The sequence below is a fragment of the Triticum aestivum genome, chromosome 1A (genome assembly GCF_018294505.1).
Source record: "Triticum aestivum cultivar Chinese Spring chromosome 1A, IWGSC CS RefSeq v2.1, whole genome shotgun sequence".
NCBI classification, from domain to species: Eukaryota; Viridiplantae; Streptophyta; class Magnoliopsida; order Poales; family Poaceae; genus Triticum; species Triticum aestivum.
Window position 1 is genome coordinate 478,725,960 of NC_057794.1, and position 144,179 is coordinate 478,870,138.

General features: G+C 45.0%; 1 pseudogene; it reads right to left on the reverse strand.

Moving 5' to 3' along the window:
• Positions 1-36,072: 36,072 nt before the first annotated feature.
• LOC123189054 (U-box domain-containing protein 70-like) lies at positions 36,073-85,984 on the reverse strand (annotated as a pseudogene).
• Positions 85,985-144,179: the final 58,195 nt, after the last annotated feature.

Sequence of the window (144,179 nt, forward strand, 5' to 3'; positions counted from 1 at the left end):
TTCTGACATCATTTGTTGTTTTTCAGTCATTTACCTAATTGTTTTAGAGAGCTAAATGACCGTGAAATTGAAAATCACTACAAAATGAACTGTGAAAATGTTGAAATTGGCATGGTATCATCATTTCACCCGCATAGCATGTGCGAAAGAGTAGAGAGGGTCACGGCAAAAACTGGACGCACTTCGTGTACAAACTGGACAAACTCTTTCGGAGTATCAGGGTTTCGGACGAGAACTCATCTGTTACACGGGCACTTCAATGTTTTTTAAACTTATTTGAACTCCAGACTTCTTTTGTGTTCAGTATGCAGCATTCAAAGCGACGTCATCAATTTCCAACATGTTCTGACATCATTTGTTGTTTTTCGGTCATTTACCTAATTGTTTAGAGAGCTAAATGACCGTGAAATTGAAAATCACTACAAAATGAACTCTGAAAATGTTGAAACTTGGCATGGTATCATCATTTCACCCGCATAGCATGTGCGAAAGAGTAGAGAGGGTCACAAAAAAACTGGACGCACTTCGTGTACAAACTGGACAAACTCTTTCGGAGTATCAGGGTTTCGGACGAGAACTCATCTGTTACACGGGCACTTCAATGTTTTTTAAACTTATTTGAACTCCGGACTTCTTTTGTGTTCAGTATGCAGCATTCAAAGCGACGTCATCAATTTCCAACATGTTCTGACATCATTGGTTGTTTTTCAGTCATTTACCTAATTGTTTAGAGAGCTAAATGACCGTGAAATTGAAAATCACTACAAAATGAATTCTGAAAATGTTGAAACTTGCAATGGTATTATCATTTTACTCGCATAGCATGTGCGAAAGAGTAGAGAGGGTTACAAAAAAACTACTCAGAAATAAATAGAAGAAAATAAATAAAGCAGAAAAGAAAAAAACTATATAAAAATTACTCAAAAATAAATAGAAGAAAATAAATAATGAAGAAAAGAAAAAAACTATATAAAAAATTACTCAAAAATAATAGAAGAAAATAAATAATGCAGAAAAAAAACTATATAAAAAATTTGTTGGAGCGCTGCCCAATGGGCCTGCCAGACCTAGGGTGTGCAAATGTAGGCCCAGAAGGGCCAGCAGACTCACAAGGCAGCGCGCCCTAGTTAGGCCCAGAAGCCTGCTATATAGAGAAGTTCGAAGGAGCAGCCGCGGCTGGGTTTATAAACCAGTGCGGCTGCCCTTCGCTCGGCGAGGTGGGACTAAACATTGTGCACCGCCGGTGGCAGCGCACAACCTTTAGTACCGGTTGGTGGCTCCAACCGGTACTAATGATTGGGCCTTTAGTACCGGTTCGTGGCACGAACCGGTACTTAAGGGGCCGTTTCCGCCCCTTGGCGTGGCGAAAATTGGCCTTTAGTACCGGTTGGTGGCTCCAACCGGTACTAAAGACCCCTCCTATATATATGGCACTAACGAAAAATTCAGTTTCATCGACCACCACTTCTTCTCGATCCAACTTTTTCGCCGCGCTCGTCGCCCATCACGCGCCGCCCTCGCAGGCCCCGCCGCCCTCGCCGCCCCCGCCGCCCGTCGTCGCCGTCACCGCCGTCGCCCCCGCCACCCGCCGTTGCCGTCACCGCCGTCGCCCCCGCCAGCCGTCGTCGCCGTCACCGCCGTCGCCCCCGCCGCCCGTCGCCGCCGCCTCGCCCGCCGCCCGTCCCCGTCGCATCGCCCGCCGCCGCCCGTATGCCGCCGCCCCCCGCTCGTACACACACACACACACACAGACAGACACACACACACACATATACACACACACACAGACACACACACACACCTTGTTTTTACTTATTTTCTATTTTCTGTTGTTTAGATTAATGTTAGATAAATTACGTAGATAATAATGTTAGAATGTTAATGTTAGCTAGATGAATTATATGGAAAAGATGTTAAATATTAATGTCAATTTTAGATGAATTAGCTAGATATTAATTAGGTATATATATGAGATTTGAACTAGTTGAATTAATATAACTAGTTTATTTTTAGTATGAAAATTAATAGAACAAGTTTATTTTTAGTAAGAAAAAATTTAGGTATATGAGATTTGATGATCTAATCTAAATATTACTATATAGAACTACCTACTTTATTTTAGTAAGAAATTAATAGAACTAGTTTATTTTTAGTAAATGCTTAGTTGAATTAATAGAACTAGTTTATTTAGTTGAATTAATAGAACTAGTAAGTGTTTAATGTTTCACCTATATATGAACATATGTTAGATATTAATATCAAATGTTAGATGAATTAGATATAAATTATATATTAGATATATATTTATTTTAGTTATATGAGATTTCATTATCTAATTAACATTTTATTATATAGAACTAGCTACCTTATTTTTAGTAAGAAAATTAATAGAACTAGTTTAGTTAAATTAGTTGAATTAATTAGTTGAACTAGTTGAATTAACAGAATTAGTTGAATTAATAGAACTAATAAGTGTTTAATGTTTCACCTATGAACATAGGAATGTCGTCTGACGACGAACACGATTTCATTATGTGCGAATACTGCGAAGACCAGCGCGGCCTGTGCGGCAGAAATTTTCTAGTTGATGATAGACGCTTCAGCATCAAGCTGGATGAGAACTTAGAAGTGGATATAGTAAGTCACAACGACAAGTCTTTTTTCGTAATTAAGCATGACTTATGCTTCATTTGCTTCAACTTTTAATTTTAATTTTTCACTATTCTACTAGCGTGTCCCCTGCCATGCAAGAATTTTTGTCTTGGATAAGATAGGTTTCAGTCCTAACGAAACTATGGAGGTAAAAAGAGTTTACTTGAAGACCGAGCATGGTTATACCTTCAACGTCAAATTATACAATGCAGACACATACACCTATTTTGAATGCAAAACTTGACAAGCACTATGCAAGGCTTATGCATTTGAGCCTGCTATGGTTATCACCTTTGATATTCGTCCGGAAGATGATATTGAAGGTAATAGAGACATCTGGGTCGATGTGCAGACGCCTCTAGTTCTACCATTATGTGAGTTTTTCAACCATATTTATGTCTTCGATATGAGATTATTTGAACCAGTTGAATAATTAATAGATCTCAATTTATATTGACAGCTTACTTCCAATCAAGCAAACATGTCCGGCGCTTGGTAGACAGGACCGTCCACTGTCCCGGGGCTGAACTAAACTGCGAGGAGACAAGTCATTATGTTTCGTGGCTTGAGGATCTTGATGCTGTCAAGACAAATTTCTTTCCTACACTTAGAAATGTTAGTACTCAAAACGTGTGACCAATAGTGTTCGTACTGAACTACGATCACATATATTTAGGAAAGATGGTAAGATTTCTACTATTTCTCCTCAGTGCATCTTTTGCATACATTATTTTTTTAAGCTAAACTTCATTGCTAAGTATGTTACTATACGATGTTCTTCAACAGGGACTCCCGATGAATGTTGTGCATGATTGGATCGATACTAAAGGTACCATGAATATTGTTAGCTTACGGCCAAGATATCCTACAATGCACTTTAGTGCATTCAGGATTTCTAATAGCGAGGAATGCTTAATAGTAAAAGACTGGAGCAAAATTGTGAACGATCACAAAGAAGTACTAGGGGGCAGCAATCAGAAGCGCAACCCACGATTAGGAGACATGTTCATCTGCATGCTCCAATATGATGAATCAGCAAAGCCATACATGTTCTATGCTATTTTACCTGAGAGAGAGCAGCATGAGTGATTAATTAGCTAGTTCATGCTCTTAGTACTTGTCCTCTCATGTCCGTATTCTTCGTCCTGAACTTAATCTCAAAGAGTGGTTTGCTTTTGTGGTGTTATGAACGCTTATAATATTATTACCATGTTGAACTTGATGATATCTTTGCTATGAAAACTGTTGTTGGTGATGATATATATGATGCAAGAGTTTTTATATTAATATGATGATGATGATGAGTTATTATATCATTTATGAAAGAAACTGCATATTAGTTTCAACTGGATGGATGCTAGCTAAGTGATCAAGTATATGCCATATCCATATTACCTCGATCACTTAATTAGGTGATCAAGTATATATAATATATATGGATATGACATATACTTGATGACTTAGCTAGGATCCACGCATCTAGTGAAACTAATCTACGGTACATTCACCTAATGATTTAACAACTCATTGTAATGTAAAACAATCACTAAATTAAATTGAAAACACAAAATTAAAGTAAAAATAAAAATAAAACCAAAACACACCCAAACATTTAGTACCAGTTGGTGTTACCAACCGGTACTAATGTCCCACGCGCCCATGGAGCTGGCTCGTGCCACGTGGTTGCCCTTTAGCACCGGTTCGTGCTGAACCGGTACTAAGGGGGGGCTTTAGTGCCCACAATTTAGTGCCGGTTACCGAACCGGCACTAAAGGGCTTTACAAACTGGTGCTATTGCCCGGTTCTGCACTAGTGAATCCTCAAGTTACGGACCCAGTCCGTGTAGTTGCTACCATCATCTTTCAACTTAGCTTTCTCTAGCAACGCATTAAAATTCAATGGAACAACAGCACGGGCCATCTATCTACAACAGCATAGACATGTAAAATACTATCAGGTACTAAGTTCATGATAAATTAAAGTTCAATTAATCACATTAATTAAGAACTCCCACTTAGATAGACATCCCTCTAATCATCTAAGTGATCACGTGATCCATATCAACTAAACCATGTCCGATCATCATGTGAGATGGAGTAGTTTTCAATGGTGAACATCACTATGTTGATCATATCTACTATATGATTCACGCCCGACCTTCCGGTCTCAGTGTTCTAAGGCTATATCTGCATATGCTAGGCTCGTCAAGTTTAACCCGAGTATTCTGCATGTGCAAAACTGGCTTGCACCCGTTGTATGTGAACGTAGAGCTTATCACACCCGATCATCACGCGGTGTCTCGGCACGACGGACTGTATAAATGGTGCATACTCAGGGAGAACACTTATACCTTGAAATTTAGTGAGAGATCATCTTATTTTGCGTAGTTCGACGGTAGCATTATAAGATGATCTCTCACTAAATTTCAAGGTATAAGTGTTCTCCCTGAGTATGCACCGTTGTGACAGTTCGTCGTGCCGAGACACCATGCATGTGATGATCGGGTGTGATAAGCTCTACGTTCACATAGAACGGGTGCAAACCAGTTTTGCACACGCAGAATACTCGGGTTAAACTTGACAAGCCTAGCATACGCAGATATGGCCTCGGAACACTGGAGACCGAAAGGTCGAGCGTGAATCATATAGTAGATATGATCAACATAGTGATGTTCACCATTGAAAACTACTCCATCTCACGTGATGATCGGACATGGTTTAGTTTATTTGGATCACATGATCATTTAGATGACTAGAGGGATGTCTATCTAAGTGGGAGTTCTTAAGTAATATGATTAATTGAACTTTAATTTATCATGAACTTAGTCCTGATAGTATTTCCATAACTATGTTGTAGATCAATAGCTCGCAATGTAGCTCCCCGTTTATTTTTGATATGTTCCTAGAGAAAAACTATGTTGAAAGATGATAGTAGCAATGATGCGGACTAGGTCCGTGATTTGAGGATTATCCTCATTGCTGCACAGAATAATTATGTCCTTGATGCACCGCTAGGTGACAGACCTATTGCAGGAGCAGATGCAGACATTATGAACGTTTGACAACCTCGGTATGATGACTACTTGATAGTTTAGTGCACCATGCTTTACGGCTTATAACCGGGCCTTCAAAAATGTTTTGAACGCCACGGAGCATATAAGATGTTCCAAGAGTTGAAATTGGTATCTCATACTCATGCCCGTGTCAAGAGGTATGAGACCTCTGACAGTACTTTGCCTACAAGATGGAGGAGAATAGCTCAACGAGTGAGCATGTGCTCAGAATGTCTGAGTACTACAATCACTTGAATCATGTGGGAGTTAATCCTCCCGATAAGATAGTGATTGACAAAGTTCTCTAGTCACTATCACCAAGTTACTAGAACTTCGAGATGAACTATAATATGCAAGGGATAACAGAAACAATTCCCAAAGCTCTTCGCGATGCTGAAATCGGCGAAGGTAGAAATCAAGAAAAAGCATCAAGTGTTGATGGTTGACAAGACCACTAGTTTCAAGTAAAAGGGCAAGGGGAAGAAAGGGAACTTCAAGAAGAATGGCAAGCAAGTTGTCATTCCCATGAAGAAGCTCAAAGCTAGACCCAAGCCTGAAACTGAGTGCTTCTACCGCAAAGGTGACTGGAACTGCCCTAGATACTTGGCAGATAAGAAGGATGGCAAAGTGAACAAAGGTATATTTGATATACATGTTATTGATGTGTACTTTGCTAGTGTTTATAGCAAACCCCTCGGTATTTGATACTAGTTCAGTTGCTAAGAGTAGTAACTCAAAACGGGAGTTGCAAAATAAACAAAGACTAGTTGAGGACGAGGTGACTATGTGTGTTGGAAATGATTCCAAGGTTGATAAGATCACCATCGCACACTCCCTTTACCTTCGGGATTAGTATTGAACCTAAAATAAATGTTATTTGGTGTTTGCGTTGAGCATAATATGATTGGATCATGTTTATTGCAATACAGATATTCATTTAAGTCAAAGAATAATTGTTATTATGTTTACATGAATAAAACCTTCTATGGTCATACACCCAAGGTGAATGGTTTATTGAATCTCGATCGTAGTGATACACATATTCATAATATTGAAGCCAAAAGATGCAAAGTTAATAATGATAGTGCAACCTATTTGTGGCACTGCCATTTAGGTCATATTGGTGTAAAGCGCATGAAGAAACTCCATGCTGATGGACTTTTGGAATCACTTGATTATGAATCACTTGATGCTTGCGAACAATGCATCATGGGCAAGATGACTAAGACTCCGTTCCGATTAGTGTTGAGGCTTGCGGCGGGTATCATTATTTTCTGACCTTCATAGATGATTTGCGCAGATATGGGTATATCTACTTAATGAAACATAAGTCTGAAACATTTGAAGAGTTCAAAGAATTTCAGAGTGAAGTGGAAAATCATCGTAACAAGAAAATAAAGTTTCTACTATCTGATCGCGGAGGCGAATATTTGAGTTAAGAGTTTGGTCTTCATTTGAAACAATGTGGAATAGTTTCGCAACTCACGCCACCTGAAACACCGCAGCATAATGGTGTGTCCGAATGTTGTAATCGTACGTTATTGGATATGGTGCGATCTATGATGTCTCTTATCGATTTACCACTATCGTTTTGGGGTTATGCATCAGAGACAGATGCATTCACGTTAAATAGGGCACCATCTAAATCCGTTGAGATGACACCGTATGAACTATGGTTTGGCAAGAAACCAAAGTTGTCATTTCTTAAAGTTTGAGGTTACGATGCTTATGTGAAAAAGTTTCAAACTGATAAGCTCGAACCCAAATCGGAGTAGTGTGTCTTCATAGGATACCCAAAAGAAACTGTTGGGTACACCTTCTATCACATATCCGAAGGCAAGATATTTTGTTACTAAGAATGAATCCTTTCTAGAGAAGGAGTTTCTCTCGAAAGAAGTGAGTGAGAGGAAAGTAGAACTTGATGAGGTAATTGTACCTTCTCCCGAATTGGAAAGTAGTTCATCAGAAATCAGTTCCAGTGATTCCTACACCAATTTTTGAGGAAGCTAATGATGATGATCATGAAACTTCACATCAAATTACTACCGAACCTCGTAGGTCAACCAGAGTATGGTCCGCACCAGAGTGGTATGGTAATCCTGTTCTGGAATCATGTTACTAGTCCATGACGAACCTACGAACTATGAGGAAGTGATGATGATCCCATATTCCGCAAAATGGCTTGAGGCCATGAAATCTGAGATGGGATCCATGTATGAGAACAAAGTATGGACTTTGATTGACTTGCCTGATGATCGGTGAGTCATTGAGAATAAATGGATCTTCAAGAGGAAGACGGACGCTGATAGTAGTGTTACTATCTACAAAGCTCGAATTGTCGCAAAATGTTTTCGACAAGATCAAGGTGTTTACTACGATGAGATTTTCTCACTCGTATCGATGCTTAAAAGTCTTTCCGAATCATGTTAGCAGTTGCCGCATTTTATGAAATCTGGCAAATGGATGTCAAAACTGCATTCCTTTATGGATTTCTTAAAGAAGAGTTGTATATGATGCAACCAGAAGGTTTTGTCAATCCTAAAGGTGCTAACAAAGTGAGCAAGCTCCAGCGATCCATCTATGGACTGGTGCAAGCATCTCGGAGTTGGAACATATGCTTTGATAAAGTGATCAAAGCATATGGTTTTATACATACTTGCGGTGAAGTCTGTATTTACAAGAAAGTGAGTGGGAGCGCTACAACATTTCTGATAAGTATATGTGAATGACATATTGTTGATGAGAAATAATGTAGAATTTTCTGGAAAGCATAAAGGAATGTTTGAAAGGAGTTTTTCAAAGAAAGACCTCGGTGAAGCTATTTACATATTAAGCATCAAGATCTATAGAGATAGATCAAGACGCTTGATATATTTTCAATGAGTACATACCTTGACAAGATTTTGAAGTAGTTCAAAACGGAACAGTCAAAGAAGGAGTTCTTGCCTGTGTTGCAAGGTGTGAAGTTGAGTAAAGACTCAAAACCCGACCACGGCAGAAAAAAGAAAGAGAATGAAAAGTCATTCCCTGTGCCTCAGTCATAGGTTCTACAAAGTATGCTATGTTGTGTACCAGACCTATTGTGTACCTCACCATAAGTTTGGCAAGAGGGTACAATAGTGATCCAGGAGTGGATCACTGGACAGCGGTCAAAAATATCCTTAGTGTAATAAGGGAATGTTTCTCGGATATGGAGGTGACAAAGAGTTCGTCGTAAAGAGTTACATCGATGCAAGCTTTGACACCGATCTGGATGACTCTAAGTCTCGATCTAGATACATATTAAAAGTGGGAGCAATTAGCTAGAGTAGCTCCGTGCAAAGCATTGTAGACATAGAAAATTTGCAAAATACATACGGCTCTGAATGTGGCAGACCCGTTGACTAAATTTTCTCACAAGCAAAACATGATCACTTTTTGGGTGTTAATCACATAGCGAAGTGAACTAGATTATCGACTCTAGTAAACCCTTTGGGTGTTAGTCACATGGGGATGTGAACTAATCACGTAAAGATATGAACTATTAGTGTTAAATCACATGACGATGTGAACTAGATTATTGACTCTAGTGCAAGTGGGAGACTGAAGGAAATATGCCCTAGAGGCAATAATAAAGTTGTTATTTATATTTCCTTATATCATGATAAATGTTTATTATTCATGCTAGAATTGTATTAACTGGAAACTTAGTACATGTGTGAATACATAGACAAACAGAGTGTCACTAGTATGCCTCTACTTGACTAGCTCATAAATCAAAGATGGTTAAGTTTCCTAGCCATGGACAAAGAGTTGTCATTTGATAAGCGGGATCACATCATTAGAGAATGATGTGATTGACTTGACCCATTCCGTTAGCTTAGCACTTGATCGTTTTAGTTTACTGCTATTGCTTTCTTCATGACTTATACATGTTCCTATGACTATGAGATTATGCAACTCCTGATTACCGGAGGAACACTTTGTGTGCTACCAAACGTCACAATGTAACTGGGTGATTATAAAGGTGCTCTACAGGTGTCTCCAATGGTGCTTGTTGAGTTGGCATAGATCGAGATTAGGATTTTTCACTCCGATTGTCGGATAGGTATCTCTAGGCCCTCTCGGTAATGCACATCACTATAAGCCTTGCAAGCAATGAAACAAATGAGTTAGTTGCGGGATGATGCATTACAGAATGATTAAGGAGACTTGCCGGTAACGAGATTGAGCTAGGTATTGAGATACCGACGATCAAATCTCGGGCAACTAACATACCGATGACAAAGGGAACAACGTATGTTGTTATGCGGTTTGACCGATAAAGATCTTCGTAGAATATGTAGGAGCCAATATGAGCATACATCCTCCGCTATTGGTTATTGACCGGAGACGTGTCTCGGTCATGTCTACATAGTTCTCGAACCCATAGGGTCCGCACGCTTAACGTTCGGTGACGATCGGTATTATGAGTTTATGTGATTTGATGTACCGAAGGTAGTTCGAAGTCCCGGATGTGATCACGGACATTACAAGGAGTCTCGAAATGGTTGAGACATAAAGATTGATATATTGGACGACTATATTCAGATACCGGAAGTGTTCCGGGTGATTTCGGAGAAAACCGGAGTGCCGGAGGGTTATCGGAACCCCCCCAGGAGAAGTAATGGGCCACATGGGCCTTAGTGGAGAGAGAGAGGGCCGACCAGGGCAGGCCGTGCGCCCCTCCCTCTCTGGTATGAATTGGACTAGGGAAGGGGGGGCGGCGCCCCCCTTTCCTTCTCCCTCTCCTCCTTCCTTTCCCCCTCCCAGTAGGAGTAGGAAAGGGGAGTCCTACTCCTACTAGGAGGAGGACTCCTCCTCCTGGCGCGCCCTGCAAGGTCCGATCGGCCTCCCCCTTTCTCCTTTATATACGGGGGCAGGCAGGTACCCTAGGACACACAAGTTGATTGTTCCAAGCCGTGTGCGGTGCCCCCCTCCACCATAATCCACCTCGATCATATCGTAGCTGTGCTTAGACGAAGCCCCGCGTCGGTGGCAACATCATCACCGTCATCACACCGTCATGCTGACGGAACTCTCCTGTGAAGCTCTGCTGGATCGGAGTTCGTGGGACGTCATCGAGCTGAATGTGTGCTGAACTCGGAGGTGCCGTATGCTCGGTACTTGGATCGGTCGGATCGTGAAGACGTACGACTACATCAACCGTGTTCTCATAACGCTTCCGCTTACGGTCTACGAGGGTACGTGGACGATACTCTTTCCTCTCATTGCTACGCATCACCATGATCTTGCATGTGCGTAGGATTTTTTTTGAAATTACTACGTTCCCCAACACATATACTGTAGGTTTATGAGACAAGCTCGGGCCAAACCATAAAAAAAGCTAAATCTACCGCTTTCTTTAGTGGTAATGTGAAGGCAAAGGATATTGAGGATGTGATGTGCACTCTGGGGATTGAGAAGGAGGCACTGAATGAAAGATACCTGGGCATGCCAATTCATGTGGGAAATCAAGAACCAAGACTTTCAGGCACATAATTGAGAGGATTCTGCAAAGAATTAGTGGATGGCAGGAGAAGCTGCTCTCTTGGATGGGAAAAGAACTCTTGATTAAGGCGGTGGTGCAGGCGATACCTACTTTTACTATGTCATGCTTTGACTTGACGAAGACCATATGCGAGGAAATCAACACCTTGGTGTGTAAATACTGGTGGAGCCAACAGGTTAAATCCAATAAGATTCATTGGCTGAGTTGGGAGAAGATGGTAAAGCCAAAGAGTGAGGGGGAACCTGGGTTTCCGTGACATCCACAGCTTCAACATGGCTATGCCCGCGAGACAAGGATGGAGAATGCTGCAACGGCCAGAGTCTCTATGCGCGCGGGTCTTGGGGGCTAAATATTTCCCCGATGGAAATTTGCTGAGTGTGGATGAAATGAGAAATATGTCCTACACCTGGAGGAGTATTTTGCAAGGAATCAAAATTCTGAAGAAGGGGCTCATCTGGCGAGTTGGCGATGGACAGTTTATCAATATGTGGAAGGATCCGCGGATACCTAGGGGAACAACTAGGCGGCCGGCTACACCAAGGGGCACAAATATTATGTCAAAGGTCGGAGAGCTTATCAATCCGGCTATTGGTTCATGGGATGAAGATCTGGTTAGGGCCACTTTCAATGCAGAAGATACCTCCTGGATATTGGCAATCCCCACAAATTGTGAGCTGGAAGATCTGCCGGCCTGGCACTTTGGAAGGAGGGGCAAATTCTTTGTCAAATCTGCATATTGGGTGCACATGCATGATAAAAACATGGAAGGGCTGAGAGGTGTTGCTTCGGGGGCTGAGGGAGCGAACAAAGTGTCCCCTTGGAAGAAGATCTGGCAGATGACGGTCCCAGGTAAGATAAAACATTTTATGTGGAGGTTGGCTCACAACTCGATGGCTGTTTGCGTGAACCTTCAAAGAAGAGGACTGGATATCTCCATGCGGTGCCCTGTTTGTCAAGCCAATGGGGAGGATGGGGGTCATCTGCTCTTAAAATGCAAACAAGTTAAGGAGATATGGAGGCTGTGCGGGCTGGAGGAGGAAAGACTGCTGCTTATGGAACAGAGCACAACTTTAACAATGATGGATAAATTGACAAATCTTGCTGGGGAGAAGCAAGCCCTTATTGCCACTCTCATGTGGAATTGGTGGCGTGAGCGCAATAATCGCAGAGGAGGAGGAAAAGGAAGACGAAACGAAAAGCTTGCTTGGATTATAGAGCATCAGACGAGCGAGTTTCGAGACATCCAGCTGGAACCAATGAATTCTGGGACGACTCCAAAGCAGCGACACCGCCGGCTGAGTGGATTAAAATTAACATCGATGGCTCTTTCAAACCAAACGACTGCAATGGAGGCTAGGGGGCTGTGTTCAAGGATCATGTGGGTGAGGCGATGCGTGTGCTGCTGGCTTCCTGCCAAACCTGCTGAACCCGCTACATTCCGAGATGCTAGCTACTGAGGTTGCTCTTCACTTGGCGTCAGACATGGGAATGGGCAGAGTCTACTTGGAAACTGATGCCCTGCTGCTGAAGGAAGCAGTGGATGATACTAGTGTTTATCTCTCTTGCCTAGGTGTTGTAGCTGACCGTTTGAAAGCTTTCATCTTGTGTAATTTTATTGAGTGCAAGATTGTGTACTGCTCTAGAACCTGTAATCAAGTAGCACACACCCTTGCGATGAAGGGCTCGCTGATGGCCGGGTGACAAACAGTGTAACTAATGGGTCTGACCCATGTGTATCCGCTTTAGTGGCGAGCGATTTGGCTTCACTTACTGTTTAATGCAATTGCATTGAATCTCAAAAAAGAGAGGCCAAGACCTCTTTTCTAAAAACTGAGAAACGCAGCAAAACATCTCTCATGCGGTCAGTAAATACAAACTTCGATTGCCAAACACGGCACTATCTAAGTAGTACTTTAAAAACTGATATTTTCAGATACGACAGCCTTTGTTGTCATCGGCATAAAAAGCTGTAGTATTGGAATGCTTAGGTTTTATCAAAAACTTCGCTTCCAAACAGAGCCTAATTGATCGCGGGCACACCACATATGCCGTCCATACATGCCTGGACCTAGTCCTGACCATGGGTAGTCCGGCCCGAACGACCCGGCCCAAAAAGCCCGACCAGGCCGGGCCGAGCCCGCCGTTTTCTTGATTTACAGAAGGGGCCCGGCTCGAGGCCTGAGGCCCGGTGGGCTTTTACACGTGTAGGCCAGGCTTGAGCCCGATTTTCTAGGCCTAACATCCGGGCCCAGCCAGGCCCAGGCTTAGGTTTTTTGCGTCGGGCTTGGCTAGGCCCAGCTCGGCCCGAGGGATGGCCAGGTATACCTGGACCTCCATTCTCTCTCCAAAACATATCCATCTTTTTATTATGGACTCTTGTAACTGGCGAACGGAGGGTGGTGCACATTTTAGATGTCCTTTTTAGTTTTGAGGGGGTGTCAGTTTCTTTAGAGTGGCACTTTCTTCAGAAAAGTTATTTTTCGTTTAAAAACTGCCGTCATTTGATTTTTCCTCACTGCTAAAATTGCCATCAAATGACGTTCATTTGCCACCCCTCTTCCAGCGAACGTCAGCTGGGTAACATTACCATTTATTATCCTTTGTTAACTTAAAACATTTATATCTTTTAAACCAATATTTCAACTCCCGGCGCAAAGACCTTTGAAACAAGACCAATCTTCCCACAAAAAGGAGGAACAAGACCAATCTTGATTATATTTTGCCTAGTTTGATTTTTGTTTCGGTCTGTATTTTGAAATGAGCGAAATAAGTTTTTTGAAATGTGTGGAATCTAATTTTTTAAACACACTAATTTCATTCAAATAAAAAAACAATTTCATTTGTTTTAAAAGCTTACATTGCTCATTTAAAATAGGGATTTCATCATTTCAAAACACTAGTTTCATTATTTTCAAAAACTGATTAATTTGATTCAAAAAATAAATTTCACTCATTCCAAAAATTGATTTCTATCAAATAAAACAACCAATTTCACTTGTTTAAAGAAACATATTTCACTCGTTCCAAAAAAGTGATTGAAACAAAAAAGTCAAACTAGTCAAAATATATCTAAGATTGGTACTGTTCTAAAGGCCTTTGCGCCAGGGGTTCGAATATATATATATAAAAACATAATGTTGGTTTAAAAGATATAAATGATTTAAATAGGCAAAAGTGGAATAAAAGGATGGATTTGTTTGGGAGAGAGAGGAGAGAGAATGAGGTTGTGCGCCTGTGCATGACATGGCTCATATATAGATGTGATAGAAGTGCGCACAGCTGGTTAGACATATCCTTATGCTCTCCAACAGATCTGGTATCCATAAAAAAACTACTATTTAATTAGAGAGAGTACACTAAAAAAATGCCCTCCAACAATTCTCATAAACACAATATCACGTAAATTTCACCGAACTTCCCACACATGTACTAAGAGATGGCTCATGACCTAACATTTAGGCGGGCAACAACTGTCTGAAGTTTCATGCCACACTAGAAAACTCCGCCTAATATCTAAACACCCCATAAAACCACTTTTGCATGAAGGTGTTTACATGAGTAAAGATGAGAATGGGTCATCCCTCTCTAGACCTGACACTCGTTTGGCCCCGCTGCTTCGTCAACGGACATGGAGCTAACCTAATGGTTTGTGGTGGCTGGCCTCATGTCTCATTGGGCAACACGGTCTGACCCATTTTAATATTAATTTTGCACAAAATATGGAGTAGTTACACAACAACATATTTTCAAATAATATCATTTAGCGGTAAGAATTTGATATGAACATGGTTACATCAAGTGTGTCAACTAAAGGTGTCCGCGATGAACCTAAATCAATTCAAGATGTGGGCACTAATTTAATAACTCAGATTGGTTGTGTTAATTATTCTATGGCCAAGAATATAAAGATGTTCACATGCAAAGGAAATACAAGGGGTGTGCAACGTGAGCTGCATTGTGGCAAAGATGGACGTATGCGAATACTATGTGGACCTGGTTTGGCCAGCTTAACCAGTTGTGGATCAAGACTTAATTGTCCAAGAGCTATAGATTTGAACAGGGCATGCATGAAGAGCTATCCATGTAAATCACAGGGACTTGTGCGTGGAGGAAGGCCTGGCGAGAAATCAGGATTACACGCCAATCATGAACCAGTACCCAAAAAAGTTGTTCCTACTTTTCGTACGCCACCAGGAGAATTAAGATTAGGATCTTTTCTAATCTCCATAAATTAGGACCCTCATCAGTTATAATAGGTAGTTCGGTTTTTTTAAGTTTGAAAAGATATCCAAGTTGTTGCCTTTTATCTTCTTGGTGCGTGCGTTGTATTAGTTGGCAACAAATCAACTTGGAAAACGGACGTGTCTTTCAAGGACTCTTGTCCGTGAGTCTAGCTAGTTTGGTAGATATGGCATGCGTTTACTTTGGCATATAAAAGCCAGGCTTCGGCCATGTATAGAAGGGGAGTTTTATTTGGAGTATGAGATATACAGAAAAACGTCTGAGTTATGGGCGGCCATATGTGTATTACCTATGATTTTCCCATCGTGGAAATTTACTAGCGACGGAGGGTTGATCATCACATCGACGCCTACGTGCTGATCCAAGGGGGTCATTATTTTCGTTTGTGTATTTTCGTACATAGGTGAAAATTATCCTGAAGGTTGCGAGGAGAAAACAAGGGGACGAACTATTGATCGAGTATCACCGTGAAAGATCGGGTCATCTACACGCGCGAATTAGCGTCTCGCTAGTCCGTGCCTCATCAAGTGGTATTCAGAGCAAAGGTTAGTCACGGCGATTCAGTTTGTAATATCATCTGCGGAGTCAAGCATCAAGATGTTGAGCAGGAACATATTGATGGAGGAGGAAGGCATTGGCGAGGTCACTCTTTTTCACACTCGTTGCGTCGTGAGCGAACGACGTGTCAATCTGACAATCGATGAGAGTACCACAGTCAATATGGTGAGCATCGAGGTGGTGGAAAAATTGGGGCTGAAGATGGCGCCTCTTGAAAGACCGTACACGCTGAAGTGGTTCAAAGGTGAAATCAAAATTACGCATCAGATTTTGCTAATTTTTGATCTGGGAAAATATTGTTGTGCGGAATTTTTTCATGTTTGCCCTGTGTCCATGGTGTCGTGCCTTCTGCTACTTGGGACCCATGGTGCAAGCGGGTTGGGGCTGTTCGGGATGTCAAGAAAAATAGTTATTCTTTATCACGGAAGGGCAAACAAATTTGTTTTATTCCCATGCCAATGGATGTGTTCGCTGCTGATTGGAAAGATCGTCTGCGAAAAAGAAGAGAAGAGGTAGAAGAAATAAAAGAGAAGTTGATGCATCGATGAAGGGTCTTAATCTCTTAGTGAAGAAGGTGCAGGAGAATTGTGATCCTAATTGGCAGCGATGGAGTGTTTCTAAAACACAGTGTAAGATCAACAATCGTGCTTGCAAGTTGATAATTGATGGCGGTAGCTTTACAAATGTCATTAGCAAAGATCTTGTGCAAGAATTGGGTTTGTCTATGTGGCGGCACCCTCAACCACACCACGTGGAGTGGCTATATAATTCTGAAAAATTAAAGATTACACATAAGGTACGTGTACACTTTGTTGTTGGAGATTATGTTGACAAGGTGGACTGTGATGTCATGCCAATGGATGCTTGTCAGTTGTTATTGGGAAGACCATGGCAGTTCGATCATGATGCATTGCATGCCGGAAGATCCAACACCTACACGTTCATCCATGATAGAAAGAAGCATGTGTTGAAACCGATGGCGGACGGTGCAATCACCATAGAAAAGCAAGTTCCAAAAAAAAGGTTGTGCTAAAATTGGACTCCAAACCGAGGACGGTTTTGCTTCAAGGGAGGGAGGATGATATGAACATGGTTACATCAAGTGTGTCAACTAAAGGTGTCCGCGATGAACCTAAATCAATTCAAGATGTGGGCACTAATTTAATAACTCAGATTGGTTGTGTTAATTATTCTATGGCCAAGAATATAAAGATGTTCACATGCAAAGGAAATACAAGGGGTGTGCAACGTGAGCTGCATTGTGACAAAGATGGACGTATGCGAATACTATGTGGACCTGGTTTGGCCAGCTTAACCAGTTGTGGATCAAGACTTAATTGTCCAAGAGCTATAGATTTGAACAGGGCATGCATGAAGAGCTATCCATGTAAATCACAGGGACTTGTGCGTGGAGGAAGGCCTGGCGAGAAATCAGGATTACAAGCCAATCATGAACCAGTACCCAAAAAAATTGTTCCTACTTTTCGTACGCCACCAGGAGAATTAAGATTAGGATCTTTCCTAATCTCCATTAAATTAGGACCTCATCAGTTATAATAGGTAGTTTGGTTTTTTTAAGTTTGAAAAGATATTCAAGTTGTTGCCTTTTATCTTCTTGGTGCGTGCGTTGTATTAGTTGGCAAGAAATCAGCTTGAAAAACGGACGTGTCTTTCAAGGACTCTTGTCCGTGAGTCTAGCTAGTTTGGTAGATACGGCATGCGTTTACTTCCGCATATAAAAGTCAGGCTTCGGCCATGTATAGAAGGGGAGTTTTATTTGGAGTATGAGATATACAGAAAAACGTCCGAGTTACGGGCGGCCATATCTTGTGTATTACCTATGATTTTTCCATCGTGGAAATTTATTAGCGACGGAGGGTTGATCATCACATCGACACCTACGTGCTGATCCAAGGGCGTCATTATTTTCGTTTGTGTATTTTCGTACACAGGTGAAAATTATCCTGAAGGTTGCGAGGAGAAAACAAGGGGACGAACTATTGATCGAGTATTACCGTGAAAGATCGGGCCATCTACACGTGCGAATTAGCATCTCGCTAGTCCGTGCTTCATCAGAATTTTTAGCATGTTAGGATGCGACCTCGTTTCTTTTTCTAGAATGAACAAAAGTTAATTTGAAGTAATACTTGAAAAAACTGGATGAGCACAAGGCTAACAATGCTCGCACATCTATATGCTTCCACGGGCTACAATGGAGAACACGAGCACCACCTTCATTCTGCGCACATCTAGCTTGTTGTTGGCCTAGCAGAGGAAGAAAGTACCCCTTGGGGCAATGGTGGAGAGGGCTCGCGGCGGTAACCATTGGGGTTTGATGTAGCTCGGAAGGCTAAGAGATGACGCGGGAAGACGTGAATCAATAAGAAGGAGCACGAGGACGAACAACGTTGTGGCGAAAAAGGGTCCATTGGTGGCCGACAACGGTGAAGGACAGAGGCAACACAGGTAGTTGAGGCATATCATCCTTTCCCTTCATCCCTTCATACAATTCGAGGGGCGGTTAGACTAATTGTCGTGGGCCAACAAGGCAATGCAAAGCTCATGAGCACGACGATGGTGGTTCCTTGGGCGACGCGGTGCGACATGGCTGACCGAAAAGATTTATGGGATGCAATGATGGCGATGAGCTTAGGGTTATGGGCCTGAAGTAGCACCCTCCACTAGTACTACTTTGGGCGCGCCACTGGTACTTAGGTTACCAATCACGAGCGTAGTTTTGTGCTCGCCACTGCTATGGTTTACGGGAATAAAAAAGATCAATGGGCCAGGCCAAGCTCGCACCCACGGGGTTGTCACCGTCCATGTGCGCAAGGGACGTCCATGTCATAGTTGCTTTATCCTCATTGACGTTCTATCAAACACCGCTGACGATCCCAATATCGTTGTAGCCATCCATTGCTGATGAGCCCTACCGTCGTTGTCAGTGTCCACGGCCAGATCCAACATCCACTGACGGTGGCCACACCCTTGTGCCCAATCTGCTGTGAGGAGGATCCCAAAGTGCTCGAGATCCATGTCATGCTCAAGGAGGATCCACTCCCCTCCACCTCCATTGCTCCCAGTTTGCTGATGCCACACATCACCGTCGGTAACATTTCTTCCCTGCCAAAGAGGGGAGGGAGACGATGACTGGTTAGCTATAAGGGAGAGGTGGGGGACGCATGTGTCGCTGAAGAAGTGGACCAATGTTTGAACAGCATTTCGTCCCTCCCGCGTTGCCTCCCCGAGCGAGGCGACTAGGGGCTCCTCTCCCCTTCCCCAGCGCCCCTTCCCCTAACCCTCCACCCGTCGCCGCCGGCCTGTGCCATTGGGCCCTGCCCGCGTGGTGTCGGCGGCGGCGGCCTCTTCATTCCCCGCGTGCGGTGCCCTGGCTCGGGTGGTGGCGGCCCGTGGCGGTACTCCTCGGTCCGCAGAGGTTCCGGCGGCGGAGGCTGCCCCGGGCGGTGTTGCTCCAGGTGGCCAGGGGGCGGAGGCGCGACCACTTGGCGGCGGGCTGGTGCGGCGGCTGGTGGCGTCGCCCTCCCGGCCCAGATCTGGTCCCTTTTGGGCCCCATCTGGGTCTGGGCGGGCCTGGCTCAACCTCGCCTGCAGCGGCTCTGGCAGGCGGAGGAGCGGCTTGTGGAGGGGGTTGCGGAGACAGCGGCACGCCTACTGCAGCGAGGTGATGGTGTTAGGGAACGTAGCATGCAATTTCAAAAAAAATCCTACGCTCACGCAAGATCTATCTAGGAGATGCATAGCAACGAGAGGGGGAGAGTGTGTCTGCGTACCCTCGTAGACTGAAAGCAGAAGCGTTAGCTTAATGCGGTTGATGTAGTCAAACATCTTTTCGATCCAACCGATCAAACATCGAACGTACGACACCTCCGAGTTCTGCACATGTTCGGCTCGATGACGTCCCTCGAACTCTTGATCTAGCAAAGTGTCAAGGGAGAGTTCTGGCAGCACAACGACATGGTGACAGTGATGGTGAAGTGATCCGCGCAGGGCTTCGCCTAAGCACTACGTGAATATGACCGGAGGCGTAAACTATGGAGGGGGGCACCGCACACGGCTTGGAACAACTGATGTGTGTTAGAGGTGCCCCCACCCCCGTATATAAAGGAGGGAGAGGGGAGGAGGCCGGCCATAGGCGCGCCCCAAGTAGAGGAGTCCTACTTGGGCTCCTAGTAGGATTCGGTCCCCCCTTTCCTTTTACTGGAAGGGGAAATGGGGAAGGAGAGAGAGATGAGGAGAAGAAAAGGGGGGCGCCACCCCCTCCCCTAGTCCAATTTGGACTCCTCCCTTGGGGGGGGCACCCCTTGTGGGCTGGCTTGCCTCCCTCCTATGGCCCATATCTTCCCCCGAGGGGTTCCGGTAACCCCCCCGGTAATCCGATATGTACCCGATACATTCTGAAACACTTTCGGTGTCTGAATACTATCGTCCAATATATCAATCTTTACCCCTCGACCATTTCGAGACTCCTCGTCATATTCATGATCTCATCCGGGACTCCGGACAATATTCGGTCACCAAATCACATAACTCATATAATATAAATCGTCATCGAACGTTAAGCGTGCGGACCCTATGGGTTTGAGAACTATGTAGACATGACCAAGACACCTCTCTGGTCAATAACCAATAGCGGAACCTGGATGCCTGATACGTCTCCATCGTATCTATAATTTTTTATTGTTCCATGCCAATATTATACAAGTTTCATATACTTTTGGCAACTTTTTATATTATTTTTAGGACTAACATATTGATCCAGTGCCCAGTGCCAGTTCCCGTTTGTTGCATGTTTTTTGTTTCGCAGAAAATCCATATCAAATGGAGTCCAAATGGGACAAAAACTGACAGAGATTTTTTTTAAATATATGTGATTTTTGGGAAGAAGAATCAACGCGAGACGATGTCCGAGGGGGCCACGAGGTAGGGGGCGCGCCCGGGGCCCTCGTGGCCACCCCGTAAGGCAGATGGCGCCATTCTTTCGCCGAAAGAAAGCCAATATCCGGATAAAAATCATGTCCAAAATTCAGCCCAATCGGAGTTACGGATCTCCGGGAATTTAAGAAACGGTGAAAGGGCAGAATTAGCCAGCGCAGAAACAAAGAGAGACATAGAGACAGATCCAACCTCGGAGGGGCTCTCGCCCCTCCCATGCCATGGAGACCAAGGACCAGAGGGGAAACCCTTCTCCCATCTAGGGAGAAGGTCAAGGAAGAAGAAGAAGAATAAGAAGGGGGGCTCTCTCCCCCTCTCTTCCGGTGGCGCCGGAACGCCACCGGGGCCATCATCATCACCGCAATCTACACCAACAACTTCACCGCCATCATCACCAACTCCCCCCTCTATGAAGTGGTGTAACCCCTCTTTTACCCGCTGTAATCTCTACTTAAACATGGTGCTCAACTCTATATATTATTTCCCAATGATGTATGGCTATCCTATGATGTTTGAGTAGATCTGTTTTGTCCTATGGGTTAATTGATGATCGTGATTGGTTTGAGTTGCATGTTTTATTATTGGTGCTATCCTATGGTGCTCTCCGTGTCGCGCAAGCATGAGGGATCCCCGCTGTAGGGTTTGCAATATGTTCATGATTTGCTTATGGTGGGTGGCGCGAGTGACAGAAGCACAGACCCGAGTAAGTAGGTTGTTTGCGTATGGGAGTAAAGAGGACTTGATGCCTTATAATGCTATGGTTGGGTTTTACCTTAATGATCTTTAGTAGTTGCGGATTCTTGCTAGAGTTCCAATCATAAGTGCATATGATCCAAGAAGATAAAGTGTGTTATCTTATGCCTCTCCCTCAAATAAAATTGCAATTGTGATTACCGGTCTAGTTATCGACTGCCTACCTTCTAATGAGAGTAACTCTTCAACTCATACATTGTTTAATTTCCCTTCGTGCTTACCAAAGGATGATTGCTATGATGATTGTTATGATCCCGTTGATTCTTTTGAAATATCCCTTTTTGATGATGCTTGCTATGCTTGTGGCCAAGATGCCAATATGAATTATGCTTATGGAGATGAACTTGCTATAGTTCCTTATGTTAAACATGAAATTGTTGCCATTGCACCCATGCATCAGAGTCCTATTATCTTTTTGAATTCTCCTGACTACACTATATCGGAGAAGTTTGCCCTTATTAAGGATTATATTGATGGGTTGCATTTTACTACTACACATGATGATTTAGCTAGATATAATATGCATGTGCTTGATGATCCTACTTGCAATTATTATGAGAGAGGAACTACATCTCCGCCTCTCCATGTTTCCAATATGATAAAATTGCAAGAAACTGTTTATACTACGCATTGGCCTTTACTATGTGTCGTGGAAATATCACGTCAGATGTCCTAGAGAGAGGACTTAGTCGTGGATCCATCGCGTTGAGGTTAGCTGATACGTCCATTTTGCATTATGCTTTTATATCGATATTTATTGCATTATGAGCTGTTATTACACATTATGTCACAATACTTATGCCTATTCTCTCTTATTTTACATGGTTTACATAAAGAGGGAGAATACCGGTAGCTGGAATTCTGGGCTGGAAAAGGAGCAAATATTAGAGACCTATTCTGCACAGCTCGTCAGCTCCAAAAGTCATGAAACTTCACGGAAGTTATTTAGAGAATATATAAAAAATACTGAGCGCAAGAAGTACCAGAGGGGGGCCACCCACCAGCCACGAGGGTGGGGTGCGTGCCCTACCCCATGGGTGCGCCCCCTACCTCGTGGGCCCCCTGGTGGCCCTCCGATGCCCATCTTCTGCTATATGGAGTCTTTCGTCGAGGAAAAAATCATAAGCAAGCTTTCGGGACGAGACTCCGCCGCCACGAGGCGGAACCTTGGCGAAACCAATCTAGGGCTCCGGCGGAGCTGTTCTGCCGGGGAAACTTCCCTCCAGGAGGGGGAAATCATCACCATCGTCATCACCAACGATCCTCTCATTGGGAGGGGGTCAATCTCCATCAACATCTTCACCAACACCATCTCATCTCAAACCCTAGTTCATCTCTTGTATCCAATCTTTGTATCCAAACCTCAGATTGGTACCTGTGGGTTGCTAGTAGTGTTGATTACTCCTTGTAGTTGATGCTAGTTGGTTTACTTGGTGGAAGATTATATGTTCAGATCCATTATGCATATTAATACCCCTCTAATTATGAACATGAATGTGCTTTGTGAGTAGTTATGTTTGTTCCTGATGACATGGGAGAAGTGTTGCTATTAGTAGTCATGTGAATTTGGTATTCGTTCAATATTTTGATGAGATGTATGTTGTCATCCCTCTAGTGGTGTCATGTGAACGTCGACTACATGACACTTCACCATTGTTTGGGCCTAGAGGGAGGCATTGGGAAGTAATAAGTAGATGATGGGTTGCTAGAGTGACAGAACCTTAAACCCTAGTTTATGCGTTGCTTCGTAAGGGGCTGATTTGGATCCATATGTTTCATGCTATGGTTAGGTTTACCTTAATACTTCTGTTGTAGTTGCGGATGCTTGCAATGGGGGTCAATCATAAGTGGGATGCTTGTCCAAGTAAGGACAACACCCAAGCACCAGTCCACCCACATATCAAATTATCAAAGTACCTAACGCGAATCATATGATTGTGATGAAAACTAGCTTGACAATAATTCCCATGTGTCCTCGGGAGCGCTTTACTTCATATAAGAGTTTGTCAAGGCTTGTCCTTTGCTACAAAAAGGATTGGGCCATCCTGCTGCACCTTATTTACTTTTATTACTTGCTACTCGTTACAAATTACCTTATCACAAAACTATTTGTTACCGATAATTTCAGTGCTTGCAGAGAATACCTTACTGAAAACTGCTTATCATTTCCTTCTGCTCCTCATTGAGTTTGACACTCTTACTTATCAAAAAGGCTACGATAGATCCCCTATACTTGTGGGTCATCATTAGCTTAAAGGGGTTAATCAGGACAAAGGACATGAGGAGTTTATACTGGTTTGGCCCCTTACGGTGAAGGTGAAAGCCTAATCTAGTTGTATGTGGAATTGCTAGGGTTTCGATGAGAGAGGAGCGAATACGCTTGACCGGCTCTCAAATCTGTTGTTTCTTGTCCTAAGCCGCCGCTGGGTCGTCCCCTTATATACACGGGTTGACGCCCAGCGGCGTACAGAGTCCCGGCCGGCTCATACAACGTGTCAGGCTCGGTGACGTATCTTACATGCCTTACTTTACAAGTTTTACATACATGGCGGTTTATGCTTATGGGCCTTAAGCCGCCTTCGGGTCTGGGCCCGCTACCAAGCCTATCTATAAACCGTCGTGCGACCTTTAGGCTTTATAACGATAAATCTTCATGGGGATGACCCGGCCCCACCTGGGCGGGTCTACCTAATAGTTATATCCCCAACATTAGGCCCTAGATTGATTTGAACTTGTTCATGTCAATCTTCAAGACTTAGAAAAATCCTTCCTCCTTTTGTCTATAAAGACCTCATAACCCGCCATGACGTTATCTCCCAATATTTCCAAAAATTGCAATGCCGTCATCTTCAACAGATCTTTACCTTAATGTCTTTCCGAAAATCAAGGCGCCCATCTAGCTGGATAACCTTCATTTGCCCTCCACGTTTTTCGCACCTGCCTGTTCGCCTGTCTCCTTATAAATAGATACGACTGGTCTTCCTCATTCTCCCCCTTTCTAGCATCTTCTTCCTCTCGCAATCCTTCTGCGCTCGAGCTCTGCCGCCATCGCAGAGCACCTCATCTTCCTCAACCCCGGCCGCTGCATCAGCCTGAGTTGATGCAGAGAACGGCGGCGACCCTCCGTGGTAGATCTGCATCCGTAAGTTTCGGCCTTTCCATACCTTGGATCCGCATTAGGGTTCGTGAGCTCCTCTGTGTTCTTCATATTTTGTCGTAGTTCATCATAGTTCATCCTCCATGCTGTGCTGTGAACTTCTTGATCTGAAAATGGCGCAAAACCAATGCGGTAGTCGTTTTACTTCCACTTTCAATACCAGTAGATCCCCTTTTCTTGGAAGAAAACTTTTGTGCAAGCTCATGAACTCATCTGTACTGACTTTTAGGTCTAGATTTATTTTTCTTTTCTGAACATCCGTTGATCCAAAGTAATATCCGCAGTTTGTGAAACTTGTTTACCTCAGTACTTAACCAATTTTTTGTTGCTAGAAATTTTTGAATCTCCTTAATCATGGCGGCTTACCATGCCAGCTTATTTTTCCTTCATATACCATTAGCCCTTATTTAAGCCGCCAGTACACATCTATATTGCACTCATTAACCTATAATTCCACCAATTAACTTGAACCGGCAAATTATTTTCTTTCTAGCTTGTCTTTTCGCCATGCCGCCAAAGACAATGACAGTTTGCAACTGGGTCCCTTCCAGGACACTCTGAAGGACTTTGTCACCGTTGGGTTTTTACCAGAGAAGAGCATCATATCCTGGCACGCCCCTGACCCGGCTGAAGAAAAGCCTCAGCCAAAAGATGGTGAAATCATCGTCTTTACCGATCATATGAACCGGGGGTTTTCACCGCCCGGCTCAAAATTCTTCAGAGAGGTCCTGCATTTTTCCAAGCTTCATCCGCAAGACATTGGACCAAATTCCATATCAAACATCTGTAATTTTTCAAGTTCTCTGCGATGTTTATCTTCAAGAAGAACCTACTGTTGAACTCTTCAGAGAGTATTTCTATTTGAACCGCCAGAATGAATACACCAATGGCCCCATCTTGGAACTTGGCGGGATTTCAATCTAGCGCAGACGGGATGCTGTCTTTCCTTTAGTAGTCTTACCCAGCCATCCCAAATACTGGAACTAAACCTAGTTCTACTGCAAAGATACGTCGCCGGCTGATGAGAAGCCAATGCCGGGTTATCGTGCTGAGCGTCTTGACGCTAAATATTCACTCCCTGATAAACTTTCTGCCGCTGAACGCAAGAAACTTCACCCCACAATCAAAAGGGTTCAAGCCTTGCTGGGAAACGGCTTAACTGGAGTTGACTTGATCCGTTGTTGGATCGCATGGCAGATCATCCCTTTGAGCCGCCTTTCTGATTTGATGTATAACTACACCGGAGGAGCAGACGATCCATTACGCTACAGCTCCGTATGTCTGACTGAAGAAGCTATTGTTGAAATGTCAACCACCCTTGTCAACAGTAAATATGAATACTGCAGCAAAGTAGGATTGAATCATTTCTGCAAACTTAACCCGACACCAGAGGTACATCCCCTTGACTCCTTTTTCTTCAACAGTTAAGTATTTGCATGAGTTTCAACCTGTTATTTTCCTACAGGCTAAATCTGACTTTTGGAAGGCCAAATATGATCATGAGGATGCCAAAAAAGCTAGAGCCACCGCAATAGCCATAAAGAAAACAGCCAGAAAATCTAAGAAGAAACCAACTGCTTCTGACATGTTCAAGTTGGATGACGTCTCTGAGTCAGAGGTAGCCCTTGACTCTCTTGGCCTACTTTTAACAACCTTATTGACACTGATTATTACCAGGATGACACGGGGGCCAGCCAGGCAGTAGAAGAAGAGGTAACTATTATTTCCTCTGACTCAGAAGCTTTGCCAAGGCAGAAACCTCGGCGGGTAACCCGGAAAGTAAGGTTTTCACACCCCTTGGCTTATTTAGATCCTCATTTTGTTTTGAAAAACAGCAACATGAGAGCCGTCGTTAGTCCCAGACCAGTGGAGATAATGAGTTGCCCTCCGGCTTACCGAAAACTCCTCGGAAACGGCAGAATGGGGTTCTTTTACCTCTTAACTCTATTGAACAATTCTCTTTTATAAATCACTTAACCATAATTCCATTTTTATTTACAGGAGATTGCTCGTTCCTCCTCTGGTGATTCCTCCCAAACTCAGCTGTCGGCTTTCAAGACCGCCCCGAGTAAAGATAATTATCCTTTCTTCCGCATCTTTATGCTTGTATCGTTATATTGACTTTTAAAATTCTCCTTAGTGGCCAATCAAAGCCCAAGAAAGCAAAGGTGTCAAAGCCAACTGAGGATCCCAAGACTGTTGAATCTGAGCAGCCACCTCTTATACCAGAACAGTCTGAAGCACCAGAGGATGCTGCCATCAACATTCATCTGGTTTTTCTTGAACTGTCTGCTAATGACACCTCTCATGATTTCTCAACTATTGAACCGGCAAGCTCAGTTAAGCCGCCAGAGACCCATGGCGATGATGTTTTGATTACTGGTTCCAGATTTGTTGAACCGGGGAACCCAACTGTGCTGGCCAGACACCCTGCCAAGCAGGAAGTTATGGAGAAACAGAAAGTGCGGTTTGACATTTCTCACTATGCGCATCTGAGTATTAGTGACGTGCTATCTAGCTATCTTAGTCATGTGCATTCCAGCCGTGGCTCTGAAATTGAGATGGTCAAACAGCTGCAACTAAAATATGAGGTATGCTCTCTGGCTTTCGTAAGCTTATATGCTCTGCCAGCCCCAAAGTCTTGTGATTATAATAAACTTGAATGATCTGTAGACTTGATATATAACTTGATGTTCTGACCTAGATTTCCCTGAGTCCGGTTAAAAATGTTTAACCGGATTTAACTGATAGCATAATTTAGCACCTGTAGTCCCCAAGGGCTGGCTTAATGAATGAGCCGATACTTAACTTCATACCTTTTCATGAGCCAGTCGAAACTGCTAATATTTTTATCCGGCTCAAGAAGGAAAAACTTCCGAATACCATGCATTAGCCCCCAAGTGCCAAGCATTGTTACCTGTAAAACACTTGGGACTTTAATCATTATGACCTTTATTGGAGTATACTTTGACACATCTGTGCTTGTTTGCAGACCGCCATGGCTGACTTGGACTCTCAACTGAATGATGCGAAGACCCGGCTAGCAGCTCAAGAAATTGAGACCCAGAAAGCTGAATCCAAAGTCTAGTTCAGCGTTTCTGAAACAGAAAAACTGAAGGCAAAGTTTGTAACAGAAAAGGAGGCTTGGGTTCAAGAAAAAACTGTTCTGACTCAACGGGCAGAGAAAGCTGAAGCAGCTTTGGAAAAGGTTACCGCTGAGCTCACTGGTTTAAAGAACCATGTGTCTCAGATGGTTTCTGCCATCTTTGGTAAGTCTTCTTATGACTTTATTTGAAAAGGAATCCTTGTCGATATACCATAAGCCGGCATTTAACCCATTGTGTAAACTGCATAGGTTCCCGGAGCCGTAATCTGAGCCAAGATACTCTGGTGAAACTGAAGGTGGTTTACACACTCGTGGAACAATTATACATTGGAGTTCAGCAAACCCTTGCCACTATTTCCCCAGTAAACCAGGAGCCAAGCTTATTGAGCGATATTTTAAAGAAGTTGTCTGTCTTCCCCGCTAGGTTTCAAGAGATTAAGCGGTCTTGCGCGAGAGCCGGAGCCTTAACTGCTCTAAGCCGCTCCAAAGCTTGGGTACCAGAGCTAGACCCGCGAACGTAGCCAAAGGGTACCCCAGTTTTAAGGAAGATGGGACTCCTTTTGACCAAGAAGATTTTGCTACCTGTGTGAAGGAAATTCGTCCCCATGCTACCATCCTTGGCGAAGAAACCAATGTTACTAAGTACCAGCCGGGTTTTGACTCCGGTAATAAAAAGATGGCAACTCCCAGTTATAAAATGATGGATTTAATTCTGCCAATTCAGGAGCACACCTTCGCCCCTGAGATCAACCCGTCCGGTTTAATTGATAATGAGGCTGAATTCGTTGCCCTTCAAGGATTTGACTGGACAAAACCCAATTTCCGAGTTGTGGATGAACCGGCAAGGGATGATGCAGAAGCATCGAATCAGCCAAGCCAAGATGCATGACCCGGCTTCGGTGTATATTAACAACTTATCTTTCCCTGGGCTCGATATGCCTTGTAATAGGCTAATACTTAAACTCCTTGTTCTATTGTGCCATCGTGTATATTTGTGCTTCTCACTTATCCGCTGACATGAATGTATGCGATTCAGCCCTTGTGGGTACTTTCGAATTTGCTCCTGCATATAATATAAAAAATGTGTCCCGGCGGTTTACCGCTGGATGGGTCATAATGCCCAAGGACAAACTTTATCATGAATTTTAACCCAAGCTGGTTAGAATATATATACCTGAAAAATATTTCATACCTGTGATATTTGATCGCATGGTTGATCATCAAACTAGTGTAGTAAGGGCCATAACCCAAGACTTTGGATACTGGTAGTTATCATACTTCGCCGGTTTATGAACGAATACCGGGCCGTGTTAATAAACACCGGATATTGACTTTGAGTCCTTACTGGCGGCTTGTAGTCGAAAAAATTAGGCTGAGTCAATAAACACCGGATTTTTAACTCATACTGGCGACTTATAGTCAAAACTAGACCGGGTCAATAAACACTGGATATTATCATATACAGTTTAGAAGGCTTTATAAACCTTAATGGCTCTCAGCCAGGTATTATCAAAAGAGAAAATTTTCAAAAAGATATTCAAATCAAAAAACAACAGAAAAAATCCAAGGCTTTCATAGGCTGCCAAGCCAAAATATCTTCTTCAATGAAACTAGCATTAGCCACTGGAAGGTACACGCTTTCCGTGAGCCGCCACTCACAATACCCAATACACATTTTAACCCGGACAAGTTCAGTTCTTATTGAAAGATAGACTTGTCAGGAGTACGCAGGGTCAGAGTCGCTATCAGACATCATAGGCCGATTTATCCAAGTTCCAAGGAAGGCGACTTTATAGCCTTAGCTTCTCCTTGCTATTCGTAAAACCGTGCTCTCTCATAATATCCATCGTTTTAACCTTAACAAATTCAAATATGACTGTTAAGAGTTTCATGGGTCAATCAGGATTACCTGATGGAGAAGCAGCTGGCATACAAGCAGGATAACCCGGGTTTTTATGTGAATACACCTGGCTTCCAAGCCTAGCTTTTATAGCCTATCACAAGGTTATGAACGCATTGTTCTTTAGAACAAAAGAGCCCCCTGGTGATATTGTGAGCTGTGCTCAAGGGGTACCCATGTTTGAGCCGTGCTTTTGCCATAGACCCTCTTTGGCCCCAAATTGTTTTTCTTCATGTATGTATACGGCTTATAAGTCGGATCAGAGGGTTATTAGAACTGTGTTGTATAAAGCAAAAGCCCCCAAGTCATGGAGGACTTATTAATCAGAGATGAAAAAATGACAGAGGCCCTGCTTTAGCAGGGATATCAGCTTTATTATATTGATCATAGTATATACATTGTCAAAATATGTACATTGGAAGAGCCGGTTGCTCATGTATAGTAAGACCTAAGTTGAGCGATATTCCAGGACCGGCGGGTCTCCTCCTCCGATGTGCGTGAGTCCTTGTGGTCTCGAACATCGATAAGATAGTATGACCCGTTGTTCAGATTCTTGCTGACCACAAAGGGTCCTTCCCAAGGTGGGGATAATTTATGCATATTTGTCTGGTCTTGGATAAGCCGGAGCACCAGATCACCTTCTTGAAAAGCTCTGGTTTTAACCCGATGGCTGTGATAACGGCGTAATTCTTGATGATAAATCGCCGAATGAGCTGTTGCTATATCACGCTCCTCATCCAATAGATCCAGCGCATCTTGACATGCTTTTTCATTGTCAGCTTCAACATAAGCCGCCACACGAGGCGAGTCATGATGGATGTCACTAAGAAGAACTGCCTCTGCTCCATAAACCATGAAAAAAGGTGTGTAGCCTATAGATCTGTTTGGGGTGGTGTTGATGCTCCATAACATGGAAGGTAACTCCTCTACCCAACAACCCGACGTCCTCTGCAAGGGAACCATAAGGCGGGGCTTGACACCCTTCAAGATCTCCTGATTTGCTCTCTCAGCTTGACCATTAGATTAAGGGTGATCCACTGATGATACATCGAGCCGGATATGCTCTCGCTGCCAAAATTCCTCCATAGCACCTTTCGAAAGATTAGTGCCATTATCTGTTATAATGCTGCATGGAAAGCCAAAACTGAAGATCATCTTCTTCATGAACTGAACCGCTGTTGCTGCGTCACACTTACTGACCGGCTCTGCCTCTACCTATTTAGTGAACTTGTCAACCGCCACCAATAGGTGGGTCTTCTTATCCTTGGATCTTTTGAAGGTCCAACCATATCAAGCCCCCAGACTGCAAACGGCCAAGTAATTGGAATCATCCTCAATTCTTGAGCCGGCACATGAGCTCGTCTTGCAAATTTCTGACATCCATCACACCTACTGACAAGGTCCTCCGCATCGGCATGAGCTATTAACCAATAGAACCCATGACGGAAAGCTTTAGCCACAAGGGATTTTGAACCGGCATGATGACCACAATCCCCTTTATGGATCTCTCGTAAGATCTCACAACCCTCTTCTGGAGAAACACAACGTTGAAACGCCCCTGTAACACTGCGGTGATGCAATTCTCCATTAACAATTGTCATTGACTTAGACCGCCGAGCTATCTTCCTAGCTAAAGTTTCATCCTCAGGTAACTCGCCTCGGGTCATGTAAGCCAAATAAGGAACTGTCCAATCCGGGATCACGTGCAGAGCCACCACCAACTAAGCTTCTGGGTCAGGAATGGCTAAGTCCTCCTCCGTAGGTAACTTGACTGACGGGTTATGTAAGACATCAAGAAATACATTAGGCGGCACCGGTTTACATTGAGAACCTAACCGGCTTAAGGCATCCGCCGCTTCATTTTTCCTTCGATCAATGTGATCCACTTGATAACCCTTAAAGTGACCAGCGATGATATACACCTCTCGTCGATAAGCCGCCATGAGTGGATTCTTAGAATCCCAAGTACCAGAGACTTGCTCAGCCACTAAGTCTGAATCACCGAAGCATTTAATCCGGCTTAAATTCATTTCCTTAGCCAACCGAAGGCCATGAAGCAAAGCTTCATACTCAGCTGCATTGTTAGTACAAGGAAACATCAAACAGAGAACATAACAAAATTTATCACCTCGAGGGGAAGCAAGAATAACTCCAGCCCCCGAGCCCTCCAATTGCCTGGACCCATCAAAATGAATAGTCCAATATGTGTTATCCGGCTTTTCCTCTGGCATCTGCAGCTCTGTCCAATCATTGATGAAATCCACCAATGCCTGAGATTTTATAGCCGTGCGAGGCACATACTTCAACCCATGAGGTCCAAGCTCAATAGTCCACTTGGCAACCCGGCCAGTTGCTTCTCTATTTTGGATGATGTCTCCCAATGGAGCAGAACTAACCACAATGATGGGATGACCCAGAAAATAATGCTTAAGCTTCCGGCTTGCCAAGAACACCCCATATATGAGCTTCTGCCAGTGTGGATATCTCTGCTTGGACTCAATAAGAACATCACTGATATAATAAACCGGCCTTTGAACCGGATGCTCCTTGCCTGCCTCCTTTTGCTCCACTACAATAACCACGCTGATGGCCCGGGCATTAGCAGCCACATATAACAGCAATGGCTCCTTATCAATAGGGGCAACAAGCATGGCGGCTCAACCAGCTGTTTTTTCAGATCCTCAAAGGCTTGGTTAGCAGCGTCACTCCAAACAAAATGATCCGTCTTCTTCATCATTTGATAAAGAGGTAGAGCCTTCTCACCTAGCTGGCTTACGAATTGGCTCAGAGCCGCAATACGCCCCGCTAGTCGCTGAACATCGTTGATACACACCGGTTTAGCTAGAGAGGTAATGGCCTTGATCTTCTCTGGGTTAGCTTCAATGCCTATGTCTGAAACCAGAAAACCCAAGAGCTGACCTGCTGGCACACCAAAAACACACTTGGTCGGGTTAAGCATCATCTTGTAGACCCGGAGATTGTCAAATGTCTCCTTTAAATCATCAATCAGAGTCTCTTTCTTTCTTGACTTTACTACAATGTCATCTACATAAGCATGAACGTTGCGCCCAATCTGGTTATGTAAACAGTTCTGCACACATCTATGATAAGTCACCTGGGCACTCTTGAGCCCAAAAGACATTGATACATAGCAGAAGGCTCCAAAGGGAGTTATAAATGTTGTCTTCTCCTGGTCATTAACTGCCATCTTGATCTGATGATAACTAGAATAAGCATCCAAAAAGCTCAAACGCTCACTACTCGCCGTATCATCAATAATCTAATCAATACGAGGGAGAGCAAAAGGATCAGCTGGACAAGCTTTCTTTAAATCCGTGTAATCCACACACATACGCCAAGTGCCATTTTTCTTAAGCACCAGCACCGGGTTAGCCAACCACTCAGGATGAAAAACCTCAACAATAAACCCAGCCACCAGAAGCCGGGCTACCTCTTCTCCAATAGCTTTTCGCCTCTCCTCATTAAACCGGCGAAGAAACTGCCTAACCGGTTTAAATTTCGGATCAATATTAAGAGTGTGCTCAGCGAGTTCCCTCGGTACACCTGGCATGTCAGAAGGCTTCCATGCAAAAATGTCCCGGTTCTCACGGATGAACTCGATGAGCGCGCTTTCCTATTTTTGATCCAGATTGGCACTAATTGTAAACTGCCTAGATGAATCGCCAAGAACAAAATCAACCATTTTAGTATCATCTGCTGATTTAAACTTCAAAACCGGGTCATGCTCTGTTGTGGGCTTCTTCAGGGACGTCATATCTGCTGGGTCAACATTGTCCTTGTAAAACTTTAACTCTTCTGTTGCACAAACCGACTCAGCATAAGCCGCATCACCCTCTTCACACTCCAAAGGTATCTTCCGGCTTCCATGTACTGTGATGGTTCCCATGTGACCCGACATCTTGAGCTGCAGATAAACATAATAGGGCCTAGCCATGAACTTAGCATAAGCCGACCGTCCAAACAAAGCATGATATGGGCTTTTGATTTTCACCACTTCAAAGGTCAATGTCTTCGATCTGGAATCATGGTCATCTCCAAAAGCAACCTCTAGAGCTATCTTACCCACTGGATAAGCCGACTTACCAGGCACCACACCATGAAAAATCGTGTTTGACGGCTTAAGATTTTTGTCTGTCAACCCCATGCGATGGAAGGTCTCATAATAGAGAATATTAATGTTGCTTCCTCCGTCCATGAGTACCTTAGTGAACTTATACCCTCCAACTTGAGGTGCCACCACCAACGCTAAGTGACCCGGATTATCAACTCGGGGTGGGTGATCCTCCCGGCTCCACACAATGGGCTGCTCGGACCAACACAAGTAACGAGGAACCGCCGGCTCAACAGCATTGACTGCTCTCTTATGAAGCTTCTGGTCACATTTACATAAGCTAGTTGTAAATACATGATACTGCCCACTATTCAACTGTTTTGGGCTGCTCTGATAACCAGATTGCTGCTGCTGCTGACCCCCCTGATTACCTTGCTGGTTGTAACCACCCTGGATGCCATGATTATTCTGATTTCCCTAAAACCCGGAATTAGAGCCGCCACCGCCATGACCCAGACTATAAGAGCCACCAAGACCACCACCAGGCCCGTGACTGTTATGAAAAAAGTTTGAATTCTTGAACTCCCTCATGATGTTACAATCCTTCCACAGGTGCCCAGACGGTCTTTCCTTCGTACCATGTCGTGGGCAGGGCTCATTCAACATTCGCTCAAGATTGACACTAGACCCGCCAGCTCTTGGCGGCGGTTTACCCTTACGACGCTATCCATTATCTTGTGCATTGGTGTTAGCCATAGAGTCAAAACTATTATCAGCCTTGTGCTTACTGTTGCCTCCCGGGTTATACTGCTGGCCTTTGACGTTGCCACTCGTCTTTCCATTCCCTGCTTTTTCGTCATTAGACTCGAGATTCTTGGTACTATCAGAGACTGCATATTTAACCAGAGCCGCTATGAGCGTCCCCATGTCATTGCAGTGACACTTGAGCCGCCCTAACTTCTGCTTTAGAGGCAGGAAACAACAATTGTTCTCCAACATCAACACCACGGAATCGGTGTTAATATGATCTGATGAATGTAAGATTCTTGAGACCCAGCGCACCCAATGGGTTGTTGACTCGCCTTCCTCTTGGACACAGGAGACCAAATCCACAATGGACATGGGCTGTTTACATGTATCTTTAAAGTTCTGGATGAACCGGGCCTTTAACTCGGCCCATGACTCGATGGAATTAGCTGGGAGCCCCTTTAACCAAGTACGGGTCGTTCCTTCCAGCATCAAAGGAAAGTATTTAGCACAGGATGCTTCACTAACATCCAACAACTCCATAGCCATTTCATAACTCTCAATCCACGCTTCAGGACTTAAATCAGCGGTGTAATTGGGCACCTTACGAGGTCCTTTGAAATCCTTGGGCAGACGCTCGTTCCACAGATCCGGCACTAAACACGGCGCCCCCAAGTTTCTAAAGATCAGACCTGGCTCCACCGAGGTGGTTGGACGAATCGGAGTTGGTTGACGAGCCGCATACTGAGCCGCCAGCTCGGCCTATCGATGGGCTCTTCCTTGATCCACTACATTCTGAGCATTAGTACCACCGACCGCTGGGTCATTACCACGCGGCAGGTTATGATTCCGTCCACTGCTTGACACTGCCGGCTCATCTAAATGCATGCTGTAGCTTCGGCTTGGGCGAGGTGTGGAATGAATCCTATCACGGCTGTAAGAGGACGCTTGCTGATGCACCAATGCCGTCTGAAGAAACTCTCTAGCCCTCCGTGTCTCAACCGCCGCTGGCGAGTCACCTTCCACAGGGATAGCCGCCAGTCAGGACGCCGCAGCAACCATGTTATCCAAAGGGTTGGAGTAATGACCTGGTGGCATCGACATGTGATGTGGCGAGTTATTGTTCTGTCGAGGCGGATGCATTATACGTGGCTGAGACGGCGTTCCTGTCCTAGGCGCTCCGACCCGGTTTACGGCTGCCGGGTTACTGGTTCCGGCCCTTGGTGTGTTAAAAATGTTCCTTGCTTCAGTAGTTACCGGCAGACGACTCTGATGCCTTCTCCTCATCACTTCATTTGAGGCGTTCTGATCTAACATGAGTCGATAAGATTCCGCTTGGACTCGCTGTGCCTATGCATCCAAAGCAGCCCGCTCCTCAGCCATCCTGGTTTTTTCAGCGTTCAGCGCCTCCCTGGCCTGTGCTATATCATCACGCACCTTTGCAATCGCCGCATTATGCTGATCTTGATCCGCCGGGTTAACAGCTGCCGTAATCAGCGCAGTCAGCTTGTCCAATAAGTCAGTTAAAACTTGAGCTGGCGGGCGCTCAGGGCCTCCTGCCCCGGCAGCCCCCGCCGCTCCTGACCCGGAAACCAGCTCCGACGCTGTTGATGAGTGTTGTATAGGCGCTGTACCGGCCATGAAAATCGCAACCCGGTTTGGCGACTCACAGGGGTCCGGAATACTGTCGCCATCGGAATAGCCCCCAACCGGCCGTCTTGCAATTGGTACAACGAATCTATCTCACCAGTGGATGACCCGCCATCGGAATAGACGATGGTCTCGTCACCAGATGTTGATTTGTCCTCAGATCCCTCTCCATGGATAAATCCCACAAAGGCATGTTTCATGGCCGGCCGAATCCGGGCGGGTCTCGCACACTGAGCCGTCTCGAGAATATTGGTGCAGATGTCCGGCTTAGGGCCTGGTTCACCGATCTTGCCGATGAAAATGTGAATTCTGCCGAAGGGGACCCGATACCCATACTCTATTGAGTCGGTCTCGGGGCCCCAGCCTGCATCATCTATGTAGAGCCTGCCACGACGACTCTTGGTCATCCGGCCCATGGCGTATCCCTTGATCCCTTCGAAGTTGCCCTTCAAGAACTCGACACCATCTTGCGAACGCCCCACGGTGGGCGCCAACTGTCATGGAAATATTACGTCAGATGTCCTAGAGAGAGGACTTAGTCATGGAGCCATTGTGTTGAGGTTAGCTTAAAGGGGTTAATCAGGACAAAAGACACGAGTAGTTTATACTGGTTCGGCCCCTTACGATGAAGGTGAAAGCCTAATCCAGTTGTATGTGGAATTGCTAGGGTTTCGATGAGCGGGGAGCGAATACGCTTGACCGGCTCTCGAATATATTGTTTCTTGTCCTAAGCCGCCGCCGGGTCGTCCCCTTATATACACGGGTTGACGCCCTGCGGCTTACAGAGTCCCGGCCGGCTCATACAATGTGTCCGGCTCAGTGGCGTATCTTACATGCCTTACTTTACAAGTTTTACATACATGGCGGTTTATTCTTATGGGCCTTAAGCCGCCTTCGGGTCTGGGCCCGCTACCAAGCCTATCTATGAACCATCGTGCGACCTTTAGGCTTTATAACGATAAATCTTCATGGGGATGCCCCGGCCCCACCTGGGCGGGTTATACCTAATAGTTATATCCCCAACACTATGTGTGCATGAATTGTTCTTTTATGACATGCCGATGCATAGGAAGAGAGTTAGACTTCGTCATTACATGATATATGTTGCTTTGTGCTCACTACTAAATCACAAATCATTGTTAATTAAAATTGGCTTTGATATACCTTGGGATCCGGGTGGATCCATTACTTGAGCACTATATGCTTAGCTTAATGGCTTTAAAGAAAGCGCTGCCAGGGAGACAACCCGGAAGTTTTAGAGAGTCATTTATTTCTGTTGTGTGCTTTTATAAAGTTTAAAAACAAAAAAAATAAAGAGGGGAACCCAAAACTTTTCAAAAAGGAAAGTGAAAGTGAGAGAGACAAGCATTGTTGAAGTGGGGGAGCTCCTTGAACTTTGTTCATGCTCATGGAAACTTTGTAAATCTTGATTATAGAAAATTTTCAACAAAAATAATTATCCCCTTGTACAATTCCATTGTTTTGTAAAAATAATGTGCCAAGGTTTGCCTTTAGGATGTTTAGATTGCTTGTTGGTTTGTGCTGTGCAGAACAGAAACTTTGGCTGTAGTGCACGATTTTAATTTTTTTACTGGAACGTCAAACGGTTTTGAAACTTTTTGCACTGTATTTCTGTACAAAGTGTTTATTTTTTACTAATGTTTTCAGAATTTTTGGAGTACCAAAAGTATGGTGAATGTTCAGATTACTACAGACTGTCCTGCTTAAGACAAATTCTGTTTTTGATGCATAGTTTGCTTGTTTTGATGAAACTATCAATTTCTATCAGTGAATTAAGCCATGGAAAAGTTATATTATAGTAGCTACAATTCAAAAAAAATATATGAATTGGTTTGCAACAGTACTTAGAGTAGTGATTTGCTTTATTATACTAACGGATCTTACCAAACTTTTTGTTAAGTGTTGTGTGATTGAAGCTTTCAAGTTTTGGGAGAGATCATGATGGATGAAGGAATAAGGAGTGGCAAGAGCCTAAGCTTGGGGATGCCCGAGGCACCCCAAGGAAATATTTAAGGACTCCCAAGCAACCAAGCTTGGGGATGCCCCGGAAGGCATCCTCTCTTTCTTCTAACGATCATCGGTAATTTTACTTGGAGCTATATTTTTATTCGTCACATGATATGCATAAATCTTGGAGCGTCTTTTGCTTTTAGTTTTCACTTTTCTTTGATGCACCATGCTGGTATGAGATAGTCCATGGTTGATTTATAGAATGCTCATTGCACTTCACTTATATCTTTTGAGTATGGCTTTATAGAATGCTTCATGTGCTTCACTTATATCATTTGAAGTTTGGATTGCCTATTTCTCTCCACATTGAAAACCGCCATTTGTAGAATGCTCTTTTACTTCACTTATATTTGTTAGAGCGTGGGCATATATTTTGTAGAAAGAATTAAACTCTCTTGCTTCACTTATATCTATTTAGAGAGATGACAGGAATTGGTCATTCACATGGTTAGTCATAAAATCCTACATAAAACTTGTAGATCACTGAATATGGTATGTTTGATTCGTTGCAATAGTTTTGCGATATAAAGATGGTGATATTAGAGTCATGCTAGTGGGTAGTTGTGGATTGTAGAAATACTTGTGCTGAAATTTGTGATTCCCGTAGCATGCACGTATGGTGAACCGTTATGTAACGAAGTTGGAGCATGAGGTATTTATTGATTGTCTTCCTTATGAGTGGTGGTCAGGGATGAGCGATGGTCTTTTCCTACCAATCTATCCCCCTAGGAGCATGCGCATAGTACTTTGTTTCGATGACTAATAGATTTTTGCAATAATTATGTGAGTTCTTTATGACTAATCTTGAGTCCATGGATTATACGCACTCTCACCCTTCCATCATTGCTAGCCTCTTCGCTACCGTGCATTGCCCTTTCTCATGTGGCGAGTTGGTGCAAACTTCGCTGGTGCATCCAAACCCCGTGATACGATATGCTCTATCACACATAAGCCTTCTTATATCTTCCTCAAAACAGCCACCATACCTACCTATTATGACATTTCCATAGCCATTCCGAGATATATTGCCATGCAACTTCCATCATCATCATATACATGACTTGAGCATTCATTGTCATATTGCTTTGCATGGTCGTAAGATAGATAGCATGATGTTTTCATGGCTCGTCCGTTTTTTGATGTCATTGCTACGCTATATCATTGCACATCACGGTACACCGCCGGAGGCATTCATATAGAGTCATATTTTTGTTCTAGTATCGAGTTGTAACATTGAGTTGTAAGTAAAAGTGTGATGATTGTCGGTGTCAAAACCAGCGGATCTCGGGTAGGGGGTCCCGAACTGTGCGTCTAAGGTTCATGGTAACAGGAGGCGGGGGACATAATGTTTACCCAGGTTCGGGCCCTCTCGATGGAGGTAATACCCTACTTCCTGCTTGATTGATCTTGATGATATGAGTATTACAAGAGTTGATCTACCATGAGATAGTAGAGGGTAAAGCCTAGAAGCTAGCCTGTGATTCTGATTGTTGTTGTCCTATGGACTAAACCCTCCGGTTTATATAGACACCGGAGGGGGCTAGGGTTACACAGAGTTGGTTACAGAGAAGGAGATCTACATATCCGAATCGCCATGCTTGCCTTCCACGCAAAGGAGAGTCCCACCCGGACACATGATGAAGTCTTTAACCTTGTATCTTCATAGTCTAACAGTCCGGCCAAAGTATATAGTCCGGCTATTCGAGGACCCCCTAATCCAGGACTCCCTCAGTAGCCCCTGAACCAGGTTTCAATGATGATGAGTCCGGTGCGCAGATTGTCTTTGCCATTGCAAGGCGGGTTCCTTCTCCGAATACTCCATAGAAGATTTTAAACACAAGAATTGTGTCTGGCTCTGTAAAACAAATTCCACATACCACCGTAGAGAGTATAATATTCAACAAATCTAATCTGTTGACAACTTTTCATAATGTGATATCCTGCCGTGGTCCGGTCATTACGAACCGTTTTTCCCAGCCTGCCACTGCACGTGTTGCGAGGTGGTTTTATTGGCACGTCTTGTCGAAGCAGAGATCGTGTTCCCCTTATCACGGGATTCTCATCAATACGGGTGTGGGTAACCCAATCGTGTTTGTTAGTATGACTCCTCGATTTTAGGCAAGTTCCAAACGGCCATGCGGAGGATGCTTGATATTCACCCTCTTTATAAAGGGGCCAAGGCCTGTCCTTTTCTTCTCGCGCTCGATCCTTCCCCTCCCCCACCTCGAGTTCCAACAACCAAGGCTCAGGCTAAGCGCTTCGGACCTTCAACCATGTCCGGATCCAACCTTCAAGGTCGGTGGATGGCCTCCTCTGTCATAGAGGAGGACATCAAGGAGCTAAGGGAAGCCAGGTATCTGACCGCCGAAATCTCGCACATGCTGCCTGCTCAAGGGCCGGTCATCCCCACTCCTGAACCCAACGAGAGTGTCGTATTTGTTTCCCACTTCCTTTGAGGGCTAGGCTTTAGTCTTGATCCCTTTGTAAGAGGGCTTATGTTCTATTACGGGCTCGATTTCCACGATCTAGCTCCAGATTCCATACTTCACATCTCGTTGTTTATCGTTGTGTGTGAGGCCTTCCTCCGCATCACCCCACACTTCGGCTTATGGCTCAAGACCTTCAATGTGAAGCCGAAGATGATCGATGGGCGACACGCAGAATGTGGAGGTGCCATAATAAGAAAAGGTGCCGATGTTCTATGGCCAAAGGGTTCCTTGTCAGAGGTGTCCAACTTATGGTAGCGGGAGTGGTTTTACATCATAGCTCCCCGAGGTAAAAAGTGGGCAGCTGCCTCCGCCTTCCGATCGGGTCCCCTGCCGCAACTGGCGGGCCAGTTAATGATGTACTGACATTGCAAAGTCGCATCCGAGATCTCCTCAAGAGGGATGTCAGTCTTGTCAAGGTAATGCAAGTTATGCTAGTTCGTCGAGTCCTGCCATGCCAACGTCGACCTCTCCGTATGTGGGAGTTCAACCCGGAAGGACCGCGAACTATTCAGCAATTCTTCAGCGTGACGCTCGAAGAGATGTATGGATTGTTCTTCGGATCACGAATAAAGTGTCCGGACACCACCAAGGATGTGGGTCTCCACTGCAACCGTTTAGATACCCACATAAGTAATTCTGTGGCCGAACATGCTGTCTTTTTTATTTTTCATAACATCATTCTGAAAAAATCGCTCTCGGCCAGGACTGGATAAGAAAGGCGGAGAGGATTAGGTGTTCGGCCCCCCTTCCTAAAGGCTCATCGGATCCTGTACTAGCCAGGATGCTTGAGCATGCACCTTATCAAGTGCCATCAGGGGAAGATAAAGGGAGGAATAAAGAAGCCGAAAGTGGGCTTCACACATTACTCATCCAAACCGGGGGAATTAGTGTCTCTGTGAAGGAGGATAATCAGGGAGAAGAATCTAGAATCCCCTCTCCCCAAGGAAGGAAAAGGACCACCTCTGAAGAGTTGGAAACGAAGGTTTCCAAACGAGGGAAGAAACTTCACCAGGGGGCCCTGCCCTGGAGGGCGTCCTTACCGCACAGTGCCTGCAAGGGGGCCAGCCCTCCACCGAGTTGTAAGTGAACAAGAGTAATTTGGTAAATATATCTTGCTTTATCTCTTAACACAGGCAATAACCGAGACATATATCTTGCAGTCCGTCTCGTAGCCCTTCTCGACAGAGTTCGTCTTCGGGGGATCTTCTTCCGGAGATGATGGAGAGCGAAACGCCTCCCCCTGTCTCCCCGCCTCCTGGGGCGGACGACCCTGAGGTGTCATCACAGAGGATTTCTCCTGATTCACCAAGGCCAGAAGGTAACCCTTCGGCCACCCGAAGTCCGGAGTATTCGGCTCCTAAGGAGAGCAACAGAAAGAGTCCGGGACTGTCCAGTGCACAACCGGATGCACTGATGGGTCTTTTGGAGCAAGCATCTATCTCAGAGGTGCATCGTACTTTAATGGGTACGGTGGTTGAGAGGATTTCATCCGCCAAAAGTGTGTTGCATGAAGCTTTTACGAGCCTGCTAAGAGGCTTTGAGGTACGCAAAGTAATATATAAAATTTTTGACGGTACCGCATGTGCTAGGTGTGCTCTATATAGATAGTAGCCCCTAAGACTTTGGTTGCTGTCCAGAGGCGGCAAACAGAGGATCATAGTCCCAGGTAATGATCGCGCTGCTTTTCATGTGCAAGCGGCTAAGGGTCCGGTGGCTGGCCGGTCTGCTGAGTTTGCCGGACTGAGGCGACAACTTGACACGGCAGATGCCGACATTGCACTTGTGAACAAGCGGCTTGACGAGGCATAGGGTATGTATTTTCGGGTGGTCAACAAATATTAAGAGGAGCATGATGCTAGTATCTATAATATTCTATGACTGTAGATGGAGCTGCCACCGTGGAGACCCTTCGGGCGGAACTTGCCCGAGCCAAGGAACAAGCCAGGAGAAGTGATGCGGCCGCCCTAAAGGTGGCCGAAGACTTAAGAGCCGAACAGGCTGCTCATTGCCAGAGCGAAGATAAAATAGCCAAGATGGCTGTTGAGCTGAAAGATGCCGCCGGCCGATATGAGCTTCTTGAAAAGGAAAGCCAAGCGAAAGCGGCTGACCTGAAGAAAGCCGTGGAAGCAGCCAATGAAACCCGCTCTAAAATCAGAGTGGCGAAGGAGGAGCTCCATCAAGCCAGAGATATCACGGCTGGGAAGCCCTTTTTGTTGCGGACCAAGTTCGGAGATCCGAAGTATGCCCCTCTGGATCAATTATGGAGTTCTGCAGACACGTACTTGGACTTGGCAATGAGTGTTGCTGATGCGACTGAGTTTTTCAAAGATCAGAAAGATCATGAAGTGGAGAGATTGTTCTAGTCATAGTTCAGTGCTCCAACGCGTCCGCTGCTGTTAAATGAACAAATGGCCGAGTGGGCCGAGCTCCATAGGTTGTCCGGACTTGCCATGAGGTCTGTCGTGGATCATCTTTAGCCGAAGGGACCAAGGCCGAATAGTTATTTTGGTTTAGTGCAATGATTCCTTGGTGTTGTGCTGCATATCGACGCTGTAAAGAGGTCGATGTGCATAGAGGGTGCGCGGATGGCTCTTGCCCGTGTTAAGACATGATGGGCAGAGATGGAGGCCACCGCTATTGCAACCCGGGATCCGGCTGTAGGCCAGGTCTCGGCTGAGCACTATTTGGAAGAAGTCCTAGAAGGTGCTCGTTTAATAGAGGCGCAGTGCTTGAAGAGTATCATGTTCGAGTGACATGTATCCCAATTGTAAAAACAATGCTATTTGGATTACAAAGGCCGTGTGTCAGGACCCCGATTCCAAGTCACATCGATCTAGCAGGTAACACCTCATATCACTTTGCGGCCTCACGCACTGTATTCCCACGGGTGTCGCCTTACCATGGCCCGGGACCGTTTGCGCCTTTTGGCTCACGCATATGATAGTGTCGCTAGCATCCATATGACAGAGAACCCGGGCCGACATGACTAGTCGTGAACCCAAAGTGGCACTAACTTACGGGGACAGGCATACATGAATCAACATCGAGCATGTCGGTCAGCAGCGTGCGAATCCGAGCTGTAGCACTGGGCTAACAGGACTCCGGTGAACCGTGCTGTAGCAGGCTAGGCAGGACTCCGGATGTCACTGCGTGACATTTCCCTGAAGGGACAGACACAGGAACGAAGTGAATCACATGTCGGCCAGTCAAGTGTTCCGGAGCAGTAGTGCTGGGCTAGCAGGACTCCGGTGAACCGGGCTGTAGCGGACTACTATGGCTCATGGAAGCACAAGACTACATTTCCCCATAAGAGAGGCTACCAAGGATAAACAACTAGGTTGACGGATCCCACACATACCAAGCATTTCAATCATACACACAATATGCTCAATATGTGCAATACAACATGGCATCACAACAAGACTCTACGACTTAGAGTATTTATTGATTAGGCTCCGAGGAGCAAGATATTACAAGCATGGGTCTCATGACCCAACATTCAGAGCATACAAGTCAAAGCACATGCGGAAGCTTAACATGTCTGAGTACAGACATCTACAAATGAAAAAGGCTAAGAAGCCTGACTATCTACCAGATCCTGCTGAGGCACAAAATCGTAGCTGAGGTATCAAGCTAAACGTCGAAGTCCACACGGAACTACTAGCGAGACTAAAGTCTCTCTGCAAAACATAAATTAAGCAAACGTGAGTACAAATGTACCCAACAAGACTTACATCAGAACTAGCTACATATGCACCAATATCAAGAAAGGGGTGGTGGAGTTTAACTACAGCAAGCCAGCTTTGACTCGGTGGCTATCCTGAACTACGACTGCAAGTAACTCTTTTGAGGTGGCGCACACGAGCCCACATATTCACCATATCAATACTCCACTATGGATCCGCTCCCGTCTCCCTACGAGAATGCCATCCATAGCACTCATGCTTATCTTGCGCATTTTAGAGTATCCACTTTCACTTGTCTATGAACTATGCAAGGGGTCCAAGTTTCCATATCCGAGAAATCCGGCTATTCGAATAGTAATGATAACCCTGCAGGGGTGTACTTCTTCACACACGCTCTCGCCACTTACCACCATGTACACATCGTTTATCTCGGCAACCTTCAAGCGGAAGCCTGGCAAGGGAGTCGGCCACGACCTGACTAACCAACAAGTCTCTAGTCCAGGTTTATCGCCTATTCGGGTTCCATCCGCAAGGAGATCCAGCCGGGGTGTCCCTCACGGCCCCAAATGATGTGTGCAGGGTTCCCAAGCCCACCATCCGGGTGCCACTTGGTACACCGTGCCACTGTGCCTAGTCTGTCCCAAGCCCACCAGTACCGGGTGCCACCTGGTAGACTACTAACACTACCTACAAACACTAAAAACTAGTTGCAACTCCTGGACAGAGATCAGGTTGATTAATAAGTCGAGAGAGCTTGGAGCGCCCGGAGCCCAATGTGTAGTAGTAACTGTTCATGGATCACAAACACAGAACTCAGTTCCTAAGGACGGTTGCAATGAGACAACCCACGATGTACTCCTACATGGCCTCTCACCACTACCTTTACCAAATCGTGTTCACACACTTAGCTCACACACAGTAGGACATGTTCATGACCATTCCAATTCATCCCCGATGAATCAGACCTGACTCAACTCTAAGCAGTAGCAGGCATGACAAACAAGCATGAATGAGTAGGCACATCAGGGCTCAAACAACTCCTACTCATGCTAGTGGGTTTCATCTATTTACTGTGGCAATGACAGGTCATGCAAAGGAAAGGGGTTCAGCTACCGTAGCATGTAACAGTTGAATCGCTGTTGTCCTAATGCAGTAAAAGAGAGCAGGAGCGAGAGAGTGGGATTGTATCAGAATGAACAAGGGGGTTTTGCTTGCCTGACACTTCTGAAGATATTATAACTCTTCATCGGTGTCATCGAACTCATCGTCGGAAGCATGTCTACCAAGAGGGGACAAATACCGGCAACAGAGAAGGAGAGCACAATCAATGCAATGCACAATATGATGCATGATCATGACATGTCAATATGCTGTGTTTTGAGCTAATGCAACTAGCAACATGTTAAATGGAGTTGGTTTGAACCCTAGGTTCAAATTCAAACTCCATATGTGAGGGTTTAAATGCCCTTTATATGATTTGACCTAAAAATCAGCCATAAGTTGTTCTAACATGCATGAAAATGGTATAGATGGATAGATTGGATTTTTCTGATCATTTTTCATATATAATTTATTTCATTTGGAGTTACGGTTGATTTACTATGAATTTTTGAAGTTTTGGACATTTTCTGGAATTTTCTCATTATTTTAAATCCAGAAAATGATTTACTATGTCGGCATGACATAGGTGTGACGTCAGCAGGTCAACTGGGCACGGTTCAGGTCAAACTTGACCAGTGGGACCCACTGGTCAGTGACCCAGTGACATTTAGTGTCACAGACAGGTGGGTCCGGTCAACGGCCACGTCAGCAAGGTCAATGCCGACGCGTGGGGCCATTGTGTTTAGATTAATCTTAATCTATTTTTGTTAGCTGGTAAGTTAGGCAGCAGGGCCCGCATGTCAGTGTGAGTGTGGGTTAATTAGCGGGGTCATTTACTGCTAATGACGGTGCCATGTCATCATCGCCGGCGTTTAACCATGTCCCGAGCTCGCTTGCTTCGGTGGATAGGCCCGCGGCGTCTTGGCGGAGCGGTTGGACGGCTAGGGAGGCAAGGGGTGGGCTAGGGGGAGGGCAGCGAGGGGCAGCGACGGTGGCGCTCGGCTGGTGAGAGAGAGAGAGCCAGGGGAGGGGAGAGGTTGCGGGTGAGAGAGAAGAGAGAGAGGTCAGGGGGTCTCTGGGCGTCTCCAAACACGGGATCAGGGAGAAGGACGGGCCTCCAGCGCGAAGCAGGAGGTGGCCGTAGCTGCGCGTGCGTCGACACACACCTGCTCCTACTGGCAGGAGGAAGACGACACGGTGGGGGTAGGTGGGCTGGACCAGGTAGGTGGGCCACCAGGTCGGTGCGGGTAAGAGGCCCGGTGGCCTCTCATTTTTCTTTTGTTTCTGTTTTTCTATTCTGTTATTCTGTTTTGTTTTGGTTTGCCACTGTTTAAACTCAAAACAAATTCAAATCAGTGCCAAAACTTTCTGTAAATACCTATGTGGCTTATATGGACTTTTCCAAGTGCACAAATATTTCTAATACATTTGAAAATATATTCTATATATTAGGAATATAAATTCAAATTCAAATACAATATGATTTAATTTCAGTGCCCAAAATATTCCTTAAAAATGTTCAATATTTTTGGTTTGGATCCAAAGCCTTGCCAAAATAGCAAACAATGATGAAGGGTACTTTGGTTCATTGAAAGCATTTTTTTACTAGACCTAATTGAATTTCAAAGTGCTAGGGTTTGATCAATCCCCACTTCAAATTCAAATATAATTTAAACATGATGCAACAAAATGCAAAACACCAGGCAGTACCAGAAGCTAGGGATGTGACATCGTGTTTATACTTTTGCCTGAAAGTATTATAATGCCTCCTGTGCGGCCGTTTATGTATGTATATAACCTGAAAGTTTGCAGTCGTCGGCTTCAGCCCCCACGCACATAATGTGGGGGTGTTTAGAAAAGCACGTATTCACACTTGACCCAACGTCTTGGTCCATTAAGGAGGTGATAGCGGAGTGAACAAGGCAATCAGACTATATAGCTTTAACACTTTCACTTAGCCATAGGAGTTTGACGGTGGGGCTACTATATAGCCCCTGGTACTTCCGCGCTTATTCGAATACGGTGCGCGTACATACATGACCGGTAAACCGGTCCTTCGTTAATGCGGAGGAATCGCGAAGATTCCGCTGAGTCATCGAGTGGTTGACCAGTCTCGCGCTTTATCATGACAGTCAGTTTTCGGCTTTCTCTACTGAGGTGCTCATCCAGATGAACTAGGGCACAATCGCAGTAGTTCTCCCGGTGCCACCTTAGCCGATAGAGCAGAACGTAAGGTAACAAAACACGGGAGCCGGGCAAACCCAACTATTGACCAAAGACATGATTCGGAGATGATGCATATAAGGCCAAACTCGCGACGCCGAACACTCCCTAAGGTATTCGGACTTTACAACATATACTGGGCTGGGTAACGCCCTTCATAATGATCCCTGAATTTTCAGGTACTTGCATTAGTCTGACGTGACGAAATGCCAATAACGCCAGCATCCCTTTCGGTTGTGTTGAGTATCCGGAGGGAGTGAAGCAACAAGAGACAGTAAAAAAGGTTTACACAGGGTCTTAATCTAAAAAGAAGCCTTTGAGCGGGGCCCTGCTGCACGTCTACGCCCATGTCTCCATTGTGCCGTATCCTGGAAGGGTGTAGCACGATGATCATCTGTAAAAGAGAAAAACCCAGGTGAAAGTCTTTGTGCGAAAAATTGGTTATTCTTTAATGAACCATTAAAACACAATCTAAATAGGGTCAAGCCGAACTGTAGCCCTTTTTACACGCGGGAAGCCCCTAGCACCACCTATAGAGGTATATCCATCGACCCAATCTCAGGTTTATCTGAGCTGCTACAGCTAGTGGTGCATCGGACTTGTCTAACCGTGTCCGCGGTCTTGACGATCGATCATTTCTTCTGGTCGGAGAGGCCATTCAGTGATTGGCTGCTAGAGCCGCCACGTATTCCTCCATACTTGAGGAACGCTCTATGTTTCCGCTAACTATGATGATGCCACGTGGACCGGGCATCTTAAGCTTAAGATAAGCGTAATGCGGTACTGCATTAAAACGAGCAAAGGTCGTTCTTCCGAGTAGTGCGTGATGGCCGCATCGGAATGGAGCGGTGTCGAAGTTTAATTCTTCGCTTCGGAAGTTGTCGGGAGAACCGAATACAACCTCTAGTACTAGAGAGCCCATGAAGCGGGCCTCTGGTCCTGGTATTACTCCTTTAAAGGCAGTATTGCTTTGGCTGATTCATGTCGGGTCTATCCCCATTTTGCGGACGGTATCCTGATATATCAGATTAGGACTACTGCCGCCGTCCATAAGGACTCGGGTGAGATGGTATCTGTCAATTATTGGGTCTAGCACCAAGCCAGCCAATCCTCCGTGCCGGATACTAGTCGGGTGACCCCTGCGATCAAAAGTGATCGGGCAGGCCGACCAAGGGTTGAACTTGGGGGGTGACGGGCTCCACGGCGTATACGTCTCGGGGTGCGCGCTGGCGCCTCCTCTTTGGTATGTGAGTTGCGTAAATCATGTTCACTGTTTTAACCTCTGGTGGGAATTTTTTCTGTCCCCTAGTGTTCGGCTGGCGAGGCTCATCCTCGTCTTTGCTTGGTGTCTCCCTCCCCTTGTGTTCGGCGTTTAGCTTGCCGGCCTGCTTGAAGACCCAGCATTCTCTGTTGGTGTGATTTGCAGGTTTGTCGGAGGTGCCATGAATCTGACATAATCTGTGTAGAATCTTGTTTAGGCTGGACGGTCCATCTCTGCTGCCTTTAAATGGCTTTTTTCCGTTGACCGGGTCGAGAGCCCCTGAATCCGGCGTTTACCACCGTGTTGCCTGGGCTGTCTTCGTTATTTCGACGCTTGCTTTTATTGCGTCACGGTTCCCCGTTGCCATCCCTGACATCGGATGTGCCTGGGTTGCTGGTGCCGCTATGGGCCAGCCAACTGTCTTCGCCTGTGCAAAAGCGGGTCATAACGCTTGTTAGGGCTGTCATTGTCCTTGGTTTTTCCTGGCCGAGGTGTTTGGCGAGCCATTCGTTCCAGACACTGTGCTTGAAATCCGCTAAGGCTTCGGCATCCGGGCAGTCGACAATTTGATTCTTCTTCGTGAGGAATCAGTTCCAAAGCTTTCAGGCTGACTCTTCGGGCTGTTGAATTATGTGACTTAAATCGTCTGCGTCCGGAGGTCGGACATAGGTCCCTTGAAAATTGGCCCTAAAAGCATCCTCAAGCTCTTCCCAACTTCCAATTGAGTTTTCGGGGAGGCTTTTCAGCCAGTGCCGAGCTGGTCCTTTCAACTTGAGGGGCAGGTATTTGATGGCGTGGAGATCATCTCCGCGAGCCATGTGGATGTGAAGGATAAAATCTTCAATCTAGACCCCAGGGTCTGTCGTTCTATCGTATGCCTCTATGTTCACGGGTTTGAATCCCTCTAGAAATTCATGATCCAGCACCTCATCGGTGAAGCATAGGGGGTGCGCGGCACCCCTGTATTTGGATGTGTCATGGCATTCTTCAGACGGTTGTAGCATTTGGTTTTGATACCGAGCTATTATTCGGTCAGTATAGTCATTTGGGCGGCCATGATTCTGTGTCGGAGCGCGCTTCCTGGATCCGTAGATGGACCTGGCCATACCGGCTTTTTTGTGCAGGTCTTCGCATAAATCATGCGCTGACTTGTGTGCGATGTCGTTAGCTGCCCTATCGTGGCCACGGGGTGGTTGATCATGTTGATCGGCCATTTTATTTTTCGGCTGAATGGGCTCTAAAGCCTCGTCGTCGAATTCAGGCAGCAGCTTGCACTTTGGATAGCTCTTTGTGTGGCGACTGCCGCCGTACTTTTCTTCAGTGTCAAGCACTTTATTCCATCTGCTGTTGAGCGTGTTCTGCGCGGCCTTAAGCCTTTGCTTCTGCTTCTTCAGGCTCCTCGCGGTGGCAATAAGCCTTCTATGGAGGTTCTCTTGTTCCAAGTGCCTTTCCGAGGTGATGTGTGCATTGTCGTACGAACTATTCTCCTCTCCAGAGGCAGGTTGATGAGCTTTACCCTCGGCGTTGCCATGATCGGACAGCGGCTCAGTACTATGTTCACCGTCCGCTCTCTCATCCTGCTCCATCGCTGGGTCCATATGGTCGTCGTTTCCTTTGGAGTCGACCAGGGTATTATTCTTTCTTGCGCTGTTATCGCTGTTTTTGCTGAGGCGGGATTTGGAGCGGCGCCTACGTCGTCGCTTTGGTTGCTTCTCGAGGGGACTATCCTTCATTGCATCCTTCCGTTCCTCGTTGTTGTTTTCTTTGGGTGTATCCACCATGTATATATCGTGTGATGAAGTGGCTATCCAGCGCCCTGTGGGTGGTGGTTCCTGTTCCTCTCCTGCATCGTCGTCCATACCGTCGATGTCTTCAGAGTCGAAATCAAGCATGTCGGTTAGGTCGTCGATAGTGGCTATTAAGTGGGTGGTGGGTGGGGAACGAATTCCTTCGTCGTCCGCTGCCCACTCGAGCCGGACATAGTTCGGCCGAGGGTCTCCTGACAAGGAGAGAGACCTCAATGAATCTAGCACATCGCCCAAGGGCGAGTGCAGAAAAATATCCGCGAAGGTAAACTCCATGATTGGTGCCCAATCAGATTGGATAGGCACGGACGCAGGCGGTTCGAAGCCTGTGACCGGGGACGAATCCAAGGGTCCGGTAACACAGGTCTCATAGGAGGTGAAGTCAGTATTCAGCTCTATCGCTGCTGAGTGTGCGGCCTCCATGGCGAGGACCGTCCACCCGTCCTTGGATGGCGTGATCTTCTCCAAATTGAGGGCCAGAGTAACCTCAGGTGTGATCTCCCGAACACCGTCCGATGGCAGAGCTAAGTCATGCTCGTCGTGACTGTGTGGCGCGCCTGACATGAGCTCGAATCCGTTGAAGATCAAGTCTCCGCGGATATCAGCAGTGTAGTTCAAGCTTCCAAATCTGACCTGATGGCCAGGGGCGTAGCTATTGATTTGCTCTAGATGGCCAAGCGAGTTGGCCCGCAGTATGAAGCCGCCGAATACGAAGATCTGTCTGGGGAGAAAAACCTCACCCTGGATCGCATCGTTACCGATGATAGAAGGAGCCATCAAGCCTTTATCATGACGGCATAGTGGAACTCTCAATGAAAGCACCAATGTCGGTGTCAAAACCGGCGGATCTCGGGTAGGGGTCCCGAATTGTGCGTCTAAGGCTGATGGTAACAGGAGGCGGGGGACACAATGTTTACCCAGGTTCGGGCCCTCTCGATGGAGGTAATACCCTACTTCCTGCTTGATTGATCTTGATGATATGAGTATTACAAGAGTTGATCTACCACGAGATCATAGAGGTTAAACCCTAGAAGCTAGCCTATGATTCTGATTGTTGTTGTCCTACGGACTAAACCCTCCAGTTTATATAGACACCGGAGGGGGCTAGGGTTACACAGAGTCGGTTACAGAGAAGGAGATCTACATATCCGAATCGCCAAGCTTGCGTTCCACGCAAAGGAGAGTCCCACCCGGACACATGACAAAGTCTTCAACCTTGTATCTTCATAGTCCAACACTCCGACCAAAGTATATAGTCCGGCTGTCCGAGGACCCCCTAATCCAGGACTCCCTCAATGATCATCATTATTAGAACATTGTCCCATGTGAGGTTATCAAAATAAAAGCTGTCAAAGAAGCCCCCCCCCCAAAAAAAAGAGAGAGGCCAAAGAAACCTATAAAAAAAGAAAAGAAAAAAAGAGAGAAAAGAGAGAAGGGACAATGTTACTATCCTTTTACCACACGTGTGCTTCAGAGTAGCACCATGTTCTTCATATAGAGAGTCTCTTGATTTATCACTTTCATATACTAATGGGAATTTTCATTATAGAACTTGGCTTGTATATTCCAACGATGGGCTTCCTCAAATGCCCTAGGTCTTCTTGAGCAAGCAAGTTGGATGCACACCCACTTAGTTTCAGTTTGAGCTTTCATACACTTATAGTTCTTAGTGCATCCGTTGGCAGTCCCTACTCCTCGCATTGACATCAATTGATGGACATCTCCATAGCCCGTTGATTAGCCGCGTCGATGTGAGACTTTCTCCCTTTTTATCTTCTCCACACAACCTCCACCATCATATTCTATTCCACCTATAGTGTTATGTCCATGGCTCACGCTCATGTATTGCATGAAAGTTGAAAAGGTTTGAGAACGTCAAAAGTATGAAACAATTGCTTGGCTTGTCATCGGGGTTGTGCATGATTTGAATATTTTGTGTGGTGAAGATGAAACATAGCCAGACCATATGATTTTGTAGGGATAACTTTCTTTGGCCATGCTATTTTGAAAAGACATGATTGCTTTATTAGTATGCTTGAAGTATTATTGTCTTAATGTCAAATGATAGACTATTGCTTTGAATCACTCGTGTCTTAATATTCATGCCATGATTAGATTACATGATCAAGATTATGCTAGGTAGCATTCCACATCAAAAATTATCTTTTTTATCATTTAACTACTTGAGGACGAGCAGGAATTAAGCTTGGGGATGCTGATACATCTCTGTCGTATCTATAATTTTTGATTGTTCCATGCCAATATTATACAACTTTCATATACTTTTGGCAACTTTTTATACTATTTTTGGGACTAACATATTGATCCAGTGCCCAGTGCCAGTTCCTGTTTGTTGCATGTTTTTTGTTTCGTAGAAAATCCATATCAAACGGAGTCCAAACGGGATAAAAACTGATGGAGATTTTTTTGGAATATATGTGATTTTTGGGAAGAAGAATTAATGCGAGACGATGCCCGAGGGGGCCACGAGGCAGGGGGCGCACCCAAGGGGGTCAGGCGCGCCCTGGGCCCTCATGGCCACCCCGTAAGGCAGTTGGTGCCCTTCTTTCTCCGCAAGAAAGCCAATATCTGGATAAAAATTGTGTCCAAAATTCAGCCCAATCGTAGTTACGAATCTCCGGGAATTTAAGAAACGGTGAAAGGGCAGAATCAGCCAGCGCAGAAACAAAGAGAGACAGAGAGACAAATCCAATCTCGGAGGGGCTCTCGTCCCTCCCATGCCATGGAGACCAAGGACCAGAGAGGAAATCCTTCTCCCATCTAGGGAGAAGGTCAAGGAAGAATAAGAAGAAGGGGGGCTCTCTCCCCCTCTCTTCTGGTGGCGTCGGAACGCCACCTGCGCCATCATCATCACCGCAATCTACACCAACAACTTCACCGCCATCATCACCAACTCTTACCCCCCTCTATGCAGCGGTGTAACCCCTCTTTTACCCGTTGTAATCTCTACTTAAACATGGTGCTCAACGCTATATATTATTTCCCAATGATGTATGGCTATCCTATGATGTTTGAGTAGATCTGTTTTGTCCTATGGGTTAATTGATGATCATGATTGGTTTGAGTTGCATGTTTTATTATTGGTGCTATCCTATGGTGCTCTCTGTGTCGCGCAAGCGTGAGGGATCCCCGCTGTAGGGTTTGCAATATGTTCATGATTTGCTTATGGTGGGTGGCGTGAGTGGCAGAAGCACAGACCCGAGTAAGTAGGTTGTTTGCGTATGGTAGTAAAGAGGACTTGATGCCTTATAATGCTATGGTTGGGTTCTACCTTAAATGATCTTTAGTAGTTGCGGATGCTTGCTAGAGTTCCAATCATAAGTGCATATGATCCAAGAAGAGAAAGTGTGTTAGCTTATGCCTCTCCCTCAAATAAAATTGCAATAATGATTACTGGTCTAGTTATCGATTGCTTAGGGACAAATAACTTTCTCATGACAAAAAGCTCTCTATTGAAACTAATTTAGTTGTGTCTTTATATAAACAGCCCCTACTTTTTATTTACGTGCTCTTTATTATCTTGCAAACCTATCCAACAAGACCTACAAAGTACTTCTAGTTTCATACTTGTTCTAGGTAAAGCGAACGTTAAGCGTGTGTAGAGTTGTATCGGTGGTCGATAGAACTTGAGGGAATATTTGTTCTACCTTTAGCTACTTGTTGGGTTCGACACTCTTACTTATCGGAAGAGGCTACAATTGATCCCCTATACTTGTGGGTTATCAATGCTCATATTAGTTCCTACATATTCTACGAAGATCTTTATCAGTCAAACCGTAATGACAACATACGTCATTCCCTTTGTCATCGGTATGTTACTTGCCCGAGATTCGATCGTCCGTATCTCCATACCCAGTTCAGTCTCATTACTGGCAAGTCTCTTTATTCGTTCCGTAATGCATCATCCCTCAACTAACTCATTAGTCACATTGCTTGCAAGGCTTATCATGACGTGCATTACCGAGAGGGCCCAGAGATACCTCTCCGATACTCGGAGCGACAAATCCTAATCTCGATCAATGCCAACCCAACAAACACCTTCGGAGATACCTGTAGAGCATCTTTATAATAACCCAGTTACGTTCTGATGTTTGATAGCACACAAGGTACTCCTCCGGTATTCGAGAGTTGCATAATCTCATAGTCAAAAGAATATGTATAAGTCATGAAGAAAGCAATAGCAATAAAACTTAACGATCATTATGCTAAGCTAACGGATGGGTCTTGTCCATCACATCATTCTCCTAATGATTTGATCTCGTTCATCAAATGACAACACACGTCTATGGTTAGGAAACTTAACCTTCCTTGATTAACGAGCTAGTCTAGTAGAGGCATACTAGGGACACTGTGTTTTGTCTATGTATTCACAGAAGCATCAAGTTTCCGATTAAAACAATTCTAGCATGAATAATAATCATTTATCATAATATAAGGAAATATAAATAACAACTTTATTATAACCTCTAGGGCATATTTCCTTTAGTCTCCCACTTGAACCAGCTCAATAATCTAGATTACACTGTAATGATTCTAACACCCATGGAGTCTTGGTGATGATCATGTTTTGCTCATGGAAGTGGTTTAGTCAACGTGTCTGCCACATTCAGATCCGTATGTATTTTGCAAATCTCAATGTCTCCCTCCTCGACTTGAGCATGGATGGAGTTGAAGCGTCTCTTGATGTGTTTGGTTCTCTTGTGAAATCTAGATTCCTTCGCCAAGGCAATTGCTCTAGTATTGTCACAAAAGATTTTTATTGGACCCGATGCACTAGGTATTACACCTAGATCGGATATGAACTCCTTCATCCAGAATCCTTCATTCGCTGCTTCCTAAGCAGCTATGTACTCCGCTTTACATGTAGATCCCGCCACGACGCTATGCTTGGAACTGCATGATGTCTACTACACAAACTTCTTCTTCTAGACGTTGTTGGGCCTCCAAGTGCAGAGGTTTGTAGGATAGTAGCAAATTTCCCTCAAGTGGATGACCTAAGGTTTATCAATCCGTGGGATGCGTAGGATGAAGATGGTCTCTCTCAAACAACCCTGCAACCAAATAACAAAGAGTCTCTTGTGTCCCCAACACACCCAATAAAACGGTACATTGTATAGGTGCACTAGTTCGGAGAAGAGATGGTGATACAAGTGCAATATGGATGGTAGATATAGGTTTTTTGTAATATGAAAATATAAAAACAGCAAGGTAACTAATGATAAAAGTGATCGAAAACGGTATTCCAATGCATTGAAACAAGGCCTAGGGTTCATACTTTCACTAGTGCAAGTTCTCTCAACAATAATAACATAATTGGATCATATAACTATCCCTCAACATGCAACAAAGAGTCACTCCAAAGTCACTAATAGCATAGAACAAATGAAGAGATTATTGTAGGGTATGAAACCACCTCAAAGTTATTCTTTCTGATCGATCTATTCAAGAGTCCGTAGTGCAATAACACGAAGCTATTCTTTCCGTTCAATCTATCCTAGAGTTCGTACTAGAATAACACCTTAATACACAAATCAACCAAAACCCTAATGTCACCTAGATACTCCAATGTCACCTCAAGTATCCATGGGTATGATTATACGATATGCATCACACAATCTCAGATTCATCTATTCAACCTACACAAAGAACTTCAAAGAATGCCCCAAAGTTTCTACCGAAGAGTCAAGACGAAAACGTGTGCCAACCCCTATGCATAAGTTCACGAGGTCACGGAACTCGCAAGTTGATCACCAAAACATACATCAAGTGGATCACGCGAATATCCCATTGTCACCACAGATAAGCACATGCAAGACATACATCAAGTGTTCCCAAATCCTTAAAGACTCAATCCGCTAAGATAACTTCAAAGGGAAAACTCAATCCATTACAAGAGAGTAGAGGGGGAGAAGCATCATAAGATCCAACTATAATAGCAAAGCTCGCGATACATCAAGATCGTGCCGAATCAAGAACACGAGAGAGAGAGAGAGAGAGAGAGATCAAACACATAGCTACTGGTACATACCCTCAGCCCCGAGGGTGAACTACTCCCTCCTCGTCATGGAGAGCGTCGGGATGATGAAGATGGCCACCAGAGAGGGATTCCCCCCTCCGGCAAGGTGCCAGAACGAGTCTAGATTACTTTTCGACGGCTACAGAGGCTTGCGGCGGTGTAACTCCCGATCTAGGTTATTTTCTGGAGGTTTATGTATTTATAAGAATTTTTGGCGTCGGGAACAAGTCAGGGGGGGTCTCCAAGTCGTCCACGAGATAGGGGGCGGGCCTGGGGGTAGGGCGCTCCCCGAGGGTAGGGCGCGCCCCCCACCCTCGTGGATGGCCCGAGACTCTTCTGGCCCAACTCTTTTACTCTGGGGGCTTCTTTTGGTCCATAAAAAATCATCAAAAATTGGCACGTCAATTGGACTGTTTGGTATTCCTTTTCTGTAGAACTCAAAAACAAGGAAAAAACAGAAACTGGCACTAGGCTCTAGGTTAATAGTCCCAAAAATCATATAAAATATCATATAAATGCATATAAAACATACTAGATGGACAATATAATAGCATGGAACAATAAAAAATTATAGATACGCCGGAGACGTATCAAGCATCCCCAAGCTTAATTCCTGCTCGTCCTCGAGTAGGTAAATGATAAAAACAGAATTTTTGATGTGGAATGCTACCTAACATAATTTTCAATGTAATTTTGTTTATTGTGGCATGAATATTCAGATCCGAAAGATTCAAGACAAAAGTTTAATATTGACATAAAAACAATAGTACTTCAAGCATACTAACCAAGCAATTATGTCTTCTCAAAATAACATAGCCAAAGAAAGCTCATCCCTACAAAATCATATAGTTTGTCCATGCTTCATTTTCGTCACACAAAATGCTCCCATCATGCAGAACCCCGATGACAAGCCAAGCAATTGTTTCATACTTTAGTATTCTAAAACTTTTTCAACTTTCACGCAATACATGAGCGCGAGCCATGGACATAGCACTATGGGTGGAATAGAATATGATGATGGAGGTTGTGTGGATAAGACAAAAAAGGAGAAAGTCTCACATCGATGCGGCTAATCAACGGGCTATGGAGATGCCCATCAATTGATGTCAATGCGAGTAGGGATTGCCATGCAATGGATGCACTAGAGCTATAAATGTATGAAAGCTCAACAAAAGAAACTAAGTGGGTGTGCATACAACTTGCTTGCTCATGAAGACCTAGGGCATTTGAGGAAGCCCATTGTTGGAATATGCAAGCCAAGTTCTATAATGAAAAATTCCCACTAGTATATGAAAGTGACAACATAAGAGACTCTCTATCATGAAGATCATGGTGCTACTTTGAAGCACAAGTGTGGTAAAAGGATAGTAGCATTGCCCCTTCTCTCTTTTTCTCTCATTTTTTTCTTTTTTTGGGCCTTCTATTTTTTATTTGGCCTTTCTCTCTCTTTTTATTTATTTCCTCATGGGACAATGCTCTAATAATGATGATCATCACACTTCTATTTATTTACAACTCGAAACTAGAACAAAATATGACTGTATATGAATGCCTCTGGCGGTGTACCGGGATGTGCAATGATTCAAGTGTGACATTTATAAAAAAATTGAGCGGTGGCTTTGCCACAAATATGATGTCAACTAGATGATCATGCAAAGCAATATGACAATGATGAAGCGTGTCATAATAAACGGAATGGTGGAAAGTTGCACAACAATATATCTCAGAATGGCTATGGAAATGCCATAATAGGTAGGTGTGGTGGCTGTTTTGAGGAAGATATAAGGAGGCTTATGTGTGATAGAGCGTATTATATCATGGGGTTTGGATGCACCGGCAAAGTTTGCATGAACTCTTGGCGTGAGAAAGGGCAATGCACGGTACCAAAGAGGCTAGCAATGATGGAAGGATGAGAGTGCGTATAATCCATGGACTCAACATTAGTCATAAAGAACTCACATACTTATTGCAAAAATCTACAAGTCATCAAACACAAAGCACTAAGCGCATGCTCCTAGGGGGATAGATTGGTAGGAAAAGACCATCGCTCGTCCCCGACCGCCACTCATAAGGAAGGCAATCAAAGAAACACCTCATGCTTCAAATTTGTCACACGACGGTTACCATATGTGCATGCTACGGGGCTTGCAAACCTCGACACAAGTATTTCTCAATTTCACAACTACTCAACTAGCATGACTCTAATATCACCATCTTCATATCTCAAAACAATCATAAAGAATCAAACTTCTCATAGTATTCAATGCACTTTATATGAAAGTTTTTATTATACCCATCTTGGATGCCCATCATATTAGGACTAAATTCATAACCAAAGCAAATAACCATGCTGTTCTAAAAGACTCTCAAAATAATATAAGTGAAGCATGATAGTTCATCTATTTCTTCAAAATAAAACCACCACCGTGCTCTAAAAAGATATAAGTGAAACACTAGAGCAAATGACAAACTACTCCGAAAGATATAAGTGAAGATCAATGAGTAGTTGAATAATTATGCAACTATGTGAAGACTCTCTAACATTTAAGAATTTCAAATATTGGGATATTGTTCAAACAGCAAGCAAAGCAAAATAAAATGACGCTCCAAGCAAAACACATATCATGTGGAGAATAAAAATATAGCTCCAAGTAAAGTTACCGACAAACGAAGACGAAGAAGGGGATGCCATCCGGGGCATCCCCAAGCTTAGGCTCTTGGTTGTCCTTGAATATTACATTGGGGTGCCTTGGTCATCCCAAAGCTTAGGTTCTTGCCACTCCTTATTCCATAGTCCATCGAATCTTTACCCAAAACTTGAAAACTTCACAACACAAAACTCAACAGAAAACTCGTAAGCTCCGTTAGTATAAGAAAATAAATCACCACTGTTGGTACTGTTGTGAACTCATTATAAATTCATATTGGTGTAATATCTACTGTATTCCAACTTCTCTATGGTTCATACCCTCCGATACTACTAATAGATTCATCAAAATAAGCAAACAACACAATGAGAACATAATCTGTCAAAAACAGAACACTCTGTAGCAATCTGGAGGTTTTGAGTACTTCTGTAACTCCAAAAATTCTGAGAAATCAGGACGACCTAAATAATTTGTATATTGATCTACTGCAGTTGGAATTGGTATTTTATCGCTCTCTGGTAAAAATTGAAAATTATTTTCATGAGCGCATACTTTCTGTTTTTATCAGCAAGATCAAACAACAATCACCCAAGAAGATCCTAAAGGCTTTACTTGGCACAAACACTAATTAAAACATAAAAACACATCTAACCAAAGACTAGATAGATTATTTATAACTAAACAGGAGCAAAAGGCAAAGGACAAAAATAATATTGGGTTGCCTCCCAACAAGCGCTATCGTTTAACGCCCTAGCTAGGCATGATGATTTCAATGATGCTCACATAAAATAAGAATTGAAATATAACGGGAGCATCATGAAGCATATGACAAGCACATTTAAGTCTAACCCACTTCCTATGCATAGGGATTTTGTGATCAAACAACTTATGGGAACAAGAATCAACTAGCATAGGAAAGCAAAACAAGGATAACTTCAAGATTTTCAACACATAGAGAGGAAACTTGATATCATTGCAATATGTAAAAGCATATGTTCCTCTCTCATAATAATTTTCAGTAGCATCATGAATGAATTCAACAATATAACCATCACATAAAGCATTATTTTCATGATCTACAAACATAGAATTTTTATTACTCTCCACATAAGCAAATTTCTTCTCATGAATAGTAGTGGGAGCAAACTCAACAACATAACTATCATGTGAGGCATAATCCAATTGAAAGTTAAAATCTTGATGACAAGTTTCATGGACATCGTTATTCTTTATAGCATACATGTCATCACAATAATCATCATATATAGGAGGGATGCTTTCATCATAATAAATTTGCTCACAAAACTTGGGGGACAAAAAATATCATCTTCATCAAACATATCATCCCCAAGCTTGTGGCTTTGCATATCATTAGCATCATGGGTATTCAAAGAATTCATACTAACAACATTGCAATCATGCTCATCATCCAAAAATTTAGTGCCAAATATTTTAATGCATTCTTCTTCTAACACTTTGGCACAATTATCGGAATCCTTGTTTTCACAAAAGATATTAAAAAGATGAAGCATACGAGGCAACCTTAATTCCATTTTTGTAGTTTTATTTTATAGACTAAACTAGTGATAAAACAAGAAACTAAAAGATTTGATTGCAAGATCTAAAGATATACCTTCAAGCGCTAACCTCCCCGGCAACGACGCCAGAAAAGAGCTTGATGTCTACGACACAACCTTTTTCTTGTAGACGTTGTTGGGCCTCCAAGTGCAGATGTTTGTAGGACAATAGCAAATGTCCCTCAAGTGGATGACCTAAGGTTTATCAATCTATGGGAGGCGTAGGATGAAGATGGTCTCTCTCAAACAACCCTGCAACCAAATAACAAAGAGTCTCTTGTGTCCCCAACACACCCAATACAATGGTACATTATATACGTGCACTAGTTTGGTGAAGAGATGGTGATACAAGTGCAATATGGATGGTAGATATAGGTTTTTGTAATCTGAAAAATATGAAAACAGCAAGGTAACTAATGATAATAGTGAGCGAAAACGGTATTGCAATGCGTTGAAACAAGGCCTAGGGTTCATACTTTCAGTAGTGCAAGTTCTCTCAACAATAATAACATAATTGGATCATATAACTATCCCTCAACATGCAACAAAGAGTCATTAGGGTACGAAACCACCTCAAAGCTATTCTTTCTGATCGATCTATTCAAGAGTCCGTAGTAAAATAACACGAAGCTATTCTTTCCGTTCAATCTATCCTAGAGTTCATACTAGAATAACACCTTAAGACACAAATCAAGCAAAACCCTAATGTCACCTAGATACTCCAATGTCACCTCAAGTATCCGTGGGTATGATTATATGATATGCATCACACAATCTCAGATTCATCTATTCAACCTACACAAAGAACTTCAAAGAGTGCCCCAAAGTTTCTACCGGAGAGTCAAGAAGAAAACGTGTGCCAACCCCTATGCATAAGTTCACGAGGTCACAGAACTCACAAGTTGATGACCAAAACATACATCAAGTGGATCACGTGAATATCCCATTGTCACCGCAGATAAGCACATGCAAGACATACATCAAGTGTTCTCAAATCCTTAAAGACTCAACCCGATAAGATAACTTCAAAGGGAAAATTCAAACCATTACAAGAGACTAGAGGGGGAGAAGCATCATAAGATCCAACTATAATAGCAAAGCTCGCGATACATCAAGATCGTGCCAAATCAAGAACACGAGAGAGAGAGAGAGAGAGAGAGAGAGAGAGAGAGAGATCAAACACATAGCTACTGGTACATACCCTCATCCATGTGGGTGAACTACTCCCTCCTCGTCATGGAGAGCATCGGGATGATGAAGATGGCCACCAGAGAGGGATCCCCCCTCCGACAGGGTGCCGGAACGGGTCTAGATTGGTTTTCGGTGGCTACAGAGGCTTGCGGTGGCAGAACTCCTGATCTAGGTTATTTTCTGGAGGTTTCTGTATTTATAAGAATTTTTGGCATCGGGAACAAGTCAGGGGGGGTCTCCGAGTCGTCCACGAGATAGGGGGCGCGCCCGGGGGGGGGGGGCGGTAGGGCGCGCCCCCACCCTCGTGGATGGCCCGGGACTCTTCTGGCCCAACTCTTTTACTCCGGGGGCTTCTTTTGGTCCATAAAAAATCATCAAAAATTGGCACGTCAATTGGACTCCGTTTGGTATTCCTTTTCAAGGAAAAGACAGAAACTGTCACTGGGCTCTAGGTTAATACGTTAGTCCCAAAAATCATATAAAATAGCATATAAATGCATATAAAACATCCTAGATGGATAATATAATAGCATGGAACAATAAAAAATTATAGATACGTTGGAGACGTATCACTGCACCAACTGACAGCTCCACCACTCAATATAAATATGTATCCGGTTTGTGACTTAGAGTCATCCGGATCAGTGTTAAAGCTAGCATCGGTGTAACCATTTATGAAGAGCTCTTTGTCACCTCCATAAATGAGAAACATATCCGTAGTCCTTTTCAGGTATTTCAGGATGTTCTTAACCGTTGTCTAGTGATTCACTCCAGGATTACTTTGGTACCTCCCTGCTAGACTTATAGCAAGGCACACATCAGGTCTGGTACACAACATTGCATACATGATAGAACCTATGGCTGAGGCATAGGGAATGACTTTCATTTTCTCTCTATCTTCTTCAGAGGTTGGGCATTGAGTCTGACTCAACTTCACACCTTGTAACATAGGCAACAACCCTTTCTTTGACTGATCCATTTTGAATTTCTTCAAAACTTTATCAAGGTATGTGCTTTGTGAAAGTCCAATTAATCATCTTGATCTATCTATATAGATCTTGATGCCCAATATATAAGCAGCTTCACCGAGGTCTTTCATTGAAACACTCTTATTCAAGTATCCTTTTATGCTATCCAGAAATTCTATATCATTTCCAATCAACAATAAGTCATCCAAATATAATATTAGAAATGCTAGAGAGCTCCCACTCACTTTCTTGTAAATACAGGGTTCTCCAAAAGTTTGTATAAAACCATATGCTTTGATCACCTCATCAAAGCGTATATTCCAACTCCGAGATGCTTGCACCAGTCTATAAATGGATCACCGGAGCTTTGCACACTTTGTTAGCACCTTTAGGATCGACAAAACCTTCTGGTTGCATCATATACAACTCTTCTTTAAGAAATCCATTAAGGAATGCAGTTTTGACGTCCATTTGCCAGATTTCATAATCATAAAATGCAGCAATTGCTAACATGATTCGGACAGACTTAAGCATCGCTGCGGGTGAGAAGGTCTCATCATAGTCAACTCCTTGAACTTGTCGAAAGCCTTTCACAACAAGTTGAGCTTTGTAGATAGTAACATTACCATCACCGTCAGTCTTTTTCTTGAAGGTCCATTTATTCTCTATGGCTTGCCGATCATCGGGCAAGTCAACCAAAGTCCACACTTTCTTCTCATACATGGATCCCATCTCAGATTTCATGGTCTCAAGCCATTTCGCGGAATCTAGGATCATCATCGCTTCCTCATAGTTCGTAGGTTCGTCATGGTCTAGTAACATGACTTCCAAAACAGGATTACCGTACCACTCTGGCGCGGAACGTACTCTGGTTGACCTACGAGGTTTGGTAGTAACTTGATCTGAAGTTTCATGATCATCATCATTAGCTTCCTCACTAGTTGGTGTAGGCATCACGGGAACAGTTTTCTATGATGAGCTATTTTCTAATTCGAGAGAAGGTACAATTACCTCATCAAGTTCTACTTTCCTCCCACTCACTTCTTTCGAGAGAAACTCCTTCTTTAGAAAGGATCCATTTTTTAGCAACAAAGATCTTGCCTTTGGATCTATGATAGAAGGTGTACCCAACAGTTTCTTTTGGGTATCCTATGAAGACACACTTTTTTGATTTGGGTTCGAGCTTATCAGGCTAAAGCTTTTTCAAATAAGCATCACAACCCCAGACTTTAAGAAATGACAACTTAGGTTTCTTGCCAAACCACAGTTCATATGGTGTCGTCTCAACGGATTTAGATGGTGCCCTATTTAACGTGAATGCAGTTGTCTCTAATGCATAACCCCAAAATGATAGTCGTAAATCGGTAAGAGACATCATAGATCGCACCATATCTAATATAAGTACGGTTACAACGTTCGGACACATCATTACGCTATGGTGTTCCAGGTGGCGTGAGTTGTGAAACTATTCCACATTGTTTTAAATGAAGGCCAAACTCGTAACTCAAATATTCGCCTCCACGATCAGATCGTAGAAACTTTATTTTCTTGTTACGATGATTTTCCACTTCACTCTGAAATTCTTTGAACTTTTCAAATGTTTCAGACTTGTGCTTTATTAATTAGATATACTCATATCAGCTCAAATCATCTGTGAAGGTCAGAAAATAACGATACCAGCCGCGAGCCTCAACACTCATTGGTACGCATACATCGGTATGTATTATTTCCAATAAGTCTGTGGCTCACTCCATTGTTCCGAAGAACGGAGTCTTAGTCATCTTGTCGATGAGGCATGGTTCGCAAGCATCAAATGATTCATAATCAAGTGATTCCAAAATTCCATCCGCATGGAGTTTCTTCATGCGCTTTACACCAATATGAGACCTAAACGGCAGTGCCATAAATATGTTGCACTATCATTATCAACTTTTCATCTTTTGGCATCAATATTATGAATATGTGTATCACCATGATCGAGATTCAACAAAAAAGACCACTCTTGAAGGATGCATGACCATAAAAGATATTACTCATATAAATAGAACAACCATTATTCTCTGATTTAAATGAACTAGCAGGGTGACCCGCGCATTTGCGCGGCTAGATTTCCATGTATTGTCCTCCTTGTGTTCTTACATATTTACATGTTGGTGTACTATTAGAATTGTAGCATTTCTCGCTAATATACATCCTTCTCTTGTAAAATTCTCACCCCCCTCATTGTTCATCTTGTCACATTAGTTAAAATGACCATGATGACATCTACATAAAGTTTGTTTTCTCTTCCTTTACCCTTCCTACAATCACTTGCCCATAAGTAATAAAAATATCATTTACGTCCTTTTCATTCTCATCATAACATGTTCTTTTTGAATGTTTAATTAAAGTTGTCCATTGACTTGTATCGTTTATTAAAATCATATGATAGTTGGTAAGTAACATCATTTTCCTTCATATAATATATGACCACATGAACATTGGCAGTACTTTGTTATTACTATCTGATGTGATGTATGTCTTCTATGGTATTTTCCCCTGAGAGATGTCCCATTAACACCTATTCACCTTTTGTACATATTCAATGCTAACAATAAAAGAAATCCACATCTACTTGTATGCCTTGGTTTCCATGTGTATGGATAACAATTTCCTGTGTCATTCATGTTGTTATCCATATTATACATTCAGAGATGGACTTCAGTAAATTACTCAATATTATATTATACCAGCACACAAATTGCAAAATTCAAAAATTTCTTGTATATTTATAGCCAAAGTTTGAACACATTAATTGCATGTATTCTAGGATCGATGCCATCTATTTCTGGATGACCAAAATCAAATAATTTATGTAAAATTTTGCACATGTTATAAATTGTTGTTACTTGCGTTTGACGCTATATTAGGTTTCAGACATCATTATATTTTATGGTAAAAATGTCCCTAAGTAAGTATGCCTGGCACTAACAATGTTTTGATAGGGTTTTCTACCATTAGCTGTATGCTATTGGCAAAAATTCATGGTATTAGATGACTGAAGACAAAAGATATAGAGTTATCTTGCTCATAATTTAAAAGAATAAACTTAATGTCATCATCGTTCGATGTCATCTATCATTCCATCTCTAATATTTTTTATAGAATTTTTGCAGAAGTGTCAATCTAAACATACATCATATGTAAATCTTGTGTTCTCTTCAACCAATGGCATTAACACCGGCCATATTGTACTGTAATGTTCTTAATTAAAACTGAAGTAGTTTTAGTCAAAGATGTCTTTTGTTAGAAGTGTTACTTTAAAAATTCACATTTACTACTTTGTTAGTACATGTTGAGAAAGCATTTTATTTATTGATGTAACTGACAGATATAATCAATTGTCCCTTTATAATTCAGATTAATCAAAATAATAAGAGTGCAACTTAGAGCTCAAATACACCTAAAACCATGTAATATATTTATACATAAACTATGTTGCTTTAAGAAGTAATGCGTACGCATGTCATTAGGCGAGAAGCAAGAAGCACGCGTGCTACTTAACAGTACGTGATGTACATAAAAAATGTTTAGTTATTACCTCCTTGTAATACTGTACTCTGGTAGACATGCTTGCTTGTTTCCATCAACCGCTTTGGTCATATCTGATGCATATCTGGTGCATGCATAGTAGTCTCAAAGATAAACGGATGTATTAGCATATATATATATATATATTTATATATAAAACTGGAAATTGCTATAGACTCAGCGTCCCCTCGCATGGCCTTTCAACACCATCACTCCTTGCTAGATTGATGTCGCCGCACCAACTTGTCATAGACCTTGCCGCTGACTCGCTAGATCTACATCGCCATTCAAATCTTTACCTCGTGATATTGTAACTTGGTTTTTTTACCTTCCTATTCCTTGGCGTAGAAATGCGTGCTTTTTCCAATCAACCGTTGGGATATAATTGATGCCTGTACAGTAGTCTCAAAGATAAACTGATATATCAGATTCATATATATCTTATGGATCTTCTTATTAACTCAAGGTCCCTATCACGTGGCCTTTCAACAACATCGGATCGCTGCTTGTTAGGTCGATCTCGCCGTACCGAATTGTCAAAGACCTTGCCGCTTACTCGCTGGATCTATATCGCCATGCATACTTGTTGTAACATTGCCGTAAACTGAGGGCACCTATTTGTGTTCATCGGCTTCATTAGGGCAAGATCGCAATTTTCCCTTGAGCTCTTGGGAGAGTTTATGCTAGGCTGTTCCGGGCGATGTGTCACATCCAGGTCCAGTCAATAAGCATTGTGCATGCATGGCTTCTTGATTCTATACACCCTTCCATGCCTACTTCTACACTTTCAGAGTAGCCACACCTTCGAATCGTCCAGATAAATTAAGACTTCTTCATGCACAACCTACAGAACTAATGGTTGAGATTGCCATGCGCCATGGCTGATCTACGAAGCAACACCAACCATGGCTTATCTTGGACAAAGAGAGAGGGAGTTTTTCATGAGGTGAAGGTGGATCCATGTACTATTGTGACTTCAAGTTGCTAGGCATCCGGAAATCAATCACCGTGTATAGTCCCGTGTCCTTGTGCTACTTTGCTTCTCCTTTTTTTCTGAGAAATCAATCAGCTGTATTTGTATTTGGTACACATACATATTTAGGGTAATTATATTATAATATTTTAGGGTAATTATATTATAATATTGGCCAGCGATTACCATACTTGTCAGCTTGCACGTGCGTGTCATTATTGGAAATCAACCAACGTGTGTACTTCCATGTCCGTTCGCTGCTTCGTTTTTTTTACCGGAAATCAATCAATTGTGATTTATGGAAACATGTTTTTAAATCTCCACCATTGACAAATCCTAGTTTTCAGGTGACAAATCTTCACCGTTCATTTTCTATCGTTTTAATAATATAATAGATAACCGTCTAGCATCAAACAAGATCCAGATATAATATTCATGCTCAACGCAGGAACCAAATAATAATTATTCAGGTCTAAAACTAATCCCGAAGGTAGATGTAGAGGTAGCGTGCCGACGTCGATCACATCGACCTTGAAACCATTCCTGACGCACATCGTCACCTCGTTCTTAGCCAATCTTCGTTTAGTCTGTAGCCCCTATTTCGAGTTGCAAATATGAGCAACAGAACCAGTATCAGATACTCAGACGCTACTACGAGCATTAGTAAGGTACACATCAATAACATGTATATCAAATATACCTTTGTTCACTTTGCCATCCTTCTTATCTGCCAAATACTTGGGGAAGTTCTGCTTCCAGTGACCAGCCCCTTTGCAGTAGAAGCACTCAGTTTCAGGCTTGGGTCCAGACTTGGGCTTCTTCCCGGGAGTGACAACTTGCTTGCCATTCTTCTTGAAGTCCCCCTTCTTTCCCTTGCCCATTTTCTTGAAACTAGTGGTCTTCTTAACCATCAACACTTGATGCTTTTTTTTTATTTCTACCTCCTTAGCTTTGAGCATAGCGAAGAGCTTGGAAATTGTCTTATCCATCCCTTGCATATTAGAGTTCATCATGAAGCCTTTGTAGCTTGGTGGCGGTGATTGAAGAACCCTGTCAATAACACTATCATTTGGAAGATTAACTCCCAGCTGAGTCAAGTGGTTATGGTACCCATACATTTTGAGTATGTGTTCACTGACAAAACTATTCTTCTCCATCTTGTAGCTATAGAACTTGTTAGAGACTTCATATCTCTCAACTCGGGCATTTGCTTGAAATATTAAATTCAACTCCTGGAACATCTCATATGGTCCATGACGTTCAAAACGTCTTTCAAGTCCCGATTCTAAACCGTAGAGCATGGCACACTGAACTATAGAGTAGTCATCAGACCGCGTCTGTTAGACGTTCAAAGCGTCTACATTAGCGGGAGGGGGCTTTTCACCTAGCGGTGCATCAAGGACATAATTCTTCTGTGTAGCAATGGGGATAATCCTCAAGTTACGGACCCAGTCCGTGTAGTTGCTATCATCATCTTTCAACTTAGCTTTCTCTAGGAACACATTAAAATTCAAGGGAACGGTAGCACTGGCCATTGATCTACAACATAGATATGCAAAAACTATCAGGACTAAGTTCATGATAAATTAAGTTCAATTAATCATATTACTTAAGAACTCCCACTTAGATAGACATCCCCTCGAGTCATCTAAATGGTCATGCGATCCATATCAACTAAACCATGTCCGATCATCACGTGAGATGGAGTAGTTTTCAATGGTGAACATATCTATATTGATCATATCTACTATATGATTCACGTTCATCCTTTCGGTCTTCGGTGTTCTGAGGCCATGTCTGTACATGCTAGGCTCATCAAGTTTAACCCAAGTACTCCGCATGTGCAAAACTGTCTTGCACCCGTTGTATGTGAACGTAGAGCTTATCACACCCGATCATCACGTAGTGTCTCGGCACGACGAACTGTCACAATGGTGCATACTCAGGGAGAACACTTATACCTTGAAATTTTAGTGAGGGATAATCTTATAATGCTATTGTCGTACTAAGTAAAATAAGATGCATAAAAGATAAACATCACATGCAATCAAAATATGTGACATGATATGGCAATCATCATCTTGTGCCTTTGATCTCCATCTCCAAAGCACCGTCATGATTTCCATCGTCACCAGCTTGACACCTTGATCTCCATTGTAGCGTCGTTGCCGTCTCGCCAACTATTGCTTCTACAACTATCGCTAACGCATAGTTATAAAGTAAAGCAATTACATGGCGATTGCATTTCATACAATAAAGCGACAACCACAAGGCTCATGCCTGTTGCTGATAACTTTTACAAAACATGATCATCTCATACAATAATGTATATCACATCATGTCTTGACCATATCACATCACAACATGCCCTGCAAAAACAAGTTAGACGTCCTCTACTTTGTTATTGCAAGTTTTACGTGGTTGCTACGGGCTTCTAGTAAGAACCGTTCTTACCTACGCATCAAAACCACAACGATGTTTCATCAAGTTTGCTGTTTTAACCTTCAACAAGGACCGGCCGTAGTCAAGTTCGATTCAACTAAAGTTGGAGAAACAGACACCCACCAGCCACCATTATGCAAAACAAGTTGCATGTCTGTCGGTGGAACCGGTCTCATGAACATGGTAATGTAAGGTTGGTCCGGACCGCTTCATCCAACAATACCGCCGAATCAAAATAAGACGTTGGTGGTAAGCAGTATGACTATCATCGCCCACAACTCTTTGTGTTCTACTCGTGCATATCATCTACGCATAGACCTGGCTCGGATGCCACTGTTAGGGAACGTAGCATGAAATTTCAAAAAAATTCCTATACTCACGCAAGATCTATCTGGGAGATGCATAACAACGAGAGGGGAGAGTGTGTCCATGCACCCTCATAGACCGAAAGTGGAAGCGTTAGCTTAAGGCGGTTGATGTAGTCGAACGTCTTCTCGATCCAACCGATCAAGCACCGAACGAACGACGCCTCCGAGTTCTGCACACATTCAGCTCGATGATGTCCGTCGAACTCTTGATCTAGCAAAGTGTCGAGGGAGAGTTCCGTCAGCACGACGACGTGGTGACGGTGATGGTGAAGTGATCCGCGTAGGGCTTCACCTAAGCACTACGTGAATATGACCGGAGGCGTAAACTGTGGAGGGGGGCGTCTCACACGGTTTGGAACAATTGATGTGTGTTAAAGGCACCCCACCCCCGTATATAAAGGAGGAAGAGGGGAGGAGGTCGGCCCTAGGCGTGCCCCAAGTAGGGGAGTCCTACTTGGGCTCCTAGTAGGATTCACCCCCCTTTCCTTTTACCGGAAGGGGAAAGGGGGAAGGAGAGAGAGGAGGAAAAGGAAAGGGGGGCGCCGCCCCCTCCCCTAGTCCAATTTGGACTCCTCCCTTGGGGGGGCACCCCTTGTGGGCTGGCTTGCCTCCCTCCTATGGCCCATATCTTCTCCCCCCCCGGGGGGGGGGGGGGGTTCCGGTAACCCCCCAGATAATCCGATATGTACCTGATACATTCCGAAACACTTCCGGTGTTCGAATACTATCATACAATATATAAATATTTACCTCTCGACCATTTCAAGACTCCTCGTCATGTCCGTGATCTCAGCCGGGACTCCAAACAATATTCAGTCACCAAATCACATAACTCATATAATACAAAGCATCATCGAACGTTAAGCGTGCGGACCCTATGGGTTCGAGAACTATGTAGACATGACCAAGACACCTCTCTGGTCAATAACCAATAGCGGAACCTGGATGCTCATATTGGTTCCTACATATTCTACGAAGATCTTTATCGGTCAAACCGTAATGACAACATACGTCATTCCCTTTGTCATCGCTATGTTACTTGCCCGAGATTCGATCGTCGGTATCTTAATACCTAGTTCAATCTCGTTACTGATAAGTCTCTTACTTGTTCCGTAATGCATCATCTGGCAACTAACTCATCAGTCACATTGCTTTCAAGGCTTATCATGATGTGCATTACCGAGAGGGCCCAGAGACACCTCTCTGATACTTGGAGTGACAAATCCTAATCTTGATCTATGCCAACCCAACAAACACCTTCATAGATACCTGTAGAGAATCTTTATAATCACCCAGTTACGTTGTGAAGTTTTATAGCACACAAGGTATTCCTCGGTATTCGGGAGTTGCATAATCTCATAGTCAAAGGAATATGTATAAGTCATGAAGAAAGCAATAGCAATAAAACTTAACGATCATTATGCTAAGCTAACAGATGGGTCTTGTTCATCACATCATTCTCCTAATGATGTGATCCCGTTCATCAAATGACAACACATGTCTATGGTTAAGAAACTTAACCATCTTTGATTAACGAGCTAGTCTAGTAGAGGCATACTAGGGACACTGTGTTTTGTCTATGTATTCACACATGTATCAAGTTTCCGGTTAATACAATTCTAGCATGAATAATAAACATTTATCATGATATAAGGAAATATAAATAACAACTTTATTATTGCCTCTAGCGCATATTTCCTTCAGATGGGAGCTTCACGAGCCCCTTTCGGGCTTAGCCGGGACTAGAGGGCCTGGTGTGCTCCTATTGCTGCGTCCGATCGGTGACCGCCGAGGGCGGTGGAGGTTGTCCCCTCCCGCGTGGCTGCTGACGCTGTCGCTCCTCATTCCCGGCTGCTCCCTCTCAGCTTCGTCAGTCTCGCTTCGTTGACCATAGTGCAGCAGCAGTGATGATGACAAGACCGCGGTGGCGCATGCTGGTGGGCGGCATGATTGATGGAGCGCTTTGGACCATTCAGGGATGTGGGTGTTTGGCGGATGGGAGAACTCCCCGTTGGCTTGCTGGCACCGATGCGGTGACGCCCTTGGGCACAACCGTTACTTCCCAAAGGGCGTCGGGTATTCCCCTTCCCCACGCCTTCTGCATACCGGGGGAAACCCTAGGATTTTTTCGAGCAGCAACATCGTCGTCGTGTTCCTTCCTGAAGGTGTTGCTTGGTATGCGGAGGTTCAAGGTGCTAGGAGCGAGGCGGTAACTCTCCGGTGGGCGCAGCGATTGCGGGTCATCATCGTTTTCATTGATCCGACATTGCTGACATTATTTTCTCTCTTCTTTCTCTTTTGTTTCTTTTGGGCATGCTTGTGTTGTTTGCCCCAGCATTGTACTCATTGTTGTATCGAGTGGTTGCTATATCTATATAGTGGGGTGAAAGCCTATTTCGGGATGCGTTTCTGCATTAGGAGAAAAGAGGAGGAGAAGAGAAGGAGTAGACCAAGGCGATCTGGGATGCCGATATCAACCAATCAGAACACAATATTTCGACCACGCATGATTGACCGAAGTACAAGTGGCCCGGGTACCCGCTACTGTTATTTCTTTTGTTATTTTCACTATTATTTACTAAATTACTGGGGCTCTACACCTTGCACCCCCCGTGTAAAATGCCGGCAAGAAAAGGGCTTTGTCCCATAGACCAGTTGCTTTTTTATTCTAATAAAATCAAATGAAGCACAGAAATCCCAAGAGTTTGGCATTGTGTCATGATATGTCTACTAAAGGCTTTGGTAAAATTTTGAGAATGCTTCACAAATGTTGTAACATGGACTGCTTACAAACCAGACCATCTCCGAGGAAGAAATTAGGTTTCGAGACGAAACAAGGTAGGTTTGGATGTGAAACGACTCCTACTTCTTCGGTTGGCCTTTAATTTTCACACAATTATATGTATCATGTCAAAATTTGAAGTTTCACGAGTTTGCTTGTTGAACTTAAAATAGTAAATGCATATATAGGCCTTTAATGAATATAATTCAAATTTGAATGGCAGGTACATGAAATAATTGCCATGGTGTGAGATGGGGATGAGTGTGGATCTAGGCAGCAAATCTCACGTGAGAAGGCTGGATGTGCATCGGCTGAGCCTGGATGTAGGTAGTGGTTGTAGATGGAAAGATCCCCCCCACCTATTTTTTTTTGATTTTTTTTGCTGTGTGCAAAATCCCCCTAATAATGGGGAGAGAAGATGATTACTGGGAGCTCCATTCCTGATATTTTAGGGGATAGGTCGGTGTAACGCCGAAGGCTGTTTTTTTTTTTTGCAGTCAAGTGATTTTTTGGATGGTTTAGAGATGCTCTTACTACACCCAGACCGTGAGATAAGAGAGATGAAAGGCAATATAAATCAAAGAACATCAACTAGATATTTATGCATGCAAGCATGACAGAATTACTTGATTCCCATCAGATTACTTGATATCCCAACAGACTACTTGGTTCAGGAATTCAACAGATTACTTAGTTCAGGAATTGAAAGTCTTTAAGCAAAAGGCGAGACACTCAACGACAGGCAGCTCAAAAGGTGAAAAGCTCAATGAAAACCCGACTAGAGACACTCGGACAGTTGCCCTACCTGCAACACTCCCTGCAACACTCGGACAGTTGCCCTACCTTGGGGCTGCGAGACATCTTTCATGGCATCATGAGCTTTCCTGCGTATTGCAACTAGTAACACTTTTGGAGCAAATGCACAATAAAAATGTGGACAAGAAAAGGCCAGGCATATTTCTTTTGATAAAAACAACAAAAAAAGAGCAATAATCTAAGGTCATATACAGGAACTGAAAATAGACAGAGCTTAATTAACACATCCCCAATTTCTTAAGGTAAAGACAGGTTGTTATCTACGGCATAGTTAAGTGACCAATACAGTAAAACCTAAAAAAAATGAATAACACTATATATAAGTCTGTAACTAACGATAAGATGGGCTGAAACATGGAGTTCAGTACACGTCTAGTTAACCACCAATAACGAAAGGATATCTTAAAGATTCATAATGTAACCAATGAAGGTTCTGCCCAAACGAAAAAAACAGTTAGGCAGATGGGATACCGTAATGCGTCCTCCATCTCAGTGTTGGCCGGGTCCAACTTGAGTCCATCCGAGAAATGTTCGCGTGCACCCTTGTAATCCTGATGGTAAACCACTAGTTAATGGTCAAAAAGATTTAGCAGACAAACTGACAAAGAAGGAAAAACATCCGTCAGTATCTTCTATGTAACCTTGAGCAACATCAGAGCTGCACCCTGCCGGTAACAGGCTTTTGGCCAGTCAGGCCGCAATTTTCTGCATTTGTTAGCATCCAACAAAGCCTTGTCCCCCTCGCCCATGCGAAGCCGACAAAGGCTCCTGTTTGAGTACAATGTTGCATTGTTGGGATCAAACCTTATTGCCTACAGCCAACAACTCAAATCAATAGTGACCATAAAATAAATAAATAAATAAACTGTTCAGAATTTGTGAACAACGAGGTAGCAAATCAGCATGCAAATGGCTGGAAAGAGATCTGAAATAGTATAGATGATTACTTGACTAAAGCAAGAATGAGCAACAATGAAAACAAGGCACTCAACATACAGTTACCACCATGCCCAACATGAATAAAAAAGGTACTTATATTTATAATTCCACGTGTCTTCCTACAAATGAATATCATGATGCTTTTTATCTCTTCACCCATTCCTTATACACGATGTCTTGACTCTTGACCAGTGCAGATAGCAGTAACTCATAAACAACAGTTTTATACGAGTATATGGCAATTGAGTTGTAAACAAAACACTGAATTTATGCTCAAACAAATTCAGCATCATTAGATTAGCACACTATGATAATCTTCCCTTGTCATGTTTATGACTTGGGAAGCACATTATTGTCTCAATTCTCCCTATGATTTGTAACAAAATCAGCACTGTCTAATAGCTGCCGACCCTATGGATATGGACCTTGCCACACTAGATTCAAAATCATTGAAAACAACTACCTAGTTCAGTCTTCAGTGTGAAAATTTGGGTAGTTCGATAAGTTTTTCCAAAAGAATATTTATGATCAAAAGTAAATCCAGGAACCATGTCTGCTTAAGGCATAGAGCTTGAAAAAAGAGGTACACAATCAATTATGATATTGGACAAGATGAAATATGGGAAAGGACAAATATAAGATGAAATATGGGAAAGTATATGTTGCTTTAATATACCACAGTGTAGGATTTTGCTGCACTAAGATAATCCTCCTGCTTGAAACTACAGTCTGCAAGTTTCTTAAAGCCTTCCGCTTTAACTTTCCTTTTAGACTCAGGCTCATCCTGAATCATCAAGATATTGAAATTTATGAAGAGTTCAGATGCACAAGAATAGATAGATTTTAACGAACATATTTAAAATTGTGACGTAAAGGTATGGAAATATGGATCTCGTTTATACAAAAATCTTTTTGCTAACATATACAGATAACCATACCAGTTTCCACCCTTACCCACCAGGAAAGTCACATTTTCATCAGTAATAACTGGCAAGATGGTACTGATTTCTAAACTTCAAACTTATACTACATAACATAGATAAAATTTCCTTGTATATTCTTGCGCAAAATGGTATTAAATCTTGAATTGATATTACTTAACAGTTATTTAATTCAAGTAACACGAAATTGTCTTGCATTTGAGACATATTGTTCTGAAAATACTTGGAAAGGCAACTTTGATAATAAATGGCAACTTCTCTTTTCTGTCTTGTCTGGTAGCAAGAACAGAATACTCATTCCCGAGCCCTTGTAATTAATATTGACCCATTCCCGAGCCATTGTCTCTAGAAATACTGGAATAGGTATTTTGACCTATAATCGTTTGTACCAAATCATTAGCCAACAACTTGCTCGTTCAGAATTTTGACCTATAATCGTTGCTTGGAACAGTGGTGTGGCTGTGCCTAAGTAGCTCAACATCTCCGCCTAACACCACATTTGCCAGGCTAGATGGCTTAGTAAACATGCAGTTTGTTGCCAAATTGCCGTGGCAAGGTTGATCACCCCCAGCAAGTTTTAGAACCCTGCTTTGTGGTGGGCTGGTTGTCCTACAATGGTCACAGCACAAGGAGCGAATGGAGGTTGGCACCAAGAGGCTGGAGTGGCTAACCAGTTCCTTAAACAAACACTACATCCATTAAAAAAAACACGTATTGTTTGCTCTTTCCGCTTTTTGGTTTTCGTGATGTTGTTGGTGTCGCCCACTTTCAGATGAGGCCAATATCTACCTACTTTATAATAAAAATTGTAATAAGTTAAGATATACGCATATGCATCTATGATGCAGAGGCAAGGGGTAATAAAAGCTTCCATTATACTAAAAAAAGTTGAGAGAAGAGCGTTTTCTGTTCTCCCTAGAATTCCTAAAGTTTATGTGAGGATTGCAACTTGCTAGGGTTCTAAAAAACATTGCGTGTGTACACCATGTCGCAGGGCTTACTAGAACTCTAGAAAAACAGAACTCAACCAGCATTTAATGTCAAAGAGGTAAATCTTACTTCATCAGGAACAAAACGGTTGGCAGGAACATCCTCCATAATGTAATTGACGAAGTCAGTTGAAACAAGTTCTTCAGAATGGATATTTTCCATAGCATAGGTTAAAGCTCCCATGCGATCAGCACCAGCCTATCACAGAAACAGATGTTAAATGTATGTCCTCAAGATAACCTGGGTAAGTCAGTAATAAAGATTTACAGGGTAGCATTTCAAATTTCTCCACTTTCAGGTATAAATAGCAACCATAGTGTTACCAGTTCAGCACTAATTTTCAACTAGTTCATCTGGTTGAGTTCACTGTCATCATACTTGTGGTAACCACGTTGACCACAAATTCAAAAAATAAATGGTTAATAAAGTGTCTACTTCAAGTGCAACAAATTGTCATTGTGCACAAAACAAAGGCCAGCATAGGACGTAACTCAAAAAAAAGGCCAGCATAGGATGTTGAAAGTTCTCATCTTCAGTGAGAATTTTTTTTGTCATTACATAGAAACTGGACTCATCAAAATTGAAGAACTTGACAAGGCTAAGACGAAGGTACAATACCTCAATCAGGAGAACCATACAGTTCCTTGAGGCGGCATCTATAGCTGCAATTAGAGGTGTCACTAGTAGAAAAAGGGTCAAATATGAAGCACATTAGTGCCGGTTTGAATTTGAGGTGGCACTAATGTGTCCATTAGTGCCGGTTCCAAAGGCTAGGCGGGCGGACATCATTAGTACCGGTTTATGGGCAACCTTTAGTATCGGTTCATGCCACGAACCGGTACTAATGAGGCTGTGTCAAGCTGTGGTCAGGCTGGGGCCCCACGAAAACCTTTAGTACCGGTTCATGGCATGAACCGGTACTAGAGTTTCTTAGTAAGCTGATTTTTAGTCCCACCTCGCCAAGAGAGAGGCAGTACGAGCGGTTTATAAGCCGTGAGTGCAGAGACGATGAAGGAGAGGCGCAATGCTCACTTGCACGTTGCTTAGCTTCAAGCCTTTCGGAATAGCATTGATTGCACGGAGCTATGTGCAGTGCAGCCTACACTATTCCGAAAGGCTTGAAGCTAATTAACCAGCATTGTACCTCTTTTTTATTTTTAATAACTTATTTGAACTCCGAACTTTTTGTGTTCAGTATGCAGCATTCAAAGCGACGTCATCAATTTCCAACATGTTCTGACATCATTTGTTGTTTTTCAATCATTTACCGATTTGTTTAGAGAGCTAAATGACCGTGAAATTGAAAATCACTACAAAATGAACTCTGAAAATATTGAAAGTTGGCATGGTATCATTATTTCACCCGCATAGCATGTGCGAAAGAGTAGAGAGGGTCACGGCAAAAACTGGACGCACTTCGTGTACAAACTGGACAATGTCTTCCGGAGTATCAGGGTTTCAGACAAGAACGCATCTGTTACACGGGCACTTCAATGTATTTTAAACTTATTTGAACTCCAGAAATTTTTTGCGTTCAGTATGCAGCATCCAAAGCGACGTCATCAATTTTCAACACGTTCTAACATCATTTGCTGTTTTTAGTCATTTACCGATTTGTCCAGAGAGCTAAATGACCGTGAAATTGAAAATCACTACAAAATAAACTATGAAAATGTTGAAACTTCCCATGGTATCATCATTTCACCCACATAGCATGTGTGAAAGAGTAGAGAGGGTCACGGCAAAAACTAGATGCACTTCGTGTACAAACTGAACAATGTCTTTCGGAGTATCAGGGTTTTGGACGAGAACTCATCTGTTACACGGGCACTTCAATGTTTTTATACTTATTTAAAATCCCGACTTCTTTTGCGTTCAGTACGCAGCATTCAAAGCGGCGTCATCAATTTCCAACACGTTCTGACATCAATTGCTGTTTTTAGTCATTTACCGAATTGTTTAGAGAGCTAAATGACCATGAAATTGAAAATCACTATAAAATAAACTATGAAAATATTGAAACTTGTCATGGTATCATCATTTCACTCGCATAGCATATGCGAAAGAGTAGAGAGGGTCACGGCAAAAATTGGACGCACTTCGTGTACAAACTGGACAATGTCTTTCGGAGTATCAGGATTTCAGACAAGAACTCATCTATTACACGGGAACTTCAATGTTTTTTAGACTTATTTGAAATCCCGACTTCTTTTGCATTCAGTATGCAGCATTCAAAACGGCGTCATCAATTTCCAACACGTTCTGACATCATTTGTTGTTTTTCAGTCATTTACCGAATTGTTTAGATAGCTAAATGACCATAAAATTGAAAATCACTACAAAATGAACTCTGAAAATGTTGAAATTTGCCATGGTATCATCATTTCACCCGCATCGCATGTGCGAAAGAGTAGGGAGGGTCACTGCAAAAACTGGACGCACTTCGTGTACAAACCGGACAATGTCTTTCGGAGTATCAGGGTTTTGGACGAGAACGCATCTGTTACACGGGCACTTCAATGTTGTTTATACTTATTTGAAATTCCGACTTCTTTTGCGTTCAGTACGCAGCATTCAAAGCGGCGTCATCAATTTTCAACACGTTCTGACATCATTTGCTATTTTTCAGTCATTTACCGAATTGTTTAGAGAGCTAAATGACCATGAAATTAAAAATCACTACAAAATGAACTCTAAAAATGTTGAAACTTGCCATGGTATCATCATTTCACCTGTATAGCATGTGCGAAAGAGTAGAGAGGGTCACGGCCAAAACTGGACGCACTTCGTGTACAAACTTGACAATGTCTTTCGGAGTATCAGGGTTTTGGACGAGAACTCATCTGTTACACGGGCACTTCAATGTTTTTATACTTATTTGAAATCCCGACTTCTTTTGCGTTCATTATGCAACATTCAAAGCGACGTCATCAATTTCCAACACGTTCTGACATCATTTGCTGTTTTTCAGTCATTTACCGAATTGTTTAGAGAGCTAAATGATCGTGAAATTGAAAATCACTACAAAATGAACTATGTTGAAACTTGTCATGGTATCATCATTTCACCTACATAGCATGTGTGAAAGAGTAGAGATGGTCACAAAGAAACTAAATACAAAAAAAAAATTACTTAGAAATAAATAGAAGAAAATAAATAAAGCAGAAAAAATACTATATAAAAATTACTCAAAAATAAATAGAAGAAAATAAATAATGCAGAAAAGAAAAAACTATATAAAAAATTACTCAAAAATATATAGAAGAAAATAAATAATGCAGAAAAGAAAAAACTATAAAAGAATTGTTGGGGCGCTGTCCAGTGGGCCTACCAGACCTAGGGTGTGCAATTTCAGGCCCAGAAGGTCCGGCAGACTCACATGGCAGCGCGCCATAGCTAGGCCGAGAAGCCTTCTATATAGAGGAGTTCGAAGGAGCAGCCGCGGCTGGGTTTATAAACCAGTGCGGCTGCCCTTCGCTCGGCGAGGTGGGACTAAACATTATGCACCGCGGGTGGCAGCGCAACACCTTTAGTACCGGTTCGTGACTCCAACCGGTACTAATGGGGGGCCTTTAGTACCGGTTGGAGCCACAAACCGGTACTAAAGGGGTCCGCTTCTCGCCTCTTGACCTGGCCAAAATTGGCCTTCAGGACCGGTTGGAGCCACCAACCGGTACTAAAGGTCCCTCCTATATATATGGTATTTAGGAAAAATCTAGTTTTCATCCGCGCGCCACCCGTCTTCTATCCAACTAGCTTCATCGCCCGATATCATCGTCGCCGCCGCCGCGCCGTCGCCCATCGTGCGCCGCCCTCGCCGCCCGTCGTCACCATCCCCGCCGCGCGCCATACGTCGTCGTCGCCGCCCCTGCCGCTCGCCGTCGCCCCCGCCGCCCGTCGTCGCCGTCTCGCGCCGCCCCGCCGCGCGCCGTACGTCGTCGCCGCCGCCCTTGCCGCTCGCCGTCGCCCCCGCCGCCCCCGTCATTGCCGTATCGCCCCCGCCGCCGCCCTCGATCGTACACACACACACACACACAAGCACGTACACGCACGCGCGCGCACACACACACATATTTTTTTACTTATTTTCTGTTTCTGTTTTTTAGATTAATGCATGTCAAATTGTTAATGTTTCACTTATATGTGAACATATGTTAGATATTAATGTCATATGTTAGATGAATTAGATATAAATTATATGTTAGATATATATTTAATTTAGTTATATGAGATTTGATTATCTAATTAACATTTACTATATAGAACTAGCTACCTTATTTTTAATAAGAAAATTAATAAAACTAGTTTAGTTGAATTAGTTGAATTAATTAGTTGAACTAGTTAGTTGAATTAGTTGAGCTACTTTATTTACATATATTTTTCGTAAGTGCTTAGTTGAATTAGTTGAGTTAATTAGTTGAACTAGTTGAATTAACAGAACTAGTTGAATTAGTTGAATTAATAGAACTAATAAGTGTTTAATGTTTCACCTATGAACATAGGAATGTCGTGTGACGACGAATACGATTTCATTATGTGCGAATATTGCGAAGACCAGCGCGGCCTATGCGGCAGAAATTTTCTAATTGATGATAGGTGCTTCAACATCAAGCTGGGTGAGAACTTCGAAGTGGATACAATAAGTCAGAACGACAAGTCTTTTTTCATAATTAAACATGACTTATGCTTCATTTGCTTCAACTTTTAATTTTAATTTTTTTCACTATTCTACTAGCGTATCCCCTGCCATGCAAGAAATTTTTGTCTTGCATAAGATAGGTTTCAGTCCTAACAAAATTATGGAGGTAAAAAAAGTTTACTTGAAGACCGAGCATGGTTATACCTTCAACGTCAAATTATACAATGCAGACACATACACCTATTTTGAATGCAAAACTTGGCAAGCACTATGCAAGGCTTATGTATTTGAGCCTGATATGGTTATCACCTTTGATATTCGTCCGAAAGATGATATTGAAGGTAATAGAGACATCTGTGTCGATGTGCAGACGCCTCCAGTTCTACCATTATGTGAGTTTCTCAACTATATTTATGTCTTCGATATTGTTTATTCAAAAAGAGTTGACAAGTAATTTATATTGACAGCTTATTTCCAATCAAGCAAACATGTCCGGCGCTTGGTAGACAGGACCATCCACTGTCCCGGGGCTGAACTAAACTGCGAGGAGACAAGTCATTATGTTTCATGGCTTGAGGATCTTGATGCTGTCAAGACAAAAAAATTTCGTGCACTTAGAAATGTTAGTACTCAAAACGTGCGATCAATAGTGTTCATACTGAACTACAGTCACATATATTTAGGAAAGATGGTAAGATTTCTACTATTTCTCCTGAGTGCATCTTTTGCATACATTATTTTTTAAGCTAAACTTCATTGCTAAGTATGTTACTATATGATGTTCTTTAACAGGGACTCCCGATGAATGTTGTGCCTGATTGGATCGAGACTAAAGGTACCATGAATATTGTTAGCTTACGGCCAAGATATCCTACAATGCACTTTAGTGCATTCAGGATTTCTAATAGAGATGAATGCTTAATAGTAAAACACTGGAGCAAAATTGTGAACAATCGCAGAGAAGTACTAGGGGTAGTAATCAGAAGCGCAACCCACGATTAGGAGACAGGTTCATCTGCATGCTCGAATATGATGAATCAGGAAAGCTATACATGTTCTATGTTATTTTACATAAGAGAGAGCAGCATGAGTGATTAGCTAGTTCATGCTCTTAGTACTTATCCTCTCATGTCCGTATTCTTCGTCCTGAACTTAATCTCAAAGAGTGATTTGCTTTTGTGGTGTTATGAACGCTTATAATATCATTACCATGTTGAACTCGATGATATCTTTACTTCTAGTACAAGTGAATGTTTCTTCTTTAAGCTAGTGTTGATGGTCATTAGATAGCGGTAATGACTATATGATGATTAAGTAGTGGTAATGAGACGACTATTATATGATGATTTTTAGCTAGCTATGAAAATTGTTGTTGGTGATGATATATATGATGCAAGAATTTTTATATTAATATGATGATGATGATAATGAGTTATTATATCATTTATGAAAGAAACCGCAAATTAATTTCAACTAGATGGATTCTAGCTAAGTGATCAAGTATATGCCATATCCATATTACCTCGATCACTTAATTAGGTGATCAAGTATATATAATATGGATATGGCATATACTTGATGACTTAGCTAGGATCCACATGCATCCAGTCAAACTAATATGTGATACTTTCACCTAATGATTTAACAACTCATTATAATGTAAAACAATCACTAAATTAAATTGAAAACATAAAATTAAAGTAAAAATAAAAATAAAACCAAAACACACCCAAACATTTAGTACCGGCTGGTGTTACCAACCGGTACTAATGTCCTACGCGCCCCCGGAGCTGCCTCGTGCCACGTGGTTGCCCTTTAGCACCGGTTCGTGCTAAACCGGTACTAAAGGGGGGGGGGGCTTTAGTGCCCACACTTTAGTGCCGGTTACCGAACCGACACTAAAGGGCCTTACGAACCGGTGCTATTGCCCGGTTCTGCACTAGTGTGTCTTGCCATTTACCAATTTGTTGCACTGGTAAGAAACAAGATATCAGCTTCTATAGTTAAAATGATAATAAAGTGATAACGGCAAAATGTATACATAGAGATCACTAGAATCAAAAATGTTTCAAGGCATTATAAAATACATGAGCACAACTTACTGGTCCAAGAAATTTCATGGCTTACTAGCATCTGATTAAACCTTGATATTTTAGGTGGATAGACAAAATTATATTGTACGAAATATGTAAAAGGGCAATTGCATCAGCAAAGTTTATTTTTAATGTATCGACACTGAAGGGACCAATGGTGACAACAACATTAGTAGAATATTGCATGCATTGACAACAGAACTATTACTAATGCAAGGAAACATATTTAACAGTATAGTAAGGTAAATTTGTTTTCCTGAGCGCTGCAACAACACGATCTTAAGAGCTAGGCAAGGTGTTTATTTAAAAATAAGCTAACAAAGGACCTCAACACTTGTTATGATGGCATGATCTGAACCAGGAGAAGAAGAAAAATATAACCAAGATGTCAAGAGTTAGCTGTTCAAGAGTTATGATGGCATGATTTTAACAATGTGGAAGATTTGGTTGCTTCCCAATGTCAGCGGGTTTGAGAATAGAGGCTGAATTGCCAAGAACTGGTGGATTCCATTCTCCATGAGCCTAGCCTTTGGAAGGAGGCAAGGCCAAGGTGTGATCCTGTTGCGGCACGCAAGTTCTCCTAATGTTGCCGCCGTTTTGATCCACTGTAGGCACCGTTGTTTACTTATTTGGTGGGTTTTTGTTAGCTAGGCCATAGGTTTTCTGCTAAATTTTCGTTTTGCTAGATTTGGCCTTTCAGCCTTTGCTTGTACTTTGCGTCATCTTGACGTTCTCTCTAATACAAAATGACACCTCATGGTTGGCTGCCCCTTCCCGCGCACAATCTGGTATGAGATCCTCCCCTGGCGCCGCTCAACTGCCGCCGTGCCCAACCCGGCGACGCCTTTCCCGGATTGGTGCGACCTCCCTCGACACTGTACCTTCTGCTCTTCACCAAGGTACCACATCCCTCATGCTTCCCACGACCTGGTCGATTTGGAAACACTAGAATAATTGCTTCTTAGACTCGTTGCAACCCTCCATCTCCTGCCTAGTGCATGACATTAAGGACGACACACGCCTATGGGCCAAGGCCGGCGCCAAAGGGATCAACATAGTTATTCCAGAGAGTTAGCATTTTGAGCTTCTGGGCTGAACACCGCAACATCTTCTGCTCGAGCATCTGTGGACGTGCCTTTGTGTGTACGCGGTCCGCGATGCTCACTCCCCCTGTACTTCTCCTAAACTCCTTCTATCAATGAAATGATATGCAAGCCTTTTGCGTATTCACAAAAAAAGAGTACAAAATGACACACATTTGAGCTTAACAAGTAGAAACATACTCCCTCCGTCTCACGCAAAAGGCTTGCGTATCATTTCATTGATAGAACGTTGAAAAATGATCTTATATTACGGGATGGAGGGAGTATGTTAATAGAGGATGAGAAAAATAGCTAATGACTTTTCTTTAGCAGAACACAAGAACAATTAAAGTTTACCATGTACATTCACCTATCCAATATGCGAAACTTAAGGCAGAAACGTATGCACTTATAAACTTACATATGCATTATGGTCCAATAAAATCTTCATAATGTCATCATGCCCTTTAGTAGCAGCGCAATGAAGTGGTGTCCCACAAAAATCTACCTAGTCGATATAAGCTACCGGGTCGATATAGGCTCCGTGAGCAATCGGTTGTTTTAACAGTTTCACAAGCTCCTGAAAAAAGATGCACAAACTTGCTGGATAAGAGAATAGGTATTTCTGCTATATTCTCATTCTGAAAGAAAATGAACTCACGGATTTATTACAGCAGAGAATAGGTATTTCTTGGGACAAGATTTCTCTTCTGAAAAGTGACGACTTGTTCAGTGGACAATCAAATGCAATACGTCCTGTGGCTAGAGGTTTATATTTGTTACCATACGAAATAAAGAAAAATAGATCATAGCATAGTACAACACTAAGCCACACCATAGTACAACTTAGAAATTGAAAAGCCATGAAGAAACATTGCAGCGCACAAATGCAAAACAGAGGCATATGTATTCATAGAAATAGACCTGATACTGTGGCTTGGTGTAAAGGGGAGAGCCCATTGCTGTTGAATATGTTTGGATTGGCACCATGATCAAGAAGATATTTGGCAATACCCGCACGATAACAAACTACCGCAAGAAACAGAGGTGTTCTGCCTGTCAAGAACATAGTAATTTAGCTCGTATTGATGCAAAAGCCTTTCTTGATTTAGGAACGAAATAACATGCTTCTCTTAAAGAGTAACTGTTCGCCCACATAAAAAGACACGGAAGTGTCATAATAGTGCATTATCTTTTCTGAGAGCATTAAATGTAGAAACAGCTACTCAAGAGTATACCCATGGTTCTTTATATTATATACTCCCTCCTTCCATCTATATAGGGGCTAATGCGTTTTTCAAGGCTAATTTTGATCAAATATTTTTTTTTGACCCGGGCCATAACCCCTTTCCATTAAAGATATAACGGAAATACAAAGTTCACCACACAAGACCCAACAAAACGAACTACAACATAAGGAGACTAGAAAGGGGTAATGCGAGATCAACGCATCACTGGGAAACCCGCTACAAGCACCCGTCATCGAGCAGCTCATCGCGGGGCGAAAACCCAGTGACACCTATCATCACGCAAAACCACTAGACCTAACAGAATCAGGCAAACTCCAGCAGGAGCTAAAACAGTCTCACAGAGTCCACATCACCATGCCCTTGGGGCAAAAGCACTCGCGCAGGAGTAGAGCTTAATAATATATGACATGCAACTTACACAAAGCACATCGTTAAATTCGTGTGTGAAAGGAGCTTTCAATGATATAATTTTTACATTGTGCATGTCATGTACTATTAATCTTGTCAATAGTCAAAGGCGGTATTCAAAAACGCATTAGGCCTTATATAGATGGACAGAGGGAGTACAATAGAAAAGGGAACGAGTTATAACAAAACACGATAGAAAAGGGAACAATTTATATGCATCTGTTTGAAACGTAATTAATTCAACCATGAAAAGATCCTCGATGGGACCGACTTATAGAATATATCAGCCATGCATATGTTGGATTTTGTTTGCCCTGATGCATATGTAGCATATTACCTGAGGTATCAAGAGCATGGTCTATTTCCATACGAAGGTATATGGTCAACTTTTTTTCTTTCTAAAACAGGCATGGCACAGAAATATCTTAGCTAGCATTAAGGAGACAAACTGGTGGGTAGCAAATATGCAGAGCAACATAGATGTTATATGATCATTGCTTCGTGAGTGAGCAATAGCTATTTCCTTAACACTACCAGGCATAAGCTTAGGAAACCCAATCGACCAAAAAGATCATATAAACAACAATTATTTGGAGGACAACCAACTTTGTTCAGCATCGGCCCGCCGCTTGAAATATTCTGTTCAGCATCGGCCCGCCGACTGCGGAACGAGAAGCAGCGTTAGCGTTTGGGGCTGGGGTTCGCACTTAGCAACGAGATATTGGGGTTGGGGCCAAGGATGAAATGTGAAGGAGACGCTTACCGATGGAGCGAGCGGGTGTGAGCGGCGGCTCCATGGCGTTGATGGAGAGTAGGAGATGGTAGGGCTTTTCGTGAAGGAGGAGCGGAGAGGGTAAGTTTTGCTTTTTAAAAGGAGGGGAGCCGAGAAGGCAACGACGAAGACGAAGTGATCCGCGCGAACGGAGAATGTGGGCGGAGTCCACTCCCCGGCATTGAATTGTACTACCTCCGTCCATTGGTCCTTTAGTATTGTGTGACAAACTTTGACTATAAATTTAATTAAAAATTAATAATGTATGTCATCAAAAATTATATCCATGGATTCGTATTTAAACATAGTTTTTAGTTATATTATTTTTGGTTACATGCATTAACAAAGTTAGTTAAATGTAAGGTCAAAATTTGACACAAAATGTGAAAGGGACCGATAAACCATGATGGAGGTGCGGCTATGCCAACATCGACTCCCGAGACATATGCTCTCCAAATTAGAAAAATGTTTAAAAATAAATATTCAAATATGTCAGGCTGGTTATAGTGGCGAATTACTAGTCTATGTTACTACCTAGTTGGGAGTAGAATAATATATGTGTGATGTCATACAACACTTCATTTATTAGGTTGTAGACTCATCTCGTCTTGGGTATGTGATGTTACCCATAATGTGAGTAACACATTACTTCCTCCTTTCTAGTTTAAAGGGCTCATCTAAAAAAATAGATTTCCATTATATTAGGCTCACTTTGAGTCCAAATAAGTTAAAGAGCTTTGGGCCTCACATCATATTTAAGAAAAGAAAGGGAATTAGTGGTCATGCATGCATCTTATTCTACATGCACCATGCAAGTCCAATGAGAAGGATGGTGCACTTATTGCTTTGGAAGTTGAATAAGTGGGAATATTTCATTGGGCAGTTTTGTAGCGACAAAACTTGTGTCATCCACTCATAATGTATCTTGGTTGATGAGATTTCAGATTTGAGCCCAATAAACCGAAAGAGGAAGAGTGGGAGTATGTTACCACATGCCTCTCTTTCCTCATTAATAACTTGTCACATCATCTATTTTGCCTTGATATACATGATATTACCACTCTCACTATGGGTAGTCTCAAAATAATCTGAAAAGAATTCTATTGCAGTTGTTAAGGCGGCCAATGGCGGGGATGGGGTCTCGGTGCCTTACCTTCTGCTAGTAGTTTAGATTATGAATTCTTTTTCTCGCAAGGCCGACGTTCGAGTGGATGGCTGAGCTTCATCTTCAAGCTGGTCTTTCGGGTTGACTATGAGATTATTATTTCTCGTCATGTGTGCGCGACGGCGAGATTTGGTGTCAGGTGCTTCAGATCGATTGAAAGGTTCAATGATGATGACTACGGCTCTAGAGTGCTGGTCCTTGGGGCATATACACGAAGACTTTTCTATTGCCATCAACAAGGTCAAAATCCGGCTTTGGTAGGGGAGTGACGACAATATCGCGTCAGTGGCTCGTTCTGACGACGGTAGTGGCCATTCAATAATGTTGACTCCTCGATGTATTCTTTTATGTTTGGGGTGTTTTGCACTTTTTATGAACCTTTATAATAGATTCGGGTCTTTTAAAAAGGCCCTCATATGCCCAGAATAGCATTAAGCATCATTTGGAACTTTGGAAAAATTGTACTCCCTCCGCCACGGTTTAGAAGGCGCACTTCAGTTCTCATGCATTTTAAGAATAGGAGAGGATTAAGGCGTGTAGGCATTTAATGTTGAGTTAATTAGGCCGTTTTGAGACACGCATGCTGCATCCCATGCATGCGGTCATTTTCCTCCACCACTGCATGCGCTAGGACTGCTTATTGACCGGCTATGGGGCACATTGCGCATTAATTTCTTCACTAATTAGGTGTCATAGTTAACAACCGAGGCTATTTTTCAGTACATGGTACAACCAATCACTAACCACCTTGGTCCTAGAGATTTTTCCAGCGCACCCTATAAACTGTGACGGAGGGAGTAGTAAACTGTTAGGCTGGTCATAGGTGGGAGTAACTTAGACTACTAACATGCATATGTTACTAGTCTATGTTACTATCTTCATAGTGGGTAGTAAGAGCATGTATAATAAGGTATAGTCATCAGGCTGTAAGGATTAAACTATTATATTTTTGTTGAGTTGGATGAGAGAGAATAAGAGAGAGAAGAGAAGCGGGCTGCAAATTAATAGCCGGTTGAAGCACGGGCTCCAAGAAACAATGTGAGGATGTAAGGTGGACCATGTATTAATAAAGTACTACTTCTTAGCAACTTGCTAGTATACTGTTGGCTATTAGGTCGACTATATGTGACATGGCAACTTCATATAGCCGGTAGTTGGCTATACTATTAACCATGCTCTAACATATGGATGATAACATGCAAGCCATCATTAATTGAGATATAGACTCATTTTACCTCGGGGTGTGTTATGTTACAACAACATATTATGTTACCACAAGCATCTCTTTCCTCATTAACTCCATGCCACATAAGCAATTTTTTCTTGGGATGTGTTATGTTACTACCTAAGTTCCTCCCACTATGGCTAGCCTTAGCCCAAAACAGGCGTGCATGTGCCAAGTGGTTATCGAAGCAATCAAACGTGGGAGCATGGCAAGCTATGGAACAATGGTTCATGAAATAAAGGAACGTTCATCAGCTTTTGTTTCTTATTTTTTTAGGCACGAGTTTAGGACCTCGAATGTCGAGGCTCATAATCTTGCAAAGTGTGCTCTTTTATGGGGTTGACCGTCATACTTGGTTAGGTCAACTCGATCACTTTTTTTCATCCCTGTAAACACTATGATGGCATAATAAAAGCTTTGCGAGATTGCCTAGAAAGAAACTCTAAGCCATAAAAAGTGAGAGAAACTCTAAGAAAATTCCTTATAAGGGCGTACACTAATACCATTTGAGACAACCACTAAAAGTTTCGGGGCTAGGGTGACTATTATTGATATCTATATTATGAAGATTGGTTTAAGCATCTTGACCTCAGTGCGAGGGGATGAGTTGCATGTTATAGGCAGGAGCGCACCTCCTTGTAGCGCACACATCGGAGAGATTACAATCTTGGGGAGGAAGAGAAGGAATAGAGATAACCGGTTAGAGGAGATAAGCCATGCAACAACCTGCCGGCACAATCTCTCTTAACAGATTCAACTACTCTCAAACTACTCATGTAATCTATCTCTATATATCACGTTACATGAGACAACATTGTTTAACACCCTCCCTTAATCATAACTTGGTCAAGTTGAGATTACGCTTGAATTATTCTAAGCTTCTTGTGGGCAACACCTTCGTAAAGCCATCTGCAACTTGATCTATGGAATGGACAAACCAAATTTCCAATCTTTTGCTAGCAACTCTTTCTCGGACAAAATGGAAATATATTTCAATGTGTTTTGTTCTTGCATGAAAGACTAGATTTGCAGACAAATAGGTTGCACCAAGATTATCACACCACAGACATGGAGCCTAAGTATGTTTATACCAAGTTATATGAGTATGGACTGAGCCCAGATGATTTCTATTGTTGCATTTGCCAATGCTTTATATTCTGCTTCTGTGCTTGATCTTGAGACAGTGGCCTATTTCTTTGCACACCAAGATATGAGATTAAGTCCAAAAAATACTTCACAACCACCCATTGACCGTTTGTCATGAATGTCTCCTGCCCAGTCAGAGTCAGAAAAAACACTAACAAGGGTAGCTGAAGACTTGTTGAAAGCAAGACCAACATTCATAGTATCTTTCACGTATCTTACTATATGCTTTGCAGCAGTCCAATGAACTGTCGTAGGTGCATGAAGAAACTAGCATACTTCGTTAACAACAAATGAAACGTCAGGTCTTGTAAGGGTCAAGTACTGAAGTGCACCTACTAGACTTCTGTACTTGGTACCATCTTCCTGACTCAAGAGCTCTCCTTCTGCAAGGGATAGCTTCTCAGTGCTGGACAAAGGGCTGGTGACGGTTTGCATCCCTGGAGTCCAACTCTTTTTACAAGTTCAGTTGCATATTTTTCCTGGAAGAGGTGAAGTCCATCTCCATGTTTCTTTACTTCAATACCTACGAAGTAATGCAAGTCTCCTAGAGCTTTGAGTGCAAATTCATAACCCAAGTCTTTCAACAATCCTGCCACTGCATCATCAGATGAGCTTGTAACAATAATATCATCAACATAAATGAGAACAAATATGGATGTTCTTGACTTATTGTAAATGAACAACAACATGTCAGACTTGGAGGGAACAAAGCCAAATGTCTGCAGTTTCTGGCTGAGATGAGAGTACCATGCCCTAGGAGCTTGTTTGAGTCCATATAGAGCTTTGTCAAGTTTGCACACATGAAAGGGAAAGTTTTTGTTTTCAAACCCAGGAGGTTGTTTCATATACACTTTGTCTTCCAGAACACCATGAAGGAACGCATTCTGAACATCTAGCTGTCTGAGACTCCATCCTCTAGAAACAACAATAGACAAAATGAGTTGAATGGTGGTAGCTTTTACAAATGGACTGAAGGTGTCCTCATAATTTATGCCATACCGTTGCTTGAAGCCTTTTGCAACAAGTCTAGCTTTATGTCGATCAATTGTTCCATCAGGTTTTCTTTCGATTCTGAATACCCACTTGTAGTCAATGAGATTTTTACCTTGTCATGGAGGAACTAGGTGCCAAGTTTGATTTTTCTGAAGTGCCTTACTGTGTATCACTGAGTGCTTCTCCAAGGGTTTGTGGTTCACCTGTAAAACATGCTAGACCAAATTTGCTAGACCAAATTTGAGTATATGCTTATAATTAACAGGATGGATTACCCCTTTCTGCAAACGTGTACGAGGTTGCAGCACAGAAGATCCAGGAGCCGCTGAAGAATTTGCACCAGCAGTTCCCCCAGTCAACCCCGAGGCGAATGTGCCAGTAGATACCACGATGATGGCATCTTCTGTGGCACCAGGAGTCGAAGCAACAGTGGCCTCATGCGTAGAAGATCCAGGCGTTGAAGCGGGCTCCCGTGTTGAAGCCGGATCCTCGCAGGATGCTGAGCCGGTCAGGGAACCGGACTCCCTGTTGAAGCCGGATCATCGCGGGATGTTGAGCCGGTCAGGGAACCGGACTCCCGCGTTGAAGCCGGATCCTCGCGGGATGCTGAGCCAGTCAGGGAACCGGACCCCGTGTCAGCCAATATGTGAGATTCCACGTCGGTCGGTCCAGTTGGCTGATGCGGACGACGCTCGTAGCACCGAGGCGTGATACGTCTCCAACGTATCTATAATTTTTGATTACTCCATGCTATATTATCTACTATTTTAGACATTATTGGGCTTTATTATCCACTTTTATATTATTTTTGGGACTAACATATTAACCGGAGGCCCAACCCAGAATTGCTGTTTTTTGCCTGTTTTAGGGTTTCGAAGAAAAGGAATATCAAACGGAGTCCAAACGGAATGAAACCTTCAGGAACGTGATTTTCTCAACAAATAAGACTCAGGAGACTTGGACCCTACGTCAAGGCACAAGAGAGGAGGCCACGAGGTAGGGGGCGCGCCTGCCTACCCTAGGCGCGCCCTCCACCCTCGTGGGCCCCCTGTTGCTCCACCGACGTACTCCTTCCTCCTATATATATATCCACATACCCCCAAACGATCAAATATAGAGCCAAAACCCTAATTCCACCGCTGTAACTTTCTGTATCCACGAGATCCCATCTTGGGGCCTGTTCCGGAGCTCCGCCGGAGGGGGCATCGATCACGAAGGGCTTCTACATCAACACCATAGCCTCTCCGATGAAGTGTGAGTAGTTTACCTCAGACCTACGGGTCCATAGTTAGTAGCTAGATGACTTCTTCTCTCTTTTTGGATCTCAATACAATGTTCTCCCCTTCTTTTGTGGAGATCTATTCAATGTAATCTTCTTTTTGTGGTGTGTTTGTTGAGACCGATGAATTGTGGGTTTATGATCAAGTCTATCTATGAATAATATTTGAATCTTCTCTGAATTCTTTTATGTATGATTGGTTATCTTTGCAAGTCTCTTTGAACTATCAGTTTGGTTTGGCCTACTAGATTGATCTTTCTTGCAATGGGAGAAGTGCTTAGCTTTGGGTTCAATCTTGCGGTGTCCTTTCTCAGTGACAGTAAGGGCAGCAAGGACGCATTGTATTGTTGCCATCGAGGATAACAAGATGGGGTTTTCTTCATATTGCATGAGTCTATCCCTCTACATCATGTCATCTTGCTTAAGGCGTTACTCTGTTTTTAACTTAATACTCTAGATGCATGCTGGATAGCGGTCGATGAGTGGAGTACTAGTAGTAGATGCAGGTAGGAGTCGGTCTACTTGTCTCGGACATGATGCCTATATACATGATCATACCTAGATATTCTCATAACTATGCTCAATTCTGTCAATTTCTCAACAGTAATTTGTTCACCCACTGTAGAATACTTATGCTCTCAAGAGAAGCCACTAGTGAAACCTATGGCCCCCGGGTCTATCTTCATCATATTAATCTCCTACTACTTAGTTATTTCCTTTGCTATTTACTTTGCCTTTATTTTACTTTGCATCTTTTATCATAAAAATACCAAAAATATTAGCTTATCATATCTATCAGATCTCACTCTCGTAAGTGGCCCTATAGGGATTGACAACCCCTATTTGCGTTGGTTGCGAGGATTTATTTGTTTTGTGCAGGTGCGAGGGACTCGCGCGTAGCCTCCTACTGGATTGATACCTTGGTTCTCAAAAACTGAGGGAAATACTTACGCTACTTTGTTGCATCATCCCTTCCTCTTAGGGGAAAACCAACGCAGTGCTTAAGAGGTAGCAAGGCGCGTCAGAGAAGCGAGTCGAGGGGCGCCACTTGGCACCTGGCAATTGGTGTAGGTTGGTGGAGGTCGCCGAACAACTAGGCTCGCACTGCGTGAGTGGCTTAGAGCAGTCGACGCGTGCGCTGGTGACAGTGTCCTAGACTAGGGGGTACTCACCACGTCATCTTCTGGCCAGGTGGATCGGGCTGAGGACCCCCATGGTGGTCCACTATTGGGCCACTTCGGTCAGCCCATGACATATACGAGGAAGATTCCACAAGACTTGGTGATCAAGACAAGGACTCCTCTCCACCGATGTAGTTGACTAGGACTCTTGTTATCCTAGGCCTCCAGTACATTATATAAGCCGAGGCCAGGCTAGTCGATAGATCATTGTGACATCAACACAATCTCATTCACCTAGCCTTAGAGTTAAAACACATCTGATGATCTCAAGGTAGATCAACTCTATACTTGATACATCTTCATCAATATAAACAAGAGCGCGACGTAGGGTTTTGCCTCAATCAAGAGGGCACGAACCTGGGTAAACATCGTCTCCTTGTTCCTGTTACCATCTGTCCAAGATCCACAGCTCAGGACCCCCTACCCCGAGATCTTCCAGTTTTCACACTGACACTGGTGTTTTCATTGAGAGTTCTGTTGTGAGATCAACGAGAAGATCGATGGCTCATCTGCAGATTGACATTAGTTTTTTCTGGACAGCAGATTTGTGTTCGCCATCCCCGCTACCTCGAGCGTTGATTTTACGATTGCTTAGGTGGAATTGTGCGGAATTGCATCTAGAACAACCCTGTAAAATTTTATCGCGTTCCAACGGAGGAATCTCTAGCAAACTCCGATCTACACGAGCCTTGTTGAATCTAGACGAGTTTAGGGCGAGGAGTCTAGCATCCAACTCAGATATCCTTTCGAAGGTCCAACCATTCAACGGCCGCGGAATTCCTATATCTATCACCCCTCAAAATTTCAGCTTGATCCGACCATTCAAACTCCAGGAAGCGTCCGATGAGTGCATCAATTTTCGGATCTGTTTTCTGCGCGAAAACGAAACCGACCCGAGTTCATGTTTCTTCATGAACGAGATATTGGACATCCTTTTTAGAGGAATTTTTTAGGGTATTATTGTGTGTTGTTCTCAAACACGTGCCCATGAATTTTGGGTCTTTTCCATGGCAATCTTCACCATCACGCCGGTGTCAAACCAGCCCGACAACGTTGCTCTACGGATGCCAACCTGCATCGGCGTCGACTGCGCCATTGCTCCATCGAGCCAACGACAACCACCTCAGATCATAACCTCGGCGAGCCGACCAAGAGTTCGGCATCGCAAAGGCAAGATAATTGCCAAGACAACATTGTCGCTCCACGGATTGCACGGGTCGGGCGCGCCGGTGATACATCTCCAATGTATCTATAATTTTTGACAGTTCCATGCTGTTATATTGTCAATCTTGGATGTTTTATAATCATTTTATATCATTTTTTGGTACTAACCTATTGACATAGTGCCAAGTGCCAGTTGCTGTTTTCTACATGTTTTTTACATCATAGGAAATCAATATCAAACGGAGTCCAAACGCAACAAAACTTTACGGAGATTTTTTGGACCAGAAGGAACATAATGGACCTTGGATGTGCCTGGGGGTGCTCCGAGGAGAGAACAACCCACCAGGGCGCGCCAGGAGGCCCAGGTGCACCCTGGTGGGTTGTGCCCACCTCGGGTGCCCTCCGGACCGCCTCTTTGCTCTATAAATACCCCAATATTCCCATAACCCTAGGGAAGTCGACGAAATATTCATCCAGCCGCCGCAGACTCCAGAACCACCAGATCCAATCTAGACACCATCTCGGATGGGGTTCACCACCTCCATTGGTGCCTCTCCGATGATGCGTGAGTAGTTCTTTGTAGACCTCCGGGTCTGTAGTTAGTAGCTAGATGGCTTCCTCTCTCTCTCTCTCTCTCCCTCTCTCTCTCTCTCTCTCGATTCTCAATACAATGGTCTCTTGGAGATCCATATGATGTAACTCTTTTGCGGTGTGTTTGTTGGGATCGATGAACTTTGAGTTTATGATCAAATCTATCTTTTTATATCCATGAAAGTATTTGAGTTTCCTTGATCTCTTTTATGCATTATTGCTTATAGCCTCATATTTCCTCTCCGATATTTGGGTTTTGTTTGGCCCACTTGATCTATTTATCTTGCAATGGGAAGAGGTGCTTTGTAGTGGGTTCGATCTTACGGTGCTTGATCCCAGTGACAGAAGGGGAACCGACACGTATGTATCGTTGCTACTGAGGATAAAATGATGGGGTCTATCTCTACATAGATAGATCATGTCTACATCATGTCATACACTAGATGCATGCTGGATAGCGGTCGATGTGTGGAGTAATAGTAGTAGATGCAGGCATGAGTCGGTCTACTAATCTTGGACGTGATGCCTATATAATGATCATTGCCTAGATATCATCATGAGTATTTGAAGTTCTATAAATTGCCCAACAGTAATTTGTTCACCCACCGTTTGCTATTTTTCTAAAGAGAAGCCACTAGTGAAACCTACGGCCCCCGGGTCTCTTTCTCATATTATTTGCCTTTGCGATCTATTTTCCTTTGCTTTTATTTTCAGATCTATTGAACCAAAAATACCTTGCTGCAATTTATTCTTATTTATTTTATTTTGGCGTCCGATCTATCAATCTATTACAACTTTATCTCACATCTGTTTGCCTATCTTGAGGCGCCGTACCCGGAAGGAATTGACAACCCCTTTAACACATCAGGTTGCGAGGATTTGTTATCTATGTGCAGGGGTTGTTTACGTTGTGTTGCTTGGTTCTCCTACTAGTTCGATAACCTTGGTTTCATATCTGAGGGAAATACCTACCTCCGTTGTGCTGCATCATCCCTTCCTCTTTGGGGAAATACCGACGTAGCTGCAAGCGACATCAAAAGGAATTTCTTACACCGTTGCCGGGGAGGATCTTCAACATATACCAGGTTCCTAATCACAAATCTCATCTCCTCGTAATTTATATTATTTGACATTTGCCTCTCGTTTTCCTCTCCCTCGCTTCACAAAAATTTACCGTTTTATTCGCCCCTCTTTTTTCGTTCGTCGTTTTCTTGTCAGATCTATCCTTTGCTTGAAATCATGAGTGATTTCGGTATGGCACCAACAGATGATGGCCTAACTCCTAAGATTGGATGTATGGTCAATCTAGATGCTAAAACTTTTATCTTGGGGCAAGGGAACATTATGGGAAAAGAACGTATCCAAGAATTTTTCAATTGTGTTGGGAATCTAAGTCTTGAAGATGCTCCTATACTTAAAACCACTAGATCTTATGCAGATGCTATTTCAGCACTAGTTCTGAAACTTGAAAGTAAATTTATTCGTACCCATCCTACTTTGCAAAGATTTTTTTTGAGCTTCCCGTTATAAAGAATCCCAGGGCTAAAAATTTGGCCACCCTTGTCCTTATGAATGAATTTGATTACATAAGACGGGAAGCTAGGGAAATCTTTGATTTTTATGGTATGAATGGTGAAAAACATGTGATAGATGAAATTCTTTACAATAGTGACTATGCTTTAAGACATTGGCTTGGGGATAATAAAATCTTCGATGAGAATCTTAAAAAGGAAGTCCCCGTTTTAGATATAACCCAACAGGTTTTCAATAATGTTAATCAACATTACTCTTGGATTGTTGCGAGGAATCAAAAAGGTTATGATGAACATCAAATTAGGAACGCTAAGGTTTCTATGGATAATATGTTTTATGTTGTGTTTACAAAATCCCATGATGAAAAAACCTCTAAGAAGGTTAAGAACAAGGATGACAAAACTTAGATCCTTGCTTTATGCCTAGCTAAGGGCGTAAAACTATAGCGCTTGTTGGGATGCAACCCAATGAATAAAATTTATTTTTGCTTTTTGCTTCTTGTTTTTGAGTGTTAGCACAATTATGCTACTGTTATGATTGTGTTTTTATGTTTTAATTAGTGTTTGTGCCAAGTACAGCCTTTAGGATCTTCTTGGGTGATAGTTGTTTGATCTTGCTGAAAAAACAGAAACCTTTGCACTCGCGAAAATAATTCTTATTTTTAACCAGAGAGCGATAAAATACCAATTCCTTTTGCAGTAGATCAATATACAAATTTCTCAGGTCATCCTATTTTTTCAGAATTTTTAGAGCTACAGAAGTATTCGAAATAGTCAGATTGCTACAGACTGTTCTGTTTTGACATATTCTATTTTCTTTGCGTTGTGTGCTTGTTTTAATGGCTCTATGGTTTTTTTGATGAGTTTTTGCCATAGAAAAGTTGGAATACAGTAGATATAATGCAAGAACAAAATATGAATTGGTTTGATAAAGCACTTATAATAGTGATTTATTTTCTTATACTAACGGATCTCATGAAGGTTTTGTTGAGTTTTGTGTGATTGAACTTTTCAAGTTTTGGGTTATCTTACAACGGATGAAGGAATAAGGAGTAGAAGATCCTAAGCTTGGGGATGCCCCGGCATCCCAAGCTATTATCCAAAAATGAGCAACCAACTAAGTTTGGGGATGCCCCCGAGTGGCATCCCCTCTTTCTTCTAATGACCATCAGTATTTTACTCGAAGCTATATTTTTATTCGTCACATACTATGTGTTTTGCTTGGAGCGTCTTGTATGATATGAGTCTTTGCTTGTTTTATTTTGTGTTTTAAGTCTTGATCCCTTGCTGGACACACCTATTTGAGAGAGCCAAAATTATGTCATGACTTGTTAGAATTGCTCTCTTTGCTTCACTTAAATCTTTTATGAGCCATGGACTTGCTCTAATGCTTCACTTATATCTTTTTGAGCACGGTGTGATTTAGTATTTTTGAAGAAATGCTATCTTGCTTCACTTAGATTTATTTGAGAGTTAGTAAAATTTTCAAGAAATTCTCTCTTGCTTCACTTAAATTAATTTGAGAGAAGAATATTATGCCCATGATCTTCACTTATATTTGTTTGAGCTTATGAAAAGCAACACATGAAAATTAGTCCCAAAGTGATAGATATCCAAGAAAGATATAATAAAAACTTTCATGAAGATCATTGGACAAAATAAACTTGATTCTTAGTAATAGTTTTGAGAAATGATGATGTGATATGTGAGTTATGTTGATGAGTAATTATGCTTTAGTAAGAATATTGGTGCTAAGGTTTGTGATTCCCTATGCAAGCACGAAAGTCAATAGTCATGCAATGAAATTATATCCTACTTATGGTGCATTATTCGGTGTTAATTATGCTTAATCCTTGCTTATGAGATTATCTGTTTCTTGGTTGGTCGCTTCTCAATCTTTTGCTAGCCTTCATTTTCCACTAAGTATGATCTCTACTTGTGCATCCAAAATCCTTTAAACCAGTTTTGCCACATGAGTGCACTATATCTACCTATATGCGATATTCTTTTGCCATTCTAAGAAAATTTGCATGTGCCATCTCTAATTTTCAAAATAAACTTCTATTTTGTGTGTTCGTTTCGCTCGCGGAGCGGTGAGGGGTGGCTAATATTTTCCATGCTAGATGTGTTATTCTCACGATGAGTGTTTATTCACTTGTCATTGGACGACAGTAAGGCAAAGGTATTAGGGATGCCCAATCCCAAAATGAAAAAAAATGAATTTACTTTATGTTGCCAAATAATAAATTCCTCGGAAAGTGTTGGTATGGAAGGCACCCATTGATACGTCTCCAACGTATCTATAATTTATGAAGTATTCATGCCAATATATTATCATTCTTGGATGTTTTACAATCATTTTAATTTTTTGGGACTAACCTATGGACCCAGTGCTCAGTGTCAGTTGCTATTTTTTGCTTGTTTTTTACATCGCAGAAAATCAATATCAAACGGAGTCCAAACACCGGGAAACTTTTTATGGATTTTTTATGGGCCAGAAGACTCCCGATGGGCCAGAGCTGCATCTGGGGGTGCCCCGAGGGGGGCACAACTCACCAGGGGGCGCTAGGGCCCCTTGGCGCGCCCAGGTGGGTTGTGCCCACCTCGGTGGCCTCCCGTACCCCTTCTTTGCACCATAAATTTCCAAATATTCTGAAACCCCACGGGGTTAACCTAGATCAGAAGTTCCGCCGCCGCAAGGCTCTGTAGCCACCGAACACCAATCTAGACCCGTTCCGGCACGCTGCCGGAGGGGGGAATCATCTCTGGTGGCCATCTTCATCATCCCGGCGGCCACCACGATGATGAGGGAGTAGTCCACCCTCGGGGCTGAGGATTTGTACCAGTAGCTATGTGTTTAATCTCTCTCTTTCTCTCTCTCTCGTGATCTATATCATGGGCTTTGTTAATATAGTTGGATCATATGATGTTTCTCCCCTCTATGCTCTTGTTGTGATGAATTGAGTCTTTACCCTTTGATGTTTTGTCTTGTCGGAATGAATATTCAGAGATGAGAACACATGATATATGTCTTGCAGTATGAATACTTGAGGTGACAATTGGGGTATCTTATTGATTCACTTGATATATGTTATGGCATTCAACTCACGGATTCCTGCGGTGATATTGGGGTAATCTATGCATAGGAGTTGATGCACGTTTTTATTTTCTTTTCTCCAAAAAAAACTTTGGGGTCTCTTTATAGTTCTTTGTGTGGATTGAGTATTATGAATATGAACTTGCTTTGGCGTTATCTTAGTATGGACTCTAGGATAAATCGAACGGAAAAATAGCTTTATGTTATTTTAGTACGGACTCTTGAATATATCAAACGGAAAGAATAGCTTTGAGGTGGTTTAGTACCTTACAAAAAGTTCCTATCTTTTGTTCTCCGCTAATAGGAACTCGGGAGTGATTCTTCGTTACACTTTGAGGGATAATCATATGATCCAACTATGTTAGCATTGTTGAGGGGTTGCACTAGCGAAAGTACGGACCCTAGGCCTTGTTTTTAAGCATTGCAATACCGTTGTTGTGCCCGTTTACTACTTGCTACCTTGCTGATTTTATTTATTCAGATTATAAAAATATATTTCTACCATCAATATTACACTTTTATCACCATCTCTTCGCTGAACTAGTGCACCTATACAATTTGCCATTGTATTGGGTGTGTTGGGGACACAAGAGATTTCTTGTATTTGGTTGCAGGGTCGTTTGCGGGAGACCTGAAGGAAATATGCCCTAGAGGCAATAATAAAGTTGTTATTTATATTTCCTTATATCATGATAAATGTTTATTATTCATGCTAGAATTGTATTAACTAGAAACTTAGTACATGTGTGAATACATAGAAAAACAGAGTGTCACTAGTATGCCTCTACTTGACTAGCTCGTTAATCAAAGATGGTTAAGTTTCCTAGCCATAGACATGAGTTGTCATTTGATGAACGGGATCACATCATTAGAGAATGATGTGATTGACATGACCCATCCGTTAGCTTAGCACTATGATCGTTCAGTTTATTGCTATTGCTTTCTTCATGACTTATACATGTTCCTATGACTATGAAATTATGCAACTCCCAAATACCGGAGGAACACTTAGTGTGCTATCAAACGTTAAAACATAGCTGGGTGATTATAAAGATGCTCTATAGGTGTCTCCGATGGTGTTTGTTGAGTTGGCATAGATCAAGATTAGGATTTTTCACTCCGATTGTCGGAGAGGTATCTCTGGGCCCTCTTGGTAATGCACATCACTATAAGCCTTGCAAGCAATGTAACTAATGAGTTGGTTGTAGGATGATGCATTACGAAACGAGTAAAGAGACTTGCTGGTAATGAGATTGAACTAGGTATGATGATACCGACGATCAAATCTCGGGCAAGTAACATACCAATGACAAAGGGAACAACGTATGTTGTTATGAGGTTTGACCGATAAAGATCTTCATAGAATATGTAGGAACCAATATGAGCATCCAGGTTCCGCTATTGGTTATTGACCAGAGATGAGTCTCGGTCATGTCTACATTGTTCTCGAACCCGTAGGGTCCGCATGCTTAACGTTCTATGACGATATGTATTGTGAGTTATGTGATTTGATGTACCAAAGGTTGTTCGGAGTCCCGGATTGTCACAGCCCTAGAATTGCTTGTAACTAGTTGCATTAAAGCATCCATGCATCATGTCTAAATTCAAATGAATTTGAATTTGGGATGTTCAAACCCTAGCATCAAATGGAATTCAAATAGGTTCAACCTAAAAATATTTTCAATGAACCTGAAATGCCCTTCATAAATGTTCATCATTTTTTTGGTCCAGAACCTTTGCCAAAAATGATGAACATATTTCTAGGTCATCCCTGGATTTTTGAATTAAATCATTAAGTATTCGAATTTGGGCATTTAAAATTCAATAAATACTTTAAATGCTCAAATTATTCTAAAATGATTTGAGGGCTATTGGAAATAATTCAAAATGTGCCCACAAGTTATTTCAGGAATTTTGGAAATGAATTAGTATTATTACTAATTCAAAATAGAGGAATAAAATATAAAACTGAAACAGAAATTAGAAAATAAAAGAAAGGCAGAAACCTCACCTAGCCTCCCTATAGTCTGGCCCAGTTTCTGCCGGCCCAACCCACCTCCTCCTCCCTCCTACTTTCTTCAACCTCCTGCCAGTGGGCAGGAGGGCGTGTGGCTGCCGTGCACGCACACACGCGTGCCACCTCCTGCTTCCCGCCGCTGCCCTGATGTGCCTGGAGACGCCACGACACCCCGGACCTCTATCACCCTCTCGAGCTCATCCCCTCCTCTACTCTCTCTCCCTCTCATCGGTCGAGCGCCACCGTCGCTGCCGCTCGTTGCTGCCGCGGCCACCGTCTCCGCCTCGCCCCTCTGACGTGCCCACGAGCTCTGCGACTTCGTCCTCATCATCTCCACCGAGCCAAGAGAGCCAGGGCGTGCCATAGCATCGTCAACACCACCGTCTTCCACCTCGGGAGCCGATCACCACCGCCGTCGATTCGCCGCCGTCCGCGCCTCCCCGAGCCTGCTGAGACCGTCACCGACCTCGCTGTGAGCCCCGTCATTGTTTTCCCTCTTCTTCCCATGTCGCTCGCCCCACTAACTAGCTCCACCGTCTATCCCGAGGATCCATCGCCGCTGGCCATGTTGCCCCCGAGGCACCAGCAGCCATAGCTCGTGTCCGAGCACTTCGGCGTACTCATCAGCTTCCTAGCAAGCCCACGCACCCACCAGCTCCTCCTCCCATGCATCGTAGCGCCAAACCCGACCCCGCCCAAACTCCGGGCACCTCCACGAGCTCGTTTCCGGCGAGCTCGTTCCACCTCAGCTGCTGCCGCTAGCCGTGTTGGATGCGCGCGAGTCCCAGCACCACGTAGAGCCTCTCCGTCGTTGTTTTGGTCACCGGAGGAGCTAACCCGAGCCCTCCACCGCATCTGTCGTCGCCGGCGTCGAGCCGCCGGTGTATTTGGCCCGGTTGTCCAGGGGTTTGACCTCCCCTGGGTCGATGACATGTGGGCCCATGCCCCATTGACACTTTTAGTTAGGATTAAATTAGCACTAACAGTCTTTGTTAATTAGCCCAGTCACTGACCAGTGGGTCCCAATAGTCAGGTTTGACCTGGATTGGCCCTGTTGACTGGCTGACGTCACTGTGAAGCAGTGATGACATCATAAATGTTTTCTAGATTTTAAATAAATCTAAATGATTTATTTATTTTTAGAAAATGTCCTAAACTTCTAAAAATCATACAAATTAATCTATAACTCCAAATGCAAAGATTTATATATGAAAAATGATCAGAAGAATCCAATCTATCCATCTGTATTGGTTTCATGCATTTTAAACAACTTAACCTTGCTGTTTAGATTAAAACATGATAATACATTATGAATTCATAATTTGAGTTTGAGGTTGAACCTTTGGTTCAAAATAACTCAAACCCCTCTCTTTGTAGTTGCATTAGCTCAAACACACTCATTTTTTCCATGTCATGATCATGCATCATATTGTGCATTGCATTGATTGTGTTCTTTATCTATTTGTCGGTATTTGTCCCCTCTCAATGGACGTAGTTTCGACGATGAGTTCGATTACACCGATGAAGAACTACACTATCTTTAGAAGTGCCAGGCAGGCAAAAGCCCCTTGTTCATTCCGATACAATCTCACTCTCTCGCTACTGCTCCATTTTCCTGCATTGGGACAACAACGATTCAACTATTACATGCTGCGGTAGTTGAACCCCTTTCCTCTGCATGACCTGTCATTGCCATAGTAAATAGATGAAACCCACTAGCATGAGTAGGAGTTGTTTGAGCCCTGATGTGCCTACTCATTCATGCTTGCTTGTCATGCCTGCTACTCTTAGAGTTAAGTCAGGTCCGATTCATCGGGATGAATTAGAATGGTGATGAACATGTCCTACTATGTGTGAGCTAAGTGTGTGAACATGATTTGGTAAAGGTAGCGGTGAGAGGCCATGTAGGAGTACATGGTGGGTTGTCTCATTGAAACCGTCCTCAGGAACTGAGTTCTGTGTTTGTGATCCATGAACAACTACTACCACACGCTGGGCCCTGAAATATGACATCGCTCGACTTATTAACCCCCTTGTCCTCTGTCCAGAAGTTGCAAGTAGTTTCTGGTGTTTGTAGTATGCTGGAGGCCGTGCGCAGCGCTGACCCGAGGGGTGGGCTGTGATGTGGTAGGCACGTGGTACGGTGTACCGGGACGCCCGTTTGGTGCCTCGAGAACCCTGCACACATCGTTCGAGGCTGTAAGAGGAAACCTCGGCCGGACTCCCTTCGGATGGAACCTGAATAGGAGATAAACCTGGACTAGGGACTTGTGTGGTTAGTCAGGTCGTGGTCTACACCCACGTCGGCTTTCCCTTGAAGTCTGCCAAGCACATGTCGTGTGCAGACGCTAAGTGGTGGAAACATGTCTGAAGTACACCCCTGCAGCGTTATAAATGATCTATTCGAATAGCCACGTCCACGGTAAAGGACTTCTGGGTTGCCTATACAGTTCATAGACAAGTGAAAGTGGATACTCTAAAATGCACAAGATAAGCGTGAGTGCTATGGATGGCGTTCTCATAGGGAGACGGGAGCGGATCCATAGTGGGGTATTGATTGGCGAATATGTGGACTCATGCGCGCCACCTCAAAAGAGTTACTTGCAGTCGTAGTTCAATATAGCCACAGTCAGAGCTGGCTTGCTGCAGTCAAACTCCTTGCTACCTCTTGAGCACTGCGTTGGTTTTCCCTCAAGAGGAAATGGTGATGCAGTAAAGTAGCGTAAGTATTTCCCTCAGTTTTTGAGAACCAAGGTATCAATCTAGTAGGAGATCACGCTCGAGTCCTACGCACCTACACAAACAAATAAGAACCTCGCGACCAACGCGATAAAGGGCTTGTCAATCCCTTCACGGTCACTTACGAGAGTGAGATCTGATAGATATGATAAGATAATATTTTTGGTATTTTTATATGATAAAGAGAAATAAAGATGCAAAGTAGAATAAAGGGAAATAGAAATAACTAAGTGTTGGAAGATTAATTTGATGGAAGATAGACCCGGGGCCATAGGTTTCACTAGTGGCTTCTCTCAAGAGCATAAGTATTACGGTGGGTAAACGGATTACTGTCGAGCAATTGATAGAATTGAGCATAGTTATGAGAATATCTAGGTACGATCATGTATATAGGCATCACGTCCGCGACAAGTAGACCGAAACGATTCTGCATCTACTACTATTACTCCACACATCAACCGCTATCCAGCATGCATCTAGAGTATTAAGTTCATAAGAACAGAGTAATGCTTTAAGTAAGATGACATGATGTAGAGGGATAAACTCATGCAATTATGATATAAACCCCATCTTTTTATCCTCGATGGCAACAATACAATACGTGCCTTGTTGCCCCTGCTGTCACTGGGAAAGGACAACGCAAGATTGAACCCAAAGCTAAGCACTTCTCCCATTGCAAGAAAGATCAATCTAGTAGGCCAAACCAAATTGATAATTCGAAGAGACTTGCAAAGATAAACCAATCATACATAAAAGAATTCAGAGAAGAATCAAATATTGTTCATAGATAATCTGGATCATAAACCCACAATTCATCGGATCTCGACAAACACACCACAAAAGAAGATTACATCGAATAGATCTCCAAGAGAATCGAGGAGAACTTTGTATTGAGATCCAAAGAGAGAGAAGAAGCCATCTAGCTAATAACTATGGACCCGAAGGTCTGAAATAAACTACTCGCACATCACTTGAGAGGCCATGGAGTTGATGTAGAGGCCCTCCGTGATCAATGCCCCCTCCGGCGGAGCTCCGAAAAAGGCCCCAAGATGGGATCTCTCAGGAACAGAAGGTTGCGGCGGTGGAATTAGGTTTTCATGGTGCTCCTGGATGTTTGGTGGTACGTGGATATTAGGAGGAGGAAGTACGTCGGTGGAGCAACGAGGGGCCCACGAGGGTTGAGGGCGCGCCCCCTGCCTCGTGGCCTCCTTGATTGTTTCTTGATGCCCACTCCAAGTCTCCTAGATCACGTTTGTTGAGAAAATCACGTTCCCGAAGGTTTCATTCCGTTTGGACTCCGTTTAATATTCCTTTTCTTCGAAACACTGAAATAGGCAAAAAACAGCAATTTGGGCTGGGCCTCCGGTTAATAGGTTAGTCCCAAAAATGATATAAAAGTGTAAAATAAAGCCCATTAACATCCAAAATAGATAATATAATATCATGGAGCAATCAAAAATTATAGATGCGTTGGAGACGTATCAAGCATCCCCAAGCTTAATTCCTGCTCATCCTCGACTAGTTAAATGATAAAAGAAGAATTTTTGATGTGGAATGCTTTCTAACATATTTCTCAATCTAATTTTTCTTTATTGTGACATGAATGTTCAGATCCAAAAGATTCAAGATAAAAGTTTAATATTTACATAAAAATAATAATACTTCAAGTATACTAACTAAGCAATCATGTCTTCTCAAAATAACATGGCCAAAGGAAGTTATCCCTACAAAATCATATAGTCTGGCTATGCTGTATCTTCACCACACAAAATATTTAAATCATGCACAACCCCCGATGACAAGCCAAGCAATTGTTTCATACTTTTGATGTTCTTAAAATTTTTCAATCTTCACGCAATATATGAGCGTGAGCCATGGATATAGCACTGTATGTGGAATAGAATGGTGGTTTTGGAGAAGACAAAAAAGGAGAAGATAGTCTCACATTAACTAGGCGTATCAATGGGCTTTGGAGATGCCCATCAATAGATATCGATGTGAGTGAGTAGGGATTGCCATGCAATGGATGCACTTGAGCTATAAGTATATGAAAGCTCAACAAAAGAAACTAAGTGGGTGTGCATCCAACTCGCTTGCTCATGAAGACCAAGGGCATTTTGAGGAAGCCCATCATTGGAATATACAAGCCAAGTTATATAATGAAAAATTCCCACTAGTATATGAAAGTGATATCATAGGAGACTCTCTATCATGAAGATCATGGTGCTACTTTGAAGCACAAGTGTGGAAAAAGGATAGTAGCATTGTCCCTTCTCTCTTTTTCTCTCATGTTTTTATTTGGGCCTCTTTTTTCTCTCTTATTTTTCGTCCAGAGTCTCATCCCGACTTGTGGGGGAATCATAGTCTCCGTCATCCTTTCCTCACTTTGGACAATGCTATAATAATGATGATCATCACACTTTATTTACTTACAACTCAAGAATTACAACTCAATACTTAGAACAAAATATAATTCTATGTGAATGCCTCCAGCGGTGTATCGGGATGTGCAATGATGCATGAGTGACATGTATGAAGAATTATGAACAGTGGCTTTGCCACAAATACAATGCCAACTACATGCTCATGTAAGCAATATGACAATGATGAAGCGTGTCAAAATAACGAAACAGTGGAAAGTTGCCTGGCAATATATCTCGGAATGGCTATGGAAATGCCATAATAGGTAGGTATGGTGGCTGTTTTGAGGAAGGTATATGGTGGGTTTAAGGTACCGGCGAGAGTTGCGCGATACTAGAGAGGCTAGCAATGGTGGAAGGGTGAGAGTGCGTATAATCCATGGACTCAACATTAGTCATAAAGAACTCATATACTTGTTGCGAAAATCTATAAGTTATCAAAACAAAGTATTACGTGCATGCTCCTAGGGCGATAGATTTGTAGGAAAAGACCATCGCTCGTCCCCGACTGCCACTCATAAGGAAGACAATCAATAAATAAATCATGCTCCGACTTCATCACATAACGGTTCACCATACGTGCATGCTACGGGAATCAAAAACTTCAATAGAAGTATTTCTCAAATTCACAACTACTCAACTAGCATGACTCTAATATCACCATCTCCATATCTCAAAACAATTATCAAGTATCAAACTTCTCATAGTATTCAATGCACTTCTATGAAAGTTTTTATATTATCCCTAAAAGCAAATTTCCATGTTGTTCTAAAGGACTCTCAAAATAATATAAGTGAATCATGAGAGATCAATTGTTTATACAAAATAAAACCACCGCCATGCTCTAAAATATATAAGTGAAGCACTAGAGCAAAAATTATATAGCTCAAAAGATATAAGTGAAGCACTAGAGCAAAAATTATATAGCTCAAAAGATATAAGTGAAGCACATAGAGTATTCTAATAAATTTCAAATCATGTGAGTCTCTCTCAAAACGTGTGTACAGAAAGGATGATTGTGGTAAAATAAAAATCAAAGACTCAAATCATACAAGATGCTCCAAGCAAACACATATCATGTGGTGAATAAAAATATAGCTCCAAGTAAAGTTACCGATAGACAAAGACAAAAGAGGGGATGCCTTCCGGGGAATCCCCAAGCTTAGGCTTTTTGGTGTCCTTGAATTCTACCTTGGTGTGCCATGGGCATCCCCAAGCTTAGGCTCTTGCCACTCCTTGTTCCATAATCCATCAAATCTTTACCCAAAACTTGAAAACTTCACAACACAAAACTCAAAATAGAAAATCTCGTGAGCTCCATTAGCGAAAGAAAAAAACACCACTTCAAGGTACTGTAATGAACTCATTATTTATTTATATTGGTGTTAAAACTACTGTATTCCAACTTCTCTATGGTTTATAAACTCTTTTACTAGCCATAGATTCATCAAAATAAGCAAACAACACACAAAAAACAGAATCTGTCCAAAACAGAACAGTCTGTAGTAATCTGTAGGTTTTGACCACTTCTGGAACTCCAAAAATTCTAAAATAAATTGCTCGACGTGAGGAATTTATCTATTAATCATATGCAAAAATAATTAACTAAATATCACTCTCCAAATAAAAATTGCAGCAATTCTCGTGAGCGCTAAAGTTTCTGTTTTTTACAGCAAGATCAAAAAGACTTTCCCCAAGTCTTCCCAATGGTTCTACTTGGCACAAACACTAATTAAGCACAAAGAACACAACCAAAACATAATATATATAAATTATTTATTAAATAACAGCAAGTAAAAATATTGGGTTGTCTCCCAACACGTGCTTTTCTTTAAAGCATTTTAGCTAGGCAAAAGATTTCAATGATGCTCACATAAAAGACAAGAATTGAAACACAAAGAGAGCATCATAAAGCACATGACAAACACATCTAAGTCTAACATAATTCCTATGCATAGGCATCTTATAGGCAAACAAATTATCAGGGCAAGCAAAAACTAGCATATGCAAGGAAGCGAAAAGAAACAATAGCAATCTCAACATAACGAGAGGTAATTTAGTAACATGAGAATTTCTACAACCATATTTTCCTCTCTCATAATAATTACATGTAGGATCATAAGCAAATTCAACAATATAGCTATCACAAAACATATTCTTAACATGATCCACATGTATGCAAAGTTGACACTCTTCCAAAATAGTGGGATTAACATTAACTAAAGTCATGACCTCTCCAAACCCACTTTTATCAAAAACTTCATAAGATTGAACATTCTACAAATATGTGGGATCTAAAGTTGACACTCTTCCAAACCCACTTTCAATATTATTGCAAACATTATAATCAATCTCATATTCATCATGGGGCTTAAACAAATTTTCAAGATCATAAGATGAATCACCCCAATCATGATCATTGCAACAAATAGTAGTCATAGCAAAACTATCATCCCCAAGCTTAGGGTTTTGCATATTATAAGCACAATTGACATTAATAGAATTTATACTACCATCATTACAATCATGCTTTTTATTCAAAGATCCATTGTGAATCACTCCATAAAGTACTTCATCACAATTTTCAGATTCATGAATTTCAAGCAAAACTTCGTAAAGATAATCTAGTGCAAAAAACTCACTAGCAATTGGTTCTACATAATTGGATCTGTTAAAAAGATTAGAAAGCGGATGAGGATCCATAGATTTTTTGTTCTCTGTGTAGCAATAAATAAACAACTATTCCAACCAAATGATCAAATGAGCCAAGTAAGACATCAAAGCAAATGGAAAGACGAACAAAAGAAGGGCGAATAAAATAGTAAGGGTGAAGTGGGGGAGAGGAAAACGAGAGGTAGATGGCAAATAATGTAATGCGAGGGATAAGAGTTTGTGATGGGTACTTGGTATGTCTTGACTTGTGCGTAGAATCCGACAAATGGTGCCGGAAATGGCTTGTTGTCGGGAGTCAAATATTGACTTGACTTGGCGCGAATCTCCCCGGCAACAGTGCCAGAAATCCTTTTTGCTACATCTTGAGCACTGCGTTGGTTTTCCCTTGAAGAGGAAAGGGTGATGCAGTAAAGTAGCGTAAGTATTTCCCTTAGTTTTTGAGAACCAAGGTATCAATCCAGTAGGAGATCACGCTCGAGTCCTACGCACCTACACAAACAAATAAGAACCTCGCAACCAGCGCGATAAAGGGTTGTCAATCCCTTCACGGTCACTTACGAGAGTGAGATCTGGTAGATATGATAAGATAATATTTTTTGTATTTTTATATGATAAATATAAATAAAGGTGCAAAGTAAAATAAACAGCAATAGAAATAACTAAGTGTTGGAAGATTAATATGATGTAAGATAGACCCGGGGGCCATATGTTTTTACTAGTGGCTTCTCTCAAGAGCATAAGTATTACGGTGGGTAAATGAATTACTGTCGAGCAATTGATGGAATTGAGCATAGTTATGAGAATATCTAGGTATGATCATGTATATAGGCATCACGTCCGCGACAAGTGGACCGAAACGATTCTGCATCTACTACTATTACTCCACACATCGACCACTATCCAGCATGCATCTAGAGTATTAAGTTCATAAGAACAGAGTAATGCTTTAAGTAAGATGACATGATGTAGAGGGATAAACTCATGCAATATGATATAAACCCCATCTTTTTATCCTCGATGGCAACAATACAATACATGCCTTCCTGCCCCTGGTGTCACTCGGAAAGGACACCGCAAGATTGAACCCAAAGCTAAGCACTTCTCCCATTGCAAGAAAGATCAATCTAGTAGGTCAAACCAAACTGATAATTCTGAGAGACTTGCAAAGGTAAACAAATCATACATAAAAGAATTCAGAGAAGAATCAAATATTGTTCATATATAATCTGGATCATAAACCCACAATTCATCGGATCTCGACAAACACGCCGCAAAAGAAGATTACATCGAATAGATCTCCAAGAGAATCGAGGAGAACTTTGTATTGAGATCCAAAGAGAGAGAAGAAGCCATCTAGCTAATAACTATGGACCCGAAGGTCTGAAGTAAACTACTCACACATCACTGGAGAGGCCATGGAGTTTATGTAGAGGCCATCCATGATCAATGCCCCCTCCGGCGGAGCTCCGGAAAAGGCCCCAAGATGGGATCTCTTGGGTACAGAAGGTTGCGGTGGTGGAATTAGGTTTTCGTGGTGCTCCTGAATGTTTGTGGGGTACGAGGATATATATAGGAGGAAGAAGTACGTCGATGGAGCAACGAGGGGCCCACGAGGGTGGAGGGCGCGCCCATGGGGGTAGGCACACCCCCTGCCTCGTGGCCTCCTTGATTTTTTCTTGACGCCCACTCCAAGTCTCCTGGATCACGTTTGTCGAGAAAATCATGTTCCTGAAGGTTTCATTCCGTTTGGACTCCGTTTGATATTCCTTTTCTGCGAAACACTGAAATAGGCAAAAAACAGCAATTTGGGTTGGGCCTCTGGTTAATAGGTTAGTCCCAAAAATGATATAAAAGTGTAAAATAAAGCCCATTAACATCCAAAATAGATAATATAATAGCATGGAGCAATCAAAAATTATAGATATGTTGGAGACGTATCACTCCACCACCCCTTTATTGATACTGATGCATGTGTAGCTAGTTCTGATGTAAGTCTTGCTGGGTACATTTGTACTCATGTTTGCTTAATTTATGTTTTTGTAGAGAGACTTCAGTCTCATTAGTAGTTCCGTGTGGACTTCGACGTTTAGCTTATTACCTCAGCTACGATCTTGTACCCTCGGTAGGGTCTTGTAGATAGCCAGGCTTCTCAGCATTTTCCATTTGTAGTTGTCTGTACTCAGACATGTTTATGCTTCTGCTTGTTGCTTGTATGCTCTGTATGTTGGGTCATGGGACCCATGTTTGTAATATCTGTCTCTTCAGAGCGTAATGAATAAATACTTGAGTTGTAGAGTTTTGTTGTGATGACATGTTGTATTTGCACATATCGAGCATATTGTGTGCATGATTTGAATTGCTTGGTATGTGTGGGATCTGACAACCTAGTTGTTTATCCTTGGTAGCCTCTATTACTGGGAAATGTCTCCTAGTGCTTCCACTGAGCCATGGTAGCTTGCTACTGCTCCGGAACACTTAGGCTGGCTGGCATGTGTCCTTCTTCGTTCCTGTGTCTGTCCCTTCGGGAAAATGTCACACGGTGTCTACCAGAGTCCTGTTAGCCTGCTACAGCCCGGATTCTCCGGAGTCCTGTTAGCCCAGCTGCTACAGCCCGGTTTCACTCGCTGATGACCGGCACGTTTGTTGCTGGGTCATGTATTCATGTCCCTGTAAGTTAGTGCCACTTTGGGTTTACGACTAGTCATGTAGGCTCGGGTTCTCTGTCATACGGATGCTAGCGACACTATAATATATGTGAGCCAAAAGGCACAAACGGTCCCGGGCCAGGTAAGGTGGTACCCGTGGGAATACCGTGCGTGAGACCGCAAAGTGATATGATGTGTTACATGCTAGATTGGTGTGACTTAGGATCGGGCTCCTGACAGCTTTGGTATCAGAGCCTGACTGCCCGTAGGACTACCAAGCCAAACTGGTCGAAGTTGAGTCTAGAAATGCTTTATCTATATAAGGGAATTGTTTGTGGAAGGGAACATAAGGCTCTTTTTACTCCTTTACCTTATTCCCTTCTGATCTGAGTCATCCTCTTCTTTTCTACGGGGATTAAGAACTAGGCTTCTCATCTTTCTATCAGGATCACGTGTTACTAATCTGTAGACTAATAGGATTGATGGATTCAAGCCTCAGTTCAGTTAGTAGTACTTCTGTGTGTTAACAGTTGGTCTCAGAACCTTGATATTGTGATGTTGAATGGTTATGCCACCATTTTGCAGGATGTCTCAAATCTTTTTGAGCATTTACAACCTTTATGTTGTCCGAGTCATCCCAAGTCTCTAAATAGTCTGATGCATTTCCAAATCTTCCCCCCTGTCCCGATGTCCTTTTGGGCCAGATTAACCACACCAATTGCTGAGTTGAGGTACTCCATTACCTCGACATATATATGTTGGAGCTATTATTACGACCCTAGGTGTCTTAGGAAATCACCTAGTAATCTAGCCATGATTTGTGTTTCCAGTGTGATGATTCTGGCCATCGTTCTCGAAAGCACCCCGTGATGCCACTTAGTTAGTAGGCATTCTATTCCTGAGTTCTTGAACCCGAGATTCACCCTACTTACTTCATGTTGATAGTGTTTGCTAGTTCCTTTAGGATATTAGTAACCTTTGTGATAGCCCTCGAGGTTTGTGGTATTTTCCTCTTCCAAATACCATGAACTACTTATGGCAGAAGTTCCTCATTGAACCGAAAGATCACAACCAGAGTGCTCTTGATGAGTTCTCGATTCTAGGTTGTGACTCTGCCAGTTCTACCTTTCTGCGTGGGTTATCCGGAAGAAATATGCTGAACTCGTTCGACATGCTAATCTACGCACCCACAACTCAGAAAATCATATGTTCCTTTGAGTTGTCCCTCTTTAGTTGTTTTCTGACCTTCGTCCATCAATTGGTAGTCAAGAGTATGCGTGCATTCGTTCATCGATGCCTATTATTCTTGTGTTCCATCAAGCCATTCTATTCCGGAATGACTAGGAGAAACAAACTCCAGTACCTCATCCATCTCTGGGATTGGGTCAAAGTAGTTGTATTCTGCAGAACAAATGCCAATCCAGCTTTTGTTTTCTTCTACCCTGGAGTATTGCCCTCTTTATGTTAGGATTTTCATAGGATTTGCACCACCTCTTATGAATTGTTGACGTAGTGATACATCTTGCCATAACTATTCATTCCTCGGTCCCCGTGTTATTGTAACCAGAATGCCGATAGATGAATCAAGATGTGTGAAATCAATACTTCTAGCAACCTCGTTGCTTGGTAACTAAAGGACAATAATTTCATTCCTAGTGTGTTGGTTATTAAATCACCACTCTAACATTAATCGTGCTACTAGTCCATTTTCCTGGTGCACTCTTCGATCAATGAGTTTGGATTATGTTAACTCCTTGCTCTTTTGATCATATCGTCTTGCCCTGAAAAGCAAGATTACTCTCGAGCTTAGTAACATATCGGTGGTTTGTGATTTTCCGAATATCTCCTCGGATGTATTACCAGGTTGTCATCTGACCGCTATGTTGAGTTTGTGATCAAGTTGGTTTCTTGTAAACCACCCCTTCTCCAAGAATCCGTGTTGCATACCCTGAGCTAGTTGGTTAAGCTAAACAACAACTTGGAGAGTTAGAAGATAAAAGCTTTATCTGACTTAGTTCATCCAAAGGTATATCTTGTGTGTGTGTGTGTTGAAGAAAGATGATATCTCCATCGATTGGTCCTTGTGATCAGTTGTTGGATCTATTACCTTGTCAAAACTTTGACTTGAGTATGGGCTATCGTTAAGTCAAACCAGAACCAACGATGTTCATAATGTTGTCTTACTCGTGGTGGATCCCTCGAGCATACACCATTACATCTTTTGGTATGACAAATACTATCACATTGTGAACATAATGGTGGAAGCCCAGTGATATGGAAATTCCGATGAGTTGCTATTGAGCCCATCAGCAACATTTTGTCTTCTCCATGATTCATGTTGAACATCAAGCTACCATTGGAAACTTTTGTAAGCATTACCTTCGTGTTCCGTTCATGAAGCCTATGTTTTGATGAAAGAAGTGACTTCCTCTAATTCATGTGCATTTGATGCAAGTTGTCATCGTGAATTCGAGAAAGTCAATGTGCTTCCGCTGGAATCATCCCGAGTCAGTCATGCATATGTGCGAAGTATTCTATGGTTTGGAGACTTGCAACCTTCATTCCATATGTATTCCCTAGCACCTCAAGCCACTGATTGATATGTTCAAGGAAAAGGAGTTTGTTGTGTTGATTCTAGATCATGCACAAGACTCCGATATCCTCGATGATGATTCCCAGCCAGAACTTGGTAGTGTTTTGTTGTAAGACTACTACGTGGTCATGCTTGTCTGGGACAACGTGTTTACATGTGTGCAGCAGAACCAGCTCATGTTTTGGAGCTTGCTATCATAGTTCATTCCCCGAGAATCTCGCAACGCCATCTCATCGATTTGTGTTGCAAACTTTCATTTTTCTTTCTAGACTTGATGAGTCTGGAATATCCTGACACCAACCAGATCTGAATCTCAGGCAGATATGATGGTTGGAACATTCCCGACATTTGCATTTTGTTCCCAGCTTGCACCACCTTGTGCCAATTTCCCATGGGCTGCCCTTCTCAGCAATTGTTGTTCAAGATCATCTTCAAAAGTGGTCCTACCATGGGTTCCATCCATTTCCAATGATAAGCAAATATCACTCATTGCATTGTCTGCAAGAAGGTAGTCCACATCATCCATTCTAGTCTAAGTATGCCACTCTTTTAAACTCCTTCAGACGTCCTCTTGTGAATTGCCTAGCCTGATATGAAGAGTTTCAATGATCTACGTATCAAAAGTAATTCTTTTTGCCACTTAAGGGAATAATTCTACAAGTCACCTTCCCTAAGGTGCCCTGTTATGGAATCATGGCGATTATTTCCTTGCTATCTTGAAACCATGCACCATCTTTTTCAATGTGGAATTCTTACTCACCCAATTGAACCCTTGTCATCCACCTCTTTCCATTGCTCCTGATGTGTGTTTTATGTCTCAACTCAAGAGATGTTCTTACATCTCACTCCATGAGTTGATCTTGAGTGCTCGATCTTCAAGGAGATCGTTTCCTGTAGAGTTTCTTTCTGTCGTCATCGTGTTGGATGAGGATCTCGAAAGCAAAGACGTCAAGATCAATTTGAAGCAATGAATCAACATCTTCTAGAATGGAAATTGGATCATGAAGTTTGTGTTAGCCTTGTGTTCCCTCTCTCTTCTTACCTCACGTCTTGAATCTCGGGACGAGATTCTTGTTTAGTGGGGGTGAGTTGTCACAGCCCTAGAATTGCTTGTAACTAGTTGCATTAAAGCATCCATGCATCATGTCTAAATTCAAATGAATTTGAATTGGGGATGTTCAAATCCTAGCATCAAATGGAATTCAAATAGGTTCAACCTAAAAATATTTTCAATGAACCTGAAATGCCCTTCATAAATGTTCATCATTTTTGTTTTGGTCCAGAACCTCTGCCAAAAATGATGAACATATTTCTAGGTCATCCCTGCATTTTTGAATTAAATCATAAAGTATTTGAATTTGGGCATTTAAAATTCAATAAATACTTTAAATGCTCAAATTATTCTGAAATGATTTGAGGGTTGTTGGAAATAATTCAAAATGTGCCCACAAGTTATTTCAAGAATTTGGGAAATGAATTAGTATTATTACTAAATCAAAACCGAGGAATAAAATAGAAAACTAAAACAGAAATTAGAAAATAAAAGAAAGGCAGAAACCTCACCAGGCCTCCCGGTAGTCTGGCCTAGTTTCTGCCGGCCCAGCCCACCTCCTCCTCCCTCCTACTTTCTTCAACCTCCTGCCAGTGGGCAGGAGGGTGTGTGGCCGCCGTGCACACAAACGCATACGCCACCTCTTGCTTCCCACCGCTGCCCTAATGCGCCTAGAGACGCCACGACACCCCGGACCTCTCTCACCCTCTCGAGCTCATCCCCCTCCTCTTCTCTCTCTCCCTCTCACCAGCCAAGCGCCACCGTCGCCGCCGCTCGTTGCTGCCGCGGCCACCATCTCCGCCTCGCCCCTCTGACGTGCCCACGAGCTCCGCGGCGTCGTCCTCGTCATCTCCACTGAGCCAAGTGAGTTGGGGCACACCGTAGCATCGTCATCACCACCGTCTTCCACCTCGGGAGCCGATCACCGCTGTCGTCGATTCGCCTCCGTCCGTGCCTCCCCGAGACCGCTGAGACCGTCACCGACCTCGCTGTGAGCCCCACCGTCATTTCCCCTCTTCTTCCCATGTCACTCGCCCCGCTAACTAGCTCCACCATCGAACCCGAGGATCCATCGCCGCTGGCCATGTCGCCCCCGAGGCACCAGCAGCCGTAGCTCGTGTCCGAGCACTTCGGCGTGCTCAGCAAATTCCCAGCAAGCCCACGCACCCACCAACTTCTCCCCCCGTGCATCGTAGCGCCAAACCCAACCCCGACCGAACTCCGGCCGCCGCCACGAGCACATTTCTAGCGAGCTCGGTCCACCTCAGTTGCTGCCACTAGCCATGTTGGATGCGCGCGAGTCTCAGCACCACGTAGAGCCTCTCCACCATCGTTTTGGTCGGCAGAGGAGCTAACCCGAGCCCTCCGCCGCATCTGCCGTCGCCGGCGTCGAGCCGCTGGTGTATTAGGCCCGGTTGACCAGGGGTTTGACCTCCCCTGGGTCGATGACATGTGGGCCCATGCCCCATTGACACTTTTAGTTAGGATTAAATTAGCACTAACAGTCTCTATTAATTAGCCTAGTCACTGACCAGTGGGTCCCACTAGTCAGGTTTGACCTAGACCGGCCCTGTTGACTGGCTGATGTCACTGTGATGTAGTGATGACATCATAAATGTTTTCTAGATTTTAAATAGATCTAAATGATTTATTTATTTTCAGAAAATGTCATAAACTTCTAAAAATCATAGAAATTAATCTATAACTCCAAATGCAAAGATTTATATATGAAAAATGATCAGAAAAACCCAATCTATCCATCTGTACTAGTTTCATGCATTTTTAAAGAAGTTAACCTTGCTGTTTAGATCAAAACATGATAATGCACATTATGAATTCATAATTTGAGTTTGAGGTTGAACCTTTGGTTCAAAATAACTCAAACCCCTATGTTTGTAGTTGCGTTAGCTCAAACACACTCATTTTTCCATGTCATGATCATGCATCATATTGTGCCTTGCATTGATTGTATTCTTTCTCTATTTGCCGGTATTTGTCCCCTCTCGGTGGACGTAGTTTCGATGATGAGTTCGATGACACCGATGAAGAACTATACTATCTTCAGAAGTGCCAGGCAAGCAAAACCCCCTTATTCATTCTGATACAATCCCACTCTCTTGCTCCTGCTCTGTTTTACTGCATTAGGACAACAATTCAACTGTTACATGCTGCGGTAGTTGAATCCCTTTCCTCTACATGACATGTTATTGCCACAGTAAATAAATGAAACCCACTAGCATGAGTAGGAGTTGTTTGAGCCCTGATGTGCCTACTCATTCATGTTTTCTTGTCATGCCTGCTACTCCTTAGAGTTGAGTCAGGTTCGATTCATCGGGGATGAATTGGAATGGTGATGAACATGTCCTACTGTGTGTGAACACGATTTGGTAAAGGTAGTGATGAGAGGCCATGTAGGAGTACATGGTGGGTTGTCTCATTGAAACCGTCCTCAGGAACTAAGTTCTGTGTTTGTGATCCATGAACAGCTACCACTGCACGTTGGGCCTTGAAATATGATCTCGCTCGACTTATTATCCCCCCTTGTCCTCTGTCCAGGAGTTGCAAGTAGTTTCTGGTGTTTGTAGTATGCTGGAGGCCGTGCGCAGCGCTGACTCGAGGGGTGGGCTGTGATGTGGTAGGAACATGGCACGGTGTATCGAGACGCCCGTTTGGTGCCTCAGGAACCCTGCACACATCGTTCGGGGCCGTAAGCGGAAACCTCGGCCGGACTCCCTTTGGATGGAACCTGAATAGGCGATAAACCTGGACTAGGGACTTGTGTGGTTAGTCAGGTCGTGGTCTACACCCACGTCGGCTTTCGCTTGAAGTCTGCCGAGCACATGTCGTGTGCAGACGCTGAGTGGTGGAAATATGTGTAAAGAAGTACACCCCTGCAGCGTTATAAATGATCTATTCGAATAGCCACGTCCGCGGTAAAGGACTTCTGGGTTGCCTATATAGTTCATAGACAAGTGAAAGTGGATACTCTAAAATGCGCAAGATAAGCATGATTGCTATGGATGGCATTCTCGTAGGGAGACGAGAGCGGATCCATAGTGGTGTATTGATTGGTGAATATGTGGACTCGCGTGCGCCACCTCAAAAGAGTTACTTGTAATCATAGTTCAGTATAGCCACAGTCAAAGATGGCTTGCTACAGTCAAACTCCGCCGCCCCTTATTAATACTGACGCATATGTAGCTAGTTCTGATGTAAGTCTTGCTGGGTACAATTGTACTCACGTTTGCTTAATTAATGTTTTTGTAGAGAGACTTCCATCTCACTAGTAGTTCCGTGTGGACTTTGACAGGGTCTTGTAGATAGTCAGGATTCTCAGCCTTTTTCATTTGTAGTTGTCTGTACTTAGACATGTTTATGCTTCTGCTTGTTGCTTGTATGCTCTGTATGTTGGGCCATGAGACCCATGTTTGTAATATCTGGCTCTTCGGAGCGTAATGAATAAATACTTGAGTTGTAGAGTTTTGTTGTGATGCCATGTTGTATTTGCACATATCGAGCATATTGTGTGCATGATTTGAATTGCTTGGTATGTGTGGGATCCGACAACCTAGTTGTTTATCCTTGGTAGCCTCTCTTACCGGGAAATGTCTCCTAGTGCTTCCACTGAGCCATGGTAGCTTGCTACTGCTCTGAAACACTTAGGCTAGCCGGCATGTGTCCTTCTTCGTTCCTGTGTCTGTCCATTCGGGGAAATGTCACGCGGTGTCTACCGGAGTCCTATTAGCCTGCTACAGCCCGGATTCTCCGGAGTCCTGTTAGCCCAGCTGCTACAGCCTGGTTTCACTCGCTGATGACCGACACGTTCGTTGCTGGGTCATGTATGCCTGTCCCTGTAAGTTAGTGCCACTTTGGGTTTACGACTAGTCATGTAGGCTCGGGTTCTCTGTCATATGGATACTAGTGACACTATCATATACATGACCCAGAAGGCGCAAACGGTCCCAGGCCAGGTAAGGTGGCGCCCGTGGGAATACCGTGTGTGAGACCACAAAGTGATATGATGTGTTACATGCTAGATTGGTGTGACTTAGGATCGGGCTCCTGACAGCTTTGGTATCAGAGCCTGACTGCCTGTAGGATTACCAAGCCAAACTGGTCGAAGTTGAGTCTAGAAATGCTTTAGCTATATAAGGGAATTGTTTGTGGAAGGGAACGTAAGGCTCTTTTTACTCCTTTCCTTATGCCCTTCTGATCTGAGTCATCCTCTTCTTTTCTACGGGGATTAAGAACTAGGCTTCTCATCTTTCTATCAGGATCGCGTGTTACTAATCTGTAGACTTATAGGATTGATGGATTCATGCCTCGGTTCAGTTACTAGTACTTCTGTGTGTTAACAGTTGGTCTCAAAACCTTGATATTGTGATGTTGGATGGTTATGCCACCATTTTGCAGGATGTCTCAAATCTTTTTGAGCATTTATAGCCATTATGTTGTCCGAGTCATCCCAGGTCTCTAAATAGTCTGATGCATTTGCAAATCTTCCCCCATGTCCCGATGTCCTTTTGGGCCAGATTAACCACACCCGGGCTAGGTAAGGTGGCACCCGTGGGAATACCGTGCATGAGGCCGCAAAGTGATATGATGTGTTACATGCTAGATCGGTATGACATTGGATCGAGGTGCTGACACGGATGTGATTACGGACATAACGAGGAGTCTCAAAATGGTCGAGACATGAAGATTGATATATTAGAAGGTTATGTTTGGACACCGGAAAGGTTTCGGATAGGTTTCCGCATTTTTCAGAGTACCGAGGGGTTACGGGAACCCCCCGGGGGGGTTAATGGGCCTTCATGGGCTTTAGTGGAAGAGAGGAGAAGGCGGACAAGTGGAGGGCGCGCCTCCCAAGCCCAATCCGAATTGGGAGGGGGGCCGGCGCCCCCTTTCCTTCTCTCCCTCTTCCCTTTCCTTCCCCTCCTAGTTGGACTAGGAAAGGGGGGAACCTACTCCTAGTAGGAGTAGGATCCCCCCTTGGGACGCACCCCATGAGGCCGGTTGGCCCCCTCCTCCACTCCATTATATACGGGGAGGGGGCACCCCATAGACACACAAGTTGATTTCTTAGCCGTGTGCGGTGCCCCCTCCACAGTTTTCCACCTCGGTCATATTGTCATAGTGCTTAGGCGAAGCCCTGCGTCGGAACTTCATCATCACTGTCAACATGCCGCCATGCTGACAAAACTCTCCCTCGTCCTCAGCTGGATCTAGAGTTTGAGGGATGTCACCGAGCTAAACGTGTGCAGATCGCGGTGGTGCCGTGCGTTTGGTACTTGATCGGTTGGATCACGAAGACGTTCGACTACATCAACCGCTTTACTTAACGCTTCCGCTTTCCTTCTATGATGGTACGTGGACACACTCTCCCCGCTCATTGCTATGCTTCTCCTAAATAGATCTTGCGTGATCGTAGGAAATTTTTTGAAATACCACGTTCCCCATCAGTGGCATCCGAGCCAGGTCTATGTGTAGATGTTATATGCACGAGGAGAACACAAATGAGTTGTGGGCATGGTTATATACATATTGCTTGCCATCACTAGTTGTTTCTTGATTCGGCGGTATTGTTGGATGAAGCGGCCCGGACTGACGTTACATGACCGCGATCATGAGACTCGTTCTACCGACGTGCTTTGCACACAGGTGGCTGGCGGGTGTCAGTTTCTCCAACTTTAGTTGAATCGGATTCAATGAACAGTGTTCTTTCTGAAGATCAAAAAGCAATCACTATACCACATTGTGGTTTTGATGCATAGGTAAGAACGGTTCTAGCTAGAAGCCCGTAGCAGCCACGTAAAACTTGCAACAACAAAGTAGAGGGCGTCTAACTTGTTTTTGCAGAGCTTGGTGTGATGTGATATGGTCAAGACGTGATGATATATAAATTGTTGTATGAGATGATCATGTTTTGTAAACGTTACCGGCAACTGGCAGGAGCCTTATGGTTTTCGCTTTATTGTATGAAATGCAATCGCCATGTAATTGCTTTACTTTATCACTAAGCGGTAGTGATAGTCGTAGAAGCAATAGTTGGCGAGATGACAACGATGCTTCGATGGAGATCAAGGTGTCAAGCCGGTGACAATGGTGATCACGACGGTGCTTTGGAGATGGAGATCAAAGGCACAAGATGATGATGGCCATATCATATCACTTATTTTATAGCATGTGATGTTTATCCTTTATGCATCTTATTTTGCTTAGTATGGCGGTAGCATTATAAGATGATCTCTCACTAAATTTCAAGGTACAAGTGTTCTCCCTGAGTATGCACCGTTGCTACAGTTCGTCGTGCCGAGGCACCACGTGATGATCGGGTGTGATAAGCTCTACGTTCACATACAATGGGTGCAAGCCAGTTTTGCACACGCAAAATACTCGGGCTAAACTTGACGATCCTAGCGTATGCAGATATAGCCTCGGAACACTGAGACTGAAAGGTCGAGCGTGAATCATATAGTAGATATGATGAATATAGTGATGTTCACCATTGAAAACTACTCCATCTCACGTGATGATCGGACATGGTTTAGTTGATATGGATCACGTGATCACTTAGATGATAAGAGGGATGTCTATCTAAGTGGGAGTTATTAAGTAATGTGATTAATTGGACTTGAATTTATCATGACCTTAGTACCTGATAGTTTTTTTGCATGTCTATGTTATTGTAGATAAATGGCCTGTGTTGTCGTTCCGTTGAATTTTAATGCGTTCCTAGAGAAAGCTAAGTTGAAAGATGATGGCAGCAACTACACGGACTAGGTCCGTAACTTGAGGATTATCCTCATTACTGCACAGAAGAATTACGTCCTGGAAGCACCGCTAGGTGCCAAACCTGCTGCAGGAGCAACTCCAGAGTTATGAACACCTGGCAGAGCAAAGCAGATGACTACTCGATAGTTCAGCATGCCATGCTTTACGGCTTAGAACCGGGACTTCAACGATGTTTTGAACTTCATGGAGCATATGAGATGTTCCAGGAGTTGAAGTTAATATTTCAAGCAAATGCCCGGATTGAGAGATATGAAGTCTCTAATAAGTTCTGCAACTGCAAAATGGAGGAGAATAGTTCTGTCAGTGATCATATACTCGGAATGTCTAGGTACCACAATCTCTTGACTCAGCTGGGAGTTAATCTTCCGGTTGATAGTGTCATTGACAAAGTTCTTCATCACTGCCACCAAGCTACAAAAGCTTCGTGATGAACTATAATATGCAAGGGATGGATAAGACAATTCCTGAGCTCTTCGCGATGCTAAAGGCTGCGGAGGTAGAAATCAAGAAGGAGCATGAAGTCTTGATGGTCAACAAGACCACCAGTTTCAAGAAGAAGGGCAAAGGGAAGAAAGGGAACTTCAAGAAGAACATCAAGCAAGTTGCTGCTCAAGTGAAGAAGCCCAAGTCTGGACCTAAGCCTGAGTGCTTCTACTTGAAAGGGACTGGTCACTAGAAGCGGAACTGCCCCAAGTATTTGGCGGAAAATACAGATGGCAAAGTGAAAGGTATATTTGATATACATGTTATTGATGTGTACCTTACTAGTGCTTGCAGTAGCGCCTGGGTATTTGATACTAGTTCTGTAGCTAATATTTGCAACTCGAAACAGGGGCTACGGATTAAGCAAAGATTGGCTAAGGACGAGGTGACGATGCGCGTGGGAAATGGTTCCAAGGTCGACGTGATCGCCGTCGGCACGCTACCTCTACATCTACCTTCGGGATTAGTTTTAGACCTAAATAATTGTTATTTGGTGCCAGCGTTAAGCATGAACATTATATCTAGATCTTGTTTGATGCAAGACAGTTATTCATTTAAATGAGAGAATAATGGTTGTTCTATTTATATGAGTAATATCTTTTATGGTCATGCACCCTTAATGAGTGGTCTATTTTTTACTAAATCTTGATAGTAGTGATACACATATTCATAGTACTGAAGCCAAAAGATATAAGTTAAATAATGATAGTGCAACTTATTTGTGGCACTGCTGTTTAGGTCATATTGGTCTAAAGCGCATGAAGAAACTCCATGCTGATGGGCTTTTGGAATCACTTGATTATGAATCACTTGATGCTTGTGGGTCATGCCTCATGGGCAAGATGACTAAGACTCCGTTCTGCGGAACAATGGAGCGAGCAACAGACTTGTTGGAAATAATACATACTGATGTATGCGGGCCGATGAGTGTTGATGCCCGCGGCAGGTATCGTTCTTTTCTGACCTTCACAGATGATTTGAGCAGTTATGGGTATATCTACTTGCTGAAACATAAGTCTGAAACATTTAAAAAGTTCAAAGAATTTCAGAGTGAAGTGGAAAATCATCGTAACAAGAAAATAAAGTTTCTACGATCTGATCGTGGAGGAGAATATTTGAGTTATGAGTTTGGTCTTCATTTGAAACAATGTGGAATAGTTTCACAACTCACACCACCGGAATACCGCAGCATAATGGTGTGTTTGAACGTCGTAATCGTACTTTATTAGGTATGGTGCGATCTATGATGTCTCTTACTGATTTTGCCGCTATTGTATTGGGGTTATGCTTTAGAGATGGCTGCATTCACGTTAAATAGGGAACCATCTAAATCCGTTGAGACAACACCATATGAACTGTGGTTTGGCAAGAAACCCAAGTTGTCGTTTCTTAAAGTTTGGGGATGCAATGCTTATGTGAACAAGCTTCAACCTGATAAGCTCGAACCCAAATTGGAGAAATGTGTCTTCATAGGATACCCAAAGGAGACTGTTGGGTACACCTTCTATCACAAATCCGAAGGCAAGATATTCGTTGCTAAGAATGGATCCTTTCTAGAGAAGGAGTTTCTCTCGAAAGAAGTGAGTGGGAGGAAAGTAGAACTTGATGAGGTAATTGTACCCGCTCCCTTATTTGAAAGTAGTTCATCACAGAAATTAGTTCCAGTGATTGCTAAACCAATTAGTGAGGAAGCTAATTGTTGAGGATATCACTACTGGGCGTAAACCGGTCTATCTGGGCCGGGTTAACTTCTTCAGTAGTTAACTATGTTGAAACCCAAGAAGACAGATGAGGGCTCAAGGCCCATAGTCGGTTCAAGGCCTGTAGCCGTAAACCGGCGTTGGTATGTAACTTGTATTGTAAGTTAGGAATAAGTAGAGACCAAACCGGACACTTCTATGAGCCGGTATTGGGAATCTGTGAACCAACGGGCGTCACCCATGTATATAAGGGGATGGCCCGGCGGCGGTTCAGAGAACAGACAACAACTCGAGACATAGGCGAAGCTTGTTTGCTCCCTAGTCATTGAAACCCCATCAATCCCATCACAACTAGACGTAGGCTTTTACCTTCATCGAAGGGGCCGAACTAGTATACTCTCTTGCGTCCCTGTGTCCGCTTTAACCCCTTCAAGCTAACCCGTCGCGATGGCTCCATGACTAAGTCCTTTCTCTAGGATATCTGTCATGACAAAACCACGACAGTTGGCGCCCACCGTGGGGCTATCCCATGATGGTTTGAAGTTCTTGGAGGGCCGCTTTGAAGGACTCGACGGCTACGCTGTGGGCCAGATGACTAAGAGTCGTCGCGGCAAGCTCTACATCGATGATGCAGGCTGGGGCCCTGAGGCCGGCTCAGTTGAGTACGGGTACCGGGTCCCCTTTGGTGGCATACATGTTTTCATCGGCAAGATCGGTGAACCGGGCCCTGAGCCGGACATCTGCACCGACCTCGTCGAAACGGCTCAGCATGCACGGTCCGCCCGGGTTAAACTGGCCGTGAAGCGTGCCTTCATGGGAGTCATCCATGGAGGAAGTTACGAGGATGGATCGGAATCTTGCAGCGAGACCGTCGTTTATTCCGGTGACGAGTCATCAACCGGAGAAACCAAATCTCTATATCAGCTACAAGATGGCCGGATTGGGGGCTGTTCCGACGGCGACAGTATTCCGGACCCCTCTAATCTACCCAACCGAGTTGGAATATTTATGGTCGGCACACAAGCAGCGCTTCATTCTTCAACCGCTGCGCCAATAACCTCCGGTTCAGCAGCGGCGACAGCTGCCGGGGCAGGAAGCTCCGCACGCCCACCGGCTCAAGTTCTATCAGATCTATTTGATGCATTGGTTGTGCTTATGGCAGAAGCTAATCCGGCGGATCAGGAAGTCCACAACGTGGAGATTGCAAAGGTGAAGGAACAGATCACCCAGGCCAAGGCGGACCTGGTAGCTGAGAATGCCAGGATGACCACAGAGCGGGCCGCTTTAGACGCACAGGCCTACAGGCTCATGTTGGACCAGAACGCGTCGCATGAAGTCACGAAGAGGAAGTACCGATCCCATTTGCCTTCGGTTTTCGAGGCCAGAGACCTTTTCAACACCCCAGGAGCAGGAACCAGTAATCCGCTGGAGGGAAACCAGCCGGAAGCTCCGGGGGCCGGTGCGCCAGTTCAGCCCCGTCTGATGAATCCGCCTCGTCAAAACACTGTTATACCTCAGGCTGTTTCAACACCTCCGGGTCACTACTCCAACCCAATGGACAATCTCGTTGCCGCTGCTGCACGGCTGGAGGCCATTCCAATTGAAGGTGACTCGCCGCAGGCGGTAGAGACACGACGGGTCAAAGAGCTTCTTAGGACAGCTTTGGTCCAACAGGAAGCATACTCGTACAGTCGCGACCGGATCCACTCGACCCCTCGTCCAAGCCGGAGCTATAGCAGGCGTATGGATGAACCAGCAGTATCAAGTAATGAACGACGTGGAGCACCCCGCGGCAACAACCCGGCGGGAGGTGCTGATAACGCTCAGGAAGTGGTGGACCGGGCCCGAGCGCGCAGGGAGGCCGAGTTAGCCACACAGTATCAAGCTCGGCAGCTTACGCCGGTTCGTCCAACTATTTCGGTCGAACCCGGTGTTACTTCTAGCTCTTTGTGGGTGCCTAGCCTTGTCCCCGCTTTACGCAATGTGCGCCTGCCCAAGGATTTCAAGGGCCCGCGCAAGGTCCCAAATCACACGACGGATCAACCCCCAGAGACATGGGTGGAGAGCTATGAGATGGCCATGGAGATGCTTGATGTGGATGATGCGGCATGTGCAAAGTACTTCACCATGATGCTTGAAGGAACGGCCCATACTTGGTTAAAAAGCTTACCGGCCAACTCTATCAGTTCATGGGCCCAATTACGAGCCCGGTTTATCAGTAATTTCAAGGATACATGTAAGCAGCCTATGTCGATAGTGGACTTAGCTGCCTATGTCTAGGAGGAAGGAGAATCGACGACTCATTGGGTGCGCCGGGTCTCACAAGTGTTGCATTCATCAGACCGCATCAACGCTGACACTGCAGTCTTAACCCTAGAAGGCAACTGCCGGTTTGGGCCCCTAAAACTGAAGTTGGGACGGATGAAGCGCCATTGCACTGACATGGGGACCCTCATGACGGCTTTGGTAAAGTATGCTGATTCTGATAGTACCAAGGATCCCGAATCTGATGATCACAAGGCAGGGAAGGGAAAGAGGAACAACAACTCCAAAGGTCAGCAGCATCACTTGGCAGGCAATGGTGGCGGAGGCAAGCGTAAAGCAGATGGTAACATGGACTTTGTGGCTAATACCAACGCGCAGGACAAGGGCCAGCGACGTAGGGGTAAACCGCCAAATCGCAATGGGGCACCCAACCCTAACCCGGACCGCCTAAATTATCTACTAAGCTAGCCTTGTCCAAGACATGGGACGAAGGAGGTGCCAGCAAACCACCTTTGGAAGGATTGCTTCATTATGCAGGAGTTCAAGAATTCTAATGCCTTCCAGTATGATCACGGCTCCGGCGGTGGCTCAAGATCTGGGCTGGGTTACGGTGGAGGAAATTCTGGTTCAGGATTTAATGGTAATCCGGGCGGACATAATAATCAAAATAATCAGAACAGCCAGGGTGGTTACAACCAGCAGCAGCAACAGTCAGGTTACCAGAGCAACCCAAAGCAGTTGAATAGTGGGCAGTACCATGTCTTCACCACTAGCTTGGACAAGCGAGACCGGAAGATTCAGAGGCGGGCAGTCAACTCTGTTGAACCGGCCGTGCCCCGTTATTTACGCTGGTCTGAACAGCCAATCATATGGAGCAGAGAGGATCACCCTCCCCAGGTTGATAATCCGGGTCAGTTGGCTCTGGTGGTGGCGCCTCAGGTGGGAGGTTACAAGTTCACCAAAGTGCTCATGGATGGAGGGATCAACATTAATATCTTGTACTATGAGACCTTCCGTCGTATGGGACTAACAGATAAAAATCTCAAACCGTCTAATACGGTGTTCCATGGTGTGGTACCTGGCAAGTCAGCATATCCTGTTGGTAAGATAGCTTTGGAAGTGGCCTTTGGAGATGATCATGATTCCAGGTCGGAAACATTGATGTTTGAAGTGGTGAAAATCCAAAGTCCATATCACGCCCTGTTTGGGCGACCGGCCTACGCCAAGTTTATGGCACGGCCTGGTTATGTGTATTTGCAGCTCAAAATGCCGGGTCACAAGGGGACAATAACGGTTCACGGAAGCCGTAAAATCGCTTTGGAGTGCGAGGAAGGAGATGCGGCCTACGCAGAGTCGGTTTGTGCCACCGAGGAGCTGAAGTATTATAAGGACAATGTTGATCCGGCTGTCGGAGTAAATGACCATGGGTAGCCTAGTCGGCTCCCCCTGGCCCTTCTGAAAAAATTACGAGCCGATTCGGCCCTCAAGAATCCAAGACACGGGGCCGCCTTCCCCTTGCCGGCTGTCTCCCAGGCTGGCTATCGGAAGGCGGCCCGACTTCAGCCCTCATGAAGAAAGCCGCGAGAGGGCCGGCTCCAAGAAGCCGGCCGCGAGAAGGCCGACTCCTAGAAGCCGGCTCCCATAAAGCGGTCAAGATCGTACCTTCGAAGTCTGCATCCACATAACGGCGATGTGATGGGGCGTGGCTACAGTGAAGCCTGCCACCCCCGAATCCCGGAGCACGCCTGCCACAGTGCGCCGTACGGGTGGCCATGACCTGTCCGGCGCGGCACTGTTGCCACGTTGACCCTGATGTCATCCACGACGGGCCGCCAGTGCGGCCCATGGGCGGTGGGCCCTTTCGGGCAGAGAGACACCCGAAGGCGGCCATGCCTCCCCCAGTCGGCCCAAGATAGAGCCGGCTCCCCACAGCCGGCTTGCCACCTCCCTCGAAGAAGACGCCCCATTAAGGAGACAAGACGCGGTGAGGCTACAGCGATCTCCCGCCGGACGGCGGCACTGTAGCCACGCCCACCTCGGTGAAGCCCTCGTCACCAAGATTGAGCAACAGTAACCAACCCCCGACAAGGCCCTGGACAGTGGGGCCTGCCTGCCGACCAAGGAGCCGGCAGCCGGCGGGACCACCAGTCGACGGGCCCCAGCAGTAGGCGCAGAGGCCAGCAAGTGTAGACACAGACGGCTGGGCCCCACGCCCAGCCGGATTACCATTTTAACCCTGGGGGTAGGCCTATATAAACCCCCCGGGGTACCCATGCAAAGGGTTGATCCCTGCTAGTCTTAGACACCGCATAGGAAGGAGAAGAGAGCAAGCCGTGCCCTTCTTCCTCCTCTCACCGAACAGCTCAAGGAGCATCGTGTAGCTACTTATTCATCTAGTGATCATGCGGAGACCCTGCAGAGCAGCAGTAGGGGTGTTATCTCCACGGAGAGCCCCGAAGCTGGGTAAGATTCGCCGACGTGCATGTCTTCGCCTCATCCCGTTTCCAGGCACCGGCGACATCTTACTGGCTCCCAAAATGATAAGCCACACGTTGGCATATGTCGCACCTACCACCTGACATTTGGCACCCACCATGGGGCCAGGTGCACCGTCATCCGGAGACCTGTTCTGGACGGGAACACTCTTCCTCCCCCGCGAGCGTAGCTAGCCCGGCATGCCCGATGGCGCTTGCCAAGACGCGCTGCAAGGCGTCACCAACGTCTATGCAGCGAGCGGCCTCGCCGATCTCCTTGACAAGACCCTCATCTTTGACGAGCTCGCCTCCGACGCGGGCACCGACCACCTCGTCAACCTCCTCGGCCAGCTCCACGTCTCCGGCGAGCCTGCTGTGGACTTGGAGTCGGTTGGCTGCACCGATCCGATGCGTGTCGACTCCGACACGGCCTCACTCGACACTTTCCCCACCGACGTCACGATCTACAACGACCCACTTCCCCGGGCCGATGGCTGCGACGCTGTCACTACCGAGGTGATGGTCATTGGCCACGGCGGCGCTTCTGACGAGAGCGCCCACGACGCCCCGCATGCGGCGGTCCATGACTTGTCCATCCCCCTCCCTGCCGATGCCGACGCTGAAGCACTGGAGGCTCGCCGCCTCGCCCTCCTCGCGGAGGGCCGGAAGTTGGCTTCCATGAGACGCCTCACTGAGGCCCACCGGCACGAAGCCGACCGTGCCGCCTTTGGCACGCCGCCCCCAGGCGGGCCCAGCCGGGCCAACGTTGTCAGACAGCGCGGCGCTGTCATCGCCGACACGCTAGGAGTCGACCGCCCAGTCTACGCCAGTCCATTCAAGAACCTGCGTGCCGCCCAGGCGGCCGTAGACGAGCTAGATGGATTGGGGGCCGAAGAACTCCCCCACATGACCAGACGCATCCAGCAGCTAATCGATGCGGCCGTGCAGCGGCACGAAGCCGACGCCCGCACGGAAAGCCCTCCCCCGCGCCGAGATCACGACGCGACGTCCCGGACGCCGACTACGGGCAAAACCCGCGCGCGGCGCGAGAAAGAGCCGGCTGCCAGCCGAAGCCGAACCCGAATCTCCATCGAGCGAGACATAGAAGGCCACCCCCGGGCCGTGGAGTGGCGGGGCAACCCGCCTCCGCCTCGGCCCCGTGGAGAGAGATATCCCACCCCACCGCCTGTTGCGCATCCGACTCTCAGCGGCCGGCTAGGTCGCCGCGAAGGAGTCGGCGAGAACGACGCCCGCCATCGGATCGACCGCCTGGCGCGATCCCTGGCGTTGGAAGAAGAAGACGATGTCGGCCTGCCTTGCTTCAGCCCCCGCATCCGCGACGAGCCTTTGCCCAAAGGGTTCTCGCTCCCAAGAGACACGCCCAAGTACAACGGCTCCGTGAAGCCAGAAGATTGGTTGATCGACTACTCCACGGCGGTTAGCATAGCAAATGGCAACAGGCGCATTGCCGTGAAGTACGTGCCCCTCATGCTGCAAGGCACGGCGCGGACCTGGCTCAACAGCCTCAAGCTATACAGCATCAACAGCTGGCTAGACTTCACAGAAGCTTTCGTCTGCAACTTCACCAGCACCTACAAGCGGGCTCCCAAGCCCAGACAGCTCTCCTTGTGCGACAAGGCCCCGCCGAGTCCACTCGCGACTACCTCACGCGTTGGGCCGAGCTCCGCAACTCTTGCGAAGGGGTGCACGAGGTGCAAGCCATAGAATACTTCACTGCCGGGTGCCGAGAAGGCACCCTCCTCAAGCACAAGCTCCTCTGCAACGAGCCGACTACCCTCGACGAGCTTCTGGTCATAGCGGACAAGTACGCCACCGCCGACTCCTCAATGAAGACCAAACTCCGGGTAGACGCGTCCGGGAATGTACTCAACCCGGCGCCCAAGACGCCGGCTGGGGACTCCAGCCGACGCCCACACCAGAACGACCACAAGCGCAAGGGCCCCGTGCCGCCCTCCACCAGTCGGCAGGTGGCCACAGTCGAAGACGAGCAGCCCGAAGGGCGGCCCGCAACCAAGAAGCAGAGGGGCGGCAAGCCGGCTTGGCAGCCAGCCTTCTCCTACAAGCAGACTCTCGAGCCCCGTGCAAGTTCCACAGCGGCGCGAAGCCGTCCAACCACACGACCCGGAAGTGCCACTAGCTCACTCGAATCTCCAAAGGCGAAGGGCTTGCGCCGCCTCCGCCTGCCGGTCCGCCGCCTCCGGCTCCGCAGCCGCCGGCCGCTCGGCCCGCAGTCGGAGCCGTGCATGATGAGTTCCCCGACGAGCATGCCGCCTATGTCATCTTTACAAGCCAGCCCGAAGACCGGCGCAGCAAACGCCGAGAGCACCAAGAAGTCGGCATGGTCGCTGCCAACCCCGCCGAGCACATGCACTGGTCAGAAAAACCTATCAGCTGGAGCCGGGCCGACCACCCAGAGGTGATGCCATCTCCCGGCTCTTATGCGTTGGTTTTGGATACCACCCTTGCAACGGATAGACGCGCCGCCCGTTTCTCCCGCGTGCTGATAGACGGCGGGAGCAGCATCAGCATCCTGTACCGTGACACCCTGGAGAAGCTGAATGTCAAGACGAAGCAACTCCTGCCTACTCGGACTGTGTTCCATGGCATCGTACCCGGCCTATCCTGCGCCCCCATTGGCAAGATCAAGATTGATGTACTTTTTAGGGACAAGCAGCATTTCCGCCGGGAGGCGATCTGGTTTGAAGTGGTGGACCTGGAAAGCCCCTACCATGCATTGCTTGGCCGACCTGCCTTGGCCAGGTTCATGACAGTTCCCCACTATGCATACCTCAAGATGAAGATGCCGAGCACCAAGGGCATCATCACCATAGCCGGCGATTACAAGAAGTCCTCTGAGTGCGCAGCAGCCAGCAGCCGGCTGGCCGAGTTCCTTGTGATTGCCGAAGAAAAGAAGATGTTGGACCGAGTCATGGCCATGGTCGGCAAACAGTCGGCCTTGTCCCCCGATCCCAAGGAGCATGATGCTCAAGGATCTTTCTAGCCGGCCAAGGAGACGAAGAAGATACCTCTTGACCCCGAGCACCCAGAGAGGTTTGCCGTCATTGGGGCAAACCTAAACAGCAAATAGGAAGGCGAGCTCGCCGATTTCCTCCGTGAGAATCGGACATCTTTGCATGGTCCCCCAAGGACATGCCGGGTGTTCCGAAGGAATTCGCTGAGCACAAACTACACGTCCGAGAAGACGCAAAACCAGTCAAACAACCCCTCCGCCGACTGTCGGAGGAAAAAAGAAGGATTGTAGGAGAGGAGATAGCCCGGCTTCTGGCAGCCGGCTTCATTATGGAAGTTTTCTTTCCAGAGTGGCTCGCCAACCCGGTCCTCGTGCTAAAGAACAACAAGTGGCGCATGTGCATAGACTACACGAGCCTCAACAAGACCTGCCCCAAAGATCCCTTTGCCCTGCCAAGGATTGACCAAGTGATAGACTCCACGGCCGGATGCGAGCTGTTGAGTTTCTTGGATGCTTACTCAGGATACCACCAGATAAAGTTAGATCCGGCAGACCGCCTGAAGACCGCCTTCATCACGCCATTCGGAGCCTTCTGCTACCTGACTATGACATTCGGCTTGAGAAATGCCGGTGCCACTTTCCAGCGTTGCATGCAGAAGTGCCTCCTCAAGCAGCTCGGCAGAAATGCCCATGTCTACGTAGACGACATTGTGGTGAAGACGGAGAAGCGCGGCACCTTGCTGGAAGACCTCAAGGAAACATTTGAGAACCTACGCCGGTTCCAAATCAAGCTCAACCCCGAGAAATGCGTGTTTGGAGTGCCAGCCGGCCAGCTCCTAGGCTTCCTGGTCTCCGAACGCGGCATCGAATGCAACCCAGTAAAGATCAAGGACATTAAGAGAATGGCGATTCCCACCAAGCTTCGAGACATCCAGAAGTTTACCGGATGCTTGGCCTCCCTGAATCGCTTCATCAGCCGACTCGGAGAGAAAGTTCTTCCCCTCTACCGCCTCATGAAGAAGACCAACCACTTCGAGTGGAATGACCAGGCTAACCAAGCTTTTCACGAGCTGAAGAAGATGCTGGCCACGCCGCCTGTCCTGGCGGCGCCGACTGAGAAAGAGCCCATGCTCCTCTACATTGCCGCAACCAGCTGGGTGGTCAGCACCGTCATCATAGTCCAACGTCCAGAAGAAGGCCGAGCCCAGCCGGTCCAGAGGCCGGTGTACTATTTGAGCGAGGTGCTGTCTACCTCGAAGCAGAACTACCCGCACTACCAGAAGATGTGCTACGGCGTGTACTTCGCCGCCAAGAAGCTGAAGCCCTACTTCCAAGAGCATCCCATCACGGTCATATGCACCGCCCCGCTGGCCGAGATCATAGGCAGCCGGGATGCATCCGGCCGGGTGGCGAAATGGGCCATCGAGCTGGCCCCCTACACGATCTTCTACCAGCCTCGCACCGCCATCAAGTCCTAAGCATTGGCCGACTTCCTCATCGACTGGGCCGAGACCCAGTACCTACCGCTAGCTCCCGACTCCACTCATTGGTGCATGCACTTCGATGGGTCCAAGATGCGCATCGGCTTGGGAGCCGGCGTCATCCTTACCTCTCCCAAGGGCGACAAGCTCAGATACACGCTGCAAATTCACTTTGCCGCCTCCAATAACGTGGCCGAGTACGAGGTGCTCATACACGGGCTCCGGCTTGCCAAAGAACTCGGCATTCGCCGGATCCTATGTTATGGCGACTCGGACTTGGTGGTCCAGCAATCATCCGGTGACTGGGATACCAAGGACACAAATATGGCAAGCTACCGCTTCCTCGTTCAGCAGATCAGTGGGTATTTTTGAAGGATGCGAGTTCCTCCACGTACCACGAGCCGACAACGAGCCAGCTGATGCCCTGGCTCGAATAGGCTCCACTCGGCAAGCAATACCAACCGGTGTCTCTTTACAACGCCTCCTCAAGCCGTCTATCAAGCCGTCTCCAGAGTCCGATTCCATCTTCGTGCCGCCTGACCCCGACGCGGCCGGCTCAAAGAACCAAGCAGGTGACCTGGGGACTTCGATAGTCGGCCAGGGGACATCAGCAGGCGGCTCGGGGACTTCCGTAGTTACACCCGACCCGGGGACTGCCACACCCGGCTCGGGGAATGCGGTAGTCGGCCCGGAGTCTACACCAACACAACAGGCGGCGGCCGACTCCAGCATTTCACCACCCAGCCCGCCCGCCCTGGTCGCAGTAGCCATGTTGGCAATAGAAGAAGTCGCAGCTCCATCTTGGGCTCAATCCATCCTCAATTTCCTAATAAACCAAGATCTGCTGGCTGACGAAACAGAGGCAAGACAAGTCCAACGCCGAGCCGGAGCATACACAATCGTCAACAAAGAACTCGTCAAGCGCAGTGTCACTGGAGTCCTCCAGCGATGCGTCGAGCGAGAGAAGGGCATTGCAATCCTCAGAGACATCCACCAAGGAGAATGCGGCCACCATGCGCCCTCAAGATCACTCATCGCCAAAGCTTTCCGCCATGGTTTCTTTTGGCCGACTGCTTTGGATGACGCCAAGGAGTTAGTTAAACATTGCAAAGGGTGCCAACTCTTCAGCTCCAAGCAACACATGCCGGCTTCAGCACTCAAGACCATTCCCCTCACTTGGCCCTTCGCCGTTTGGGGACTGGACATGGTGGGCCCATTCAAGACAGCACGTGGCAGCATGACACATCTGCTTGTCGCCGTGGACAAATTCACCAAATGGATTGAGGCAAAGCCGATCAAGAAGCTGAATGGGCCGACTGCCGTGACATTTATCGCAGATATAACAACTCGGTACGACGTACCACACAGCATCATCACCGACAATGGCACGAATTTCGCCAAGGGAGCCTTGGCACGTTTCGACGCAAGGCATCCGGTTGGACTTAGCGTCCGTTGCCCACCCGCAGTCAAATGGCCAAGTCGAGTGAGCCAACGGCCTCATCCTTTCCGGCATCAAGCCCCGACTGGTCGTACCACTGGAGCGTTCAGCCAGCTGTTGGCTCGATGAGCTGCCGGCCGTCCTTTGGAGTCTGCGCACTACACCAAACAAGTCAACCGGCTTCACTCCTTTCTTCCTCGTGTATGGTGCCGAGGCGGTCATCCCAACTGACATCGAGTTCGACTCGCCTCGGGTAACCATGTACACGGAAGCCGAGGCCAAGGAAGCACGAGAAGACGGCGTCGACCTGCTGGAAGAAGGCCGGCTGTTAGCCCTCAGCCGGTCCGCCATCTATCAGCAGGGCCTGCGCCGCTACCATAGCCGGAAGGTCAAGCCAAGATCCTTCCAAGAGGGCGATCTTGTGCTCCGGCTGATCCAGCGAACAACCGGCCAGCACAAGCTCTCGGCCCCTTGGGAGGGCCCCTTTGTCATCAGCAGAGCCTTAGGCAACGACTCCTACTACCTGATCGACGCGCAGAAGCCAAAGGCACGAAAGAGAGACGACTCCGGCAAGGACTCGGAATGACCATGGAATGCCAACCTCCTCCGAAGATTATATAGTTGAAATGCAGTATGTATCACACTAACTTTTGTACTAAGTACGAGACAATAGCCCCCCCGAGGAGAGCTTGGGGACTGCCATCTTTTATCTATGGATGAAGAGTATCATGCTTATGACCTTGTCATTACATTCACTTTTTCTGTCCGGCACCGGGTTCGACTAGTCGGCCCGGGGACTGGCCGCCTGGAGTTATATTAGAAGTCCTACCCGCAGTCAGACAAGTAGTGTGCCAGCTCCCAAGCCTTCTCTTGCCAAAAGTCGCAGTTCGAAGAACCGGCTGTTCGGCTGGCAAGAGTTAAAGGCAGGAACGGGTGCCCACACGAAAAACGGCTAGGGACTAACGGACTAATATATTAAAAGCTGGTTTTTCTCCCACCACCGACCGACTACCAGAGTAGCCGGCCGGCCGGCTTCCATTCACCTCGCTCCAATCTAAGAAAGCTCGAGTACTTGCCTTCCCAAAAGGGGAAGGTGGCAAAGGAAACAACCTAAGGATAAAAAGCATACATGAATGGAAACCAAACACGCACTCAATAATATTTACATAAAAGACCTTCAAAAGGCCAGCATTCAACATAGTTCGAATACACCCCCAGTGGGTGGAACTGCGCAAGTTTAATAAAATTGTTCAAAAGACAACAAGCAGGAAAAAACAAGGACGGCAGACTAAGCCAAAGGAGCGACTGGCGAGTTGGGCAGGTCAGTGGAGACGGCAGTGCCGGCTGGAGGAGTGGCCGGCTGGCGAACCTCGGCATGATCACCGCCTCCCGCAGAGGGCGCGCTAGCACGCGCCTTGTTGCCGGAGGCACGATCAGGCTGAGGCTGGCTGCCCGCTTCACCAGTCGGCTCAATGTCTTCGCCTTCATCTCCTTCGTCGTCTTCGCCTTCATCGCTGGAGGCGATCTCCTCTGCCGAGTCTTCACCAGCTGCCGGGTCCAGCCCGAACCACTCCTCCGGCTAGGCAACGCCGTTGTCATTAATTTCAGGAGCGAAGACGCTGATGTCAGTACACTCGGCGATCGTCGAAGCACCCTGAGCGATAGCCGACCGCACCTCCTCCATCTCTTCGTCGGCCTCCAGCCGCTAGGTGCGCAGCTGGTCCAGGTTCAGCCCCGGATACCAGGCTCGGACGAACTCCAGCGCCCGCCCAGCTCCAAGCCGGGCTGCCGACGCCTTCCAGGCCTCGAAGCGACCAACCGCCACCTCCAGCCAGTCGGCAGTCCGACTCGGGGTGCGGGGAATCGTCTCGCTTGGCCAGAGGGCGGCCAACACCTACACCCCGGCGCGCTGGAGGCGACGGAGCATACGGTGAGCTGGCTGCAGCCGGGCTTGGACCGCCAAGAGTTGCTCCTCAAGCGTCCGGCTCGCGTCCGGCGCGATTTCAGCCCCCGCCTGCCGGCACGCCTCGCAATGGGCCTCGATGGATTGGGTGGCGAAGACGGAGTAGCCGGGAAAGTAGTCTGCACAGAGAACAAAAAGCAGCACAAGTCAGAACACAAATTAGGGATCAAGGGGCAAGCAGGGAGTGAAGAAGGCGGCTTACCGTCAATCAGATCCTCGATACGACAGAAGCCCTCGCTCAGCGCCTGTTTCGCTTCAGCCCAGCCCGCCGCTTCGGTCTCGAACTCGACCTTCAGGGCGTCCTCGCTATCCTGCACCTTCTTTAGGGCCGCCTTGTGGCTCTCCTCCTGGTCGGCCAACTTCTTGGCCGGGCGGTCATGCTCCAGGACCAAGGCGTTGTACTCGGCTTCCTTGGCGCGAAGGGCGGCCTGGGCCCCGCTGAGCTGCCCCCTCAAGTCGGCATTGGCTCCTGCAAACATGAAGACAAAGGAAAAAATCAATAAGGAAGAAGTCGTCAAGGAAGATCCGACCCGGCTGCTCAGCAGTCGGCCCGAATCTCGGGGACTACACCCAGTGGGTGCGCTGATGCGCCCCCACAGGAGATGAACGAGACAAGCACGCACTTTGGCTGCTGGTCAAATCCTCGGTTCTCCGGCCCAGCTCCTGAGCCTGGGAGTTGAAGGCGGCTGCACGGAGGTTATGATACTCCTGGAAGATTATACAGGAGGCGAGGATAAGTTAAGTTGTCAGGACCTAGTAAGTTCCAAGCCGCCTGTGCAGCAGCCGACTCGGAACTCGGGGACTACACCCAGTGGGTGCGCTGACGCGCCCCCACGGAAGAAATCAAAAGAGCAAAATAACCAAGGCCAGAAGACTCACCCGGATGACGGCCCGCGTCGAGAGAAACTCTTGAGTATATCGCTGCAGCGAGGCGGCCTGGGCTTGAAGCCGGTTCCGGACCTCCTGGGCCGCCGCATTCAGCTCGCCCGTCCCCTCGCTGGGAGTCCACTCGGACGTGCTGGCCCTGGCCGCCTCCAGGGCCTCCACCGGCGCGGTTCCGGCGCGGAGGCGCCACCCCCTGCATGCCGGCACAATGCCAGCTGCACCTCGAGGCCGGCCCCTGCCTTCGGCTCGCCCCCGGACGACTGCTCTGGCGCCGCTGCTGATTGGCCACTTTGGCCCGCTCCAGTCGGCGCCGTCTGCGGCGCCCCCTCCACGAAGATCGCGTGGTCCTCCCTCCTCTCCATCACCAGCGGGCCTTGGTCGACCTCCTCCGACAGGGGCACGGGAATGTCAGGCGCCACGGCGCGGAGGGGAATGACGAGCAGCGGAGGCTGGTTGTGCGAAGCCTCCGCCTCCATCTCCGCGGCTGCCGCCTTCGCCCGGGCCTTGGCCGCCACGTTGACCTGCTCCTTCGTCGCCTGGGCGGTCCATCGCTCCGCCGCCTCCCGCTCCTCCCGCGCCTCCCGTGCGTTCCGCTCCGTGGCCTCCCTAAGGTCGGCGCGGGGATCCACGCGGCGGGAGCTTGAGGACCCTCCAGTCGGCCCGGCTACGGAGCCGCCAGGGCCTCGCTCAAGGGAAAGCGACGCCCTGCCCGGCAAGTAAAGAAAGGTTTAGAAGAGCTTCGGTCGAAAAAGACAACAAAAAATATATATGCAAGACATTCGACGACTTACGCCGAGATCGCCTGCGGTTGTTTCACCGCCTTGCGGAAGCGGGCCGCCTTCGCGGCCGCCTCATCCCGCTTGGTCGCCATCGCGGAAGCCTTGGATTTCTTCGGCCGACTGTCGAAGAAGGTCGACGCGGCCCGGCGCTTCTGCGCGCCGCCACGGGTAGCCGGCACGGTAGACGAGCCCGCGCCTTGATGATCAGGCGCCGGCTGGCGGTGCGGGCGGCTTCGACCTTGTCGTCGTCCGGCTAGTCTTCGAAGCCGGCCCCGAGTCCCGCGCCTCCGGCCTCGTCGCCTTCCCCCACGATGGCGTCTTCCATGGCGGCCGCTCCCAGGTCTGGATCATCGGCGTCGTCCACCGTGCGGTCGGAGAGGAGTTGGCGCTCTACCCCCACGGCCCCGGCTGTCGGCGGAAGAAGAGGGTTCTGCTAAAGGCAAACCAATTGATCAAGAGTCGGCTATCATGAGGCCGGCGACAAAAAGGAGGAAAGGAAGAAAAAACTTACGGCAGCCGGAGGGTTGGCGTGGGAATACAGCTCATTGCCGTATCGCTAATCCTCGGCGAGCTTGCAGTTGGACATGTAATTCACCAAGACACCTCTGCGTGAGGCATCTCCCTGGTGCTCAGCCAGCATGGGTCGAAGCGGCCGCTCATTTGGTAGATCATGTGAGGCCGGCCTTGGAGCAGAAGAACCCGGGCTCCATGAAGGCGGCCACCAAGTCGGCTCCGGTCAGGCCCTCCGACTGGATCATCACCCGAAGCCGGGAGACGGCTGCGTTCCTGGCCTGGGACAACGACCTGGCTCGGTAGCTCCACGAAGGTTGCCTCCCAGCCGGCGGGCCGGCTATGTAAGCTGGCAGGTTGACGTAGTCGCCTTGCTGGGCGACGTTCTTCACGTAGAACTAGGACTTCTGCCAAAGCTTCACCGACTGGATCAGCGGAATGGACGGGAACGGATTGTTCTCGCTCGCCCGCCTCATGGCAATGAAGGCCCCGCAGGGGGCGGGCACGCCCGCGACGACGGTGCCGAGCTTGCTTTGGAAGAATTCACCCCAGAGCTCGGGCGTGGGGAGAGCCCCAAGAAAGCCCTCGCACAGGGTGACGAAAGCCGACAGCAGCATCACCGCGTTAGGCGTGAGGTGATGCAGCTGGAGGTGGTAAAATTCGAGGAAGGCTCGAAGGAACCCGCTCGCCGGGAGGCCGAAGCCGCGCAGACAGTGCGAGTGGAAGATCACCCGCTCGCCCTTCTCCGGTGCCGGCGAAATCTCCCTCGCCGGCGCTTGACGGACCCGCACTAAGTTCTCGCCCGACAGGCGTCGCGTCCGGCGGAGGAACTCGACGTGGTCCTCGTGGACGTTGGAGCCATCCCACGAGCTCGACAGCACCATGGGAGCGATGCGGTGGGGAGCAAGACTAAGCGATGGCAGAATAGCGCGGCGAAGGGTTGCTGCAGCGGGGAGCAAGACGAAGCGACGGCAAAATGGCGCGGTAAAGGGTTGCTGCGGCGAAGAGAAGAAGGAGGGCAAGAAGGGCCAGAGTGAGGGAGAGCGTGCGAGCCTCTACCGCTCCCCCTCCACCTCCTACTTATAGACCCACGCGGCAGAGCTGAGGAGGCGCGGTGTGGGGGAACGTGGGGATCAACTGCGCCCACTCCCCCACATCCCGCGATTATTGTGCCCTGATGGCATAATAAAACCGCCGCCGGAAGGCGAGCGGTCCAAGTGGGCCGCAGAAGATCCGCGCTCGGGCCGGGGCCTACGAGTGGCGGGCCCGGGCCTGCGGCGGCATCCCATCGCGCGCGTGCGTTGGCAGGATCTCCTTGCCATGTGGCCCGCGGAATGGCGCACGGTCATCTCGCAGGGCGACCCGCGTTCCAGCCTACGAGAAACGTAGCTTTCCGAAGACGGCGCGCACAAGCAAAGCCGGCCCCTCAGGATAGGAAGCTGACCTGGCTTCTCGTCCCTTTGTCAGCCTCGAAGCTCAATCAGCTTCGGGGACTACTGTCGGAGTAAATGACCATGGGTAGCCTAGCCGGCTCCCCCTGGCCCTTCTGAAAAAATTACGAGCCGATTCGGCCCTCAAGAATCCAAGACACAGGGCCGCCTTCCCCTTGCCGGCTCTCTCCCAGGACGGCTATCGGAAGGCGGCCCGACTTCATCCCTCATGAAGAAAGCCGCGGGAGGGCCGGCTCCAAGAAACCGGCCGTGAGAAGGCCGACTCCTAGAAGCCGGCTCCCATAAAGCGGTCAAGATCGTACCTTCGAAGTCTACGTCCACATAACGGCGATGTGATGGGGCGTGGCTATAGTGAAGCCTGCCACCCCCGAATCCCGGAGCACGCCTGGCGTAGTGCGCCGTACGGGTGGCCATGACCCGTCCGGTGCGGCACTGTTGCCACGTTGACCCTGATGTCATCCACGACGGGCCGCCAGCGCGGCCCATGGGTGGTGGGCCCTTTCGGGCAGAGAGACACCCGAAGGCGGCCATGCCTCCCCCAGTCGGCCCAAGATAGAGCCGGCTCCCCACAGCCGGCTTGCCACCTCCCTCGAAGAAGACGCCCCATTAAGGAGACAAGACGCGATGAGCCTACAGCGATCTCTCGTCGGACGGTGGCACTGTAGCCACGCCCACCTCGGCGAAGCCCTCGTCACCAAGATTGAGCAACAGTAACCAGCCCTCGACAAGGCCCTGGACAGTGGGGCCTGCCTGTCGACCAAGGAGTCGGCAGCCAGCGGGACCCACCAGCTGGCGGGCCCCAGCAGTCGGCGCAGAGGCCGGCGAGTGTAGACACAGACGGCTGGGCCCCACACCCAGCCGGATTACCATTGTACCCCCTGGGGGTAGGCCTATATAAACCCCCAGGGCACCCATGCAAAGGGTTGATCCCTGCTAGTCTTAGACACCGCATAGGGAGGAGAAGAGAGCAAGCCGTGCCCTTCTTCCTCCTCTCACCGAACAGCTCAAGGAGCATCGTGTAGCTACTTATTCATCTAGTGATCATGCGGAGACCCCACAGAGCAGCATTAGGGGTGTTATCTCCACGGAGAGCCCCGAAGCTGGGTAAGATTCGCCGGCGTGCATGTCTTCGCCTCATCCCGTTTCCAGGCACCGGCGACGTCTTACTGGCTCCCACAATGATAAGCCACCCATTGGCATATGTCGCACCTACCACCCGACACCGGCGGACATGACTCCATTAAAGAACCCAACTACGGAGCATGGTCCGGCCCTGAAGTTCAAATCAGCAGCAGAAACTAAGCTTGTTGACTTCGTACCTGGCGATTCGTCCAAGCAGTTCAGCATTAGTACCAACTTGGATCTGAAATAGGAAAGCGCGCTCATCGAGTTCATCCGTGAGAATCGGGACATTTTTGCATGGAAGCCCTCTGACATGCCAGGTGTACCGAGGCAACTCGCTGAGCACACCTTTAATGTGGATCCTAAATACAAACCGGTGAAACAGTTCCTCCGCCGGTTTAACGAAGAAAGACGCAAGGCGATTGGAGAAGAGGTAGCCAGGCTCTTAGCAGTTGGCTTTATTGTTGAAGTTTTTCACCCTGAGTGGCTTGTCAATCCGGTGCTAGTCCTTAAGAAAAATGGCACCTGGCGCATGTGTGTGGATTACACAGATCTTAATAAGGCTTGTCCAATAGATCCTTTTGCCCTCCCCCGTATTGATCAAATTATTGATGCTACGGCGGGTTGTGAGCATTTAAGTTCTTTGGATGCATATTCTGGCTATCACCAGATCAAAATGGCAGTTAAGCACCAGGAGAAGACGGCATTCATAACTCCCTTTGGAGCCTTCTGCTATGTGTCTATGCCCTTTGGGCTCAAGAGTGCCCAGGCAACTTATCAACGGTGTGTACAAAATTGTCTTCACAAGTAGATTGGCCATAATGTACATGCTTACGTGGATGATATCATGGTTAAGTCCAGGGAGAAGGAGACTCT